At 33.0% G+C, this 135,499-nt stretch overlaps 1 protein-coding gene and 4 long non-coding RNA genes across 5 annotated transcripts; 3 read left to right on the top strand and 2 right to left on the bottom strand.

Moving 5' to 3' along the window:
* Positions 1-6,615: 6,615 nt before the first annotated feature.
* Positions 6,616-9,345, top strand: LOC143056542 (uncharacterized). Its single transcript, XR_012972396.1, has 3 exons — positions 6,616-6,754; positions 8,336-8,495; positions 9,121-9,345. It is a non-coding gene; the product is annotated as an uncharacterized LOC143056542 (long non-coding RNA).
* A 12,450-nt stretch (positions 9,346-21,795) lies between these two features.
* LOC143055894 (uncharacterized) lies at positions 21,796-24,320 on the top strand. The gene is made up of 3 exons (XR_012972164.1): positions 21,796-21,926; positions 23,111-23,270; positions 23,912-24,320. It is a non-coding gene; the product is annotated as an uncharacterized LOC143055894 (long non-coding RNA).
* A 49,712-nt stretch (positions 24,321-74,032) lies between these two features.
* On the top strand, positions 74,033-80,023 carry LOC143057514 (uncharacterized). The gene is made up of 3 exons (XR_012972727.1): positions 74,033-74,197; positions 75,424-75,583; positions 79,693-80,023. It is a non-coding gene; the product is annotated as an uncharacterized LOC143057514 (long non-coding RNA).
* Positions 80,024-81,409: 1,386 nt separating this feature from the next.
* On the bottom strand, positions 81,410-96,114 carry LOC143057716 (uncharacterized). The gene is made up of 6 exons (XM_076231085.1): positions 96,036-96,114; positions 91,066-91,168; positions 90,315-90,457; positions 89,343-89,473; positions 85,091-85,157; positions 81,410-83,498 (listed from the first exon to the last, which is right to left on the bottom strand). Exons 2-6 carry the CDS (start codon positions 91,137-91,139, stop codon positions 83,368-83,370), a joined length of 546 nt encoding a protein of 181 aa, XP_076087200.1. The 5' UTR covers positions 91,140-91,168; positions 96,036-96,114; the 3' UTR covers positions 81,410-83,367.
* Positions 96,115-110,762: 14,648 nt separating this feature from the next.
* On the bottom strand, positions 110,763-116,565 carry LOC143056954 (uncharacterized). The gene is made up of 3 exons (XR_012972577.1): positions 114,505-116,565; positions 113,785-113,830; positions 110,763-110,835 (listed from the first exon to the last, which is right to left on the bottom strand). It is a non-coding gene; the product is annotated as an uncharacterized LOC143056954 (long non-coding RNA).
* Between the last annotated feature and the right edge of the window lie 18,934 nt (positions 116,566-135,499).

The raw sequence follows: 135,499 nt of genomic DNA, 5'->3' as shown, positions 1-135,499 counted from the left end.
TATATAATTCCACGGACCACAAACTGACTATCCCAACCATGTTGGAATCCCCCTCGACCTATACTCATCTATATAACATCAGAAATGTAACAAGAAATCACTGAAAATCGGGTAAAGCACATGCTTCAGTCCTTTAATGAATTTTTGGAAGAGACAAATAGAAATGTAAGAATCAATTAAAGGTAATACCAGACCATTATTTGGTTATACCTAACGGGTGCCACGTGTGTAGCAGGATCTGCTCACCCTTCCGGAGCACTTGAGATCACCCTAAGTTTTTTGTGGGGTTTGTGTTGCTTAGTCTTTAGTTTTCTTTGTGTCTTCTATACCATTATTTGTCTGTTTGTCTTTTTATTTTTAGCCATAGCTTTGTCAGTTCATTTTCAATCTATGAGTTTGTCTTTCCCTTTAGTATCTTTTGTCTCTCTTTTCGTATCCTAAAATTTAAGGGGGAAATTTCCCAAATCTCATTCTGATTATTGTAAGATAGATTTGTTAGGACTGGAGGAACCAAATAAGTATTATCGCCAGAAATGACAAAAAGAACGTCAAAGGCAGAGCTACAAAAACGCCCAAAATGAGTAATAATGAAAAGCGTTTGACAGAATAACATTGAACAAATCAACCTCTGACCACGCATGGTTTTTCTTATATATTTCTACCTAAATACCGGGTATAGTGATGCATATACGTTATGGATAAAACTAATTTTTGAGGGTGATATTGCTGAATTTATCATTGTCTGCTATTTCTTTTTACATATTTGAAGGTCACATTGATCTTTTTTATATGTATAAAATTGGATCGAATCTGGTTTGTGACGATCGTTTATTATGCTTTGAAAACAACAGATGTATTTATATTTGGTAATATCTTTATACTTTTTATTTACACGGTAAATTTTGGGTCTTATTTAAAACTTCTATTAAACGATTTTATTATTATTTTCACAATTAATTCGAATTAAAACCGTACAATAAAGTGAAAACCAAGACGACATTTATCATCATTTCTGTAAAGAAAAAATAATAAACCAAGGGAAAATTCTTATTTACATGCCAAATATATCTTTGAGATTCGAATTATGTGCGGTTGATTATAAATGACACATCTGTATTAAAGACAAAAAAAATAGTAAAAACCTTGATAAGTTGAACTAGAGGCTCTTAAGAGCCTGTATCGCTCACCTTGGTCTATGTGCATATTAAACAATGGACACAGGTATTTATATTTGGTAATATCTATACATTTTGTATTTACACGAATTATGTGCGGTTGATTATGAATGACACATCTGTATTAATGACAAAAACAATAGTTAAAACATTGATAAATTGATAAATTGAATAAGAATAACTAAAACGCATAAGTGGCCGACTTTTTCATACCAATTAAAATTTTGAAATTGACCTCAAATGTACCGGTTAATAGAAAAAAAAAACACATAATAACGAACTTTTTCCTTTGAATACTATTTCAGTATTTGTACTAGCATTCAGCAAAGATGAAGTTGCCAATGTGATGTGCCAAAAAAAAAGCGAAGTATATTAAGTCATTTGTTTCCATTGTTAGAAGAGAATGTACATGTGAAATACCAGGAATTGTAAAGATACTTGCCATTACAAGGGTTCATAGTAAGTATTCTTAAAGAGTTTTCATTAGAAAGTCAAGAAAATTTGATAAACAGAACAGTAATTAAGAATGAAGGATTTTGACAACTGCATGTTTGAATTTGATAATGTTTTACTCCTGAAAAAAAAACCTTCTTGAAATTTTTGTGTACTCGATTTTTTTTTCATCGCCATATCGTACCTATAATTTTGATCAAAATTATAATAAAAAAAACAGCATGATGGTTGTTTTTATACAATTATTGTTCTATATGGTTATGGCCTGTTATCTATTTCTTGCATTGGGAGATATATCTCGTATCACACTCCTTGAAAACTTCGTTTCTTTGATTAGATTATCTAGTATCATTTGACGATATTATGGCATTTCAATTGGCTATTCCTTATGTCATTCAGACGATTTACCATGGCAACGAATATTTGTGAATTCTTCAATTATATACAAAACACTCATATCTTCCTCTGGAAATCCGGTATTTGTCAAATTATATTTCATTCAGAAATTTACAAAAATGAAATGTCTAATTTTAAAGTTTTACGCAGTAAAAGGATATCTGACATCTTACAGGCATGTGAAAAATACTAGACCAACGATTCGCGGAATTTTTAATACAACACAAATAAATTACCTATACGAGGGCTCGTTCACGTGCAAGACCACCAATTCAACCACTCCGATTTAGAAATTAGCTCTACCCTAACAAAACATAATGCTTTTGATATCATTGTTTACTTAAACTAACCAACAAATTTGCAGAAATGAAACTTTTGTTGAAAGAGAAACATTTTTAGACCATTTTGAGCCAAAACTAACTTCAGTCCATGAGTTTGCTTTTCAAATTGAGGATGTACTTGTCTTCTGAACAATTGTATTTAGCTAGATGACTTTACCCATAGGTTGAAAATTGGCAAGCAGAAGGTGATAAATGTACAATTCAATATATACCTGGATCATATGAAGTTAAACTTAAATGTAAAATATTTAGATAGCTGTGAAAGTTGCAAAATTTGATTGAATAGATAGGGATTCTGAATTGGTGGATTGACACCTTTAGAATTATATTGAAATTAAAATCCCGCGATATCCAATTCTCGCTCGTTATGAGACCTATACATATAATGCCTTTAAATTGCCGCACTACATGCTTACAATTTGAATGTACACTTACTAACCATTTTCGCTAACTGTGTTCACTATTATACATTCTTTTAGATACCACTGTTTTGGAGCCGTTCACAGTTACAATAGAACTGACAGTATGTGTTATATGACGGTTGCAATTCGATTACTATTGGCGCAAACTATTGCTGCTGTGAAGAATATAAAGGTCTTACACACCGTGATACACGTGGTAGGAAATAAACTACTAAAAAAGTTATGGATGATGTTTACTGTAATCTGCAATTTAACAGTTAAATATACTAAACATTAATGAATTTTATCTGAATTCTAGAATTTGAAGAGATAGCCATACCAACAATAATTTAAAATGCGATGCAACGGTTAAACTTGTTAGTTCTAAAAAACGAAAAAATAATCTGATACGATATAAAACAAAACTAAATAAAAACAGTCTTAATTTCAATTTGATAATGATTTGAATAATGCAGGTCATTACATTTATTTATCTGACAGCCGTTTTTTAACCTGAAATGACTTAATTTAGTTAAATAATAAAACTTTGATACTGTAACAATGGATTTCCTGAAGATTCAAAATTTCAGAGGAATAATTCCAAAAAACACCTAACTATGCAATAGCTATCATTCAATTCAAATAAATTCTTCAATTGCTATGTTTTTGACATTTATTTGAAAGGAAAAAAAAACACCGAGACTTTACCTGAATTCAAAACATAATTCATTTTTGAATTACATGAATTATAAGATTATTTTGTGGATATGAATGTATATAAATATCATTATCAATCGTCAATAAGACCCAGACTCTTTACACAGAAACGTAGGTATACAGCATATGTCTGTTTGAAATACCATAAGGGTTAAAGTTGTTGCAGTAGAGTTTAAGGACGTGGATATACATTGCTATAGTAAACATACACAAATAAGTGCTAATTAAGTTGGCAACGTTGATAATGTTATATATACATATTCGCTTACCATGCTGTGGATCAAATGAATAAATGAAGACTTAAAAGTTTAAAACTCAAACTATAGTAATGATTAATAAATAGATACAATGTTGTCCTGCGAATCCATTTGGTCGATCATATTTAATTGAGATAAATACCCCTCTGAAACGACAAAAACTATTTGAATACTATTATGTTTGGCAAATAAAAGAGAGTGGCACGAGAAATAATATACAAAAGTATAGACATATGTACACATATGTATTGTAAAGCTATAAAATGTTCGGTCTACCAATGAGGGGTAATAAACACAGGTCTTCAAATGACTTCAAACTAGTATGATACGTGTCGTCTTTATCGAGTAAAACCTCTAAGCAACATCATCAAAGAAGGGCAGGAATACACCATCTTGTGTTCAACCTAAAGCGCAATATTGTCTTTTGTTTTATGTGCTCATTTATTATCAGAAAAGCTTTCTTCTTTAATGGTGCAATGGTGCTAAAAAAAGTAAAATTACAAAAATACAGAACTACAAGGAATATTCAAAACGAAAAGACCCAAATCAAAGGGCAAAATCAAATGTTAAAACACATAAAACGAATGGATACCAACTGTCATATTTCTGACTTGGTATAGGCATTTTCAAATGTAGAAAATGTTGGATTAAACCTGGTTTTATAGCGGTAAACTTCTCACTTTTATGACAGTCGCATCAAAATCCATTATGTTTACAACGATGCAAATACAAACAAATATTTAACAAAGAAGCACAAAAAGCATATATCACATGAAAACGAAGCGAATAGGTCTTAATCCACAAACAGTTTTAAGTCGTTTTATCAGCACACTTTATAAAGAATCACTCCTTAGTATCGATTTTCTATCAGTAAATTATTTGTCAAGTTCTCTCTCTCTCTCTCTCTCTCTCTCTCTCTCTCTCTCTCTCTCTCTCTCTCTCTCTCTCTCTCTCTCTCCAGGCTAAAGGTTGACTGATCAGTTGTTATACAAATACCATTTTCCAAAAGTGCTTTCCATCTAATCAAAAATGCACAATTTCATTATTATCACAGCTTCATGAGTATACTATGATATACTTGCAATAAAAATGCTTATTTTAGAATATATGACACAGTCTACATTGCCTGTACCAAGTCAGGAATATGACAGCTGTTGTCCATTCGTTTGATGTGTTTTGTCATTTGATTTTCGAAAAAAAAAAGATGTGGTATGAACCACTTCTCTCACAAGCAAAAAATTGATTAGCCAACTTTCCGTTTATAATTTTCCTCGGAGTTTAGTTATGAGATTTTACTTTTCAATATACAGTTTAATAAAAGTTGTATAGCGTTGACAAAAAAAAAGAATTATTAAACGCTAGAAATTTCAGTTACATGTTAAACATTTTGTGATTTTCAAAAAAAATATAAATATGTAAAGTCTGCACTCAAACTCAAAGATTAAGTATTTTCAAAAATTACAAAGTTTATTAGGGATTAAAATAATATTAACAGAAAGTAAACTGATCTAACTTTAAAATTGCAGGTATATATCTAGAATAATTATATTTCTTGATTAGCTTCTTAATAGATATAGGAGATGTGGTGTGAGTGCCAATGAGACAACTCTTCATCCAAATAACAATTTTAAAAAAGTAAACCATTATAGGTCAATATACGACCTTCAACGCGGAGCCTTGGCTCACACCGAACAACAAGCTATAAAGGGTCCCAAAATTACTCGTGTAAAACCATTCAAACGGGAAAACCAACAGTCTCATCTATAAAAAAAATTAATCCGATTTAATTTTCCTAGGAGTTTTACCATGTTAACTTTACTTTGGGTCATTGTCAAATCATCCTTGCAAGACAAACATGTTACATCTTCTGACATCGGACTCGGACTTCTCTTGAACTGAATTTTAATGTCTACTCTATGGTCGGGTTGTTGTCGCTTTCACACATTCCCAATTTCATTTCTCAATTTTATGTACTTGCAATTATTCCATATTCCAAATATTATTGACCTATTGCTTTCAAATCTAAAACATAAAGAAACATAACCATGAAACTCAACATTGACCGATGAGGTCGAGATCAGAATATTCATACCAGATATACATATAAATCTTGCAATCATAAATTACACTAAATTTAAATAACCTGTTGCTTTTGGTATCTAATAATTAGACAAAACCATGATATCTAGGACATATTAGCATTGATCAATGAACCATGAACATGACACTAAACAAGGTCAAATGATTTGTAAATGTCTGACTGACTTGTAAATCTTGTAACCATTACAAGCTAAACATAACTGACACATAGCTTACAGTTGACATATAGCTTTTCAACGGTTTCGGTACTTATACATCTTCGGATTTCAAACGTTTGGCTTTGAGCGTTCCTGATGAAGGTAAATCCAGAAAAGCGCTTCGGACTCAAGAAATTAATAAACATGTTGTTTTCATTTTTTTTTTACAGGAAATGAGACACTAAACCATGAAAACACAACATTGACCAATGAACTAAGAAAATTGATTTATGAGTTCAGACATAGATAATCCCTGTTAGGCAGACATGTTCACCTCACAAGCATGCCACATAAAATAATATTGACCTATTACGTATGGTGTTTTAATGTACATGTATTAGGAATCGGTCAAAACACTAAAAAAAACTAGCATTTGCCAACCAATCAAAAATTGAGGTAAAAAACCGATAAAACATTTAAGACATCCATCCATATGTACTTTTCATTCTTTGATTAAATAGTTTTCCCCAGATCTATCATTTTTTATTTAATTTACGTCTTTCCGATATCACCTTGTGATTTTGAGACGTAGTTATAATGATATTACAAGTTGAATGTCAGTGACAAAATCGGCTTCCTATGAGGAAGGGTTTAGTATATATATTCATAACCCATTACTTATTGCGTATGTTTTTCTTGTCTGCTGGCGTTTGAACAAACACTGCAAAATGTCTCCTATGATATGGCATTTGTTGATTTTCCTTTGTTGTATGAAAGGTAAGTTAATAATTTCAGATCAACTTTACTTTTATTTGTTGTAACAATTGTTCCAGCAACATATCATAAAAAAGCTTATACCGAGCCGTTTTACTCAAACAGATTTAAATGAAAACTAATGAAAAAGGTGGTGTTGATTTACAAAAAAACAAAGAACTTCCACCGCGACGTTGCAATCCTTCTTCGCTGTGTAGGTATCGACTACGGTTGCTGGTAGATTAGTGTGTGGTGTGGTCAATAACATCAACATGATCAAAGAGTTGATGTAATATCTAATCAATTTAAGATGGCTCGGCCCTTTTACAGTGGGCTTTTTTTACCGCGTGTTTCTTCCGACGAGTGGACCATAAAGCAATGTGTAGTCTAATTTAGGAACAGGTGTTAATAGAAATACTTTATATTGGTCAGTTGTTTCATTTTCAGATTGGTTAGAAGTAACAAGTTGTATGCACGAATATCAATCGGAAAATTAATACCGGCAGTTTTCTTTATGCCTAAATAACAAAAAAAAAATTAGAATTCATAGTTCAAAGGTCACAATTACTGATGAAATTGCGTAGTAATGAAAGATGTTTGACATAATACGTCAATCTCTGACCATACATTATTTTTCTTAAATAAATTAAAGGAGTAGGTTCAGTAAGACCCCTTTTTGGCCCCAAATTAAGCAGTTTTGCAAAATTGTGAAAATGTAATCTTTTAGCTATTTTTTGGAAAGTAGAATGCTTCTTCTACATCAATATGTGCTGTTTTTGACAATACAATGCACATATATCGTGTACTAGCATCATAAAGTCATGCTAAATCACTGAAATCTTCACAATTATAGCATTGTAGTTAAATTTTAGACAGTTTCCGTCTTAAATGAAAGTGGCCGCATTCGTGTTCATTCATAATATTGAAATATAAGTTGTATTTGATGATAATACATAACATATATAAAGGTTGAGGATGAACACGGATGCGGCCACTTTCATTTTTGACGAAAACCACCTGAAAAGTGACGTTTTTTGGCATATTTGATAGATTTTTCATATTTAAGCTTCAATCGGAGCGTTTTTAATGACTGAATCAGTTAAAATCTTTAACATAAACTAATCGAATCAATTGAAATAGACACTTAAGTGTTTAAAAAGTGTCCTAAATATCTCGTTAGATGAAACTGAAATTTGGGGCAAAAATCGGCCCTTAACGGACCTACTCCTTTTCTATTTAAATTGCAGTATATATTTGAAATAAGAACAAGGCTTATTTTGGTGGTGATTTTGATGATGTTGCCATTTTCTGCCATTTCAAATTAAATATTTTAAGGTCTCAGTCATCTTTTAATATGTAAAAAAAATATAGAATCTGGTTTGGAAAGATTGTTCATAACAAAAAGAAATTCTACATTTTGTTGATTTCTATAACGAGACTTTATTCTAATTATTGGTTCGATTTTAACTCTCAACATCTACGATAGGGTTTTATTTAGGTAATCACAATAAATACGAATTAGGACAGTACTTTGCCCTTTTTTTTTAAACCCAAAATATTTTTAACTTTTTGTTTAACGAAATGCTTCTTTGATTACTATTTCAGGAGTTGTACTATCATATAGTAAAGATGAAGTTGCCCTTGCGATTTGCACAGCAGAAACTAACGGTTCCATGACATTCTATGGGCGAGTTCTTGCTGTTACAAGAACATGCACGAATCCAGGAAAGAAGTGTAAAGACATTTGCAAAGAACAAGGTGCAACGTAAGTATTATGGGACGTATTGGCAAGTCAAGAAAGTTTGATGTAACAGTCCTGCAATTAAGAATTGAGGTTTTTGACAACTACATGTTTGTATTCCCACACCACTACTCTGAAAAATTACTTTCTTGTGTCCTCGACATGCAATCACCATAATGTACCTATATTTTCATTCAAAACTATATAAAAAAAAATCTCCAATATTTTGCCCGACTTTTAAATAAATGAGATCAACAGTTGTATCATTCTTCTTTATATTTGCTCTAAAAAACAACACTTGACACATTTACTCTAAAATTTGGCCAATTGTTTTTCTTTTTTTTTTCCTTTTTTTTTGGGGGGGGGGGTATTTAAGATTTAAGTGCAACTATATCGCTACTATTTAAGACATTAAAATGCAAAAAAAAAACGCAAAACTTTGTGGAATTTAACCGGACACAGGTCGGTAAACTTGTTAATTTCGCATATAAATTGACTAGAATTAAAACTGGTAATGAAATAAAACATAATGGTTGCTTTCATAGAATTATACATTATGCATTGAAATAGCTGCACAACATGCTCACAATCTAAATGTTCATTCACTTAACAGTAAGTTATAAGTGTAAACAATTATTTATTTTTTCAGATACCACTGTTTTGACGCTGTTCACATTTATAGCAGGTCCACCTTGAAATACCTTGCAGCACATCGCTATCTGTTACATGGTTGCGATGCGACATATTGTGGTCCAAACTATTGCTGCTGTGGACAATAGATACTGGATCAAACACACCATGACATGAAATTAACTATTTTAAAAAGTTATGAATCATATTTAATGTAGCCTACAATTAAAGAAGTCAAACATTTTGATGAATATTTTCTTGATCCTCTGCATGGAATTTCGAAGAGATAACCATGTATACCAACAATAGTTTAATATGCAGTTAACAGCTTTAATAAAAGCTTAATCAACTTTGAATTAATGATTTAAAAACGGTTAGTATGTGGATAGAAATGATAGAACATATAATAACTAATCAACGTCAATGACACCTCAGTTTTATACAAAATGCCGTGGGTATAAAGCAGATAGTTTTTTTCAAATACCGAAAAGGTGGAAGTGATAATCACATGGATTTTATACAGGTTTTTTCAGTATAAGGACGATGATAGTAATTTGCACATTGTTATCGTAAAAATTAAAATGTCGGTGTTGATAGTTTTTGATATAAATAGACAGGAAATATTAAACACAAATCAACAAGATTTGTAATGGCTAGCATTAGCAGATAGACCCTCGTCTACCTATTGCCATGGTATAAGCAGCCATGCATTTTGTAAATTCCAATTTCAAACAGCACATCTTCTTCTATCATTTATCATTTTAGTAAAGTATCATTTTAAGATAGGAGCATTTTCATCTTTTTGACATTTTTACTGTTTCCATGATAACCTTGACCATGTCATTGATGTGTTTGGACTTTTGATTTTGCCTTTTGATTTTTGATTTTCCTTTTTGAATTTTCCTCGGAGGTCAGTATTTTTGTGTTTTTAATTTTTAACATATCTATAAAGTTTTATTATGTTTGATCATTTACTCTTTACGAAAATGCAAGTTTGATGAATTTTCCCATAGCGAACATGTTAAATTTTCCCCGTGTGTGGGTGACGGCCATTTTGAATTTTTTAAATTTTTTTTTTTTTTTTGCATTTTTGCATTGTCCATGGTATGGCAGCCATCTTAAAAATGCAAAACTCGGATGGCACATATGATGGGTAACATAATTGTGGTATTGATCCATAACAATTGAGAGATATAAGCAAGACAAAAGAGTGGACAAAAAAAATAAAAAATATGACAAAAAGAAACGTAGAATAACAATTATGTGTCACGACAGCTGAGAGTGCCATGTCGAGGGTGCCAAAATTAAAATGATAAAACATATTGCCGCTAAAAAAGTTCTTGTGCTTAAATTGAATAGATAAGACTAAATTCTAAACTCCAATTATAAACAAAAATATTATATAAATAGATAAGAAAATGTTGTCCTTTTGTTCCATTCGATCATATTTTATTGAGTAAAGTATAAGGATTTGATCAGATGAAACCCATCAGACGGACATACATATACTAAGTATTTTTCAAACATTCCATTCATGAAATATTATTGATATTGACCTCACCACGTAAACCGAACCTTGAACATTGATCCCTGAAATAAGGTAAAGGTAAGAGGAACCGTCTATTATAAACATGTAGAACTTCCATGAGGATCAATCATACCAAACAAACACAATTGCATTGTACTCTTTATCAAAGAAAAATCACATAAGCTATATACAAATAGTATGAGCATCATTTTGTCATACATATATGATTTTTTTTCAAACGCCAGACAAAAACCTGAATTTTAGTGAAATAAATCAATAGTATATAAACAGTCATGCATCAGAAAAAGAATTGTTGACATTGAGTTTTGTCTTCATGTCATTTGATAGTATATCGCAAATGTTGTGACCATGACTACAGGTACAGAGATAAATTACTCCGGAGGAAATGAGTAATGCTAAAGTTAATACATGTACAAACAACGGTATATTTATGTCATTGACTAGTCATTATTGGTTAATTCTCTTGAAACAACCTGAACACATACTTAAACATGTAATGTATTCACAATGTTCAGATTCCAAAGACCATGACTAACGGGGTAGGACCATTAAAATATCCTTGAAAAGGAGAACTTCTAGTACTAGCTATAGGACTAATACAACTGCATACCAAATACATGTATCATCGACGTGTTCTGACGATTGAATTACAAAATGTCATCGAAGTTAATGCATTTACTGATTTTCTGATCAGTGGTTAAAAAGACATTTTTAGAAATTTTGACATGTTAATAAAGAAGAGTCAATAGAACATGACTGAGGAAAAAGTAAAATCACAAAAATACTGAACTCTGAGGAAATTCAAAAGGAAAAACCCTAATCAAATGGCAACCTCAAAACTCGAAAACATCAAACGAACGGATAACAACTGTCATATTCCTGACTTGGTACAGGCTTTTTCTTATTTAGAAAACGGTGGATAGATAGCACTGTCCATGATATATGTGATGCCATGTTCTTCTGCAACTGCACACCAACTGTTTTTGACTTACCACCACTGATTCCCCTGAAACTGATCATATCACCATCTTTATCAAGCAACCTAAGAAAGATTTTCAAAGTCAACAGATTATGGTCAATGGAGTGGGCTAAATAATTTTCAGGGAAATTATGTTTACCAGTTGTTATTCAAATGCATTACATACCACAGGTGGTTTCTCTTAAACTGACATAATCACAAACTAATACTTATAATAAAGCAGCACACTTAAATCTCACGTTTTTTCACCTTATTTAAGGGTGACAAAGTTTTAACTTTGTGTGCCATGTGTGATATAAAATGGGATGCATTAATCTAAATTTTGTTTAAGAAAATAACTACATAGAAAGAACTGTGTACTAAATAGCAGCTTTCAGTTCGTTCTTTTTACTTTCTTTTTTTTTACTATAAATCTTAATGGATTATTTTCAAATCACATCTGTTTTTAACGAAAAACAAACTTACTTTTACATTGATGACAACAATCGCAGGCGAAACACAGGGTTTCGTGGAACCCATTGCGAATAATTTAAAATTTAACATTATAAAGTATAGGTATGCCAAAGAACGATATATTACAATGTATTATTAGAGAAATCTATCACCTTTTAAACTAACAAAGTTGTTACCAGTTTACAATATAAAAAAGAACTAAAAATATAATATAACTTCTTTTTTTTTAATCCGCAATATATACTTTTTCTTCCTTATTTGTTATATGATAAGGGTCTCATAAGTCAGTATTTATGGCTGGGTACTGATTGTTTTGTGCGTAAATATTATAAATGAAGATGGTTTATGCCAATAAATATGTGACACTTTAAGATATATATTTTTTTTTGTTATAATCATTGCCATTCCTGCAGTATAAGTATATTGTGCAATGTCTGTTATTCTTATGACACCGATGATTTATTACTCATTGTAATTCAATTTATGCTTTGAGCTGCTTTTCTTTTGAAAAAATATTTATTTACTTATAAATCAGCTTTTAGTTGACTGTGACAGAATAAGCTGCCTTTTAGAAAGTGATTAGTGGGTATTTATATAATATTATATAACTTGTCACTGATTGCCTTTGTGTTTTAAATTTGTGTTCTGACGATTGAATTACAAAATGTCATCGAAGTTAATGCATTTGCTGATTTTCTTGTGTTGTTTGAAAGGTAAGTTAATTATTTTGAATTGAGAAATAATTCCTTCATGCCATGCTCTATGCTCATTTTAACATGGGTAGGAAATTTATTTGTCAGTATATAAATACCGAGCGTAAAAAGTCAAATCACAAAAGTACTTAACTCCTTTTTTTTTAAACTAAAAGTCTCTAATCAAAGGGCAAAATCAAAAGTTCAAACACATCAAACACATCAAACGAATGGATAACAAATGTCATATTCTTTTCTTGCGTAGAAATTGGTGGGTTGAACCTGGTTTTATAGGGCTAAACATCTCACTTGTATTACAGTGGCATCAAATTCCATTATATTGACATCGATGCGTGAACAAAACAATCAGACAAATTTGGTAAAAGTCAGAGTTAGGGATACAGCAGTTAACATTGTGTTATAATCTTAGACACAAGAAAAGTAAACAAAAATAAGCGAGGTATTAAACGTTGAAAAATATAATGCCCACCCATGTTTTAAAAAGAAGCAGAGAGCATGGCATGACCGAATTATTTCGAATCTAATAGGAATATTTTGAACTTTTGTACCTCGAAGTGGACCTATAATACACGCTCGAAATGTCACCAATTCGATTTGAAGAACCAAACATGTCAAAGAAAATCGACAGTTTAACAATAAAAAAAAACAGATTCATTGTTTAACTTACTTTATAGTGTTTTGATTTAATTTCCTTGCGAGCAACACCAACAAAAATGTCCATTTTGATCTCCGGCTTGTTCAAAACTTATCTGACGTTAATATTGAATTGTGACGTCAATCACGTGCATCCCATGTTTCATTGGAATAAGAACATGGCTTTGTTTCCAAAACTAAAGAAGAATGTCGTAATAGAATTATCTATAATCATTAGTTGGTGGTGTATAAAACGATTCAGAGAATCAAAGAGCTTATTTTCTAGATTTTTAATTCGTATGCCAAAAGATATCTTTGAAACCCGAAACATGTGCAGCTGATTATGAATATCAAATTAACTAATAGTAATAAAAAAAGTGTAGACACATATTTCAATTTAGTTAATGATGTTCTCTTCTCTCTTTCAAAATAACAAACTTTAAAAAAAAGCCTGCTATAAATTGATAGCATATAAATAATGGAACTAATATAGCAGAAAAAATGAAGGGTCAGTGTGCTTGTTTTTGAAAATACAATTCTTTGCAAATATGGCGGAAAATGACTCTCTCTAGATTTTTCATAGATTAAACATTGGCACATTTTTTTCTGTCAAAAAGTATGATAATATAACAAGGATTTTTCAGTCGTCATTTTAAACCATATTTAATCCAATAAAAAAAGAAAACTAGAGGTAAGTTGGCAAAATTTATAATTGCATGATACGAATAAAGCCAGAGGATTCCGAATATTTGGCAAAATTTCAAAAACAAGAGCAGCGAATATCCTCATACAAGGCTTATTGAAAACGCATAGGTAGCTGTAATACCTTTCAAACTCAAATATGCCAGTGACATTGACAATAAAATGACAATTCATTTTTATTTTTTTATGATTATTATCTTCGGAGTAGTTCTAAAATTCAGCAAAGATGGAGTAGCTCTTGTGTTTTGTACGGCAGAGTCATTAGAACCTAGGACAAACTATGGGAGAATTCTTGCTGTTAAAAGAAAGTGTTCTACTCCAGAAAAAAATGATAATTGTAAAGATATTTGTAAACAAATAGATCAAACGTAAGTATACTTGAGTTTTGATGTACAGTTATAATGAACAGTTATAATTTCTAGCAGTTTGAAATGCTTATACAAATGCATGCTAAATGACTTTGAATGATTTACATAGTTTACATATTAAATTCAACATTTGCATAATACCATCAAATTCCATAAAGGCTTAGATTTATCACTATATGTCAACAATTTACTCTATTCCTAAAATGTATATCAACTATCATTGACGAACTATTTTTGGTTCATCTAAAAGATAGTTATAGGCTGTTAGTGATTTAAAAGTGGCAACTAAATCACTATTATTTAGGATATGGATATGTAAAACTTTCCGGAAAATCGAGTTAGTATCAAAATATAAAAGACAACTTCTTTTGATAATCTCTAATGTACATTATAAATTCTTCCATAGAATTGTACTATATAGTGTGTCTTCTTTTGTTATGACGTTACACTATTGTTTCAGTTAAGGATGAAGGTAGGTACCTTTTAAAACGTTTAAAGTCGCTAAATTTCTATGCACCTGTCCCCAGTCAAGACCATTATGTTCAGTGGATGTCGTTTGGTGATTTGGTTCATATGTCTTTGCCGTTTGTCTTATTTTTATGTAGATTAGACCGTTGGTTTTCCTGTTTATACTTGTCATTTTTGCGAGCCCTTTTTAGCTCGCTGTTCGGTGTGAGCCAATGCTCCATGTTGAATACCATATATTGACATACAATGGTTTATTTTGACATATTGTGACTTAGATTGAGAGTTGTCTCAAAATTCGGTGACTATGATGAACGCATCTATTGTATCCCATAGAACTAGATATAAAGGATACAACAGATACAATTATGTATGGCTCATATCTTGATTCTCATTTAGAAATTGACAATGATGGTCGGATGATTCCAGCTTCCCAATTGCGAACTTTCTTTTTCTATGAAACATCATACAAGCAGCGCCTGCATACAAAGTATGTATCTCCTAATTGATACGATTTACTAGGACGCCATCACAAGTTGGTTGACAGTTACAAAACATCTGTTTCACAGATGATATCGGATATGTTCCTGATGTCGTAACTACAACCTCGTTCCCTTTGTGCACGAAAATGACCTACCGAATAAGACTATTAACCGTAGTTTTTTTTATGTTGTGTCTTGTGTATTGGTGTTTGTCTGTTTGTCTTTTTTTAGCCATAACGTTGTCAGTTTGTTTTCGATCTATCAGTTTGGATGTCCCTCTGGTTTCTTTTGCCTCTTTTCTTTTTGTCTATTTACAATTGGAATGCACATTTCATAATCATGTGAGCTAACGGTGTTCTTATAGTGAATGTTATTTATTTTGTAGATACAATTGTTTTGAAACCGTTGCCATCTACGACACGTCCGTTTTTAAATATCCTGAACAAATATCAATTCGATCCTCTGCATGAAACTTTCGAAAGATATCGATATCAACAAGGATTCGATATGTGAGAAACCCATATGGAGCAGGATATATTGACCCTTTCGAGGCGTCCAAGATCACACCAAATTTTGACCACAATTTTTTGGTGGGGTTCTTTTGGTGAGGCAGTTTTTCTATGTTTTGTTTCATGTGTTATTTGATTTATTATACTGAATGTCCTATCATTATTGTCTTTTACAGATGAATTGTATTTAAAAGTATTTTCTATTATGTCACGTACATAACAACGGTACGGGTATTAGAAAAATCGTAGAACTTAATCATTGTCTTTAATTACTTGATGTAAATTCAATTCATTGCCCTTTGAATTATCGATTGTTGATTGGTCTGGACGAGAGGGTGACATTCCAAAAAAATTGTCACCCTCTCAGCCAAGTGATAAAGTAAATTTTCACCCTCTTATTAGCCAAACAAAATATGGCATTTTAACGTGAAGTATAATAAAATAATTTGTTATATTTTATATATCAATCAAAGTAAATAAATACAGTCTTAATTTCGATTTGAGTCGAACAATGAAGGTAGTTCATTTCTGATGAACTATCTGTCAGTCATTTTTTGAACCTGAAATGACTCCATTTTTTTCAATAACAAAACCTTGATACAATGGATTATAAAAGAATCAAAATTTCAAAGGAATCATTCCGAGAAAAAAAAATCTGAACTATGCAATTGTTATTAATCAATTCAAATAAGGTCTTAAATGCTATCACTACAAAAGTCAAAAAGTCTTTTTTAGAACAACCCAAAACATTTTTTATTCAAATTTGAGTGTTTAATTTTATAATTTTTTTATCTAAACAATTTTGTGATAACTCCTTCATGAAAAGAAAAAAATGTTTAAATCTATATTATGCATGTCTGTTTGAGATCCGTTTCATAAGACGGAAATCATTGATGGGACCCATTATAAAAACATTTTTATTTTATTATTCCTGGAGTAGATAATAATTTTCTTTTTATCTTGATAGGTTGTACAGGTAAATCAGTTATTTCTTTTTTGACAGTTGCGTGTATTCTGTGGTGTGGAGTTGAATACCTTAACTTTATGGGGTACATCCTGTCCATGTGTAATACTTAATATATATTCCAACATCTGACATTACACAATTTTTTCTTTTGTTAAATGAATGGTTTGTATCACATCATAATTTGCTATTTATATAAATCACATTTTTGTACAATAATTATTTAGTTAACCATATTAACATTGAATATTAATAAAGTAGAATGAAATACGTCTACAGTATAATGTATGATTGGTTTTAATCATTTAATTAATAAGATTTAGGAATCAAAATTTGTAATTTTCTCAAAACTCACATTTAAATTGTTTTATATCAACACATCCACATTTAAATTATTGTATACATTAGATTTCATAACCATATTTGCATTTCTAAAAAATATTTAGATACCAAAATTTTTAATTATTTTACATGCCCAATTTTCATATTTGTTGTAAGAAGTGTAACTTGAAACAACAGTATATTAAGATTAAAGTTATGTCATGAATATTGGTCATGATTTGTAAAACTCAGAACTGTCAAGTAAGTTTAAGACACAATTCAAAATGTTCAGAATATGTCAAGCCATACTGAGAAAAAATAAGAACGTCGAGAATATGTCGAGAAATTTTAAGACAGTATTCAAATGCCAAGAATTGGTCAAGAAATTTTAAGACCATATTCAGAATGTCGAGAATATGTCAAGTAAATTTCATACAAATTTGATATAAATGATAATTTGTCAAGAAAACTTAAGACACAAGTCAGACTTATGGAGAATGTCGAGTAAAAGTTCATGCAAATCAAGACTAAAACTGGTCTTTTCAGACTTTTTGACTTTTGAAGTGTATGTTTTGCATATAATTGTGAGAAACACATGCATTAAGACTTATCTGATATCAATACATAATTCAGTTTTTAATTAAATGAATCAAGAGGTTATTTTGTGGATAGGAACTTTAGCAGATATCACTATCAAACTCCTAGAAAACATTAACTCATACATACACAGAAACGAGGGTATACATCATATGTCTGTTTGAAATACCCTAAAGGTAAAAATTAGTCAGTACAGTTTAATGTCGTGGATAGTTATTTGTACATTGCTTAATTAAACACATATTGATGCTAATAAAGTTGGCAACGTTGATACTTCCTTACGTCGTCACTACAATCCCCTTCCCTTTCTTGAATGTGACATACCGAATTAGGCTATTTACCAGATTTGTAATAACATAAGCAACACGACGGGTGCCACATGTGGAGCAGGTTCTGCTTACCCTTCTGGAGCACCTGAGATCATCCCTAGTTTTTGGTGGGGTTCGTGTTGCTTATTCTTTATTTTTCTATGTTGTGTCATGTTTTCTATTGTTTGTCTGTGTGTCTTCTTTCGTTTTTACATTTTTAGCCAGGCGTTGTTAGTTTATTTTCGGTTTATGAGTTTGACTGTCCCTCTGGTATCTTTCGTCTCTTTTTTATACACAAACAAAAAACAGGAAATATAAAGATAACAAACACTGGTATAATATTCGTGTACCAGTCTGTTATTCAAATGAATAAATGAAGACTTAAGAGTTTAAAACTCAAAGTATAGCAAGCACGATTAATAAATAGAAACAATGTTGTCCTTATAATTCATTCGTCGATCATATTTGATTGAATTAAATATCCCTCAGAAAAGTACAAAGACTTTGTGTTTTATTTGAATACGAATATGCTCGGCCAAAACAAAATAGAGTGGCATGAGAAACAATATACGACATACAACAATATAGACATATGTACACATATGGAATGTTAAGCTATAAAATGTTCGGTCTTAAAAAAGCTGACAATAAATTATAACAAGACTACCAACGAAGTGTCATCAATACAAAATTCTTCAAATGACTTCAAGCTAGTGCGCTTCGTGTCGTCTTTAACGCTTAAATTGGTAGCTGTACTCATGAGTAAAACTTCTAAGGAACAACATCAACGAAGTACAGGAAAATAGTTATCAAAAGTACCAGGATTATAAATTATAACGCCAGATGCACGTTTCGTCTACACAAAACAAATGTGTACAGAAATTCAGTGAAGAAACTTTGAAGTCCTCTTTTAAACAATATATTTATAAAAAAAAATGTCCATCATCTTTAATTACAAATGTAATCAGGAATAATCAGACATTTTTCGAAAGATGAACCGTATATTATATCCGTCTTGTATTTAATTTGCTCATCTTTCATCTGTCATCAGCAATGCTTTGTTCTTCAATGGTGCTAAGCAATGCTAAGCGATTAGGCAGTTTGAAAGTTGAAAGCAGATAAAGATAAGAAATCAACTGTAATGCAAAACAGGTCTTTTTTGCATACATTTTGCAGAAGAGTTTTCGCCCAATTTTAAAGATTCCGGTCGTCTATTGATGACATACGCTGCAACCTTCTGTCATCGGATCCTACATGATTCAAAAACAACTTTGTGTCGTTTTGTCAGCACCCTTTATAAAGTACCCCTCTTCAGTGTCGATTTTTTAATTAATAAGCTATGTTACAGTTTAAAATCTGTGTTTGAACCCAATAGATAGATATGGCAATTATAACTTTAACATCAGAAGCAAACCATACTCAACAACAATTTACTACCCATTTTCAAATCATAAACAAACTAAGATTAGCGTTAAAAATCCTTAAGTCGATATTGCTGTAGATCTACATAATTGAAAATGCAAAAAAAAAAAGTAATTGGTCAATTTCTCGTTTTATTCCAGTTCAAAGGTTGACTAATCAGTTGTTAAACAAATACCATTTTCCAAAAGTATTTCAATCTTAACAAAAATGCACAATATCATGATTATCACAGCGTCATGAGTATACTATGATATTCTTGCAATAAAAAAAGCTTATTCTAGAATATTTGACAAAATATATATATGATATAATTATTCAATAAATCGTTGATCAATTGCATAAAACACATATCTTTTCCTAAAACTTTGGTTTATGAAGCATGAAAATGAGGTCATTGTCAAATCAACCTTGCCAGACAGACATGTACTTGCAATCATTCCATATTCCAAATATTATTGACCGATTGCTTTCAAATTTAAAACAAAAAAAGACATAACCATGAAACTCAACATTGACCAATGAACCATGAAATGAGGTCAAGATCATATTATTCCTACCAGATATACATATACACCTTGCAATCATCAATTACACCAAATTTAATTGACCTGTTGCTTTTGGTATCTGATAAACAGAAAAAAAACCCGATAACCATGAAATATTACCATTGACCAATGAACCATGAACATGACACAAAACAAGGTCACTTGATCTGTAAATGTCTGACAGACTTGTACACCTTGTAACCATTACAAACTTAACTTAATTGACACATAGCTTACAGTATCTGAGACACTTACTAAACAATGAAAACATAACATTGACCAATGAACTAGGAAAATTGATTTATGAGTTCAAGCACAGATGATCCCTGCTAGGCTGACATGTGCACCTCACAATCATTCCACATAAAACAATATTGACCTATTGTGTATGGTGTTAGAATGTATCAGGAAACGATCCCAACACTAAAAATCTAGCATTTGCCAACGAATCATGAAATTGAGGTCAAAAACAGATAAAACATTTAAGACATGCATCTATATGAACGCCTACAATCATTCAATGCAACAAATGTTGTATACCTATTTTTATTTGTATCTGAGAAATATACCAAACAAAAAAACTTAAATAGGCAATTATGTCATGGTCAGACAAAAAGCTTGTAAATACAATTTGGTCAACGTGGCTTCTCAAACCTACTTTTAAATCAATGTCATGGAACATATTCCTTCACCCAAATGATAGCTGATGCAAAATTGGTGCGTACTTTTGTCTTTAGTCGTACTAAGAATAATTAATATAATGTCAATCTATTTCCAACTAATTTTCCATTTGTGCGTAAGGAAATGCCTGTACCAAGTCAGGAATATGACAGTTGTTTTCCTTTCATTTGATGTGTTTGAGCTGTTGATTTTGCCACTCGATAATTTTCGTTTTGAACTTACTTGGAGTTAGGTAGTTCTGTTATTTTACATTTTGGTACCTTCCGATGAACTTTTTTTACAAGAAGGACGTTATATTCTTTGCCTGGTTCATCAACTTTCTGCTCATACACTGGTGACTATTTATAAAGTCTAAGTAGCAGCAGGAAGCTGTTCAATACCGAGTGAGTTTGAAAATTATATCCTATATGCAGGTGAAGTTTGTAATTTGCTGCTTATGTGAGAGAAATTAAATTCATCTCGCTTGTCTTCGATTTAGGTACCGCTTATGTCAATTTCGAGGTAAAGATAACATAACAATCACCGAATAAATCGTCTGTTGTCAGCTTAACGATACGAACGATAAGTAGACTTTGCACGGAGATACCTCTAGGTATGCAATCTATGCATCTTGAAATCTCTCAACATCTTTGCTCATGAAAAGTCGACTATTTTATGAAGATGTAGCATTTTTTTTTAAACAAAAGACGCAATGCGATGAAGGAGAATCAGACCTTTGAAATGAGCAGAAAAATGTTGTGCAATATAATTGTAGAATGGGTATGCACTAGATTTTTGCAATTCATGCAATTTGTTGTGCGCCTATTTATAATTTTCCCTACGAATAGAGCTCTATTAAGTACCTAGCAAACTTTGCCTTTTTTTAATGAATCAGTAAGTTTTCCCCAGTTTTATCAATTTTTATGTAATTCATGTCTTTTCAATATCTGCTTGTGATATTGAGACGTAGTTATATTATATTACAAGTTGAAGGTTAGTGACAAAAATCGGCTTCCTACGAGGAAGGGTTTGGTATATATATTTTTAACATATTTCTCATTGCGTTTGTGTTTCTTGTCTGCTGACATTTGAAGACACACTGCAAAATGTCTCATATGATATGGCATGTGCTGATTTTCCTTTGTTGTCTGAAGGGTAAGTTATTATTTAAGATCGTCTTCAAATTCATTTGTGGTGTAGATCGTTCCATACCATAAAAATTCATACAAAATATCATGAGATGGTCAATATTTAATCAGTTTAACGATCTTTCATCTTGATTTATGTGACAATGTATACGGTACATAGGTTGCACAGTAGAGTTGCAACAACATTTATAAGTTTGGCAAAATAATCTACGACCATAAAGCAATGTTCAGCCTAAATTAAGAACAGTTGTTAATAGAAAGATCTTGTGAGAAACCTTATATTGGCCAGTTGTTTTATAGATGAATTAGAAGTAACAAGTTGTATGCACGAATATCAATTGGAAAATTAGTCCCGCCAGAGAGGTTTTTTATCTGTCCAAATAACAAAAAAAAAAGAATTTAGTACATAGTTCAAAGGTCACAATCACTGCTGAAGTTGAGTAGTGATTAAAGGTGTATGATATAATAAGTCAATCTCTGACCACGCATAATTTTTCTTAATGAGATTAAAATTTCTTTTGAAATTGCGGTATATATTTGAAATAGAACGACGCTAATTTGGGTTGTAATTTTGCTGATGTTGCCATTTTCTGATATTTCTTGTTAAATATTTGAAGGTCACAGTTATCTTTTCATATGTAAAAAAGGAGATCGAATCTGGTTTGGAACGACTATTCATTATGCTTTCAAAACAAAAAAAGTATCTATATTTTGTTGATTTCTATAACAAGACTTATTTTAATTATTGGTTCGATTTTTGGTCTACCTCGTAACATCTTTTAGAGGGTATTATTTGGAAAATCACAATTAATGCGAATTAAGACATTAATGTGCAAATCGAGACATAAACTCCGAATTTTTGTACTTTTTTCAAAAGCAGAAAATTTTAAAAATAATTGTGTGTTAAGAACTTTAGATTCTGTATGTATATAGTTTTGATAGATTTTTTGAATATATGCAAAAAGATAGCTATAAAAAAATATGCGCAGTTGATAATGAATGACACATCAACGCGGAGTGTTAAAAACAAAAGTGAAAACATTGATAAGTTGAAGAAGCTTTATTGCAAACACATAGATAGCTGACTTTTTCATACCAATAACATTTTGATATTACACTTAAATGTATCTGTTAGCACAGAAAAAAAATCAAAAAAAATAATGATTTTTTTTTCTATGATTTCTAATTCAGGAGTTGTACTGTCATTCAGCAAAGATGAAGTAGCCCTTTCGATCTGCACATCAGAAACTAACGGTCCTATGTCATTTTATGCTCGAGTTCGTGCTGTTAGAAGAGCATGTACGAATCCAGGAAAAAAGTGTACAGATATCTGCAAAGAACAGGGTGCATCGTAAGTATTCTTTAGGCGTTTTGGTTTTACATTTGCAAATTAAGAAAGTTTGATGTAAAAGTCCTGCAATTAAGAATTGAGGTTTTTGACAACTACATATTTGAATTTTTTCATTTTGTATTTTTAAAAAGCGCTACTCTGAAGACTTACTTTCTTGTGACCACGACATTTGTTTCACTGTCAAATTGTATCTATATTTTCAATCAAAACTATATACTAGTAACAAAAACTTCTACAACACTTAGCCCGGCTTGTAAATGAATGATGTTTAATGTTTTGTCACTCTTCTTTATTATTTGCTCGAGGTTGAGGAGAACACTTGAAACTTGATCTTTTATTTTTTTTTAAGTGTCAACTATATCACTACTATTCAAGACATGAACGTGTAAAATACCCCCAAAATCGGGGAAGTATAAGGACACAAATAATCAACTTCTTTTGTTCATTTCGGATATAAAATGACTAGAATTTCCAGAAATCTAAAAGTTGCAAAGAAAAAGCCTCTTTATGAAATAAAACATAATGGTTGCTTTTATACAATTATATATCATGCCTTTAAATCGCTGCACTACATGCTTACGTTTTAAATGTTCATTCACTAACCATTTAAGATAATTGTGTTAACTTTTATTATGTTTTAGATTCCAGTGTTTTGACACCGTTCACATCTACAACAGGTCCACTTGGAAATACCTTGAAGCGATACGCTATCTGTCAAGAGGTTGCGATTCGACATCTTGTGGACCAAACTATTGCTGCTGTGGAAAATAGATAAAGGATCTAACGCACCGTGACAGGAAATAAACTCTTTATTACACATTTTTACTATAATCTGCAACTAAGTATATCAAACATTTTAATGAATATTATATGGATCCTCTGCATAGAATTTCCAAGAGATACCCATACCAACAATAATTTTATATGCAAAATGCAGTGGTTAAAATTGTTAATTGAGAAGTGAAAAACTGATTAGATGCGATATGATCAGAATAATTAATTATATTTTAGATATCAAGAAAAACTAAATAAATACAGTCTTAATTTCCATTCTTAATTTTAATTAATTTATTTATTAATTTCGATTTGAGTCGAATAATGCAGTTAGTTTAATTTATTTTTGGTCTATCTGACAGTCATTTGTTTTAACCTAAGATGGCTCATTTTTTTTTCTAAAATAAAACTTTGATACATTGGATTTCTTGAAGAATCAAAATTGCAAAAGAATAATGCAGGAAATATCTAACTATGCAATGGCTATTATTCAACTCAAATAAATTCATCAATTGCTATTTTTGTCTTCTATACCTGAATCAAATATGAATATAAGCATATATCACTATCAAACTACAAGAAGACCTCGATTCTTTACAGAGAAACGTTGGTATAAATCATATACATGTTTGAAATACCCCAAAATTAAAATGGCAAATCACAGTTACTCAATATATAGGGATTTTTTTAGTACTGTACAATAAAAGGACGTGAATATTTAACTGTATATTGCTATAGTAAACATACACATATTGATGCCAATATCAATAAGCCATGTTACAGTTTTAAATCTTTTTTGGACCCAATAGATGGATATGGCCATAATATTGTTAACATCAGAAGATTTCATACTCAATGAAAATTTTCTACTTATTTCCAAATCATATACAAACTAAGATCAGTGTTAATAAACCTTAAGTTGATGTAGATTTATCCAAAAGAGAAATGCAGATAGGACAAGTTTTTTGTTATTTTTTTCTCTATTCCAGTCAAAAGTTGGCTAATCAGTTAAAACAATACCATTTTCAAAACTTATTTCAATCTAACTAAAATGCACAATATCATAGCGTCATGTGTTTACTATGACTTTCTTACTATATTATGGCTTATTCTAAAATATATGACAAATTCCAATTTGATGTAATTATTCAATAAATTAAAAATCGTTGACCTATTGCATTAAACACAGATCAAATCACAAAACTTTGGCTAATGATATGTGAAAAAGAGAGGTGAATGATACCAAAAGGACATTCAATGGGGTCATGGTCAAATTAACCTTGCTAGACAGACATATACAACTTGCAATCATCCCATATCCCAAATATGTTTGACCGCTTGCTTTCAATATCTGAAAACAAAAGACAAAAACGCCTATTTCCAGAATAAGAAATAAACTTCAAGAACTTTCAAAGCGGTTTGTGTTTGTACCGGCCGACAAAGCAACCCACAATGTTGTGGTGGTATGCCGTAAATACTACACGGACGTTCTCAAGAATGAAATTCTAAATTCATCTACATTCAAGTCCATGCGCAATACAGAGAGTCGTATAGTAAACAAACATATCATAACCACATCACAGCTTAAGGCTTCTTTTGAACATTTGAAGGTCCCTACTATGTATTGGTTACCTAAACTACACAAAAACCAGTAAAATATCGTTTCATCTCGGCCGCTAGTAAGTGTTCTACAACTAATCTTTCCGTGCTTTTAACAAGTTCCTTAACTACTATCAAAGAGCTTATCATAAAATATTGTAATAAAATATATGCAAATAGTGGAATTAACTATTTTTGGAGTGTAAAAAATTCATTGGATGTTTTAGATAAAATACGTGCTTTTGATGGTCCTTTTGATTCTGTTGACAGTTTTGACTTTTCTACTCTTTACACTACACTTCCACACATACTTATCAAACAAAAGTTTTCCCATTTAATTAAATGGTCGTTTGGTAAATCTGAATGCAAATATATTTGCTGCAACTCATTTAAAGCCTTCTTCTCTATTGCGAAAGGTAAATATGTTAAATATACTTACTGGAGTTGTGATGAGATGATTGAAGCTGTTAATTTTCTCCTTGATAATATTTATGTACGTTTTCGGCAACAAAGTTTATCGACAGGTTGTAGGTATTCCTATGGGCACTTATTGCGCCCTTTTAATAGCAGACTTGTTTTTATACTGTTATAAATCACAGTTAGGCCCGTCTAAATTGCATTTAATTGATAAATTCAATAACACTTACCGTTATATTGATGATATTTTTTCGTTACATAATCAAGAATTTTCTCAATATACTGCGGAAATTTACCCAAAGGAACTAACTTTAAAAAAATCAAATTTAAACGATAATAACTGTCCTTTCCTAGATTTAGATATTTCGTTTTTAAACGGGAAACTTCACACTAAAATTTACGACAAAAAGGACGATTTTTCGTTCCCTAATGTTAATTTTCCCTTTTTGGATGGTGATGTCCCTTTGGCACCGTCTTACGGTGTTTATATTTCCCAACTCGTTCGCTATACCCGTGTCTGTTGTGACGTTTTTTATTTTAACGAACGTAATCGTAAATTATTAAGCCAGGGATTTCGTTACCACAAATTACTGAAAACCTTTACTAAATTCTTTTATAAATATAAAGATTTGGTTTTGAAGTTTGGTTGTACCTGTAAAAAAACTTATTTCAAACGTGATAGCACATCCTCATTTTTACGGTAATTTGTTTACCTTGCCCGGAAATTTAGAAAGGACCCTGGTAAACTTATCGATCCATACAATAAACTTATCATAAAAGGTTACCAATTCAACATTGTAATTAGATCGCTGAATATTGTTTTTATTGGTATTAATATTGATTTTGTTATCAGTAAATTAAAAGCAAACTAAATATTATTGTTATATACATATACACATTCATGGATCTACAATCTGTCGATACCTGTATCTTGGCATTGCACAAGGTCATGTTTTTCTCTGACTGTTTATGACGTCTGTACACTAAATCCATTGGATGTTGGATGTGTACTGATTGATAATTTAGTCTTAGATGCATGATTTTTTTTATTAGTTGTTAGTGGTTTTGAACTAGCTGTCAGTAACTGCAAGTACTCTCAGATCTATACTTAGTGTCGTTTTGTTCTTGGGATGTACAAGTACTCGGCCAGGTCCACTTGTATTTGTAGTATTTGTATTTTTATCAATCTGATGAGTGAAGCCTTTTTCAACTGATTTTTTAGTTCGTTCTTATGTTGCACTGTTATACCACTGTCCAGGTTAGGGGAGGGTTGGGATCCCGCTAACATGTTTAACCCCGCCACATTCTCTCTGTATGTGCCTGTCCCAAGTCAGGAGCCTGTAATTCAGTGGTTGTCGTTTGTTTATGTGTTACATATTTGTTTTTCGTTCATTTATTGTACATAAATTAGGCCGTTAGTTTTCTCGTTTGAATTGTTTTACATTGTCATTTCGGGGCCTTTAAAAGCTGACTATGCGGTATGGGCTTTGCTCATTGTTGAAGGCCGTACGGTGACCTATAGTTGTGTCATTTCTGTGTCATTTTGGTCTCTTGTGTAGAGTTGTCTCATTGGCGATCATACCACATCTTCATTTTTATATTAACCATAGAACTAAACATTGACCAATGAACCATGAAAATTATGTCAAGATTAGATTATTCCTACCAGATATACATGTACACCTTCAATTATCAATTACACCAAATGTAATTGACCTATTGCTTTTGGTATCTGAGAAAAAGACATAACCATGATAACCATGAAATCTTAGCATTAATCAATGAACCATGAACATAACACCAATTAAGGTCAGATGGACGTGTAAATTCCGGACCGACTTGTTCACCTTGCAAACATTACAAATTTAACGTACCTTACACAAAGTATCCGAGACACTGACTAAACTTTGAAAGCATTACATTGACCAATTAACCAGAAAAACTGAATAATGAGTTCCATCAAAGATGATCCCTGCTAGTCAGACATTTTTCATTTGCCAACGAATCATGAATATGAGGTTTTAAAAAAGATGAAACATTCAAGATATATATGTACGCCTTGCAATCATTCAATATAACAAATAGTGTATACCTATTTTATTTATGCTAACAAAAAATTTAATTATAGCAATAAGCCATGACAATAAAGTAAAGGTCAGACAAAAAGCTTGTCAATACATTTTGGTCATCCTGACTTCTAACATTAAACCTACTTTTAACTCAATGCCATGGAACATATTCATTCACCCAAAGAATAGCTGTTAAGCAACACAGGTCTCATTCAAAATGGTTTTCATTAGGTGCGTACTTTTGTCTTTAGTTGTACCAAGAACCAATCTAATGTCAATCTTTTTACAGCTTATTTTCACTTTGTGCTTACAGTGGTGAATTCAGGGAACATAGAAGGCGTACAACCCCCCCTTTTTTTGATTGACAAAGATATGATTTTTTTGCATAACATCATCCAAAAAATTGCGTCGTATTTACATGTATATATATTCACAACTACGCTAATTATCAGCACAACAATGTTAAATCTGCCGGGATTCGAACTCATGCTATTGGGATATCGAGACAACACCGCCTGCACTGTGTCCAGCGTTATAGACCACTCGGCCAACTAGACTGAACTAAAAGTTCAGCTTTCGGTGATCTAGTGTTAACTTTCCTCGTCAGTAGAATCTAGAGTTGTAACAAAGTACATGATATATTAGGCATTAAGTATTGATAGCAGATTAGGTTATTTATCTATCTATATATATATATACTTCGGGAATTACGCCAACTTTCAAAAATCCTGGATCCGCAAAGGGCCTATGTCGTACTGTTACACAATTTTCGCAAGTAAGGGAGATCATTAGGTTTTCCCAATCACGTTTTAAAAAGCTACATTTCTTTATATGACTGCATTAAACCAGGATCGAGACCGTGTTCAGTGATTGCCATCAGTTGCTGTTTGTCAATACTTTTTCGTTTAATACTATTGGGTAATGGCCCTGTCATTGTTGTTTTCCTCTTTTTAACATGTTTAAGTGTTTAACATTTTCTTTTCCTGGAGCCTTAATTATATAGCTTATTACATTGTATGGATTTGGCTCATTGTTGACGACCGGAAATCTAATTTTCAATTCGTGCACAAGTGATGGATGCATGTACGCTGTGTAAGGAGGGACGGATAATTCAGTTATCAGTCTTACCATAACTCCTTACTTCGAATGTCCGTCTCGTCAAATTCATCCGTAGAAATAACAAAAATAATAAATTGATGGAACTGAACGTAAGTATCAGACTTGTCAGAACCAGTCATTCTTGTAAAATATATATATATAACGTCACGGTACCCAAATTGCACCTATTTTGACAGTTTTTTCACCTACGTTTATGTATGATCCAGAAAAAAGTTCCCATTCTGTGTTTATTTAGTAGATGTATCATTATTTACTATATGGTGCCACCAAATTAATTTTGAATCTATACTGAATCATAAAAAGATGGGTTTGAATAGACCTCAAAACGGTCCATGATTCTGAAATAAGGAGTACCCAAATTGCATCCATGCTTAAATTTGCAGCCTTAAAAATCGAATTACGGATAATTTGTGTTATTTCTTTAAATTTTAAGAACAATTAGACATTAATCTATGCTCACTATTCATTTCTGAATAATTAGAGGCTTGTAACATATTTTATTTGATCATTTTTAAAAGATGACCTTTTGGAGGACGTCGCATAGCGATGTTTCTGTACATTTTACCTTTTGCAGTTATACTTCATCTGTTGATGTATACTGTGAACGTTTTGTGCATTTTACAATATATTTACTTATGTTGAAAGACGTGCATAATGTCAAATAATAAAAATTCAAATTGTTTCGTCTCTAAAAAAACATGTAAGGTTTCCGCTGCTACTTTTACTAAATAGGTGCAATTTGAGTACTCGGTACAATTTGGGTACCGTGACGTTATATATATTACGTAATGATGTTGGTTTGAAATGATTATACTTTGGGTTATCTCCAATTTACCAGAGCAAAAAGGTTGTATAGATTCTTACATTGGTACCAGTGGATTATCGGGTTTATCCAATCGAGATAGTTTTTACACATCCGCGTCTTGAGATTGGATAAATCTGATAATCCACGAGTAACTACGTAAGAATATGTTTCTCTAATGATTATCGAATTTAATTTTTGATAAAAGAAAAATCCCTTCAAGTGCCTTCCACATTCCGTAAAGTTGTCCATATCATTAACATCCGTTATCACATTTTAATTCATTCAGTTAGGTGACTAAGGTTATGACTCTTAAACACATCTAATCATCTTCTTATATCCTCCGCATCCACTCGTTGACTAAATTTGTAATACAATGGGTCCGGAAAGGATTAAATTTCCAAAATATTAGAGAAAATAAGATATGTAAATGCTCGTCACAAGATAAAGAGTAAAATAACAAAAATACAGAACTCCAAAGAAAATTCAAAAGGGAAAGTTCATTATCAAATGGCAGAATCAAATGCCTAAACTCATCATCAGTCGAATGGAAAACAACTGTCATATTCCTGACTTGGTACAAGCATTTCTTTATGTTGAAAATGGTGGATTAAACCTGGTTCTATAGCTAGATAAACCTCTCACTTAGATTAAACATATTTTATTTGCTTAAATATGCAAAAGGGATTAGACACATGTTAATCAATCTGATGCTGTCTTCTCCCACTCGCTTATACAACAGTCGAATAGAATTCCTTTATATTGACAACAATGTTTGAATAAAACAAACAGGCATAACAGGTAAAAATGTCAAAAAATGGGGTACAGCAGACAACATTGTTAAACGACAAACGACCTACGAACTATAAGTGGAATTTGCACAGAGATATCTTTAGGTATCATATCTAGGCATATAAAAATCTCTCAACACCTCCGCTCATGAAAAGTCGACTATTTTATGTAAATATAGCACTTTTAAAATAGTTAACGAAGAACGGAAATCAATGAAAGAAAATCAGATCTTCGAAATGACTAGTACAATGTAGTGTAATATACGTTTTGAATTAGTATGTACTGGTCTTTTGCATTTTAATTCAAAATCTTCACTACGAACTAATACTATAGCAAACTTTGCATTCATTAATTATTGTTTTCCCAGTTTATCAATTTTTATTTAATTCATGTCTTTCCAATTTCCGCTTGTTATTTTAGGACGTAGCTATAGATATAACAAGTTGAATGTCAGTGACAAAATCGGCTTCCTACGAGGAAAGGTTTGGTTTATATATTTATAAACTATCACTCATTGCGTTTGTTATTTTTGTCTGCTGACAGCTGAACAAACACCACAAAATGTCACTTATGATATGGCTTTGTTGATTTTTCTTTGGTGTCTGAAAGGTATAATTTAAGATCGTCTTCAATTTTTATTTGTGGTGTCGATTTTTCCAGCAACATATTATAGAAAAACGAACGGACTCATGTGACTATCACCGCGACGTTCGAATTCTCCTTGACTGTTCAATAGGTATCCCCTACAGTTGCTGCCAGATTTTTTTACTAGTGTGGCGTGGTTAGTTACATTAAAGAGTTGATGGTCAATACTTAATCAGTTTAATGATCTTTCATCTTGATTAATGTGACAGTTTATACAATCATATTTTAGCTAGTATTAGTGACTTGAAAAAACGACTAACCAAAGACAAACGACGACAAGTCAAATGTTAAATTTATATGTATAAGCACACGTGTTCTCTAAATGACAATTAGTAAAAGCTCTTGTCTAGTAATTCCGGTCCCTTCTGAACCTCGCATTATATCTACTATAGACGACATACTGATACGTTAACAAAAACCAGGTCAAAACAACAAACATCATAAAATAGCATAATGGTATATATATTTATAATCTAGACTAATAAACAGCAAGTTATACTTCTTCCATTATATAATTGCTAAAACTACATGACAACATATAAAAATATAACAATAAAAGTGTCTATGTTTTGGCTTTCTCGGGGGCTACTCACTTTATAAAAAATCTACCTAATCTAAACAACAATTTGAAACATTATTCTAAAAATAAACTATTAACTATAGGATACCATGGATACCTGCAACATTGTGTCGGCTGCGGTGGATACCAACAGCGGGTTTTGGGCTGCGGTGGATACCAGCAGCGGGTTTTCGGCTGCGGTGGATACCAGCAGTGGGGTGTCGGCTGCGGTGGATACCAGCAGCACGATATGCAAAATAAGTCCATGCTTACTTATAAAATAAATTAATAATTGGAACTGATAATTAAGAATATTTACTATACTGATGTATAATTGACTTGGGGGTAAAAAATAATTTCTCAGAAATTAACATGGCCAAATTGAACGTATTTAATACAATTAAATGAGTGAAAGCCTCCAAGATAGATACATCATTTATTATGATTTTATATTATTTTTGTAAACGTGCGTATGTGCGAGGGTGTTCTCACATGTTAAAACAATCAGTTGCATATATATTTATATATATATATATATATATATATATAAAACCCAAAATTTGAACATTGAATCAAATCTAACCTAGATTTATTAAAAACATGGATTTAAAATTGTCTCCATCATTTCACCATTTTTTCACCATTCAAATATCACATAATGTTACAAAAATTACATATGAGTAATACTATAATAAAGAAATAATAATAATATGTATTTGGCCTTTCAAGCTTTAAACTACCACAAATGAATTAGTTATGAAAACACATATCGCGCTGAGCTCTTCTCAATACTTAATAATATGTATAGTATGTAACAGTCTGATGACCACCTTCCCAATGTTTGAATAATATGATCCTCGACACCACATGCTGCTGCGGATGTAGCTGCTCCTATACGAACGGAGTGACCACACAACTTAACAGTATTATAGCCAAGTGTCTCCAATAGTTGTCTCAATGAAGAAATAAATGTTTCCCTACTTATCGGCGATGATTGAAATTCATCCTCGACAAAAAGTGGAGATTTTGGTAAAGCGCCAGTGTTATATCTTAGAGACGTCTAGGTACTTACTCATTGTATCCACTGGTTTAAATGTGTCAAGCTGGTTGAGATAACGCTGATCTTAAGTTTTTGCACTCAATAGAATAAGATGGTAATGTTGTAATACCTGTGGAAAAACCTTGACTTAACCAAGAAACTAGGTAAATTCTTAAATTCCTTATTTGGATGATTTTCTAATTCATGAACTAAATTACTAATCACAATGGGTGTTGTCACTCCTAAACTTAAGGAAAATTGATCGTTTACATTTTGCTCTGCATATTGGACCCGATTTTGTGGGGTCCCAGTGCCTCGTTTTTTTGAACTCATACAGACTGTTTTAGGATGTTCTCCATTACAACTTAGACAAATATGTAAATTTCTACAAAGAGGTCTAAAAGAACCTGTTTTCCCGTTGAAATTAATACAAATTCCTTTCCCTGCCGTGTATGTCTTGAATTGACCTATATATAACCCTGTCGTATTCCTATTGCTGTTGTTTGACTGATTACAATAAATACTTGAGTGAAAAGAGCTACTGCAAATGCTACATGTATTAGGTTTAATGTTCGCAAAAATATTGCAAAATAAAGTGTTATTTCTGATAGACCAGTCAACAGGAATATTGTTATGCCTTAAATGAGCTGCCGCATCAGCAGAAAAGCGTTTATAGTACTCATAAAATCCCTTCCCCGCATACCTGGTGGCCATATCAACCAAATCACGTCCATAAAGATCCAGCTCACTTCTACGGTGTGGAAATGTTGAACAAATTATGTTATAAATGCCAGAAGCCTGAATAAATTCGCCCAGAGACAATGATCTTTAACATGTTGAACTTCTAGGGTCGGTTTTATTGTTTTTGTCTTCACTCAAGCTTAACTCGTAGGTTCCACTACCAGAATAGTATGGTATCAGTAAAGATGTTAGATTAATGTCCATACCTGATATAATATTCTTTCGTAACTGGGGTGAAATTGTTTCCACAAACGGTAGAGTTTCTGCAGAATAGCCGTGCGCTGTTCTCACCATGTTCCATAAGTTTCCAATATTAAAAAATGTTCCTCGCTTCCTGTGGCTGCGTTCGGTGCAGTTTGAGTGTTTTGCAATGCATTGTATGCTGACTGTAGATTAAAATTTGACCAAGATTGACTTGAATTTGTGGTATTATGATTAATGAGATTGGATACAACCGGAGCCGAGACATATACATTCGGTGTTTCTACGATTCTACTGGTATTTTCATTTGATCTGGCTTGAAGTAAAGAATTCACCTTTCCTGTTAAGCCAGAAACATTGTTGAAGGGATTGATTGGTCAATGATAATTTTGACACAATTTCAATCAAAACACGATTGTCATTACTGGGCGTGTTTTCATTATTATTGTTTGTGTTTGGTGCATCATGGGATCGCGGATCCCCATCAACACGTGCGTTTTGCAGTGGCAATGCATGATGGTATTTATGGGTTCCTCACTACGTGTGTCTTCGCTTTTGATGTGATACTTTCACTATCGGAATGTTCGTATCGTTTCAAAATACGTACTAATGTCAAACGTTTTGCATTTATAGGAAAAGCAATATTCTTTTTTTCTAACTCTGCTTTCAGTCTAGCAATTGTCCAATTTTCAAGTAATGTAGGATTATAGACTGCATTACTGTTTTTCTTTTTCCTAATCATGCTAATCGGACCCATTGCGTCCGTGCATGTGTATAAATGTAATGTTCAAATACAATATAGGTGAATAAATTAATAAACAGACCTCAGTTCTATGAATAATAAAACTCCAAAACAAAATATTAAATAGCACATATCGTATGAATGAAGACTTCTTCGCAGTACAAACACGTGGATTGTTCGAAGTTTATTCCATGATCCTTTTCATGATATTTTTACATCACACATGATAACTTATTTGAGTTAATACTAAAGTCAGAGTAAGCCAACACTTAATAGTTTTATGCACAGCAGTTTAAATACTGAGACAACTTATTTATGTCATTAACAATGTTAACTGAATCAAAAACAAAATTAAAATCTGCTGCTTAAAACGAGTTTATTAATACTTTACTTATACATGTTATATCTCCTATCTGATTGGCTAAAACATCTTCTAAAAATATCTCAGTTCTCTCTGTAATTTCTAAACATATCTCTGTTCTCTCAATTTGTATTTTATAAATATCTGACCTGACGTAGGCAGGAATTATTTATCGTAAATCTGTAAATTACCATTTGTACGGTACATGGCTTGCACAGGAGATTTACCATAACAGTGATAATGGATAAGTTTAGGAAAATATGTTTAGACCAATGAAGCAATATTAAGTTCAAATTAAGAACGTGTTAATAGCACGATCTTGTGAGAAACTTTATATTGATCAGTTGTTTTATAGATGAGTTTGAAGTAACAAGTTGTATGCAAGAATATCAATTGGAAATTAATCCGGCCAGAGAATTATTGTTATGTCTAAATGACAAAAATAATTTAGTAGTCATAGTTCAAATGTCATTATAACTACTGAGAGCTGAAATTGAGTAGTAATGAAAGGTGTTTGACAGAATAAGTCAATCTCTGACCACGCCTGATTTGTCTTAAATAAATTAAAGTTTCTACTGAAATTTCCGGTATATATTTGAAATAAGGACGACGCTTATTTTGGTGGGGATTTTACTGAAGTTACCATTTTCTGCTATTTCTTGTTAAATATTTAAACATGTTGAAGGTCACAGTTATCTTTTTTATGTGTAAAAATATAGACCGAATCTGGTTTTGAAAGATTGTTAATTTTGCTTTCAAAATAAAAGAATGTATGTATATTTTGTTGATATCTATAAACAGACTTTTTTCTAATTATGGGTTCGATTTTAGGTTTTAATTCGCAACATTTATTAAAAGGATTTATTTTGACATTCACAATTCATGCGAATAAAGACTGTACATTAATGTGCAAATCGAGACCTAAACTCCTAATATTTGTACTTGTTTTATAACAGGAGAAAATTCAGAAAATTATTGTAGGGAAAGAATTTTGATTCTGTATGTATAAGGTTTTTTCTATATTTTTTAAATATATGCAAAAAGATAGCTTTAAAAAAATATGCGCAATTAATTATGAATAACACATCAAGTAGTAGTAGTGACAAAAACAATAGTGAAACAAGATAAGTTGAATAAGCCTAATTGAAAACGCATAAGTGACAGACTTTTTGGTAAAAAAAAAATTTTGATATTCACACTCAAATGTATCGGTTAACACAGAAAAAATATAATGAAATTTTTTCTATGATTACTATTTCAGGAGTGATACTAACATACAGCAAAGATGAAGTATCCCTTGCGATTTGCACTGCAGAAACTAACGGTTCCATGTCATTCTATGGGAGAGTTCTTGCTGTTAGACGAACATGTACGAGTCAAGAAAAAAAGTGTAAAGATATTTGCAAAGAACATGGTTTATCGTAAGTATTTTTTTTCATCGACATATCGTACCTATATTTTCAATCAAAACTAAATAAAAAAAACTTCTACAACCCTTTGCCCGGCGTTTGAATTATGATATTTAAAAATTGTGTCACTCTTCTTTATATTTTCTCTAAGTGGAAGAGAACACTTGACACTTGACACATGAACTTTAAAATTGGCAAATGGTTATAGGTTTTTTTCTGTGTTTTTTATCACTTCTATTCAAGACATTAACATGTAGAATACCCCAAACACTTATAAAGACACAAATTGGTGAACTTCTTTTGTTAATTTTGCATATACAATTACTAGAATTTCAAGAAATCAGAGAAAAAACTGGTAATGAAATAAAACATAATGGTTGTTTTCGTACAATTAAATATCCTCTATTTGAATTGCTGCACTACATGCTTGCAATTTAAATTCTCTTACCAGTTACGTTAATAGTGTGAACTATTTTTTATTCTTTAGATACCAATGTTTTGACGCTGTTCACATTTACAACAGGTCCACTTGGAAATACCTTGCAGCATATCGCTATGTGTTAGGTGTTTGCTATTCGACAAATTGTGGACAAAACTATTGCTGCTGCGGACAATAGATAAAGGATTTAACTCACCGTGACAGGAAATGAACTATTTAAAAAAAGTATGAATCATTGTTACTGTAATCAGCAATTAAATATCTCAAACATTATGATGAATATTATGTGGATCCTCTGCATGGAATTTTAAAGAGATACCCATGCATACCAACAATAATCTAATATGCAAGATGCAACAGTAAAAATTGTAAATTCTAAAATACAACGAAAAACCTGATCAGATACGATACCAACAAAACTAAATAAAGTCTTAATTTTGATTTGAATTGAATAATATAGGTTGTTACTTATTTTTTTTTTTTTGAGTAGTTGAGTCGTTTTTAACCTGAAAAGACACAATATATTTTTCCTTTATAAATGATTTCATGAAGAATCAAAATTACAGAGTAACAGTTACGGAAAAATCTATGTGTGCATTGGTTTTTATTTTACTTCAATAAATTCTTCAATTGGTATGTTTGACATTTGATTGATCAATGGTTGATATTTTAAGTCTATAGCTTAAGTAAAATCTTAATTAAATTTTGAATTATATGAAGTAAAACCGGTTATTATGTGGATAGGAATGATAGAAGATATAACTAATACAAGTCAATAATACCTAGATTTTATACAGGGACCCGTGGGTATTAAGCATGTGCCTTTTCAAATACCCAAAAGGTCGAAGTGCAAATCACGGGGACTCTATTATCGGATATACAGGTTTTCAGTATAAGGACGTTGATAGTAATTTGCACATTGTTATCGTTAACATTAAAATATCGGTATTGATAGTTTAATATAAATAGACAGGAAATACTTAACACAAATCAAAACTAAATTTGTAATTGCTAGCAATAGCGGATAACACCCTCGTCCACCTACTGCCATGGTATCAGCAGCCATTTTGGTAATTCCAAATTCAAACAGCACATTTACACATTCCAGTTAACTTTCTTGTAAGGTATCATTTTAAGTTTGGAGCTTTTTTATATTTTTTTTTATATTTTGGACAATGTTTAATTTTTGCAGTTACCTTGGTTACATTGACCACGCAATTTCACATATGTTTAAAGATTTAAAGGGTTTTATCAAATACGCTTTAAAAAACGATATTTTAAAGTATTTTTCCATAGGTTATGTTTAACTTTTCCTATATTTGTATGGCAATGACGGCTATATTAGAATTTCTAAATGCGTTTTTTTTTTCGCATTTTAGCAGTGTTCATCCCAACGGTAGCCATCTTGAAAATGTCATACCCGTATTGCACATCTGCATATGCTGGTTAAAATGATTGAATTATATATAGATACATGACGATTCTGAGCTATAAGCTGGACAAATGAGTGGACAAAAAATACAAAAATGAAAAAAAGAAATGTGGAATAACAATTATGTGTCAAACTAACTTCGTTGAGAGTGCTATAATTGAAATGTTTAAAAAAAATATATAGTCGCTTGAATAAAGGCAACAGAAGTATACAGCTGTTCAAAAGTAATAAATCAATTGAGACAAAAACAAATCTGGATTCAAACTAAAATCGAGGGAAACACATCAAATATAAGAGAAAAACAACGAAACGCCAGAAATACTCAAGTGAACAAAACACAAACGAAAATGCAACACACACAGAAACGAACTATAAGATGAAAACAATCCGACGGACATACGTATACTAAGTATCTTCCAAATATACTTGTTTGGCTTTATAAATATTGATCTGAGCGTCACTGATGAGTATTATGTAGACAAAACGCGCGTTTTGTGTACTAAATTATAATCCTGGTACATTTGATAACTATTTACACCACTGGGTCGATGCCACTGCTGTTGGACGTTTCATTCCCAAGGGTATCGCCAGCCCAGTAGGTCAACACTTCGGTGTTAACATGAATATCAATAATGTGGTATTTTTTTTTTTAATTTCCTGTTTACAAAACTTTAAATTTTTCGAAAAACTAAGGATTTTCTTATCCCAGGCATAGATTACCTTAGCCGTATTTGGCACAACTTTTTGGAATTTTGGATCCTCAATGCTCTTCAACTTTATACTTGTTCGGCTTTATAAATATTTTGATATGAGCGTCACTGGTGAGTCTTATGTAGACGAAACGCGCGTCTGGCGTACTAAATTATAATCCTGGTACCTTTGATAACTATATATACCATTCACCAAATACTATTGATATTGACCTCATCGTGTACACCGAACATTGATCATTGATCCATGAAATTAGGCAAAGGTAAAGAGGAACCTTCTATTATAAACATGTGAATTTGCATGAGGATCAATTATACCAAATAAAACAATAGCATTGCACTCATAACTAGATTTGCCATTGCATGCAATAGCGGATGGCACCCTTGCCCTATTGCCAGGCAAGCGGCAGCAATCAAGAAGATTCCAAAGTCAAAAGAGTGTATCTACACATTCAAATTATCATTTTTGTAAAGTTTCATTAAGTTTGGAGCATTTTTAAATTTTGAAAATTTTTGCTGTTTCCATGGTTACGGCGGCCATTTTGAAAATTCCAACTTCAAAAGTCAATTCTGCTGATGCCAGTGACCATTTCTGTAAAGTTTCATCAAGTTTGCAGCATTTTTATTTTATTTGAATTTTTTTACCTTTTTGCATTGTTTCCATGGTAACAAGAGCCATTTTGGAAATTCCAACTCCAAAAGCCACATCTTCTAATGTTGCTCATCGTTACTGTGAAGTTTTATGAAGTTTGGAGCATTTTGGTATTTTTGAGATTTTTGGTGTAGTTTCCATGACAACATAGTGGTTCCAAAATCATCCAACACCTGTATATAGTGGGCAACTACATTGTATTAAAATATAATGATTCTGAGTTAGAGCATGTCCAAACAGTTCATTAAAACAAAAAAAACTGGATTTTTTCACATTTGTTCTGTTTCCATGGTAACGGTAACCATCTTGAAAGTGCCAACCCCAAAAAGCAAATCTTCACATGATGGTTAACAATATGGTATAGTTCCATCAACATGGGTTCATTCAATTCCGAGATCCAGAGTGGACAAAAAAGTGTGGAAGAAAAATAAAAATAACTAGATTTGCCATTGCAAGCAATAGCGGATGGCACCCTTTCCCCATTGCCAGGCCAGCGGCAGCCATTTAGAAAATGTTTGCTGTTTCCATGGCAACATCGGCCATTTTGAAAATTCGAAACTCAAAAGTTAAGTCTAATTAAGCTAGGCAAAATTTGTTATAAGTTTCATTAAATTTAAAGCATTTTGAAGTTTTTCATAATTTTGCTGTTCCCATGGTAACGGCGGCCATTTTGAATATTCCAAAGTCAAACCCCCGCTGCAATTTTTTCCCTCTATAATCATATATACCATCATATACCATTTCATGTCTCTAGAATAAATTTAACATTGATGTTCTGGAATGTTCTGTGAAAATTCAAAGTTTTGACCTTTTTGCATTGTTTTCATGGTAACAACAGATATTTTTGGAAATTCCAACGCCAAATTCCACATCTTCCAATGTTGCTCATCGTTACTGTGAAGTTTCATTAAGTTTGGAGCATTTTGATATTTTTGAAATTTTTGGTATAGTTTCCATGGCAACATAGTAGTTCCAATGAGTGCCAAAATCAGCCAACACCTGTATATGGCCGGCACCTACATTGTATCAAAATATAATGTTTCTGAGTTTAAGCATATCAAAACAGTTCACCAAAACAAAAAACAGAATTTTTTCACATTTGTTTCGTTTCCATGGCAACGGCAGCCATCTTGATGATGCCATACCCCACTGCACTATAGAATGTGGTGGTCTACATTATGGTATAGTTCCATCAATATTGTTCAAGCCAATTCTGAGAAATAGTATGGACAAAAATGTGTGGAAGAATAAATATAATAATAAGAAAAAAAGAAACGAACAATAACAATATGTCACCCCAACTCCGTTGAGGGTGCCATAACTAGAATTGCTATTGCAAGCAATAGCGGATGTCACCCTTCCCCCCATTGCCACTAAGCGGCAGCCATTTCAAAAACTTTTAACAGTGAATGCACATATTTGCATGGCTATACATTTTTCTGTAAATTTTCAGTACATATAGATCATTTTTAAAAACATTACATTTCTGCTGTTTCCATGGCAATGGCAGCCATTTTTAAATTTTCAAAGTCAAAAGTCTCATCTATACATGCCAGTTTACAATAATATTAAGTTTCATTAAGTTTGGAGCATTTCGAAAATATTTGACATTTTCCCAGTTTCCATGGCAACGGTAGCCATTTTTGAAATTCCAACTTCAAAAGTCTCATGCAGACTTGACAGTTAACAATCCTATTAAGTTTCATCAATTTTGGAGCATTTTGAAACTTTTGAAATTTTTGACATTTTGATTTGTTCCTATGGCAACAGAGACCATTCCCAAAAGTTAATGGCATATACCACATTGGTACATGGGAGGGACCATACCATCAAAGTTTCGATCAATTTGACCTACCATTTTAAGAAAGTAAATGGCACTTTAAGGTTTTTGAACCATTTTGACTTGTTTTGCATTGTTTCCATGGTAACGGCAGACATTTTTGAAATTCTAACGCCAAATTCCACATCTACCAATGTTGCTCATCTTTACTGTAAAGTTTCGTTAAATTTGGAGCATTCTGATATTTTTGAAATTTTTGATGTAGTTTCCATGGCAACATAGTAGTTCCAACGATTGCCAAAATCCTCCAAAACCAGTATATAGTGGGCACCTACATTGTATCAAAGTAATAATGATTCTGAGTTTAAGCATATCCAAATAATTCATTAAAACCAAAAACTGGATTTTTTCACAATTGTTCTGTTTCCATGGTAACGGCAGCCATTTTTTAGTTCCAAAGTTGCACTGCAACTCGAAAGTCGGGGTTCCTTGTTATAGTGAACTATCATTTAGATTGGTTCCTTTGGTTCCGAGAAAGCGGTCGGACAAAATTAGGTGGAAGAAAAATAATAATACTGAAAAAGAAACAGAGGAAAAGCAATATGTCACCCGACATTGTCGATCGGGTGACATAACTAGATTTGCCATTGCAAGCAATAGCGGATGGCACCCTTCCCACATTGCCACTAAACTGCAGCCAGTTCGAAAATTCCAAAGTCAAAGACTGCATCTACAGATGTTTACTAACATTGTTGTAAAGTTTCCTCAATTTTGGAGCATTTTGAAGTTTTTGAAATTTTTGTAGTTTCCATGGCAACGGCGGCCATTTTGGAAATTCCGAAGTCAAAAGTCTGATCTTTACTTGCCATTGGTCATTTATAATGAGTTTCATTAAGTTTGGAGCATTTTGAGATTTTGGACACTTTTGTTGTTTCCATGGTAACGGTGTCCATTTCGAAAATTCCAACAACAGTTTCAATATCGACTTATGCCATGTTATATATTCATAAAGTTTCTTTGAGTTTGATCTCATATTCCTTTAGAAAAGGCTGATTTGATGTTTTTTCCCATAGGTTCAATGTTAAACTTTTATCCAGTTTCCATGGCAATGGTACAGATTTTGCAGAAGCTAAGTACTGTTGGTACCTTACGGCAACACTGCCAACATTTACATAAAGTTTCATTAGGTTGGCTCTTATAATAAAAGATTTAGAATTTGGATTTTTTTTTACATTTTTGCAGTTTCCATGGTAACGGCGGCCATTTTTTACCATACCAATGTCTCTTGCACAGCTTCACATGGAGGTTCATATTATGGTATAGTTCCATCAACATTGGTCTGACCAATTCCGAGAAATAGCGTGGACAAAATGTGTGGAAAAATAAAAATAAGAAAAAAAAGAAACGAACAATAACAATATGTCACCCCAACTCCGTTGAGGGTGCCATAACTAGATTTGCCATTGCAAGCAATAGCGGATGGCACCCTTCCCCTATTGCCAGGTGAGCGGCAGCCATTTAGAAAATTCCAAAGTCAAAGAGCTCATCTACAGATGTCTATTAACATTCTTGTAAAGTTTCATCAATTTTGGAGCATTTTGAAATTTTTGAAATTTTTGCTATTTCCATGGTAACGGGTACCATTTCCAAAATTCCAAAGACAGGTGCCACTTTGGGACATGCCATGTTACATATCCATGAAGTTGTAGAAGGTTTGATCTTATATTTTTGCAGGAAATGCAGCTTCAATGTGTTTTCCCATAGGGCCAATGTTAAACTTTCGCACTGTTTCCATGACAATGGCGGCCATTTTGGAATTTCCTAATATTGTCACAACATTTAGACATACCAAGGAACATTACCATAAAGTTTCATCCATCTAGGTCTTATAATGAAAGATTTAGAATTTGCATTTTTTTTCACATTTTATCAGTTTCCATGGCAACAGCAGCCATCTTGATGATGCCATACCCTGTTTGCAAAACTTCATATGCTGGGTAACATTATGGTGTAGTTCCATGACCATTCGATCATACAGTGCCAAGATATGGCCTGGACAAAAAGCGTGGAAGAAAAATAAAAATAACTAGATTTGCGATTGCAAGCAATAGCGGATGGCACCCTTCCCCTATTGCCAGGTGAGCGGTAGCCATGGTAACGGCGGCCATTTTGGAAATTCCAAACTCAAAAGTCAAGTCTACATTAGCTGAGCAACATTTGTTATAAGTTTCAATAAATTTGAAGCATTTTGAAGTTTTTTGTATTTTTGCTGTTTCCATGGTAACGGCGGCCATTTTGGAAATTCCAAACTCAAAAGTCAAGTGTACATTAGCTGAGCAACATTTGTTATAAGTTTTCAATAAATTTGAAGCATTTTGAAGTTTTTTGTATTTTTGCTGTTTCCATGGTAACGGCGGCCATTTTGAATAATCCAGAGTCAATCCCCCGCTGCAATTTTTTCCCTCCATAATCATATACAATCATATACCATTTAATGTCTCTAGAATAAATTAAACATTGATGTTCTAGAATGTTCTGTGAAAATTCAAAGTTTTGACCTTTTTGCATTGTTTCCATGGTAACAACAGCGATTTTGGAAATTCCAACGCCAAATTCCACATCTTTCAATGTTGCTCATCGTTACTGTGAAGTTTCATTAAGTTTGGAACATTTTGATATTTTTGAATTTTTTGGAGTAGTTTCCATGGCAACATAGTAGTTCCAATGAGTGCCAAAATCATCCAACACCTGTATATAGTGGGCACCTACATTGTATTAAAATGTAATGATTCTGAGTTAAATAGTATCCAAATAGTTCACCAAAACAAAAAACTGGATTTTTTCACATTTGTTAGGTTTCCATGGTAACGGCAGCCATCTTGAAAGTGCCAACCCCAAAAAGCAAATCTTCATTTGGTGGTTCACATTATGGTATAGTTCCATCTTTTTGTGTCCATTCCCATGAGAGTTCCAGATTGGACAAAAATGTGTGGAAGAAAAATAATAATAAAAATAAAAAAAACAAAAAGAAACGTAGAATAACAATATGTCACCCAAACTCCGTTTAGGGTGCCATAACTAGATTTGCCATTGCAAGCAATAGCGGATGGCACCCTTCCCCCATTGCCAGGCGAGCGGCAGCCAATTTAGAAAATTGTTGTACAGTGATCGCACATGTATGAATGGCAATACATGTTTCTGAAAATTTTCAGAACATTCAGAGCATTTTAAAAATGTTCACATTTCTGCTGTTTCCATGGCAACGGCAGTCATTTTGAAAATTTCAAAGTCAAAAGTCTCATCTTTACTTGCCAGTTAACAATAATATCAAGTTTCATCAATTTTGGAGCATTTTGAAATTTTTGAAATATTTGATCATGTATCCATGGTAACATAGTAGTTCCAATGATTGTCAAAATCATTCAAAACCTGTATATAGTGGACAACTACATTGTATAAAAATTTGATGATTTTATATTCAAGCATACCAAAATTATTCACCAAACCCAGAAGTTTTTAGAGCATTTTGAACTTTTTGCATTGTTTCCATGGTAACAGCAGACATTTTGGAAATTCCAACGTCAAATTCTAGTTACCATGAAGTTTCCAAAAATTTGGAGCATTTTCATATTTTGGAAATTTTTGGTGCAGTTTCCATGGCAACATAGTAGTTCCAATGATTGCCAAAATCATCCAAAACCTATATATGCCTGGCACCTGCATTGTATTAAAATATAAGGATTCTGAGTTTAAGCATCTTCAAATTATTCACCAAAACCAAAAAGTGGATTTTTTTACAGTTGCTCCGTTTCCATGGTAACGGCGGACATCTTGAAAGTGCCAACCACAAAAAGCAAATCTTCACATGGTGGTTAACATTGTGGTATAGTTCCAACGTCTTTGGTCCATTTATATTAGAGTTCCAGAGTGGACAAAAAAGTGTGGAAGAAAAATAATAATAAAAATAAAGAAAACAAAAAGAAACGTAGAATAACAATATGTCACCCAAACTCCGTTTAGGGTGCCATAACTAGATTTGCCATTGCAAGCAATAGCGGATGGCACCCTTTCCACATTGCCAGGCCAGCGGCAGCCATTTTTGCTGTTTCCATGGCAACGACGGCCATTTTGAAAATTCGAAACTCAAAAGTTAAGTCTACATAAGCTAGGCAAAATTTGTTATAAAATTCATTAAATTTATAGCATTTTGAAGTTTTTCATAATTTTGCTGTTCCCATGGTAACGGCGGCCATTTTGAATATTCCAAAGTCAAACCCCCGCTGCAATTTTTTCCCTCCATAATCATATATACCATTTAATGTCTTTAGAGTAAATTTAACATTGATGTTCTGGAATGTTCTGTGAAAATTCAAAGTTTTGACCTTTTTGCATTGTTTCCATGGTAACTACAGATATTTTGGAAATTCCAACGCCAAATGTCACATCTTCCAATGTTGCTCATCGTTACTGTGAAGTTTCATGAAGTTTGGAGCATTTTCAGATTTTTGAAATTTTTGGTGTAGTTTCCATGGCAACATAGTAGGTCCAATGAGTGCCAAAATCATCCAACACCTGTATATAGTGGGCACCTACATTGTATTAAAATATGATGATTCTGAGTGTAAGCATATTCAAACAGTTCACCAAAACAAAAAACAGAAATTTTTCACATTTGTTTCGTTTCCATGGCAACGACAGCCATCTTGATGATGCCATACCTCACTGCACTATTTAATGTGGTGGTCAACATTATGGTATAGTTCCATCAATATTGTTTAAGCCAATTCGGAGAAATAGTATGGACAAAAATGTGTGGAAGAATAAATATAATAATTAAAAACCAATTGTTCAGAGAACAATTGAAGGTCTTTCCATATCAAAGAAATTTTGATAAGAAGATAGTTGTTCATACTGATACGATAAATAATGGTTTAATCATATTTTTAAGTGATATAAAGGAGATAATGTGCTACTTCCGGTGAAATGAATGTCACTTCCGGTCTAATATGATAGCTTCTTTCACACTGATTCCAAAAGTATATAGTTTCTATATACTTTTGTATTTAGAATGGGAGATACATGGTCACTTCCGGTTTGTTGGAAGTCATTTTTAGTCTTCAGTAATCAGTTTATGTATCTATATGACAAAATATATGGATTCTGAGTACTTTTATACGAAAAAATTGCAAAAAAAGGTTACTTCCGGTTTTCTAAAGGTCACTTCCGGTAGTCATTTTTCAAGGTCATTTGTCATCCAACCTTTTGCACAAGGTCAAATGCCATTAAAATGCACTTAGTTGAAGTTATAATCAAATAACCTCATATCAAGACATTTCAGGGGCACTAACTCCTATTAGATGCTATTTAATTGTATCAGACCAAATGTAACATATCTTCATAACTATATAGCAATCATTTTGCACTTGTTCTTTAATATGTACCTTTTCAAGGGTTGGAGAAAATGCAAAAACATGGAAAATTCCGAATTTAGAACTTGACCTTGACCTTTGACCTTGACCCCATTTTCTAATAAAGGGCCTAGGGATCTCAAATAAATACATTCCAGGGTTATACGGTTGACGGTTTATTAGTTAATAACACATATTGAGAAAATAATTTTGTAAAGGTAGATAACTCCTATAAAATTTCATCGAATCGCTTCGATCCAAATAAGCCAAATTTTCCTTAGGATGTAACGAACAATTTGTAAAAAGAATTTTGTCGCTATCTTTTTTTGTTACAAAGGAGATGCACTCTGATGATAAACAGTGAATAGGGAGATAACTCTTACAAAGAAAAGTGTTCGGCTTAGCAGGGTTAAATGTAAAAGCGCATAAACTGTACGATACAATATGAGAAATATCTAAGCGACATATTGCGAAACAAACATTTGTCGCAATATCAAAATTAGGCGGAAGAAAAAAAAAAAAAAAAAAAAATAATAATAATCAGAAGAAATACAATAGGTCTTTCCACAGAAAAGTGGAAAGACCTAATAAGAAAAAAAGAAACGAACAATAACAATATGTCACCCCAACTCCGTTGAGGGTGCCATAATAATAAGAAAAAAAGAAACGTAGAATAACAATACGTCACCCCAACTCCGTTGAGGGTGCCATAACTAGATTTATAATTGCTAGCAATAACGGATGGCACCCTTCCCCCATTGCCAGGTGAGCGGCAGCCATTTTGAAAATTCCAAAGTCAAATAGTGCATCTACAGATGTCTAGTAACATTTTTGCAAAGTTTCATTAAGTTTGAAGCATTTTGAAATTTTGGATAATTTTGCTGTTTCCATGGTAACGGCGGCCATTTTGAAAATTCCAAACTCAAAAGTCAAGTCTACATAAGCTAGGCAACATTTGTTATAAGTTTCCTTAAATTTGAAGCATTTGAAGTTTTTCATATTTTTGCTGTTTCCATGGTAACGGCGGCCATTTTGAATATTCCAAAGTCAAACCCCCGCTGCAATTTTTTGCCCTCCATAAACATATACCATTTAATGTCTCTAGAATAAATTTAACATTGATGTTCTGGAATGTTCTGTGAAAATTTAAAGTTTTGACCTTTTTGCATTGTTTCCAAGGTAACAACAGATATTTTGGAAATTCCAACGCCAAATTCCACATCTTCCAATGTTGCTCATCGTTACTGTGAAGTTTCCTGAAGTTTGGAGCATTTTGAGAATTTTGAAATTTTTGGTGTAGTTTCCATGGCAACATAGTATTTCCAATGATCACCAAAATCATCCAACACCTGTATATAGTGGGCACCTACATTGTATTAAAATATAATGATTCTGAGATAAAGCATATCCAAACAGTTCACCAAAACAAAAAACTGGATTTTTTCACATTTGTTCTGTTTCCATGGAAACGGTAGCCATCTTGAACCATTCCATGCTTCCTGCAACTCTGCACTCGGGGGTCCTTACTATAGTAGAGTTCCATCAACATTGGTCCATTGGATTTCGAGAAATCACCTGGACAAAATTTGTTGCAAGAAGAAAAATAATAACTAGATTTGCCATTGCAAGCAATAGCTGAGGATGTCACCCCGTTCTGGACATTGTCACAGTAGCAGCAACCAGTTTGAGTGTACAAAAGTCAAATGACACGTCCAGTATATATGCCTTTGACACCCCCCCCCCCCTTTTTCTCTTCTCGTAGACTAAGAGTGATGTCTATATATAGTTGGGGAACTCTTTAAAATCTTAAATTAGACACACACACGGAAGATAGGTGGTGTCACGTGATACTGAAGTATATTATCGTGGACTTAGAACATTACTATTCTTTTTAGAGGGGACCTTGGACAGACAACATGTGTATATATTGACGGAGCGGCATACTAACTGTTCATTTTATTCTTCAATTACTCGCGCATCACACAATACATGTATCTTATCTTGTACAATTTAATTACACGCTTATCGATTGATTTTTAGCTCATGTGTATATTGTAGCAGGTGTTCGATTAACGGATGTGTACTTTAGTGCAAGTGCAGAAATGTCACTTATGTGTACTCTTCGTGTTTCTGTCTCTCTCAGTGGCGATTCTTTCTTCAAAGCACGATTTATGTATAGAATAGAAGCACGTTAAATTGTATATTAGTTTTCTTTTAGCATATTCTAGAAGATGTTTTGCAGTACAGATTTGTATTTGATCGTATGCACATAGTCATGATTACAGAATTTTGCCTGAAAGTTGCGATTTTTTTTTTTTTTTTTTTTTTTGCTGTTTCCATGACAACGACGGCCATTTTGAAAATTTCAAGGACAGATGACGTTTCAATAGCATTTTACCGGGAATGAGCTTAAAATTTGCAAGAAAATGATACTTTGACGTTTTTTCCCATATGGGTCAATATTGCACTTTTAGCCTTTTCTCCATGGTAACAGCAGCAATCTCAAAAATTCCAACGGCAATGAATTCTACAGTTCATACTCTTGTTACAAAGGGGAGTATTAGGGGTCGTATCTGTAACGGTTGATTTACTATGAATTAATTAAGGAATTATTTTCGTTTTTTTCACGTTTGGACTGTTTCCATGGCAACGGTAGCCATTTTGAAAGTTTTTAAGATGGATTTCACGCTTTCGCCTGACCAGTTACAATGTCTGAAAGTTTCGTTTATTTTGGACCATTTTTCGGTTATTCACATTTTTGCCGTTTCTATGGTAACGGCGGCCATCTTGAAAATTCCAGACCCTAACTGCACATCTGCACATGGGGATTGTCATTATGGTACAGTTTTATCAATGTATGTCAAGTCATCTCCGAGAACTCGGCTGGACAAAAAGTGTGGAAGAAAAATTTGGAACAATAACAATATATCACCCCTATTTCCATAGGGGTGACATAACTAGATTTGCCATTGCAAGCAATAGCGGATGGCACCCTTCCCCAATTGCCAGGCGAGCGGCAGCAATCTAGAAGATTCCAATGTCAAAGAGTGCATCTACACATTCAACTTATCATTTTTGTAAAGTTTAATGAAGTTTGGAGCATTTTGAAATTTTGGACATTTTTGCTGTTTCCATGGTTACGGTGGCCATTTTGAAAATTCCATCTTCAAAAGTCAACTCTGCTTATGCCAGTGACCATTTCTGTTAAGTTTCATCCAGTTTGCAGGATTTTTATTTATTTTTCAATTTTTTTACCTTTTCGCATTGTTTCCATGGTAACAACAGACATTTTGGAAATTCCAACTCCAAATGCCACGTCTTCCAATGTTGCTCATCGTTACTGTGAAGTTCATTGAAGTTTGGAGCATTTTGAGATTTTTGAAATTTTTGGTGTAGTTTCCATGGCAACATAGTAGTTCCAATGAGTGCCAAAATCATCCAACACCTGTATACAGGGGGCACCTACATTGTATTAAAATATAATGATTCTGTGGTAAAGCATATCCAAACAGTTCACCAAAACAAAAAACTAGATTTTTTTACATTTGTTCCGTTTCCATGGTAACGGCAGCCATCTTGAACCTTACCATGGTGCCTGCAACTCTTCACCTAAGGCTCCTCTATATAAAAGAGTTCCATCAACTTTGGTCCATTGGATTTCCAGAAAACTCCTGGACAAAATGTGTGGAAGAAAAATAATAAAAACTAGAATTGCCATTGCAAGCAATAGCGGATGTCACCCTGGTCCACCAATTGCCTCTAAACAGTTGCCATGGTAACGGCAGCCACTTTGGAAATTCCAAAGTTGAATGCCGCATCTAGATTAATATGTTAACATTTCTGTAACGTTTCATACATTTTTGAAGAATTTTCAAAATTTTGCTTTTTTTGAACAGTTTCCATGGCAACATTTGAAAATTCCAAAGTCATACTGCTGCTTCATATTGTGCTCCCCATAATATTATACCATTATATAACATTTAATGGCCGTAGATTTACTTTAACACTAATGTTCTAGAATGTTCCATTACATTTTTACATTCTTTCTGTTTCCATAACAACGGCAGCCATGTTGGATATGCCAACCCTCGACTGCACTTCTGCACATGGTCATTAACATTTTGGTATAGTTCCATAACAATTGGTCCATCCTTTTCTTAGAAATAGTCTGGACAAAAAAGTGTGGAATAATAATAATAAAAAAAAGAATCGTACAATAACAATATGTCACCCGACCTCCGTCAGGGTGACATAATAAGAAAAACTAGATTTGTAATTGCTAGCAATAACGGATGGCACCCTTCCCCCATTGCCAGGGTAACAGCAGCCATTTTGAAAATTCCAAAGTCAGACAGCGCATCTACACATGTCATAAAACATTGATGTAAAATTTTATAAAGTTTGGAGCATTTTGAAATTTTTGAAATTCTTGCTGTTTCCATGGTAACAGTTACCATTTCCAAAATACCAAAGACAGGTGCCCCTTTGAAACATGCCATGTTACATATCCATGTAGTTTCATTGAGTTTGACCTTCCTTGTTAACGGAGTAAATGGTACTTTAAGGTTTTCCCATAGGGTTTAATGCTAAAGATATTTAGTTTCCATGGCAATATAGTAGTTCCAAAGATTCTCAAAATCCTCTGAAACCTGTATATGGTGGACACCAACAATATATAAAAATTTGATAATTCTAAGTTCAGGCATACTCAAATTATTAACCAAAAACAAAAATTTTATTTTTCACATATGTTCTGTTTCCATGGTAACGGTGGCCATCTTGAAAATGCCATACCCCGATTGCAAATCTGCACATGCTAGTTAACATTATGGTAGAGTTCCATAACATTTGGTTCATCCAATTCCAAAATATAAGCTGGACAAAAAAAGTGGAAGAAAAATAATAATAAGAAACTAGAATTGCTATTGCAAGCAATAGCGGATGTCACCCTTCCCCCTATTGCCACTAAGCGGCAGCCATTTCAAAATTGTTTAACAGTGAATGCACATATATACATGGCAATACATCTTTCTGTAAATTTTCAGTACATTCAGAGCATTTTAGAAAATTTCACATTTTTGCTGTTTCCATGGCAACGGCAGCCATTTTGAAAATTCCAAAGTCAAAAGTCTCATCTATACATGCGAGTTAACAATAATATTAAGTTTCATAAAATTTGGAGCATTATGAAAATATTTGACATTTCCGCAGTTTCCATGGCAACGGTGGCCATTTTGGAAATTCCAACTTCAAAAGTTTCATGCAGACTTGACAGTCAACAATCATAGTAAGTTTCATTACTTTTTGAGCATTTTGAAATTTTTGAAATTTTTGACATTTTGGCTGGTTTCTATGGTTACACAGACCATTCCAAATTTGTAATGGCAGATACCACATTGGTACATGGGAGGGAACATACCATCAGAGTTTCAATGGATTTGACCTACCCTTTTAAGAAAGTAAATGCCACTTTTAGGTGTTTTTGGACCATTTTGACCATTTTTGCATTGTTTCCATGGAAACGGCAGACATTTGGGAAATTCCAACGCCAAATTCCACATCTACCAATGTTGCTCATCGTTACTGTGAAGTTTCATTAAATTTGGAGCATTTCCATATTTTGGAAATTTTTGGTGTAGTATCCATGGCAACATAGCAGTTCCAATGATTGCCAAAATCATCCCAAAACCAGTGTATAGTGGGCACCTATATTGTATCAAAATCTAAAGATTTTAAGCATAACCATTCTCAAATAATTGGCCGAACTCTAAAATTATATTTTTTCACTATTTTTCTGTTTCCATGGTGATGGCAGCCATTTTTTAGTTCCAAAGTTGCACTGCAACTGGAAAGTCAGGGTTCCTTGTTATAGTGCACCATCATTCAGATTGGTTCATTTGGCTCTGAGAAAACTGCCGGACAAAACTAGGTGGAAGAATAATAATAATAACTAGATTTGCCATTGCAAGCAATAGCGGATGGCACCCTTCCCCCATTGCCAGGCCAGCGGCAGCCATTTAGAAAATTTTTGCTGTTTCCATGGCAACGGCGACCATTTTGAAAATTCGAAACTCAAAAGTTTAGTCTACATAAGCTAGGCAACATTTGTAATAAGTTTCATTAAATTTAAAGCATTTTGAAGTTTTTCATAAGTTTGCTGTTCCCATGGTAACGGCGGCCATTTTGAATATTCCAAAGTCAAACCCCCGCTGCAATTTTCTTACTCCATAATCATATATACCATTTAATGTCTGTAGAGTAAATTTAACATTGATGTTCTGGAATGTTCTGTGAAAATTGAAAGTTTTGACCTTTTTGCATTGTTTCCATGGTAACTACAGATATTTTGGAAATTCCAACGCCAAATGCCACATCTTCCAATGTTGCTCATCGTTACTGTGAAGTTTCATGAAGTTTGGAGCATTTTGATATTTTTGAAATTTTTGGTGTAGTTTCCATGGCAACATAGTAGTTCCAATGAGTGCCAAAATCATCCAACACCTGTATATAGTGGGCACCTACATTGTATTAAAATATGATGATTCTGAGTTAAAGTCTTTCCAAACAGTTCGAGAAAACAAAAAACTAGATTTTTTCACATTTCTTTCGTTTCTATGGCAACGGCAGCCATCTTGATGGTGCCATACTCCACTGCACTATAGAATGTGGTGGTCTACATTATGGTATAGTTCCATCAATATTGTTCAAGCCAATTCTGAGAAATAGTATGGACAAAAAAGTGTGGAAGAATAAATATAATAACTAGATTTGCCATTGCAAGCAATAGCGGATGGCACCCTTCCCCCATTGCCAGGCGAGCGGCAGCCATTTTGAAATTTCCCAAGTCAAAGAGTGAATCTACACATGCAAATTATCATTTTTGTTAAGTTTCATAAAGTTTGGAGCATTTTGAAATTTTTGACATTTTTTCCGTTTCCATGGTAACGGCGGCCATTTTGGAAATTCCAACTTCAAAATCCAACTCTGGCCAAGTCAGGTACCATTTCTGTAGAGTTTCATCCAGTTTGCAGCATTTTGATTATTTTGAAATTTTGGACATTTTTGCTGTTTCCATGGCAATGGCAGGTATTTTGAAAATTCCAAGAACTGTTGGTACCTCAGGGCACCACTGCCAACATTTACATAAACTTTCAAGAGGTTGCCTCTTATAACGAAAGATTTAGAATTTTGATTTTTTTTTTACATTTTTGCAGTTTCCATGGTAACGGCGGCCATTTTTTACCATTCCAATGTCTCTTGCACAACTTCACATGGCGGTTCATATTATGGTATAGTTCTATCAACATGGGTCTGGCCAATTCCGAGAAATAGCATGGACAAAATGTGTGGAAGAATAAAAATAATAATAACTAGATTTGTAATTGCTAGCAATAACGGATGGCACCCTCGTCCCCCTATTGCCAGGCGAGCGGCAGCCATTTTGAAAATTTCAAAGTCAAAGAACGCTTTTAGACATGTTTATCAACATTGTTGTAAAATTTCTTCTCGTTTGGAGCATTTTGAATTTTTTGAAATTTTTGCTGTTTCCATGGTAACAGTTACTATTTCCAAAATTTCAAAGACAGGTGCCACTTTGGGACATGCCACGTAATATATCAATAAAGTTTTAATAGATTTGATCTTATATTCCTTTAGAAAATACAGCTTTAATGTATTTTCCCATAGGGCCAATGTTAAACTTTCGCCTTGTTTCCATGACAATGGCGGCCATTTTGGAATTTCTAAATATTGTCGGTATATCAGGGCACACCAAGGAACATTTCCATAAAGTTTCATCCAGTTGGGTCTAACAATGAAAGATTTGGAATTTTGATTTTTTTTTACATTTTTACCGTTTCCATGGAAACGGCGGCCATCTTAGACCATTCCATAGGAAGATGCACTACTTCACATGGGGGTCCTTATTATAGTAGAGTTCCATCATCATTGACCCATTAGATTCCGAGAACTAGCGTGGACAAAAAGTGTGGAAGAAGATTAATAAAAATAATAAGAAAAAAAAGAAACGTAGAATAACAATACGTCACCCCAACTCCGTTGAGGGTGCCATAAAAAGAAAAAAAAGAAACGAACAATAACAATATGTCACCCCAACTCCGTTGAGGGTGCCATAATAAGACAAAAAGAATCGAACAATAACAATATGTCACCCCAACTCCGTTGAGGGTGCCATAACTAGATTTGCCATTGCAAGCAATAGCGGATGGCACCCTTCCCCCATTGCCAGGCGAGCGGCAGCCAATTTAGAAAATTGTTGTACAGTGATCGCACATGTATGAATGGCAATACATGTTTCTGAAAATTTTCAGAACATTCAGAGCATTTTAAAAATGTTCACATTTCTGCTGTTTCCATGGCAACGGCAGTCATTTTGAAAATTTCAAAGTCAAAAGTCTCATCTTTACTTGCCAGTTAACAATAATATCAAGTTTCATCAATTTTGGAGCATTTTGAAATTTTTGAAATATTTGATCATGTATCCATGGTAACATAGTAGTTCCAATGATTGTCAAAATCATTCAAAACCTGTATATAGTGGACAACTACATTGTATAAAAATTTGATGATTTTATATTCAAGCATACCAAAATTATTCACCAAACCCAGAAGTTTTTAGAGCATTTTGAACTTTTTGCATTGTTTCCATGGTAACAGCAGACATTTTGGAAATTCCAACGTCAAATTCTAGTTACCATGAAGTTTCCAAAAATTTGGAGCATTTTCATATTTTGGAAATTTTTGGTGCAGTTTCCATGGCAACATAGTAGTTCCAATGATTGCCAAAATCATCCAAAACCTATATATGCCTGGCACCTGCATTGTATTAAAATATAAGGATTCTGAGTTTAAGCATCTTCAAATTATTCACCAAAACCAAAAAGTGGATTTTTTTACAGTTGCTCCGTTTCCATGGTAACGGCGGACATCTTGAAAGTGCCAACCACAAAAAGCAAATCTTCACATGGTGGTTAACATTGTGGTATAGTTCCAACGTCTTTGGTCCATTTATATTAGAGTTCCAGAGTGGACAAAAAAGTGTGGAAGAAAAATAATAATAAAAATAAAGAAAACTAGATTTGCGATTGCAAGCAATAGCGGATGGCACCCTTTCCCCATTGCCAGGTGAGCTGCAGCCATTTTGACAATTCCAAAGTCAAAGACTGCATATACAGATGTCTATTCACATTGTCGTAAAGTTTCATCAAGTTTGGAGCATTTTGAAATTTTTGAAATTTTTGCTGTTTCCATGGTTACGGCGGCCATTTTGAAAATTCCAACTTCAAAATGCAAGTGTGCTTATGCCAGTGACCATTTCTGTAAAGTTTCATCCAGTTTGAAGCATTTTTTTATTTTTTTGAAATTTTTGACCTTTTTGCATTGTTTCCATGGTAACAACAGGTATTTTGGAAATTCCAACTCCAAATGCCACATCTTCCAATGTTGCTCATCGTTACTGTGAATTTTCATTAAGTTTGGAGCATTTTGAAATTTTAGAAATATTTTGTGTAGTTTCCATGGCAACATAGTAGTTCCAATGGTTGCCAAAATCATCCAACACCATTATATGCTTGGCACCTACATTGTATTAAAATATAATGATTCTGAGATTAAGCATTTCCAAACAGTTCACGAAAACAAAAAACTGGATTTTTTCACATTTGTTCCGTTTCCATGGTAACGGCAGTCATCTTGCACATTCCAAAGTCAGGTGCACAACTTCACATGGTGGTCAACATTATAGCATAGTTCCACCAAGTTTGGTCCATGTAATTCTGAGAAAAAGCTTGGACAAAAAGTGTGGAAGAATAAAAATAAAAATAATAAGAAAAAAAGAAACGAACAATAACAAGATGTCACCCCAACTCCGTTGAGGGTGCCATAACAAAAAGAAACGTAGAATAACAATATGTCACCCAAACTCCGTTTAGGGTGCCATAACTAGATTTGCCATTGCAAGCAATAGCGGATGGCACCCTTCCCCCATTGCCAGGCGAGCGGCAGCCATTTTGAAAATTCCAAAATCATAGAGTGCATCTATTCATGCCAATTGTCAATTTTGTAAAATTTCATTAAGTTTGGAGAACTTTGAAATTTTTGAAATTTTTGCTGTTCCCATGGTAACGGCGGCCATTTTGAATATTCCAAAGTCAAACCCCCGCTGCAATTTTTTCCCTCCATAATCATATATACCATCATATACCATTTGATGTCTCTAGAATACATTTAACATTGATGTTCTGGAATGTTCTGTGAAAATTCAAAGTTTTGACCTTTTTGCATTTTTTCCATGGTACCTACAGATATTTTGGAAATTCCAACGCCAAATTCCTCATCTTCCAATGTTGCTCATCGTTACTGTGAAGTTTCATGAAGTTTGGAGCATTTTGATATTTTTGAAATTTTTGGTATAGTTTCCATGGCAACAAAGTAGTTCCAATGAGTGCCAAAATCATCCAACACCTGTATATGGCCGGCACCTACATTGTATTAAAATATAATGTTTCTGAGTTTAAGCATATCAAAACAGTTCACCAAAACAAAAAACAGGATTTTTTCACATTTGTTTGGTTTCTATGGCAACGGCAGCCATCTTGATGGTGCCATACCCCACTGCACTATAGAATGTGGTGGTCTACATTATGGTATAGTTCCATCAATATTGTTCAAGCCAATTCCGAGAAATAGAATGGACAAAAAAGTGTGGAAGAATAAAAATAATAATAATAACTAGATTTGTAATTGCTAGCAATAACGGATGGCACCCTCGTCCCCCCATTGCCAGGCGAGCGGCAGCCATTTTGGAAATTCCAAAGTCAAAGAGTGCATCTACACTTGCAAATTATCATTTTTGCAAAATTTCATTGAGTTTGGAGCATTTTGAAATTTTGGACAATTTTGCTGTTTCCATGGTTACGGCGGCCATTTTGGAAATTCCAACTTCAAAATGCAACTCCGCACATGCCAGTCACTATTCTTGTAAAGTTTCATCCAGTTTGCAGTACTTAATTTTTTTTGGAAATTTTGAACATTTGTGCTGCAACCATGGTTACAGTAGATAATTCCAAAATTCTAAAAGCGTACATCTCATTGCCACATGTCATGTTATATATCAATACAGTTTCATTTACTTTGGTGCACTACTGTCTGAGAAAATGCTGATTTTATGCATTTTTCCATAGGGTCAATGCAAAACTTGGCCCTTGTTTCCATGACAACGGCGGCCATTTTGAACTATCCAAATATTGTCTTGACACCTTGGCATACTGGAGAACATTTTAATAAAGTTTCATCCAGTTGGATCTTATAACGAAAGAGTTCGAATTTTTGATATTTTAGCTGTTTCCATGGTAACGGCAGCCATTTTGAAAATTCCAAAGTCAAACTGGAAATCAGCACATGCCAGTTAACATTCCTGTGGAGTTTCTTCCAATTTGGAACACTTTGATTTTTTTCGCATTTGTGCTGTTTCCATGGAAACGGCGGCCATCTTTTACCATTCCATAGCAAGGTGCACAACTTCAAATGGGGTTCCTCATTATAGCTGAGTTCCATAAACATTGGTCCGTTCAATTCTGAGAACTCGCGCGGACAAAATGTGTGGAAGAAAAATAAAAATAACTAGATTTGCCATTGCAAGCAATAGCGGATGGCACCCTTCCCCATTGCCAGGTCAGCGGCAGCCATTTAGAAAATTTTTGCTGTTTCCATGGCAACGGCGGCCATTTTGAAAAATCGAAACTCAAAAGTTAAGTCTACATAAGCTAGGCAAAATTTGTTATGTTTCATTAAATTTAAAGCATTTTGAAGTTTTTCATAATTTTGCTGTTCCCATGGTAACGGCGGCCATTTTGAATATTCCAAAGTCAAACCCCCGCTGCAATTTTTTCCCTCCATAATCATATATACCATCATATACCATTTAATGTCTCTAGAATACATTTAACATTGATGTTCTGGAATGTTCTGTGAAAATTCAAAGTTTTGACCTTTTTGCATTGTTTCCATGGTAACTACAGATATTTTGGAAATTCCAACGCCAAATTCCACATCTTCCAATGTTGCTCATCGTTACTGTGAAGTTTCATGAAGTTTGGAGCATTTTGATATTTTTGAAATTTTTGGTTTAGTTTCCATGGCAACATAGTAGGTCCGATGAGTGCCAAAATCATCCAACACCTGTATATAGTGGGCACCTACATTGTATTAAAATATGATGATTCTGAGTTTAAGCATATTCAAACAGTTCACCAAAACAAAAAACAGAAATTTTTCACATTTGTTTCGTTTCCATGGCAACGACAGCCATCTTGATGATGCCATACCTCACTGCACTATTTAATGTGGTGGTCAACATTATGGTATAGTTCCATCAATATTGTTTAAGCCAATTCTGAGAAATAGTATGGACAAAAAAGTGTGGAAGAATAAATATAATAATAATAAGACAAAAAGAAACGAACAATAACAATATGTCACCCCAACTCCGTTGAGGGTGCCATAACTAGATTTGCCATTGCAAGCAATAGCGGATGGCACCCTCCCCTATTGCCAGGTGAGCGGCAGCCATTTTGAAAATTCCAAAGTCAAAGATTGCATCTATAGATGTGTATTAACATTGTTGTAACGTTTCATTAATTTTTGGAGCATTTTGAAATTTTTGAAATTTTTGTTGTTTCCATGGTAACGGGTACCATTTCTAAAATTCCAAAGACAGGTGCCACTTTGGGACATGCCATGTTACATATCTATAAAGTTTCATTGGGATTGATGCTATATTCTTCAAGAAAATGTATCTTAAATGTATTTTCCCATAGGGCCAATGTTAAACTTTCGCCCTGTTTCCATGACAATGACGGCCATTTTGGAATTTTCTTATATTGTCACAACATCTAGGCATACCAAGGAACATTACCACTAAGTTTCATCCAGGTAGGTCTTATAATGAAAGATTTAAAATTTGCATTTTTTTTCACATTTGATCAGTTTCCATGGCAACGGCGACCATTTTTTACCATTCCAATGTCTCTTGCACAACTTAACATGGCGGTTCATATTATGGTATAGTTCCATCAACATTGGTCTGACCAATTCTGAGAAATAGTATGGACAAAATGTGTGGAAGAATAAAAATAATAATAATAATAATAAAAAGAAAAAAAAGAAACGAACAATAACAAGATGTCACCCCAACTCCGTTGAGGGTGCCATAATAAGAAAAAAAAGAAACGTAGAATAACAATATGTCACCCCAACTCCGTTGAGGGTGCCATAATAAGAAGAAAAAAAGAAACGAACAATAACAATATGTCACCCCAACTCCGTTGAGGGTGCCATAACTAGATTTGCCATTGCAAGCAATAGCGGATGGCACCCTTTCCCTATTGCCAGGCCAGCGGCAGCCATTTAGAATTTTTTTGCTGTTTCTATGGCAACGGCGGCCATTTTGAAAATTGGAAACTCAAAAGTTAAGTCTACATAATCTAGGCAAAATTTGTTATAAGTTTCATTAAATTTAAAGCATTTGAAGTTTTTCATAATTTTGCTGTTCCCATGGTAACGGCGGCCATTTTGAATATTCCAAAGTCAAACCCCCGCTGCAATTGTTTTCCTCCATAATGATATATACCATCATATACCATTTAATGTCTCTAGAATAAATTTAACATTGATGTTCTGGAATGTTCTGTGAAAATTCAAAGTTTTGACCTTTTTGCATTGTTTTCATGGTAACAACAGATATTTTGGAAATTCCAACGCCAAATTCCACATTTTCCAATGTTGCTCATCGTTACTGTTCAGTTTCATTAAGTTGTGAGCATTTTGATATTTTTGAAATTTTTGGTGCAGTTTCCATGGCAACATAGTAGTTCCAATGAGTACCAAAATCATCCAACACCTGTATATAGTGGGCACCTACATTGTATTAAAATATAATGATTCGGAGTTAAAGCATATCCAAACAGTTCACTAAAACAAAAAACTGGATTTTTTCACATTTGTTTCGTTTCCATGGCAACGGCAGCCATCTTGATGGTGCCATACCCCACTGCACTATAGAATGTGGTGGTCTACATTATGGTATAGTTCCATCAATATTGTTCAAGCCAATTCTGAGAAATAGAATGGACAAAAAAGTGTGGAAGAATAAATATAATAATAAGAATAACTAGATTTGTAATTGCTAGCAATAACGGGTTGCACCCTTCCCCCATTGCCAGGGTAACGGCAGCCATTTTGAAAATTCCTCAGTCAAAGAGTGCATCTACACTTGCAAATTAACATTTTTTTAAAGTTTCATAAATTTTCGAGCATTTTGAAATTTTTGACATTTTTGCAGTTTCCATGGTAACGGCGGCCATTTTGAAAATTTCGAAGTCAAACTGTAAATCAGCACATGCCAGTTACCATTCCTGTGAAGTTTTTTCCACTTCGGAACACTTTAATTTTTTTCGCATTTTTGCTGTTTCCATGGTAACGGTGGCCATCTTGACCATTCCAAAGTCAGAGGGACAACTTTGCATGGTGGTCAACATTATACCATAGTTCCTTGAACTTTGGTCCATTCTATTCTGAGAACTGCTCCGGACAAAAATAGTGGAAGAAAAATAATAATAACTAGATTTGCGATTGCAAGCAATAGCGGATGGCACCCTTTCCCTATTGCCAGGTGAGCGGTAGCCATGGTAATGGCGGCCATTTTGGAAATTCCAAACTCCAAAGTCAAGTCTACATTAGTTAAGCAACATTTTTTTATAAGTTTCAATAAATTTGAAGCATTTTGAAGTTTTTCGAATTTTTGCTGTTTCCATGGTAACGGCGGCCATTTTGAAAATTCCAAAGTCAACCTGCTCCTGCAATTTGATCTCACCATAATTATATACCATCATTTAACATAAAATGTCTCTGGAATAAATTTAACATAGATGTTCTGGAATGTTCTATGTTAAACATTTCGCCTGTTTCCATGGCAATGGCAGCCATTTCGGAATTTCTAAGTATTGTTGGTACCTCAGGGCCCCACCACCAACATTTGCAAAAAGTTTCATAAGGTTGGCTCTTATAACGAAAGAGTTAGAATTTTTATTTTTTTTTACATTTTTTTAGTTTCCATGGTAACCGCAGCCATCTTGCACATTCCAAAGTCAGGTGCACAACTTCACATGGTGGACAACATTATAGCATAGTTCCATCAAGATTGGTCCATCCAATTCCTAGAACTGTCTTGGACAAAAAGTGTGGAAGTATAAAAATAATAAAAACTAGATTTGTAATTGCTAGCAATAACGGATGGCACCCTTCCCCCCATTGACAGGTGAGCGGCAGCCATTTTGAAAATTCCAAAGTCAAAGAGTGCATCTACAGATGTCTAGTAACATTTTTGCAAAGTTTCATTAAGTTTAAAGCATTTTGAAATTTTTGATATTTTTGCTGTTTCCATGGTTACGGCGGCCATTTTGAAAATTCCAACTTCAAAATGCAACTCTGCTTATGCTAGCTACTATTCCTGTAAAGTTTCATCCAGTTTGCAGCATATTAATTTTTTTGTTGAAATTTTTGACCTTTTTGCATTGTTTCCATGGTAACAACAGCTATTTTGGAAATTCCAACTCCAAATGCCACATCTTACAATGTTGCTCATCGTTACTGTGAAGTTTCATGAAATTTGGAGCACTTTGAGATTTTTGGAATTTTTGGTGTAGTTTCCATGGCAACAGAGTAGTTCCAATGAGAGCCAAAACCATCCAAAACCTGTATATAGTGGGCACCTACATTCTATTAAAATATAATGATTCTGAGTTAAAGCATATCCAAACAGTTCACCAAAACCAAAAACTAGATTTTTTCACATTTGTTCTGTTTCCATGGAAACGGTAGCCATCTTGAACCATTCCATGCTTCCTGCAACTCTTCACGTGGGGGTCCTTATTATAGTAGAGTTCCATCGACATTGGTCCATTGGATTTCAAGAAATCCCCTGGACAAAATTTGTTGCAAGAAAAAAAATAATAAGAAAAAAAAGAAACGTAGAATAACAATATGTCACCCCAACTCCGTTGAGGGTGCCATAACTAGATTTGCCATTGCAAGCAATAGCGGATGGCACCCTTCCCCCATTGCCAGGCCAGCGGCAGCCATTTAGAAAATTTTTGCTGTTTCCATGGCAACGGCGACCATTTTGAAAATTCGAAACTCAAAAGTTTAGTCTACATAAGCTAGGCAACATTTGTAATAAGTTTCATTAAATTTAAAGCATTTTGAAGTTTTTCATAAGTTTGCTGTTCCCATGGTAACGGCGGCCATTTTGAATATTCCAAAGTCAAACCCCCGCTGCAATTTTCTTACTCCATAATCATATATACCATTTAATGTCTGTAGAGTAAATTTAACATTGATGTTCTGGAATGTTCTGTGAAAATTGAAAGTTTTGACCTTTTTGCATTGTTTCCATGGTAACTACAGATATTTTGGAAATTCCAACGCCAAATGCCACATCTTCCAATGTTGCTCATCGTTACTGTGAAGTTTCATGAAGTTTGGAGCATTTTGATATTTTTGAAATTTTTGGTGTAGTTTCCATGGCAACATAGTAGTTCCAATGAGTGCCAAAATCATCCAACACCTGTATATAGTGGGCACCTACATTGTATTAAAATATGATGATTCTGAGTTAAAGTCTTTCCAAACAGTTCGAGAAAACAAAAAACTAGATTTTTTCACATTTCTTTCGTTTCTATGGCAACGGCAGCCATCTTGATGGTGCCATACTCCACTGCACTATAGAATGTGGTGGTCTACATTATGGTATAGTTCCATCAATATTGTTCAAGCCAATTCTGAGAAATAGTATGGACAAAAAAGTGTGGAAGAATAAATATAATAATAAGACAAAAAGAATCGAACAATAACAATATGTCACCCCAACTCCGTTGAGGGTGCCATAATAATAAGAAAAAAAAGAAACGAACAATAACAATATGTCACCCCAACTCCGTTGAGGGTGCCATAACTAGAATTGCCATTGCAAGCAATAGCGGATGTCACCCTGGTCCACCAATTGCCACTAAACAGCAGCCATGGTAACGGCAGCCATTTTGGAAATTCCAAAGTTGAATGCGGCATCTAGATTTACAAGTTAACATTTCTGTAACGTTTCATACATTTTTGAAGAATTTTCAAAATTTTGCTATTTTTGAACAGTTTCCATGGCAACATTTGAAAATTCCAGTCATACTGCTGCTTCATATTGTACTCCCCATAATATTATACCATCATATAACATTTAAGGGCTGTAGAATTAATTTAACCCTAATGTTCTGGAATGTTCCATGAAATTTTTCATATTTTTGCTGTTTCCATGGCAATGGCAGCCATGTTTTTAATTCCAAAGTCAGGTGCACAACTAGATATGGTGATCAACATTATGTTATAGTTCCATCAGCATTGGTCCATTCAGTTCCGAGAACTAAGCTGGACAAAAAGTGTGGAATAAGAATAATAAAAAAGAATCGAACAATAACAATATGTCACCCGACCTCCGTCAGGGTGACATAAAAAAAAGAAACGTAGAATAACAATATGTCACCCCAACTCCGTTGAGGGTGCCATAATAAGAAAAAAAGAAACGAACAATAACAGTATGTCACCCCAACTCCGTTGAGGTTGCCATAACTAGAATTGCCATTGCAAGCAATAGCGGATGTCACCCTGGTCTGCAAATTGACACTAAACAGCAGCCATTTCGAAATTGTCCATCAGCGAATGCAGATTTTTGCATGACATTAGATATTTCTGTTTTAAATTCAAATGAATTTGGAGCATTTTGATATTTTTTGTATTTTTGCTGTTTCCATGGCAACGGCCGCCATTTTAAAAATTCCAAAGTCAAACTACTGCTGCATATTGTTCCCCCATAATAATATACAATTATATAACATTTAATGTCTGTAGAACTAGTTTAACACTTATGTTCTGGAATGTTCCATGAAAAATTCACCCCCCCCCTGAAATAATGTCTAGAGACCCCCCAGTTGAAAAAAAAATGTACCATGTTGAAATGTGCATGGGTCTCTTAATATCATAGAAGTTTCATATAGATTGGAACACATTTCTATTTTTCACATTTTTGCTGTTTCCATGGCAATGGCAGCCATTTTTAGAATTCCAAAGTAAGATGCAAAACTACACATGGTGATTAACATTATGTTATAGTTCCATCAACATTGGTCCATTCAGTTCCGAGAACTAAGCTGGACAAAAAGTGCGGAATAAGAATAATAAGAAAAAAAGAATCGTACAATAACAATATGTCACCCGACCTCCGTCAGGGTGACATAATAATAATAGTGAAAAAGAAACAGAGGAATAGCAATATGTCACCCGACATTGTCGATCGGGTGACATAAAAAAGAAACGTAGAAAAGCAATATGTCACCCCAACTCCGTTGAGGGTGCCATAAAAAGAAACGTAGAATAACAATACGTCACCCCAACTCCGTTGAGGGTGCCATAATAACTAAAATTGCCATTGCAAGCAATAGCGGATGTCACCCTGGTCTGCAAATTGACACTCAACAGCAGCCATTTCGAAATTGTCCATCAGTAAATGCAGATTTTTGCATACATTGTATCTTGTGTTTTAAATTCCAACGAATTTGGAGCATTTTGATATTTTTTGTATTTTTGCTGTTTCCATGGTAACGGCCGCCATTTTAAAAATTCCAAAGTCAAACTACTGCTGCATATTGTTCTCCCCATGATAATATACAATTATATAACATTTAATGTCGGTAGAACTAGTTTAACACTTATGTTCTGGAATGTTCCATGAAAAATTCACCCCCCCCCCTGAAATAATGTCTAGAGACCCCCCAGTTGAAAAAAAAATGTACCATGTTGAAATGTGCATGGGTCTCTTAATATCATAGAAGTTTCATATAAATTGGAACACATTTCTATTTTTCACATTTTTGCTGTTTCCATGGCAATGGCAGCCATTTTTTTAATTCCAAAGTCAGGTGCAAAACTACACATGGTGATTAACATTATGTTATAGTTCCATCAACATTGGTCCATTCAGTTCCGAGAACTAAGCTGGACAAAATGTGCGGAATAAGAATAAGAAAAAAAGAATCGTACAATAACAATATGTCACCCGACCTCCGTCAGGGTGACATAATAATAATAGTGAAAAAGAAACAGAGGAATAGCAATATGTCACCCGACATTGTCGATCGGGTGACATAAAAAAGAAACGTAGAAAAGCAATATGTCACCCCAACTCCGTTGAGGGTGCCATAAAAAGAAACGTAGAATAACAATACGTCACCCCAACTCCGTTGAGGGTGCCATAATAACTAGAATTGCCATTGCAAGCAATAGCGGATGTCACCCTGGTCTGCAAATTGACACTCAACAGCAGCCATTTCGAAATTGTCCATCAGTAAATGCAGATTTTTGCATACATTGTATCTTGTGTTTTAAATTCCAACGAATTTGGAGCATTTTGATATTTTTTGTATTTTTGCTGTTTCCATGGTAACGGCCGCCATTTTAAAAATTCCAAAGTCAAACTACTGCTGCATATTGTTCTCCCCATGATAATATACAATTATATAACATTTAATGTCGGTAGAACTAGTTTAACACTTATGTTCTGGAATGTTCCATGAAAAATTCACCCCCCCCCCTGAAATAATGTCTAGAGACCCCCCAGTTGAAAAAAAAATGTACCATGTTGAAATGTGCATGGGTCTCTTAATATCATAGAAGTTTCATATAAATTGGAACACATTTCTATTTTTCACATTTTTGCTGTTTCCATGGCAATGGCAGCCATTTTTTTAATTCCAAAGTCAGGTGCAAAACTACACATGGTGATTAACATTATGTTATAGTTCCATCAACATTGGTCCATTCAGTTCCGAGAACTAAGCTGGACAAAATGTGCGGAATAAGAATAAGAAAAAAAGAATCGTACAATAACAATATGTCACCCGACCTCCGTCAGGGTGACATAATAATAATAGTGAAAAAGAAACAGAGGAATAGCAATATGTCACCCGACATTGTCGATCGGGTGACATAAAAAAGAAACGTAGAAAAGCAATATGTCACCCCAACTCCGTTGAGGGTGCCATAAAAAGAAACGTAGAATAACAATACGTCACCCCAACTCCGTTGAGGGTGCCATAATAACTAGAATTGCCATTGCAAGCAATAGCGGATGTCACCCTGGTCTGCAAATTGACACTCAACAGCAGCCATTTCGAAATTGTCCATCAGTAAATGCAGATTTTTGCATACATTGTATCTTGTGTTTTAAATTCCAACGAATTTGGAGCATTTTGATATTTTTTGTATTTTTGCTGTTTCCATGGTAACGGCCGCCATTTTAAAAATTCCAAAGTCAAACTACTGCTGCATATTGTTCTCCCCATGATAATATACAATTATATAACATTTAATGTCGGTAGAACTAGTTTAACACTTATGTTCTGGAATGTTCCATGAAAAATTCACCCCCCCCCCCCTGAAATAATGTCTAGAGACCCCCCAGTTGAAAAAAAAATGTACCATGTTGAAATGTGCATGGGTCTCTTAATATCATAGAAGTTTCATATAAATTGGAACACATTTCTATTTTTCACATTTTTGCTGTTTCCATGGCAATGGCAGCCATTTTTTTAATTCCAAAGTCAGGTGCAAAACTACACATGGTGATTAACATTATGTTATAGTTCCATCAACATTGGTCCATTCAGTTCCGAGAACTAAGCTGGACAAAATGTGCGGAATAAGAATAAGAAAAAAAGAATCGTACAATAACAATATGTCACCCGACCTCCGTCAGGGTGACATAATGAGAAAAAAAAGAAACGTAGAATAACAATATGCCACCCCAACTCCGTTGAGGGTGCCATAACTAGAATTGCCATTGCAAGCAATAGCGGATGTCACCCTGGTCCACCAATTGCCACTAAACAGCAGCCATGGTAACGGCAGCCATTTTGGAAATTCAAAAGTTGAATGCCACATCTAAATTTACAAGTTAACATTTCTGTAACGTTTCATACATTTTTGAAGAATTTTCTAAATTTTGCTATTTTTGAACAGTTTCCATGGCAACATTTGAAAATTCCAAAGTCATACTGCTGCTTCATATTGTGCTCCCCATCATATTATACCATCATATAACCTTTTATGGCCGTAGAATTAATTATATTCTGGAATGTTCCATGAAATTTTTCAAATTTGTGCTGTTTCCATGACAACGGCAGCCATCTTGGAAATGCCAACCCCCGATTGCACATCTGCACTTGGGGGTTAACATTATGGTAAAGTTCCATCATCATTGGTCCATTCAATTCCGAGAAATAGTCTGGACAAAAAAGTGTGGAATAATAATTATAAATAAAAAAAAGAATGGAACAATAACAATATGTCACCCGACCTCCGTCAGGGTGACATAAAAACAAAAAGAAACGTAGAATAACAATACGTCACCCCAACTCCGTTGAGGGTGCCATAATCAGTGAAAAATCAAAAAGGCTATATACAAATAGTATGAGCTTCTTTCTGTTATACATCTCTGTTTTTTTTTTCACAAGACAACAAATACCTTAATTTAAGTACTAGTAATTAAGCAAAATCAAAAATTAAGTAATATTAAAAATATAAATAGTCATCCATGATAGAAAGAACTGTTGACATTGACTTAGTTTTGTCTTCATGTTATTTGAAAGCAAAAAGCAAATGTTGTAATAAAAATGAATATACATTAACTAAACTATGACAAAATTCAAATTCAAATTCAAGAGACCATGACTACAGGTACAGGGATAAATTATCTCTGTGAGAATGAGTAATGCTAAAGATAATACAAGCAACGATATACTTATGTCATTGGCTAGTCATTATTGGTTAATTCCCTTAAAAACATCATGAACATATAATTATGTATTCAAAATGTTCAGATTCAAAAGACCATGTCTGACGAGGTTGGGCCATTTAAATCTACTTGAAAATGGGAAGTTTTATTACTAGTACTTATACAATTGCAAACTAAATATCATCGATTATTATTGGTTCATCTTAAACAGACTTCATTAGAATTAACAGACTACAATGGAACATGACTGAGGAAAAAGTAAAATCACAAAAGTACTGAAGTCCGAGGAAAAACAAAAAGGAAAGTCCCTAATCAAATGGCAACATCAAATGCTCAAACACATCAAGGAGGGACGAATGATACCAAAGGGACAGTCAACTCATAAATCTAAAATAAACTGACAACGCCAAGGCTAAAAATGAAAAAGACAAACAGACAAACAATAGTACACATGACACAACATAGAAAACTAAAGAATAAACAACACGGACCCTACAAAAAACTAGGGGTGATCTCAGGTGCTCCGGAAGGGTAAGCAGATCCTGCTCCACATGTGGCACCCGTCGTGTTGCTTATGTAATAAAAAATCCGGCAAATAGTCTAATTCAGTAGGTCACATTCATGACAGGGAAGGGGATTGTAGTTACGACGTAAAGAACATATCCAATATCATTTGAGAAACGGTTATTCCATAACGGTCAACCAACTCGTGATGGCGTCCGTAAAATTTACGAAGGGATGATTTCAACTTCACCATTTGGAAATCTTGGTTTAATAGCTTCCCTGTGAGCAGCAACTCTCTATCAAGAAAATCATGATAGGAAATGCAAGCACGGGAATATCATATCAATTGGGAGATATAAACCCCGTATGCAGGTGCTGCTGAAATGTTGCTACTTAGAAATGGAAAGTTCACAATTGGAAAGCTGAAATCATCTCTTTTGTCGTAAAGTTTTGTTTTCAACCGACCCTCATTGTCAATTTCTATATGTAAGTCAAGATATGAGGCAGACTTAACTGTATCTGTAGTATCCTTTATCTTTAGTTCGATGGGATAGGTGCGTTCCACATAGTCACCAAATTTTGAATTATTTAGTGAAAGAACATCATCTTTATAGCGGAAAGTAAAGTTAAATGATATTGCTAACTTCTTATCTTTCTTCCTAAGAAGTTCATGCATGAAGTCAGACTCATAATAATAAAGAAACAAGTCGGCAAGCAGAGGGGCACAGTTTGTTCCCATTGGAATGCCGACAGTCTGTTGAAAAACACGTCCTCCAAACGTAGCAAATATGTTGTCAATCGAGAAATCAAGCATCTTGATAATATCAGTTTCAGAGAATTTTTTTCTTTTAATCAGAGTGATCCTTTACAAAGTAGGATTTATCCCTCCCTAAGACAAGATACTTGTATCTACGTTGGCCATTCTTTTTTATGAAGCAAAGCAATACCAACTCTTTCAATTTGTCTTTTAGTTTGGAATGTGGAATACTTGTGTAAAGAGTAGAATATTCAAATGTTTTAATACTTTAATACAAGATGAAAGAGAGTTAGATTGTATGTACTCCAAAAGATCTTTGGAATTTTTAAGTATCCACATCTGATTCACGCCACCTCTAGAATAGGCAGTTTCACAATAACTTTAAAAATCCATCTTTGATTGCTGATAAAATAGATGTTAATAATTTAGAAAGAGGTTTCGTGGAGCACTTGGAAGACCCAGCATTATACCGTTGTTTGTAAGGACACGTATGTAGCTTAGGTATCCAATACAGTGATGGAAGATCCAGTTCTTCATCTTTGGTTGAAATTCCGACGGAACATAGAACAGACCTATGATTATCAAGGATTTCCTCTTTGGTAAGTGTCGTGAGGGTATATGTTGAGTTTCCAAGTGAATTGTCAATACCTAATTCGTTTATCAAGCAGTAAATGTAATGAGTTTTACTCACAAACACGATGTTGTTTGGGGCTTTATCAAACGAATGGATAACAACTTTTATATTCCTTACTTGGCACAGGCATTTTCTTATTTATAAAATGGTGGATACATAACACTGTCCATGATACATGTGCTGCCTTGTTCTTCTACAACTGCACAACAAATGTTATTGACTTACCACTACTTCGCCTGAAACTGACCTTTATCAAGTAAACTAAGAAATAGTTTTTTAAGTCAACAGACCATGGTCGATGGAGCGGTCTAAATAATTTCCAGGGAAATAATATGCACCAGTTCTTATTCAATTGCATTACACACCACTCGTGATTTCTCTATAACAGACCTTATCGCAAACCAAGACTCATCAGATACGCTCAGATAAAAAAAAAGATAGACATCTAAACAAATACAAAGTTGAAGAGCATCGATGACCCCAATTTAAAACAAATGTGCGAAATACGGCTAAGGTTAACTATGCCTCATTATGTCATACATCTATGGGTGTTTTCTAGTGTTGTCATTGGTTAACCGGTTAACAACCGAATACCAAATACCAAAAACGCTAACCGGCTAACCGGACTTTTTTTTCAATTTAAATAAATTTAATATAATTCTGTATTGAAATCATTAAATAGTTATGTTTTATTTAAAATTGTCGTCCTGGTAATTAATTTGACAGATCAATCGTCTAGTATATAGATTGCTATTGTTAATCCAAAACATTATAAAATTGATTAGAACTTGTCTCTCAGCTCGGGCAAGATCTTAAGGAAACATAATTAGTAAACATGGTTTTAACAGTAACTTTATACTAGTAATACAATTACATTTTACGATTTACTTCATCATTTCAATTTTGATCTAATATTGTGTAGACCTACATCTGAATGTGCAATCTTCTTCGTGCAATACTTTGTCATACTTTACAAAATGCTAACTAAACATTGTGAAATGAAAACCAATGCAAATTTAATCGATGTATACTTGATAGTACGAGTAACTTGCTTAATATTTCAAATTGAAACACTCCACATTATTTTCGGAGATAACAAGAGTAAATGAAAAAATCATCCGTTTCAGACATATTAAATTTTACTAGACCAAAATAAAGGTTTTTTTTTTATTTTCAATCTGACGTAAGTACAAACGCCATAGATGATACAGTGTATTTCAATATTAAAATTCAAACTTCGACATGAATCCTCAAAGACAAAAGGACAAATTTCAGTCCTTCTTAATAAATGTATTCCTCGGATGAAAAATGTCACATTGACACTTATACCACATGTCTGTTTTCTATGTGTAGGGTATTATAGATAAGCCCTTCAAACATCAACTTAAACTACCGGTTAGCCGGTTAATCGGTCGAACGATTATCCGAGTAACCGGTTAGGCAAAAGTGAACGATTTGACAACACTAGTTTTTTTCACAAGCCAGACAAAAAGCTGAATTTTAGTGTTTATATTATTTGATAGTATAGTGCACATGTTGTAATAAAAATGAATATTCATTATATGACAAAATTCAACTTCAAGGGACCTTGACTACAGGTGCGAAGATAAATTACCCCTGAGGAAATGACTAATGATAATGCAACTGTATACTAATATCATTGACTAGTCACAATTGGTCAATGCCCTTGAAAATAGCCTGAACATATACTGAAATATGTAAATTATTCAAAATGTTCAAATTCAAAAGACAATAACAGACGAGGTGGTGCCATTGATATCTCCTTGAAAATTGGAAGTCCTAATACTAGTACTAATACAACTACACACAACTGCATACCAAATATCATCAACTATTAGTGGTTCATCTTAAACAGACTGAATTAGAAATTGTGACATGTTAATAAAGAAAAGTCAATACAACATGACTGAGGAAAAAGTAAAATCACCAAAATACTGATTTCCAAGGAAATGTCAAAAAGGAAAGTCCCTAATCAAATGGCAATAGCAAAAGCTGAAACACATGAAACGAATAGATAACAACTGTCAAATCCTGACTTGGTACAGGCATTTTCTTAATTCGAAAACGGTGGATACATAACACTCTCCGTGATAAATGTGATCCCCCGTTCTTCTGCAACTGCATAATAAATATTATGACTTGAAATTAGTGATTCCACTGAAACTAATCGTATTACCATCTCTATTAAGTAAACTAAGAAAGAGTTATATAGTCAACAGACCATGGTCGATGGAGCGGGCTAATTAATTTCAGGGAAATAATATGTTCCAGTTCTAATACAAATGCATTACATACCACTAGTGGTTTCTCTCAATCTGACATAATCCCAAACTTATACTCTGTTGATGCTTAAATCTCTGAAAACAGCACACCTACAGCTCACATTTTTTCTACCTCATCTAAGGATGACAAAATTTGTCCTGTATGTGCCATGTGTAAATATATAATGAGATGCATACATTTTATTTTTGTTTAAGAACAAAAGTACATAGAAGTAACCTTCTATATAACAGCTTTCGGATCTTTACTTTCTTTTTTTTTTATCATACATCTTTGTTGATTGTTATGAAGTTTGAATAAAAGCTTATCTACAAGATCAAGAAATTGCATCTGAAGAAAGGTTTGATTTATAAAATACACATCTGTATTTTACGAAAAAGTAGACTTGCAATTTAAATTGATGGCAGCAATCGCAGGCGAAACACATGGTTCCGTGGGACCCTTAGGGAGTATATTAGAATTTAACATTATAGTTATGCCAAAGAACGATATATTACAATATATTATTGGAAAAAGCTATCAACTTTTTAAACTGACACAGTTGTTACCAGTTCACAATATGAAAGAACTATAAAACAAAATATTATATAACTTCCTTATTTTTCTTATTTTCTTTTTTTAATCCGTAATAAGTCTTTTTATTCCTGATTTATTATATGACTAGTTATGATTAGTGTCTCATAAGTCAGTATTTATGTCTGGATACTTAATGTTTTGTGTGTAAATAATATAAATGTAGATGTTTTATGGCAATCAATTATTAATATGTGACACTTTAAGAAATAAATTTATTATTGTTATTATCATAATTGCCATTCCTGCAATATATGTATATTGTGCAATGACTGTTATTATTATGACACTGATGATTTATTACTCATTGTAATATTTTTTTATGCTTTGAGCTGCATCGCTTTTGAAAAAGTATTTATTTATTTATAAATCCGCTTTTAGTTGACTGTGACAGAATAAGCTGCCTTTGAGAGAGGGCTTAGCAGGTCTTAATATAATATTATATAACTTGTCACTGATTGCGTTTGTGTTTTAAATTTGTTTTCTGACGATTGAATAACCATTACAAAATGTCATGGAAGTTAATGCATTTGCTGATTTTCTTGTGTTGTTTGAATGGTAAGTTAATAATTTTGAATTAAAAAATAATTCTTCCATGCCATGCTCTATGCTCAGTTTAACATGAGTAGAAGGAAATTTATTTGTCAATATTTAGATACCTAAAAAGTCCCTAATCAAATGGCAAAATCAAAAGCTCAAACACATCAAACGAATGGATAACAACTGTCATATTCTATTCTTACGTTTACGTAGAAATTGGTGAGTTGAACCTGGTTTTATAGCGCTATAAACATCTCACTTGTATAACAGTCGCATCAAATTCCATTATATTGACATCGATGCGTAAACAAAACGAACAGACAAAATGTAAAAGTTGGGTAAAAGTCAAAGTTGGGATACAGCAGTTAACTTTGTGTTATAATCTTAAACACAAGAAAAGTAAACAAAAACAAGCAAGGTATTAAACGTTAAAAAATATAATGCCCACCCATGTTAAAAAAAACATAGAGCAGGGCACGGTCGAATTATTTCGATTCTAATAGGAATATTTTGAACTTTTGTACCTCGAAGTGGACCTATAATACACGCTTGAAATGTCGCCAATTCGATTTGTCGAACCAAAAACGTTATAGAAAATCGACAGTTTAACAATAAAAAAGAACAGATTCATTTTAAATTGACTTAAGAATTTATAATGTTTTTATTTAATTTCCTAGCGAGCAACACCAACAAAAATGTTCATTTTGATCTCAAAATTCATCTGACGTTAATTGTAAATTGTGACGTCAATCACGTCAGCCCATATTTTGTTGGAATAAGAACATGGCTTTGTATCCAAAAAATAAAGAAGAACGTCGTATTAGAATTATAGGTATTAATTATTTGGTGGTGTTTAACGATTCAGAAAACCAAAGAGTTTATATAGAGAAAAAATAGAAAAAAAGAGCTTTATACTCTGTATGAATACAGTTTTTTTCCAGATTTTTCATTCGTATGCAAAAAGATATCTTTAAAACTCAAACATGAGCAGCTGATTATAAATATTAAATCAACTAATAGTCATAAAAAAATGTGCAGACGAATATTTCAAATTAGGTAGTTATAAATAATGGAACTAAAATACCAGAAATATCAAATAGTCACTGTGCTTGTTTTGGAGGTATAAGTCTTTCAAAATTTGGCGGGAAATTATTATCTCTAGACTTTTCATAGATTGACTCATTTGGTGACATTGACAATGATAAGATAATGCATTTTAATCTTTTTTCTGATTGTTATCTTAGGGGTGGTTCTAAAATTCAGCAAAGATGGAGTAGCTCTTGCGTTTTGTACGGCAGAGTCATTTGAACCTAGGACAAACTATGGGAGAATTTTTGCTGTTAAAAGAAAATGTTCGACTACAGGAAAGACGTGTAAAGATATTTGTAAAGAAATAGGTCCAACGTAAGTATACTTGAGTTTTGATGTACAGTTATAATGAAGAATTAGAATTTCTGGCTGTTTGAAATGCTTATACAAATGAATGCTAAATGACTTCGAATGATTTACATAGTTTACATATTAAATTCAAAATTTGCATAATACCATCAAATTCCATAAAGGCTTAGATTTATCACTATATGTCAACAATTTACTCTATTCCTGAAATGCATATCAACTATCATTGACGAACTATTAATGATTCGTCTGACAGATGGTTATAGGATGTTCGTGAAAAATCGGGTAAGTATCAAAATATAAAAGAAAACTTCTTTTGATAATGTACATTATAAATTCGTCCATTCTTATAACATGCAGTTTTCAGGTTGATAATATTAGTTACACAGTGTTCAATTGTCCTAATACGAGAATTTATCGGGTCAATAAAATGCATATCGGGTGAGGCGAAGACAAACCCGATATGAATTTTATTGACCCGATAAATTCCGTATTAGGACAATTGAACACTGTGTAACGAATTTATCCTGATTTTGTTATATTACATAATTATATTCAAATTCAATATTTGTACAATATCAATCAAATATATTTAAGATATTTAATCTAAACCTGTTAAAAATTTAAAATATTAGAACTATAAAGCAACTCCTTTTTTTAATTTTTTATTAGGTCAATGGTATAAGGGAGATAATTCCAATTGACGTAATAAATAAGGGAGATAATTCCTATTGACGTAATAAAAAATTGTACTGAAATTTATTAGGACAATATAAGCCAATCAAATTGCGAGAAATTACTCTAAATCAGGATAAATAAAATTAAGAGACTTTTTAAATAAATTTGACAGTTGGATAGAAAAAAAAAGATCGCTTTATGATAAAACACATGTTGCATACGTGTATCTAAAATTATATATATATATATACTGACCTAAGCTTTTGATTGAGTTTAGCTGTTTCCATTGATATTTTATAGTGTGTCTGTTGTTTTTTGTGATGTTACACTATTATTTCAGATAAGGATTAAGGTTGGTACCTATTAGAACGTTTACAGTTGCTGCATTTGCTTGGATCTGTCTACAGTCAGGAACCCCATTGTTCAGTGGAACCGTTGTCGTATGTTAATATGGTTCATAAGTCCTTGTCGTTTGTCGTTTTTATCTATACTATTAAACGAGAAGACCTCATTTTTGGTGTCGCTTCTCTTCTTTCCACAATAAATTAATTAACACGCCTCTGTGTCCTATAGGTACAGTGCATAGTCGCATTTGTCATCCATTCATATGATTATTCAGATTGAGTTATTTTAGGAGAAAAACGAGAAAAAAGGCATCCGGGTATTGTCCCGTCATTGTACGAAATTTTAAGTCAGATTAGACTTCCGGTTTGCGTTTTTCTGTATACTTTGAACATACATATACTACGAATAAAGTGTATTTTCAGAATTTTATCTGCTATCATTTTCAAGTTTACTATCCACGGCAGTCACAGAGTTTATTAAATAGAGAGGGTCTGTATACTATATCAATGATCACCATGGATCGATAAACTTAGAATTGAAAGTAAATACGCTTTATTTATATAATAATGAATGTTCATAATATACAGATAAGAGCTAAAATTATTCATGTGAACTTTTGATACTTTTTCTGAAATTCTCCAGTCATTAAATCTTTTACAAAATTCATTGATTACAAAAAAAAAAGAAGATGTGGTATGATTGCCATGTTGAGACAACTCTCCACAAGAGACCAAAATGACACAGAAATTAACAATTATAGGTTACCGTACGGCCTTCAACAAAGAGAAAAGCCCATACCGCATACTAAGCTTCAAAAGGCCCCGAAATGACAATGTAAAACAATGCAAACGAGAAAACTAGCGGCCTTATTTATGTACAAAAAATGAACGAAACTAAACAAATATGTAACACATAAACAAACGACAACCACTGAATTACAGGCTCCTTACTTCAATAAATGTTCATAACATACTAAATGTATGTTCATATTGAAATTGATAGAAAACCAAAAATTGGGAACTTTGGAAATAAAGGTGGAGGGTAAAAAAAACATTTTCCTGTCCCCAATAACCTATGACTTATGATACTTTTGCTGAAATTCTCCAGTCATTCTGTATTTAACAAAATTCTTCCAACAACACTTTACATACCGATACTTTAAACTACGCTCTGAATGCCCGCGATTTCGCGGGTGTCTTCTAGTATACTTAAAGACAACAATGGTATACCTCTGTTCGAAACTCATAAATCGATAGAGAAATAAACAAATCTTGGCTACAAACTGAAACTGAGGGAAACGCGGCAGATATTTAAGAGGAGAACAATATGACACACCATTGAAATGTCACACTCACAGAAACGAACTATAATGTAACAATGGCCATTTTCCTAACTTGGTCATGGACATTTTTAGAAAAACAAAATTTTAACGGTTGGTTTTGTCCTGTTGGAATGATTTTACACTTGTCATTTTTGTAGGCCTTTTAACATAGTTTGGTGTGAGCCAATGCTCCGTGTTGAGTACCATACTTTGACTTATAATGGTTTACTGTGACATATTGTGATTTGGATTGCGAGTTGTCTCATTAGCATTCATACCACATCTTACGAGGCTGACTTCATACAGGAACTTCTTAGGAAGAAAAAAAGAAGTTAGCAATATCATTTAACTTTATTTTCTGCTATGTAGATGATGTTCTCTCACTAAATAATTCAAAATTTGGTGGCTAATATGAACGCATTTACTGTATCCCATCGAACTAGAGATAAAGGATTTAACAGATATAATTAATTCTGACACATATTTTGACTTACGTTTAGAAATTGACAATGAGGGTCGGTTGAAAATAAAACTTTACGACAAAAGAGATGATTTCAGCTTTCCATTTCTTTGAAGCATCATACCAGCAGCGCCTACATACGGAGTATATATCTCCCAATTGATACTATATACTAGGGCTTGTATTTCTTTCGTGCTTTCCGTGATAAAGGGTTGATTCTCACATGGAAGCTATGTTTTCTCTTATTTTTGAGTGTGAATTCACATTACTATAAGACGTGTCACGGTACTTATCTATCCCAAATTCATGTATTTGGTTTAGATGTTATATTTGTTATTCTCAAAGGATTTGTCTAATGCTTAGTCCGTTTCTGTGTTTGTATGTGTGTGTGTGTGTTACATTTTAATGTTGTGTCGTTGTTCTCTTATATTTAATGCGTTTCCCTCAGTTTTAGTTTGTTACCCCGATTTTGTTTTTTGTCCATGGATTTATGAGTTTTGAACAGCGGTATACTACTGTTGCCTTTATTTAAACCAAGAGTTCCAAATGGTTAAGTTAAAATCATACCTTCGTTCATTTTAAGGATGTCATCATGTGTTGGTTGACTGTAACGGAATAGCTGTTTCACATACAGATGATATCAGATATGTTCCTTATCTCGTAGCTACAACCTCGTTCCATTTTTACAAAAATGACCTACCGAATAAGACTATTTACCGTGGATGAATAACACGACCAACACGACGGGTGTCCATGTGGAGCAGGATCTGTTTACCCTTCCGGAGCACCTGAGTTTTTGTTGGGATTTAGTGGGATTCGTGTTGCTTAGTCTTTAGTTTTTTTTATGTTGTGTCTTGTGTCTTGTGTTCTGTTGTCTTTTTTATGTCCCACCTACGATAGTAGAGGGGCATTATGTTTTCTGGTCTGTGCCTCCGTTCGTGCGTCCGTTAAGGTTAAATTTTTTGGTCAGGGTGGTTTTTGATGAAGTTGAAGTCACATCAACTTGAAACTTAAAACACATGTTACCTATGATATGATCTTTCTAATTTTAATTTCAAATTAAAGTTTTGACACCAATTTCACGGTCCACTGAACATGGAAAATTATAGTGCGAGTGGGGCATCCGTGTACTATGGACACATTCTTGTTTAGCCATGGTGTTGTCTGTTTGTTTTTGATCTATGAGTTTGAATGTCCCTCGGGTATCTTAAAATTTTGCCTCTCTTCTTATATCTATTTAATATTGGAATGCATATTTCATTATCATATAAGCTAAAGGTTTTACTATAGTGAATGTTATTTATTTTGTAGATACAATTGTTTTGAAACCATTAACGTCTACGACAAGTCGGCTTTTAAATATCCTGCATCGTTTCGCTATCGATTACCTGGTTGCGAAACAAAAAATTGTGGACCAAACTATTGCTGCTGTCGAAAAAAATAATACAAGGAAACAACACACCGTGACTGAAAACACACTATCTATCAAATGTTAAGATCATTTTAAGTAATCTGCAATTAAATATATCGAACAAGTTAACAAATATTAATTGGATCCTCTGCATGGAACTTTCGAAAGATATCCATACCAACAAGGATTTGATATGAGAGAAAACCATATGGAGCAGGATATATTGACCCTTTCGGGGCGCCTAAGATCCCCCCCCCCCCCATAGTTTTGACCACAATTATGGGTAGGGCTCTTGTTGCTCAGTCAGTTTTAAATAAATGCAGCTTATCTAGAATATACCATGTGCAGATATTCAAATAAAGATACCAGAGGAACAGTCAAACTCATTAAATAAACAACACCATGGCTAAAAAAGAAAAAGACACACAGACAAAAAAAATAGTACACCAGACACAACATAGAAAACTAATGAATAAGCACCAAGAACCCCACCAAAAAAGGGGGGTGATCTCATGTGCTCTAGAAGGGTAAGCAGATCCTGCTCCACATTTGGCACCCGTCGTAAAATGCAGTGTAATTAAAGTAAATACAGAGTAAGAACCCTTTGTTCAATAGCAGCTTTCAGTTCATTTGTTGTTGAACATGTCCATGTTTAAGCTTTTGAATAATACTGGTAGAAAGCTTCCCTGTATAATTGTGATATTATTTCCTGGTTATTGGTACTCTCACAAATTCCTTTCTAGGCTATTCTAAGGTATTGCTTTTGATTTAGCAGGATTTTTTTTTAAATAAATTTACTTTAGAAATGTTTTATACAATTGTCAACCTGATTTCTGCTTTTTAAAGGAATAATCCAATACTATTTTCACTTTCCTTTTTTGTGTCAAGATTCAGGTTAAACTAAATAGACTTAGTTTCTTAAGTCTTTTCATTTTGTGTTGACAATTTAATGTGTTGGTCTATTCTGACAATAACCGACTGTGTAAGGGCTGTATAGCCAGTTAAGGCCCGTAAAAACTCTAATCATTAATAACTTTCATACAAATGAGAGGTTTAGCGCTGTAAAACCAGGTTCAATCCACCATTTTCAACATTTAAAAATGACTTTACTAAGTCAGGAATATGAAAGTTGTTGTCCATGCATTCGTTTCATGTGTTTTTTTATTTGATTTTGCCATTTGATTATAGACATTCCATTTTGAATTTTCCTCTAGTTCAGTATTTTTGTGATTTTACTTAAATGAAAGTGGCCGCATTCATGTTCATTCATAATATTGAATGTAAGTTGTATTTGATGATAATACATAACATATATAAAGGTTGAGGATGAACACGAATGCAGTCACTTTCGTTTTTGACAAAAACCATCTGAAAAGTGACGATTTTTTGCATATTTGATAGACTTTTCATATTTAAGCTTGAATCGGATCGTTTTTAATGACTTAATCAGTTTAAATCTTTCACATAAACTAATTGAATCAATTGAAATAGACCCTTAAGTGTTTAAAAAGTGTCAAAAATATTTCGTTAAATGAACCTGAAATTTGAGGCCAAAATCGGCCCTTACCGGACCTACTCCTTTGTGAAGTTTAATGAGAAATAAAAACAAAGAAGCAATATCTGTTCATATAGATTCTTTTTATTTATAAATTTTAATAGATAAATCTCCAGTCCAGCTGGAGGTATTGTAATCTACAGTTAATAACAAATATATATTAAAATGTACCATAACATAATTCGAAAACTTTACACACATGAATGTTGTTTGTTACAAGATCATCTCAAATGACAATCCTTATTCCTGATAAATATAAAGGAACAGAAAGAACTTGCTGAATAATTATTGCAATTTGTGAGGTAAACATCAAACTCAAGACAAACAATTTACAAAGAAACATTGTTAGCATTGAACAGAGTCAACAGACAACAGATACTACAGTATATTATTACTTAAACAGATACTAGACTGGTCTTTATTAATTCAACATTATTACAAACATCTTTTACTGGAGCATGCAAAGGCCATTTTTTTTTAAATCTATCAATAATTCTCTGTTCCTTTATCTCTTGAATCAGCATCCCTTAAGTTTCCTGTTTTTCAATTTTGGGCACACATTTTTTGTATTCTTTATTTTTTTTGGCCCACTATTCTCTTTCTTTTTGTACTTTAAAAGAAATACTAACTTGCTTGAAGAAAGTGCTAACTTAGGATAAATTGTTATCATTTGATTTTCTTATAATTGACTACAATAAAATGTAAAATAACGGAATGTTAATTTCTCAATTATGTTTTACATTAAAAAAAATAGTCATACAGTGATTACAATATGAACAAATCCAAGGCCGCAAATTGCATATACTGAATGTGGTTATATAATGAAATGCTAAATACCTATATTAGATGAAAATATAAAAAATTTTAAAAGAATTTTGATTTGAAAATATTGCCATTCTCAACGTCTGATTTGAAAAGTCTTTGAAATACTTTTAAAAATATTCAATTCCATTTTAGGAAAATAAAATAAACAAGAATGTGTCCAAAGTACATGTATGCCCCACTCACACTATCCTTTTCCATGTTCCATGGACCGTGAAATTGGGTAATAATCTAATTTGGTATTAAAATTAGAAAGATTATACTATAGGGAACATATGTACTAAGTTTCAAGTTGATTGGACTTCAATTTTATCAAAAACTACCTTGACCAAAAACTTTAACCTGAAACTCCCACTTTCATTTTCTATGTTTAGTGGACCGTGAAATTGGGGTCAAAAGTCTAATTTGGCTTCAAAATTAAAAAGATTATACTATAGGTAACATATGTACTAAGTTTCAAGTTGATTGGACTTCAATTTTATCAAAAACTACCTTGACCAAAAACTTTAACCTGAAACTCCCACTTTCATTTTCTATGTTCATTGGACCGTGAAATTGGGGTCAAAAGTCTAATTTGGCTTTAAAATTAGAAAGATCATATCATAAGCAACAAGTCTACTAAGTTTCAAGTTGATTGGACTTCAGCTTCATCAAAAACTACCTTGACCAAAAACTTTAACCTGAACGGATGTACGCACAGATGGACGCACTGACGAACGGAGCCACAAACCAGAAAACATAATGCCTCTCTACAATCGTAGGTGGGGCATAAAAATATCTTTATATTAACACAAATATAAATCTGTTACAGAACTGTGAGCTAGAGCATTGATCATAATCATGAACTTGTTATTCATTATACAGGATCTATTGATTATACATTACAATGGCAAATGATCTGGTTAGTTCTTGTATGCACTCCCTCATTTAATTACAATGTACTTGCAAATGACAAAAATCAAGAGTTTGAATGCAAATACATTCTCAAAAAATACATCAAGGATGCCTTAAAATGCTAGTATAGTCTTATCAATTCTTATATCATGATGGCTATACAAAACTTCATGATTTTCCTTGAATTTTCCCAAATTCTTATAAAGCATAATTACACAGATATCTTGAATTATTATTACAAATTTCAGTGAAAACACGGCTGACTTTAATGCCTCATCTGTTGTTTCTTTCCTCTATTTTGTCACTAGACATGCCAAAGACAGGAACAACAACTGACTGGTTCATAACATACTCCTGTTCTCATTCTGGGATCTAACACACTGTCTCTCTTCACCACATTAATAACCCAGAAAGGTAACATCAAAAAGAAGAAAACTGAAATAAAAATATCAATTTAATATTAAGATTTAATATCCTCTTAAAACTATAGGTAAAAGAATTTCCAGCCCATTATTTCATTCAAAATGTATGCAAATCTGCAATACCTCAAGTTAACAAGTTAACATAATCACTTATTGCATGTTTTTATTATATGCCCATCTAAGACGGGACGTATTATGATATACCATAGTCCCTCTGTCTGTCGGTCATCCACATTTCAGACATTTACTAAAAAACGCTTTCACCAACATTTATATAACTTTGTTGAATTGTTTAAATCTCCTTGTTCCAAAGGGAACATGTTTTATATAATTGTATCAATAAACCAATTCTTTGAGACATTTCGACCATTGGCCTTCTTCAGTTCTTTATTTTCCCTCACAACTACATGGCTGACATTACATTTGTATTTCTTTTTCAATCATTGAAAAGATGTTATTGAAATCATTGTTAAAGATTTTGTTTAAATCTATTGACGTAAGCTCCCTTTCAATTTTTATAAATTTCAGATTTTTTGTTTCCTTGTTATGAAGTTTTACCCTTTAAAAAGGGGGATTTTCCAGTTTTCGACAATAGCTCATAAACACTTTCACAAAATTTTATGAAACTTTATTGAATTGTTTACATCTGTTGACGTATGCTCCCTCTTGATTTCTATAAATTTCAGATTTTTTTGTTTCTGTGTTATTGAATTTTTAAGGGGGGATTTTTCAGTTTTCAACAGTCAGTCATAAACACTTTCACAAAATTTTATGATACTTTGATGAATTGTTTATATCTGTTGATTTAAGCTACCTTTCAATTTTTATAAATTTCAGATTTTAAGTTTTTTCAGTTATGAATTTTTATACTTAAAAAAGCTAAAAAGTTCACTACTGTAAATTCAGAAATTATTGCGTGCAATTATTATTGAGAATTTTGAAAAATGGAAAAAAAATGTGAGATTAAATATTGCGATGTCAGGAAAAGCTGCCTACAGATATATGTATCAGATATAATAGTGCTAATTATTGCGATACTCACTCAGTCGCATTATTCTCATTATTTCTGATTTAACAGTAATTTTAAAATCATTTGACCATTAATAGATTTTCTCTAATTCTGCGTCAATTTATCCCTTTCTGCACCCATCGATATAAAAAAATTTAATAAACGTGTGGTTCGTTTGATCTCAGTTCTTCATTGGTTAAAATCCAATTTTGACGTCAAATTTTCTTGTTTTCCTCTGAATTTTCTATTGTGACGGCATGAAAAAAGGCGACCATGTCCGATGATGTCACATAGAAAGAGCACATTTTTTGCAGATCTGTGGCAAAGAAGGAATAAGTGTGCCTGCGTATTGTTTGAAAATCATTAGAGAAACAGATTCTACCACTAAATCTCGTGTAAAAATAATAGTGCATACCCAGCTGTACCCCTAACATATCTGGTATTATTTATATATGAAACTTACTAATGCTAATAGGGCATACCCAGCTGTACCCGTAACATATCTGGTATAATTTATATATGAAACTTACTAATGCTAATTGCACATACCCAGCTGTACCCTGACATAGCTGGTATAATTCTTATAATAAACTTACTAATGCTAATAGCGCATACCCAGCTGTACCCGTAACATATCTGGTATAATTCATCTGTAGTATTTTTCTGTAAAACATACAGAAAATATACATGTATATTATATAGTATCATATTTTAATTTGTATTGTAATTCAAGTAAAATCAATTAAAGTTGTGTTCATTTCATGATAAAGCTGATTTCTTTTTTCTACTACCATGACTACTTGACACACATATATTCTCAAACTATTTATAGTTTTCCAGAAAAGCATTTTTTCAATCTAACTTTACAGATGGTCTAAAAATTGATAAACACTGAAACAGCATAAAAGGTGTAAAACTAATGGGATTGTTTTCTTTTTTCTACTACCATGACTACTTGACACACATATATTCTCAAACTATTTATAGTTTTCCAGAAAAGCATTTTTTCAATCTAACTTTACAGGTGGTCTAAAAATTGATAAACACTGAAACAGCATAAAAGGTGTAAAACTAATGGGATTGTTAAATAAGGTCCACTAAAAATAAATAACCAGATGCTCCGCAGGGCACAGCTTTACACGACCGCAGAGGTTGAACCCTGAACAGTTGGGGCAAGTATGGACACAACATTTAAGCTTGATACAGCTCTAAATTTGAATTGTGATTAAATAGTTGATACAACATAGGTTTCTGACACAGAATTAATGTGGTCTAAGAACTTAAACTTAAAAATTTAAATTTTTAAATTGGACATTTACCTATCATAGTCCAATAACTAAAATCTGAATACATGGTTAGTTTCAGCATATCACAGAACCCCAAGAATTCAATTTTTGATGAAATCAAATAATGTTCAATTTTAGACCCTTTAGATCTCAATGTGGATCAATTTGATTACCGGGCCCAAATATTAAAAATCTGAATACATGGGTAGATTTAGCATATTGAAGAACCCCATCTATTAAATTTTTGTTGAAATCAAACAAAGTTTAATTTTTGACTCTTTGGACCTTAAAGTAGACCAATTTGAAAATGGGACAATACTGTGCAATTGAATATTTCTTGCTATTAAGCAAAACTGTGCAATTAAAAATTTCTTGCTATTGCTCAATACTGTGCAATTGAAGATTTCTTGTTATTGCGCAATACTGTGCAATTGAAAATTTCTTGCTATTGCACAATACTGTGCAATTGAAGATTTCTTGCTATTGCGGAATACTGTGCAATTGAAGATTTCTTGCTATTGCGGAATACTGTGCAATTGAAAATTTCTTGCTATTGCGGAATACTTAATATAATAATTTTGGACCCCAATTTGGACCAACTTGAAAACTGGGCCCATAATCAACCAGATGCTCCGCAGGGCGCAGCTTTATACGACCGCAGAGGTTGAACCCTGAACGGTTTGGGCAAGTATGGACACAACATTCAAGCTGGATTCAGCTCTAAATTTGGATTGTGATTAAATAGTTGACACAGCATAGGTTTCTGACACAGAATGAATGTGGTCTAATGAACTTAAAAAAAATATGTTTGCCTTTGAACAATTCACTATGCTGTTGAATATTAATCCTCACAAAAAAAGGTTTGAAGAAATTTTCTTTTTATTTATGAAATCTGAAATGAAAAAAATTGACCCCCCAATTTTTTTTTCACATCCCCCTTTCCCTTATTTCAAAACTGATCTCAATTCAAATTTCTAATGAAGTTTGCAACAATAACTACTCATTTAAATACATCATAAAATATTAAAATGTAAAAAAAGTGCTTGTTATTACTGAATGGTAAAGATTGTTTTAATCTATCAGTTGGTAGTAATAGTGAATATACATTGTATATTGTATAAAACAATGATTTAAGTTGATTCAACTACTATTCTGGACAAAGAAAGATAACTCCAATTGAAATCCAATTGGAATTTCTTGCTATTGCACAATATTGTGCAATTAGATATTTCTTGCTATTGTGCAATACTGTGCAATTGAAAATATTTGCTATTGCACAATACTGTGCAATTGAAGATTTCTTGCTATTGCACAATACTGTGCAATTGAAGATTTCTTGCTATTGCTGAATACTGTGCAATTGAAAATTTCTTGCTATTGCACAATACTTAATATAATAATTTTGGATCCTGATTTGGACCAACTTGAAAACTGGGCCCATAATCAAAAATCTAAGTACATGTTTAGATTCAGCATATCAAAAAGGCCCAAGAATTCAATTTTTGTTAAAATCAAAATTAGTTTAATTTTGGACCCTTTGGACCTTAATGTAGACCAATTTTAAAACGGGACCAAAAATTAAGAATCTACATACACAGTTAGATTTGGCATATCAAAGAACCCCAATTATTCAATTTTTGATGAAATCAAACAAAGTTTAATTTTGGACCCCGATTTGGACCAACTTGAAAACTGGGCCAATAATAAGAAATCTAAGTACATTTTTAGATTCAGCATATCAAAGAACCCCAAGGATTCAATTTTTGTTAAAATCAAACTAAGTTTAATTTTGGACCCTTTGGACCTTAATGTAGACCAATTTGAAAACGGGACCAAAAATTAAGAATCTACATACACAGTTAGATTCGGCATATCAAAGAACCCCAATTATTCAATTTTTGATGAAATCAAACAAAGTTTAATTTTGGACCCTTTGGGCCCTTTATTCCTAAACTGTTTAGACCAAAACTCCCAAAATCAATACCAACCTTCCTTTTGTGGTCATAAACATTGTGTTTAAATTTCATTGATTTCTATTTACTTAAACTAAAGTTATTGTGCAAAAACCAAGAATAATGCTTATTTGGCCCTTTTTTGGCCCCTAATTCCTAAACTGTTGGAACCAAAACTCCCAAAATCAATCCCAACCTTTCTTTTGTGGTCATAAACCTTGTGTCAAAATTTCATAGATTTCTATTAACTTCAACTAAAGTTATAGTGCGAAAACCAAGAAAATGCTTATTTGGGCCCTTTTTGGCCCCTAATTCCTAAAATGTTGGGACCAAAACTCCCAAAATCAATCCCAACCTTCCATTTGTGGTCATAAACCTTGTGTTAAAATTTCATAGATTTCTATTCACTTCTACTAAAGTTAGAGTGCGAAAACTAAAAGTATTCGGACGACGACGACGACGACGACGACGCCAACGTGATAGCAATATACGACGAAAAATTTTTCAAATTTTGCGGTCGTATAAAAATTTAAGTACATGTCTAGATTCAGCATATCAAAGAACCCCAAGAATTCAATTTTTGTTAAAATCAAGCTAAGTTAATTTGGACCCTTTGGACCTTAATGTAGACCAATTTGAAAACAGGACCAAAAATTAGGAATCTAAATACACTGTTAGATTTGGCATATCAAAGAACCCCAATAATTCATTTTTGATAAAATCAAACAAAGTTTAATTTTGGACCCCTTCGGCCCCTAATTCGTTGGGACCAAAACTCCCAAAATCAATCCAAACCTTCCTTTTGAGGTCATAAACCTTGTGTTAAAATTTCATAGATTCCTATTAGCTTATACTAAAGTTATTGTGTAAAAACCAAGAAAATTGCTTATTTGGGACCTGTTTTTGGCCCCTAATTCCTAAACTGTTGGGACTAAAACTCCCAAAATCAATCCCAACCCTCACTTTTGTGGTCATAGACTACGACGCCATAGTGATACCAATATAGGACCAATGCAGTCGTATTAAAACTTGTGACACTAAATGTACTTCTCTTATCAGAACATTTGAATAGTTTGGAAATGCAATTTCTTGGCTCTAATAAAAAGCTGAAAATCCATTTTGAAATAAAGTATTTGAAGATTGGATCAAGCAACATAAAATTCATGCATCATGTTAGCTTTTGTGAATAGAAAATATAAATAGCGGAAAATTTGAAAAATTTACTATCTTCAATGACAATGACAATTGAGAACAACCAAAGTTTTGATACATAATATACAATTACATATGATAATGTACCATTTCTTATTAACGGAAAATATGTCCATGGGGACACAGATGCCACCACTCACATATAACCTCATAAAGGGACATAGCTAGAGAGCTGTAAAAAGAATGCCACCCAAACTAGAACTCAATCTGTGTTTTCTGGTTATCAGATCTGTGTATTAAGTTTCATAACATTCTGTTGGAGCAAACTAAAGTAGGAGAACAGAAACTAATTTTGGGATGTATGTATGTACAATACATGTACAGACAAATGTATCAATTAATGCCCCCTCCAATGCGAGGGGGTAAAAAAGGTTAAAAACTTCCTGAGAAAGACTTACACATTCTGCAGCTTGTGATGTCAGTCCAATATGTACCAAACCTTCTATGAAACAAATAACGCCAAAAACATGGAAGACAAATTTGATCAGTCTTGGTACTGGGTTCATCAACATGAACAGTAGTGTGAAACCTGAAACGAACATCAACATTATGTATTGCTGGTTATAATTGATGCATTTCCTCCAAGATGCTGAACAGCTTTGTCAATGACAAAAACATCAAATCAAAGTTTTATTTATTGTCGATACATTTGAAACAAAGTGAACTGCTATTAGAAAAACTGTAGTCAAGTTCTTAAATTCATACTCCTATTCCACTCATCCTGAAGCTAGAGGATTTATTGCTGTGTTTTAATTGAAGGCCTTACTGTGACGTTGAGATGAAGAACAGCAAAAGCCCTGTTTCTCTGCTTTTTGTGGGTTTTTTTGCTGAGCATGATTTTGTGTTGTGAATGGATCACCATCCTTTGTTTTTTATTTAGATTATAATTATCTGATAGTTCCATGCATTCCCTCTTCTGTAGAAATATATTTAAGTCAAGATAATTAGATTTACCATAAAGTACCATAAAGTATGATTGCTTACATTCATGTCATTTGAACTTGGGTGGATTGTTGTCTCATGGGCAATAAGACCACATCTTCTTATTCTAATATTGCTATCCTTAAAAAACTTTGGGAATTTAAATGGCTACATGTATATTATAGGAGAACTATAAGTAGAACCTATTTCTTTTTATATAAGGCCTATGCTTTTCTGTATGTTATATCTGGTTTTAAACACCAATAAGACTAATCGATATCAAATTGCAGCTTAATATAAACAATTTATCAATAAACAAGACGAAATCAATTTATTTTACAAACACTTAAACATAGATTATACACAAACTACTGACCTGCTATCATAAAACCATTATTTAGGATGTTGAACTGCTTGTACAAGATTTTGTAATACATATATAACCTCACCTATTGCAATCATTGTGAAGACTATGGATACAATGAGAAGTTGAAACAAAGGCTGGATACACCATCTTGTTGTCTTCTTAAGAACCAGTACATAAAACTGGGGTACCAGTAAGGCCAAGGAAAAGATGGCCAACAATATAAATCTGGAACAAAAATATTACAAATCAGCATTTAAAAAATCGAAACTTCAACATGTCAACAAGTTTTAGGAAGAAATCAATTCTTTAATGTTTTACCAAGAGTAGGCTTTCACTTAAGATGATTTATGACATATATGATATATATGAATATATGTATGTACTACAATTCAAATCTGCATGTCTGTCACAATGAATAAATGAATATGATTTGAATGGTCATTTTAAAATTTGTCTAAAACTATAAAATATGAATACATGAATTGTCTACATTAATTTTCTGACTATAAAAACATTAGAAAAGCATAGTAATTCATATAATCATAGTAAAATGTATTTGTAATATGTTTTTCTAATTTGTTTACTGTCAACTACGTATACAATCCTTAAATCTATATTAGACAAATTAATACATAAAATAATAAATAACAGGCTATTATTTTCAACTTATAATTCCAAACATGGAATTTGCAAAATTTCTTGTGCCTGAAATTTTTAATATTTTAATGTTCAATGCTGCGCACAACACTTTCTTTTACCATGATTACAAAGAAGATACTGATAGCACATTTTCAATATACATGTACATGTAATATACTAGTTGTGCCACTTACATTTTCTTTCTGTTGTCTCTTGGAAACCATCTCATCAAATGGTAAACAAAGTGGGGCCAAAAATATTGCCACATTTCTGCTAATAGCTCTTTAGATGTTTACACTGAAAAAATTAAATCTAACGAATTAACATAAAATAGAAAAAAATATTAGTACAAACACAATTATAACAATAGATTATTTTCATATTACATGTACCTACTTTTGATTCTGGTTTATAATATTTTTCAACAGGTTACCTACCACATCTTAGTACTCTGTCAATTAAAAGCAACAGAGGAACTAAAATCAAACATTTAATCAGCACAATTCTTTGGGGAAAATATACTGCTTCATTTTTTCTTTACACGACAAACTCAGCGAAAAATAGTAAAATTTCCCTTTAAATCACACCCATGAAATGTAACCTGTCTAAAAATAATATAAACCAGAGTCAAAAGTCGATTATGTGAAAATAGTCTATTGGTTATGGCTCAATTCAAAGTATTACGTATTGTGTTATCATACATTGTACATAAAATATTTATTAACTGCCAACTATAATATCAATACATATTGTACATGTTGTAAGTTGTATACAATTGCAACTTAACTGAATTTAATGTACAAATATAATAATATTTTTGTACATCATTTTACTATAGACATAAACATAAACATACATATTATTTTTTTTTTTTGCCCAAGTAAAAAATTTAAGATTTTGTACACAGTACTTAAAACTTTGCTGGCTACAGCAAAATATATATGAATTGTTTGAATAATGTGAGATACATGTAATTACCATAATCTTTTGTTTTTTTTGTACAAGTGACTAGTAATTAATTTTAACTGGTTGTTAATTGATTTCACTGGCCTTACTAATTAGTGACAAGAAGAATTTTAGCAATGAAGCGTCAAGAAGCGAGAAGAAACTATTTAGCGACAAGAAAATATTTTTTTTATTAAAATAACTTATTCCAAACTAATATTAAAAGAATATACAAAAGAAAACAATTTTAGTGACAAGAAAGTTAATATTGATAGAAAAAATATTGAAACATAGACAATGATAGATCTAATTGCTACATAATTTATCATGTTTATTTACATGATATTTTATTATTTATTATGTATAACAGCAAGTATTACATTTACCCTGTCGTTACGTATTATGATATTAGGCGTGCACGACAACTCGCACTTTCGGCAACTCATACTCAACTAACTCGTACCCTATTTTTACCAACTCGTACCATTGCTTTATTTGATATTATTTATATGCATAGTTGTTGTAATTTTCTTTCGTATATCATTATAGCAACATATAAATAAAAAAAACTTTTATTGTGAATTAAATGCAATCATAATTGTTTTAAATATATCAAAGCTTACCAAATGCAAATCATTATAATCATTAGTATTCCTTAGAATTGATTGTTTGAAATTGTTTGGACGGCAATTTATTTGATATGCACATTAAAATAATTATGAGTACACAATATACTAATCAGTGGTCATTAGTGTATAACATACCTACAAAAAAAGAATGGATTTGTTGAAAGTAGAATAAACATAGAGAAGTAAAAGAAAACAAAAATTCGGTATAAGTGCGCACTATGAACATCAAAGGCCGTTGAGTTATACTTAAACAATCACCATCCTCACCGAAGAGACAAAAGAGACAAAATGAAACAGAAATTAACAGCTATATGTAATCGTACGGTTTTCAACAATGAGCAAAGCCCACCCATACCACATACAGTCAGCTATAAGGCCAAAAAAAAAAATAGGTGTGTTTCCGGTCGCCTAACCGACCCTAATTTTTTGGCGCCGACCCTAACTTTTTTTTCCCGGAAAAAAAAAAAAAAAAAAAAAAATCCGGATTTTTTTCGTTTTTTTCCGGAAACGGTTTTTGTTTAGTATAGCCTTTGAATGGCATCTTTTAAACGTTTGATTTCAAATAAAATTTTAATACAGTAAGCATTTGTGTGATACAGATTGAAGTCAAACAACGGCATGGCTTCTGCTATGGCCATCAGTCAAAGTGTGTTATCAATAACAATCGATGGACAGCATTGGACTACTGTATTTTTTATTGGTTTCTAATGTTAGTATTTTCTACTTTTCGTAATTTTTCATCCAACAACAATATTAAACAGTTTTTATTGACAAAGGTCTAAGTCATAGTGAAAATTATACATTTATTTTCAGAGCATAAACATTGTTTTGCACATTAAAGATTTATACAATTGATTGTTGATACATGTTAATTTTGCAATTGTGATAAATTTGTTTTTTTATATCATTCAATGACTATTTGCATTCTACAAAATGCAATATTTGCCTCACATTATTTGAATGTTTCGGTTGTTTCGATGTTTATAATTTGTTCAGAATTTTATAGGAATAAAATTGACAGTGTAACAAGTTTACAATGTTTTGGCATTTACTTCTGACAGTCTTTTCTAATACAAGAGGGAAGCCAAACGTTCAATTTAGGATTAAATTTAATTTTAAAATCTGATATTTGCTCAACCATAGCCCCAAAACTCAATTTGTAATTGATTTTCTTTTAAACAGCTAGTATATAATCAAAATTTCAAAGATTTTCACCCATCCCTCTATCATGTTATTAATATTTGGTATTTGTAGAAAAGCTGGCATCAGTTCTGTGAACTAAATTGTCTGAAAGAAACTGATTATAAAACAGGTCTTTGCTGAGACAGACTTTGATGGGCTTTCTGTGTAAGACTATAGCCTGACCCGTACAGATGGCATATCAGTTCTGAAAAGTTTGAAAATTTTATAAGCTGGAAGTCCTGGCCAAGTCTTCTGCAACTTTTGAACATGGACTATTCATATCTTGTATACTTTATACAATGAACTGATGAAAATAACCTGAAAGAATAACAAACTGATTATAAAAATACACAAAAAACAACCGAAGCAGGCCAGTAAAAAAAAAAAAAAAAAAAAAAAAAAAAAATACCTACCTACCGACCCTAATTTTTTGGGGCATGCAACAGGAAACACACCTATTTTTTTTTTTGGGCCTAAAAGGCCCCGAAATGACAATGTAAAACAATTCAAACGAGAAAACGAACTGACTGCCATATTTATATAACACAAATATTAACACATCAACAAACAAACGTGTCTATCACAGTATTCAGTAAAAAATCTCTTCAAATATTCTATGGATCGAGCGAAACACTTGAGGATTTTTTTAGATATAAATCCTATCAGTAGAACAGCTAGAAAATAATAAAATATGAAGCATTATAATGGAAAAATAGTTTCTTCTATCACGGGAAAACAACGACATGTCCATCGCAATATTCAGTACAAAATATCCTTTTCAAATATTCTATGGATCTACTTCAGGGTGTTAAAATATCCATATCTACGGATATGAACGTCGGTAACTTATAATATTATTAATTCGTATATATTTTAACAAATTTGATTCGTTTAGGGATAGTCACATGTTAAACTATATTTTCGAAGGTAGAGAGAAAACGGCGGATAGCAAAAAGCATATTGACCGGCAAAAAGCATATTGCACGGTTATTTTTAGAATATCTAAAAACCGATACACTTTGTGATGTAATAAATTTCAGGATATTGTTTAACGTTTTAAAACAAATGATATCTGTGATCGATGATTTGACGAAAAAAAATCTTCAAATACATAAGATGTCCAAAAATAAAGTTAAGAAATAACAACTAATATGTTGTTATTGTCACGGAGACAATGTAATATCTATAAAGTTCCAACAAACCTAAATAACGATTTTGATACAAACATAGTCAGAAATTAATAATATAACAAATATAGCCTTTGTATGAGGTCAATACAGGATATATCGACCCAAAGAAGTATATCTACCTCAGACTTCGTCCTCAGTCAATATACTTCTTTCAGGTCAATATATCCTTGTATCGACCTCATACAAAGGCTATATTTGTATATTATAATGTCAAAAAATATTGGGTACGACTTAGTAGAAGTACGAGTTGGTAGAAGTACGAGTTGGTAAAAATAGGGTACGAGTTGGTTGAGTACGAGTTGCCGAAAGTACCAGTTGACATGTATCCTATTACTTTTACTTGTGTTTTAAAACATAATATATTTCATGTATTTATCTTATAAAATGTTTTTAAAACTCTCTTTGTACATATATAAATAAACTTGCAAAATGCATTATTTGTGCATCATTGTCCAGAAATACAGAAACAAATTGTGAAATCATTTTACTTTGTGTATTGCCTCATTTTATGATATTTATCATGTTTATGCATATCGATTGAAGATTAAAGGGAATTAATGACAATGACAATCTTGAGTTTTCAACAGCCTGTCAGGTGTTCACTATTTACAAAGATTGTATATTATGGCGCATGTAATTATATAGTCTGACGCGAGTACAAAGTTGAAGGTGTTAATTGGATGTTTTCTTTGACGCCTCACTTCGACGTAATTATTTGGACTAAATATACCTTTGAACTTCAATATCATCATGATCATATTTTGCTTAAAATTCATTTTTCATTAATATACATGTACACCTTAAAGTACAGTCAACAATACAACTACAATACTGGTAGATTAGTAATGTACCATTATTGAGGGAGCGTAGGAGGGGTCCTGATCCCGAAATCCCGAGTTTAAAAAATCGAAATCCCGAAATCCCGGGCTTATAAAAAACGAAATCCCGAGGTCCCGAAATTCGAAAAAAGAATTCCCGGATCCCGAAATCCCGAGCTTAAAAACACCCGATCCCGGAGTCCCGATAAGGGTCCTATCCCCCCTCAGTATTGTGGGTTTTTTTGGTTTTTTTTTTAAAGTTAAAATATAGCTGGTACATTACAATATTTTTATACCAGTATTGTCGACAATACTGGTATACCAGTATTGCGATCACCAACAACAGGAGATCCGTTTATATGTTCTTCGTGTAGTTTAAGGTCACAAACATCAAACTTACCATAATATGAATCAATTTTATGAAAATTTTCAAAAATTGTTGGCAAGCACTTGTTTACAAATGGCCGCTGACAAGAAAGACAACTCAAATTAAGAATTTAGGATCACTCGGCCCGGAGAAAACTCGGACCAAGTCAAATCGGACCGACTAATAAGTCAAATCGAACCGTCTGTAATGACAACACAGACAAAGTATTAAAAAGGATTTGAACTTTATACATTATATAAACTATTACTAAGACTAGTATTACACAGTTATAAAAGAGGGACGAAAGATACCAGAGGGACAGTCAAACTCATTTATAAATCGAAAATAAACTGACAATTAACGCTATGGGTAAAAATGAGAAGAAAAAAAAACAGACAAACAATAGTATGACACACCATAGAAAATAAAGAGTAAGCAACACAAACCCCATCAAAAACTTTGAACTTGTAATGATATATTTTCTTTCATAAAATGAACAATAAATTTGCAGAAACAGTATTTTTTCCATGATTGCCTTTTACTGCTTCAGGTTTTGTTACCGTGAATTCATTATTATTCTTAGGATACAAAAAAGTAAAAACACAAAAATACTGAACTTGGAGGAAAATTCAAAACGGAAAGTCCCTAATCAAATGGCAAAATCAAATGATAAAACACATCAAATGAATGGACAGCAACTTTCATATTCCTTACTTGGTACAGGCATTTTCAAATGTAGAAAATGGTCACGGGATTGAATAAGATTGAGAATGGAAATGGGGAATGTGTCAAAGAGACAACAACCCGACCAAATAAAAAACACTGTTTTATAACGCTAAACCTTTCACTTGTACAACAGTTGCATCAATTTCCATTATATTGACAATGATGTGTGAACAGAATGTCACAAATGTTTTCTTAAAATTACCAATTCAGGGACAGAAACCCAAGAACTGGTTGCCTGATGTGTCTGAAAATTTCAGGGCAGTCAGATCTTGAATTACTAAACATATCTAAATAAATGAGATTTCCATTTTTTCATTTGCAGCAAATGTAACATATTTTTCATTCAATACTTTGTACATTTCCTTTGAACCCTTTTTTTTTTATTCAAAAAAGATACTTATATGTTAAAAGGTAGTATTGCATAATTTTGTTTCTCCTTTACTTCAATATTGATCGTGTTTAACCACTCATTAAGCGAGTGCACTATTCCATAATGATGAAAAATATTTGGCCTAAATTGATAATTAATGGAAATTTTGAAATGAAATAACTTTGCCCTGGTCATCTAACAAATCTTGCACTGTCCAAATTCCCGCATTTGCCCAGTTTTTATAGTAGACTCTTGAACCACCAATTTTAAAGTTTGCTTCCTCCCATAAAGAATACGATAGAATTTCATCAATGCATCTTGGTTTTCTAATTTGATTAAGGGTTTCCCAAGCATCAAAAAATTCTTGCCGATATTTATTTGATGACCTTTTGATAGGCCCAATATAACTTATTTCAATAAAATTTATTTGCTCCACAATAGAGACTAATCTCACCCACTTTGAAATCGAATTATACAGACGTCTTACCCATGTAAGTTTTAGTCCCTGTATAAATGCTTTTAAATTTAGCATTTTTAAACCACCCCGTATAATAATCTTGACATAAAAGATCTCGCTTGATTTTATCTGGTGTATTATCCCAGATAAAAGCGATGATACATTTTATTTGTTAAATAACGTAACATATTCTCATCTGGACTAGGGATAGATAGAAACAAATGATTTAATTTAGCTATGACCAAAGTTTTTAAAATAGTAATCTTTCCAAAGAGGGTTAGATACTGTTTTGACCATTTTTTCAAAGTGTTGTCTATATTATATCTAAAACTGGCCTATGATCTAAATTAATCGTTCTATCTAGGTCGACTAAAAACGTAATTCCAAGCAGCTTAAATGTGCTGGAGCCCCATTTCAATCCCCACTTTACACAAATTTGATCCTGGCTATGTTTTTTGCTTTACCTATCCAAATAACACTTGTTTTTTTTTCTATATTAATCTTAAGTCCCGAGATTTCAGCATACAATTGGAGAACACGAAGAGATGCATCGAGCAATTCTGGCGAGCCATCTAATATCAATGATGTATATCTGCATATTGAGAAAGTACAAATTCTGTATCATCTATAGTAATATATCTCCTTACTATTTCTTACCAAAATGCCTAATATTTCTGCACATAGCAAGAAAATATAATTGGATAAAAGATCTCCCTGTCTACAGTCTCTCTCTATAGTGAAGAATTCTGACAGACAACAGTTTTGTGTCACAGCAGCTGTTATATTGTTATAGAAGGTTTTAACCCAGGATATAACGGATTCACCAACATTAAAATATCTTAATGTATCATAAAGAAATGACCAAGATATGGAATCGAATGCCTTCTCAAAATCAATCAGCAAGAGAATTCCTGGAATATTATTTTCTTCAGTAAAATGTAGAATATCACATATTAATCGACAATTTTCGCCTATATATCTACCTGGAACAAAACCAGTTTGATCCTTCTTGATATGACTGGTATGAACTGGGGAAAAAAATACACACTTCGTGTACAAAATATACTAAAAGCACTAAGCTTTGCTGGTTAAAATATAGAATTATCAATAGAATTTTGGGAACTAATTCACTACTTTACAAGATGAAAATAAATAGTAACAACATATGTACATTTTGTGAAGAAGGACCAGAGACCATAGAACATTTATTTTAGAGCTGTCCGATGGTCGGCAGTCTCTGGTATGCACTAAACATCTGGATTTTTGAAATGACAAATATTGAACTGCCTTTGAATATCATGATTATTTTATTTGGTATCTACGAAAATGTTAAATTGAATTTTGTTAAAAACAAGATATTTCTATTTTCAAAATACTATATTTACCGAACAAAACTACAATAAATTTTGCCAAATTTAAATGTTTTAAAAAACTATTTAAAGGAACACTTGAACTTTTATTCATACCTGTTGTGCTAGTCTATTTGTTACAATAAAGAAAATTCATTATAAAAAAAAAAATAAAGGAGATTTGCTATAAATACTTTGAATTCAGAGATATTAGCCAAAAAATGCATAATACCCATGTGTTCTATTTTTAGTCATGTCAGCCATGTTCGTTCGTGGACGAGGTAATTGGACACATTTTTAAAACTACATATCCTTAAGATGATGGTTGCCAAGTTTGGTTAAATTTGTCGAAGTAGTTTCAGAGGAGAAGATTTTTTAAAAAGATTAATAATTACTAAAATTTTAGAAAAAATAGTAAAAAGTAGCCTACAAAGGGTAATAACTCCTATAAATGGGTAAAATGACAATTTTGGTCATGTTGACTAATTTGTAGATGTTACTTTGCTGAATATTATTGCTGTTTACAAAAATTATCTCTATCTATTATATTATTCAAGATAATAACCAATAACTGCAAAATGTTCTTAAATTTACTAATTTGGGGGCAGCAACCCAACAAAGAGTTGTCCGATTTGTCTGAAAATTGCAGGGCAGGTAGATCTTGACCTGATAAACATATTTACCCCATGTCAGATTTACTCTAAATGCTTTTGTTTCAGAGATATTACCCTTTGCTGCTTAAAGACTCCATTGTTTGGGTTGCACTTTGATTTCCTCCGTATCCTGGTGAAATAACCGGGATTTCTGGAGTTTGTCCGTGGAGCTGATAACCGTTGTCTCTAGGGACTATATGATCTCTAGCTAAGTGGGGGTGTTGCTGATCGATAGGCATTAAGCTTGGGTGTATTTCTCTCTGGCGATCTACTGCGATTGTATTACTCAGGAGATCTTCCACGTGTATATTGGTCAGGTGATCTCCCATGATTATTTGATCAGAAGAACCGAGTTTATATTGATCGGCCAATCCACGGTTATGCTGATTAGTTGAAAACATAACATCAGCTAGTTTTGTGACAATTTCTGTGAGTTTATGCACCTCATTATTCAAAGGACTGCTCATATTTCCTTTATCGGTCAGTGATACTGCGCCATAAGCAAAGTAAACTTGTCGATGGTCATAATTGGCACTTTTTGATCCTTATATCGCCATCTAGTGTGAGCTTTTCAATTCATTTAACGCCTTGTTGAATGTTTCTGGGTTCCTCGCTATTATGATTACTGCTGTACCCTTATTTTGACTATTTTATTTATTATATCTGTTTAGGTCACGCATCATTGTAAATTTAACGGAATTTGACGAGACTGTCGTTTAAAGTGAGAGGTTTAGCGCTATAAAACCAGGTTTAATTCACCATTTTCTACATTTGAAAATGCCTGTACCAAGTCAGGAATATGACAGTTGTTGTCCATTCGTTTTTGATGTGTTTTGTCATTTGATTTTGCCAAGATTAGGGACTTTCCGATTTGATTTTCCTCTGAGTTCAGTATTTTTGTGATTTTACTTTTTACATGCCTTGAAGAATCTTTGTCTTTACATCCTCGGAGGAATGCTTCGGTTCAAATCTGGTTTTTTCGTCTTTCTTGCTGAAGCGCTGCTCGAATGCTTTTTTTTAAAGCCTTGAAATCATCATCTGTGTTTACCTTGCGAGCGTACATAAAGCCAACAGCGGCCTGGCAATCTGGGGCCTACACACATTTTTCCTGTTTTCCCATTGTCATCTACCGGCAGTTCGTTCAAATCGGTAAATGAACGCCTCCCAATTCAAGGATCATCTTCAATTAAGTATTTGCAATTTTGGGAGCTTTTGGCTTCTGCTCCGGTCCCTTGCACCAAGATCTTCTTGTTATCGGGTATATTCTCTCTCCAATGAAGAGTCTGAAGAAGAGCGGTTGCCACACTCCTTTGAATTTCTCTGCCCTTTCCTGGATCGGTCAGTGGAGTCAGCTTACTGTTATGGGAAGCCTGTTAGAGCTCCAGGAGCTGACGAGGTTGTCATAATTGGAGTGATAAATGTGGGATTTGCCATTGACTCGACGGGGATGATACCGTAAGTAGGCACTGCATTCAGCATTGGAGAAACATGATCCACTTGCAGCCAATTGTTTCTGTAATGGTGTGCTGTTCTGAATCAAATATTATTGACTCATAGTAGATGGTAAGTGTGCGTAAGAAGACACATAAGCCTTTTGCTGGTATCCTTGATTAGTACTAGAGGTTTATAATATGTTCTTAAATGGAGATTGTTGTTGAATAATTTATTCTGTCTCATGCAGGGCCAAGGGCATAGGACTTTTGACTTTAGGTGAAGACACCTTTAACAGAGTTGGCGCGGTTGATGGTTCATGCGAACTACAATTGGGGAAAGACCCAAGGCATGGATTTTATTGTGTACTTTTGGCAAACTTGCGTTGTACTGGCTAAGGTCAAATTTTGGCTTTGATGATGTGTCCATTGCAGGAATTTTAACTTCTATATTTCGATTGTCCAATAAGTCATTTACAACAGATGCCAGTTGTTGGAAGGTACCCTGCTGTTAAAATGTACTATTAAATTGAACTGTGTCTCCTTTCTCAGTTGTTGTCAGTTTGTCCATCTGTCTCACCACAACATTGAATATCTTATTGGTCTGACCATCAATTCTGCCAAGCAATTACCACTAGCCTTGTGGTCTATCCTGTCTTCAGACTGCTGAAGGTGCTGATATATTGCTGCCATCTATTCGTTATTAATATTCATTGCCTCTTTCTGTTCAGCTTGAATCGTAATGAGACCAACACATATTTTATCAATTAGCACTTCGCTCTGTTTTATATTGCGATAAAGCTCAGCTGTTCTTTGAGCATTATATTTTCTATCTGCTACGAATTCTTGGTACAATTGTTTAATAGTCATTTCTGAGCTGTCCTCTGTTAAGGGGTCTTCAGCTGTGGGTTTGTCCATATCCACAAGTGATTCAGTTTCTGCCATTTCAATGTTCTTGTCCTTGTGGTCCTCAATTCCTGCCATTTCAATGATATGTGTTTAAATGATTCTCAATTCAAAGTATAATATCTAAAATTGCTAAATATTGCGACCCAAGAAATAAGATAGGCACTGAATAATATATTAAAGCAGATAAATCCCAAATCACAGCTTTTATTTGTGACCTAAGACAACAAATTGTGCAGCTTTAAAGGAAAGCTACGACTGCAGCTTTTTATGAAAGCTACTACTTTGTGTATGAAATGTCAAGCAAGGCAAAATCAAAAAGGACAGAACTGGGACAAATCCTAAATGACACTATGCATCAATAAAATGCTAATATTCAAGTCAATTCTCAGTTATGAATATTTGCTTATTTTTCAAGGCGGCCATTTTGAAAATAGCCGCCATTTTGTATTTCAAAGTTAGATCAAAACAAAATCTTGCTAAGTACACCAAGTCATTCAAATATGTTAATTTTTGTGCTTCCAGTATCGAATCCACTGTGGTTTGTGCAATACTGGCAAATATTTTAGAACGTACGGCAGCCATTTTGAAAAAAGCCGCCATATTGAATTTTGAGGGTGGGTCCATAGCTAATATTGCTCAGTACACAAATATGTACCATCATGCAAAACATGGTGCTTTCCTCATTATTTGAGCATTTTTTTCACCGATCGGCCGGACTAAAAGGAGTAGTGGGATATATATCCTAAGGCAGTAACCTTATGACACAACATACTCAATATATTTTAAGTCTTAGATGCATGATTTTTGTTTTAGTTGTTATTGGCTTTGAACTAGCTGTTAGTTACTGCGAGTACTCTCAGATCTGTACTTAATGACTTTTTTATGTTGGAATTGATTGATTGATGATGATTTAATGCCACTTTTTAGCCCCGTTTTTGGGCCATTTCATTGTGACTTTGATGTTGGGATGTACAACTACTCGACCATGTCCACTCTATGTTTTTGCTATATGTATTTCTATTTGTTGCCATCTGATGAGTTAAGCCTTTTTTATATGTGCCTGTCCCAAGTCAGGAGCCTGTAATTCAGTGGTTGCCTTTTGTTGATATGTAACATATTTGGTTTTTCCTTCATTGTTTTGAAAAAAAGATTAAAATTTGTCACTTTAGTAAGAAAATACATCAAATGAGAAGAAGTCTTTAATGTTTGATGTAAACATGGTAAATGGACAAAATGAAGGTCTAAAAATTCCAAACATTTCTAGTCAATGCATATTACCTTAACTCCTTTCCCTAAAATATAAAGTCTTAAACAATACAAACAATCTATTTATACCAATAACTCAGACAGCTTGAAGGGCACTGGATTTTAATCAAATCAAATCTTTAATGTCATAAAACTACATATTTATAGTTGTGACACAACATAACAAAATGAAAATAAAAATAACAACAAGATCATTAATATACACAATAAAAGTAAATATTTTAAGAGTCCCCTGTCCTCAGTTCAATAGACTGTTTTAAAAAGGATCCTAGCTTATTTACCTGGATGTGTGAAATTGGGTTGAGTATATTATATATGTTATTTTATCTATGTAATTTAAATTTATAAAGTGGATATTCTCATTTATCAAAAAATCAAAATAAACTTTAATCATAATTAAAACAATATACATTAATAGAACTCATAAGCATAAGCATAAATAAAATCATAGCAATTATAAATGAGAAATTCTTGTACATTGTTAGAGAGAGAAAAAAAATGGCAGAATCGCTATCATTGACAATCACACCCGTCAGGAAAAACCAACTAAAACGAGTGTACTCGTGGAAAAAAGTTGGAAACCTAATGCTTGGACAGTATTCAAAAAAGTCTATAATTATTCAAAAATTACCTTATATATTTTAAATAATATGTTAACAGAAACTTTTTTCTTGCTATTCCTTGAACTGAGGGAAACTTTGGCACCATTATTCAAAATACCTAAATGACACAATCTGCCTCCACAATGTTTTTATTAAAATAAAAGAAATTAAATTTTCTTTCAATGAAACCAGGAAGATACAGATCCCAATAATGGGTGGGGTATCATAAGAAAATTAATGACAGTTTTGTTTATTCATTATAATTCTTATTTGCTGGATACTAGCGCACATATTTATGCAGTCTGGTTACAAAAAACAACCAAGAAAACTAGTGCTTAGCTTGCACATTTTTGTGTGAGGCATATATTTACATTTCTATTTTAATACAAACAAATTAAGCAATTCATTTAAGGATGTAGTCAGGTGAAATTTAAAAATCAAACATTTATAACTGATACTATACAACAGAGAGAAGAATTAAAGGAACACAATAAGCTAAAAATACTGATAGGTTATGGAACTCATTTTCCAGATATTTGATATCTAATAAAAAACGTGGTGGGAATGCATGGCTGATTCAGACTTTTACCTTCTAATTAGTATTGGCATTCTTTGGGTCTTAAATCTGAAGAAAATAAATCTAGAAGCTGTGTAGACTTTGGTAAATGAACTTTTATGAGTTTTTGAAGTGCATATAAATGAAAAGAGAAGTGGGTGATATAGTGCAAAAGCATTTTACACTGTATCAAGGGAAGAAACCATAGAAGTCCAAACAATAATTATCTGACAAAAAATCCTAAACCTGACATGACTGCATCCTTAATAGGGTTTCAAGTTTCATGAATTTTGACACTAGAAAAACATACATACGATTTTATCTTAGTAAATACATTTTATATAGTTTCATTACATTTTTGACATAGCAAATCAATTTGGAATAGCAGCTCATACCTGTATATAAATTTTCATAACAATCCTTGCACAAAATGAACAAAAAGAAAATTTCTAACAAATACTCAGTTTTCTTCCTCAAATTTGACACTGGTAATATATTTGTAATAGTCTATAACATATATATGAATTTGTATTACAATCTCAGCAAGATGTTTCTCAAAATTTAAGATTGTTTTAACAAACACTATGTGTTTTATATTGTAATGGATTATTTCCCTTTTTTATCCTTGCTTATCACATTATCGATATGTATCATAAGCTTTAACACAATAATGGCAATATAGGAAATAGATGAAAAAATATGATTACTTTGTGTTAAAACAAAGAAAAAAAGATATATTTGTTCCCACATTTACATCTCAGGGTTCTTTTTATGATGATATAATTTGCATACAGATTGATTTTCAGCTATTAAAATACAATAAAAACATGCAAATTTCAATAAGTTTTTTTTTGACAGATACAGAGCTCATGCATCAATTAAACAAATCTTTTTACATTATGTTTGTTATGATAACTGAACTATTTCATACTATTTGGTTCCCCATATGTAGGTTGTACCTACCACTACAGGGAGATAACTCTGTAAAAGCAGCTAAAGGTTTTTATTCACGTCAGGGGCGGATGCAGGAATTTTCGAAAGGGGGGGGTGCTAACTAAGGGCACCCAGGGCAAAGGGGGGGTGCAAAACATATGTCCCGATACAAATGCATTGATCGGCAAAAATAAAGGGGGGGGGGTGCGCACCCCCGGAAACCCCCCCCCTTTGGATCCGCCACTGCACGTTGTATTGATTAGTTAATATTAAGCATATCCCAGGCGCGGATCCAAAGGGGGGGTTCCGGGGGTTGGAACCCCCCTTTTTTTTGGACGATCAATGTATTTGAATGAGAACATGTGATTGGAACCCCCCTTTGTCCTGGGTTAGGAACCCCCCCTTTTTAAAATGGCTGGATCCGCCCCTGTATCAAATGATTTTTTTCTAAAAAGTGTGTGGCTCAAGTTGTTTGAAAATATGATATTTTTGTCAATGGGTCGAAGTAAATATTTTTTAAAAATTTTATGAAAATTAATCGAGCCAAATTAACTTTAATCAAGGTGTTTGGTACCACCTTAAGTACCTTATGTTTCTTTTCAAATCTATATAGTTGTTGGAATAATAAGACCATGCAGCCACCGAAACCCCTCAAAGAACCAATGATTCTACCTTCACTTTTAACAATAGAATAAAAAAATGTACTTATTGTATTTTACATTTAAAGTTACATAAAGTGAAATTCCCAGTAAAATAAATAATCAGCAAAACAATATTAATCAGGGATTTTTTATTTGAGAAGTCTATAAAAGATTCATTTATGATAATTCTAAAGCCCTTATAACAATACTCCAGGGATTGTTGAAGTAATTAAACGATATTGGCATGTTTTAATTTCTACGGCACCTTCATCAAAATAAGATCTAAATAAGGATACAAAATGGTGAAGTGATAATTTGTACTTCACAATGTTAACAGGGGGAATAATTATAAATAAAAAATGAAAGAAGGTATGAAAGTAAACTTTAAAAAGAATGTAAAATAAAGTTTGTTGAATAGTGTTAATCTAATTTTGCAGAGGTACATGCTTCCAATTGGCTTCCCTCAGAGTTACATGCTTCTAATCGGGCCCACTCTGCCAGGGGTACTGCTTCTAATTAGATTTAGCAGACAGAGGTATATATGTACTGCTTCCAATCAGCTTCGCAACAAGACAGAGGGTATGTGCTCCCAATTAGCTTCACTAAGAGGTACGTACTTCCAATTGGCTTCGCTCAGACAAACGTACTTCTTCAGTATTGAAATGGTACGGTAAGCAAGTCTGTACTACATCCAGCCTAGTAAATGGTACATAATTGCAAGTAAAATGTCGTCCAAATTTACAAAAACATATTTTATTTAACATTCTTGATCCAGTTAACTTTCACATCTGCCTTCACTCCCTATTTATAATTTATCCTGATGGTGACATTGTAAAGATATTTGATTTTTTTAAATGACAGGAAAAGGGACTTGGACTTTTACCTTATATTTGCATTGGAATTATTTGGGTCTCAAATCGTCAGAAAAGAAATGTAGATTCTGCTTAGATTATAGTGATGTCTTTTTTATGAGCTATTGAAGAATTCTGAGTAAAAACAAAAAAATAATATATAGGGCAATTTTTTTCCCCTGTGTCATAGGGAAACCCCAAGGAGTAGGAACTTCTGACAAAATGGCCCTATTCTGACCCAGCTACATTCTTTACTCTTACTGAAAAAAATATTAATATTATACAATGTCTATGACAGGCATTAGCAAACAAAAAATACTCTAAGCGGTTTACACAACAATATAGGATAACCAATAATCTTATCAATTTACAAACTAAAATATTGCACATCAGATAAAATAACAAGGACGAAACAATAAAACTACATAAATGAATAACCATTACAACTGTATAAAAATACCTGTAAAAACTATACGAATTCAGACATTAATATGGGGACGAAGTCCCCAATAACGGTAGTAAAATCAATAAAAAAAAAAAAAAAAAAAAAAAATCGGGAAAATTTCCCGAATTTTTCATTCTACTAATGAACTCAAAATCGTTAACTTTTTTTTTCAGATCTACTTCCTGTTCCGGTTTTCCCCACTTTTGCGCAGATATCTGTCTTGTTTGCATGAGACTTTGAAAAATTCATATTTATCAGTCTAGTAAAATATAAGATTGGATCTCAATACAAATTCAATTTTAATAATTGTTTGAAAACACGTTACCTGATGAAAGCGTTTCTTTTGTTTACATCGAATATGACGTCATAACTTAAAGAACGTCACAGCTAATTCCCTAACAACAGAATCAAAATCGGGAACGTTACGTACGGTATTTCGGTTTCTTTTATCAACGTGATTGAATTAAAAAAATAATACATACAGACTTCGTCCCCATTCACAGGTTATGCCTGCCTCATATTATGGGGACGGAGTCCCCAATAACAGTAGAAAATTCAATAAAAAAAAAATACGGGAAAACTTCCCGAATTTTTCATTGTACTAATGAACTCAAAATCGTTCAAATTTTTTTTGTCGTGTTTTGAAATCCCGGACCTGCGCAGAAATGTACAATGTACTTCCTTTTTCCGGTCTCGTTTGTATGAAACTTTGAGTAAAATATATATTTATCAGTCTAGACTAGTATAAAATAGGAAGGAACGCGCAATACCAATTTCATTTTTAATAATTCCTTGATATGAAAAAACGTTACCTGATGATAGCGTTTTTTTGTTTACATTGCATATGACGTCATAATTTAAATAACGTCACAACTAAATCCCTAACAACAGAACCAAAATCGGAAACGTTACGGTATTTCCGTTTCTTTTTTTTTAAACAAATATTTAAGTTACAAAAAAATAATTCACACAGACTTCGTCCCAATTTACAGGTAATGCCTGCCTCATATTAGAATCATGTTAGGCAATATTAGATTAGTTTTCTCTTTTTACTTAAAAGTTTCAAACTTCTGTTCATTCCGCAAAATCAATATGGTCGGTTTTGTCATAATTTACTAACTGTAAGCATATTTCTAAATTGAACTCATCTATGCAATTATGTCTGTCAAATCGGTCTCTAGTCTTTTGTTCATTCAAGATACACCATAGGATTAGTAGTTCATATTGTGACTTCTGCAAATTTCATCAATAGGTTTTAAAAAAAAAAACATACAGTACATTTACAATCCTAATACAGAGCCTTGTGGTACACCAAAATGTAGCTGCATATCATCATTATTAATATTTATAAGAGATAAGTTATGTTCTGTTGCTTTGGTCAAATCTAATCCATGAAAGGGCATTGTCAGATATTCTGTAGGGGTATTCAATATGTTCAATCAGAATCAGCTGGTCAATAACTTCAAATGTAGCAGATAAGTCTAACATTACAAGAATAGCACGACAGTTGTTATCAAATGCTAGCACAATGTTGTGGTGAACTTTATTGAAAGCTGTGTCCTTTGAATGACAACATATCACGGTAGTGTAACTGTGTGTCATCATTAAGAGAATACAAAATTAATCACAATTCTTTTATGCAGCCACAGTTATCATGGTAATGGTAGGCTGAAAAAGAATTAAGACACTTTCAATTTTTCCGGCATATTACATAAGCGGGAAGTTTGGTTAGCCATAACACCAGGTTCCAACCATAATTATTTCTTAAATTGTCCTGTACTAAGTCAGGATTATGGCAGTTGTTATCAAATAGTCCGTTTCTATATATGTTGTTGCTTGTTTTCAGTGTTTCTGTTGTCCCTTTGTTGATGTGTTGATGTGTTGATGTTGTAATCAGGATTTGTATTTTTTTCAATTGATTTCTGAATTTTGAACAGCAGTATCGTACTATTTTTTTATTGTTTTTATTTCAGAAATTTATATTGAGAATAACAATAATAGGTTAAGCTTTCATCAAATACTCTTAAAGCTAACAAAACAAAGTTCCTAAAATAATCTATTTTGCCTTCTCGACACATCCTTTCAAAAAACGTTGAATTGTAAGAAGATAATAATAATTCTGTGCTTGTACATGATCTTTAAACACAAAAAGTTTATAAATCTTTGTAACAGCTCTTTCTTACCTTAAAAGTCATTGGCCATTTCCAACATAAATCCTTATTTTCAAAGATCAGCTGTTTTGCTGTTCCCTGGAATATGAAATGTCTTGGTCAATCAAAATTGTTAAAAATACCACTGTTGGTATATTCAAGTACATTATATAGAAATAGGGGATTTATAAAACATCAAGGTAAAAGGAGGAACATATCAATGTGACAACATCCCAACAACACAACACATAACATCTATGTAATCAATTGAAATCTATAAAACATTCATAGTCACAAAATAATACTGAAATAAAAACAAGATTGCTATGCAGTGGTGAAATGTCCCCTGCGCTGTATAAGTGAGGAAATCAATTGTGGTACCACAATGTGTAATTGTGGTACAATAGACAAATATGGTTAAATTCCTGAAAAAAATGGTTGGATCAAGATAGCAAACAATCCAACCAAGTTTGAGGGCTGTCTGTCAAATGGTGCCAGGAGTTGCATTCACAAGGTGATAGTATTACAATACTCATTCTTACCTTAAAAATCGGCTGAAATGGACATTCTAAACATCAATCCATACTGACAAATTATAATAAATGCTGGCCTGAAGAGTAAAATGATAAGTCATTCAAAATGTTTTTAAAAAAATCAGTATTTGAACATTGTATTGTAAGTATATTATTGTGGATTCCTATATTTTTCAGTAGGGAACAATTTCAATGGATTGAGGAACAATTGTATTTTTGCTGATAACAATTTCAAATTAATGAACAATCGTTTTTTTGTTTGTAACAATTTTCATGGATTGAGGAACAATTGTAATTTAAATTAAGGTGGTATGGGTGTCTTTTTTCATCTTGGATTGTAAAAAAAACAGAGAACCTAAGATCCAGATTTTCTATCAAATTAGCAAAATTTGATGCAGGAATGCAGATATTTAAATGTTTTTAAATTGGCATTTTAAGGGGAGGTTACTCTAAAACTGCATTTTCTAAAGGAATCTAGATTGAATTTTCCTATTTTGTATTTTAGTCTGAAAAACGTAGTGACTCTATATTTTCTTTTGATATTCTCAAAGCATTGTCTTAAAGCTATCTTTTCCTAATTTATTTTACAATGCTATCAATTTTATTAGTTTCTAATCACAAAATTGTGTTTTTCCTGTATAATATGTAGCTTGACAAAATGTGCCGTGACCTATCATTTTTGTATATTTTATAACATATATCAATATATACTATGTTTTGGCTAAGTATGAACAAATTCTATCATTTTTATTCTAGACTCCCATACCAACTTTAAGTCATAAAAATGTAAAAAAAAAAAAACATTTTCTGAACTCTAACAACTTTAGAGTTAAGAACACTTTCCTTAAATGAATATAAAATGTGTTTCACTAAAGGAATTATAAACCTACCTAATTATTAGCTAAGTATTAAGACCACCAACTCTTACTCCAAATTCATTAACACTTAGCCACAGGAAGAACCTAAAAAAGAATTAAAATTAACACAAAGATATATATTATAAATCTATTAAATCAACAGCCTAAAAACTTTACTTTTCTAAAGAAATATTTTAATTCTAATTTTAACCTCATTTTTGTTTTATTATATGCTCTAACAGTTATCTTCCATTTCTCTTTGAGGTAAAATCCTATCTCAGGATTTCTGATATAAAATTTTATTCCTGAACAATGATCATAAAAAAACTAAACAATGTCAAACCAGAAAACAGTGGGATAAAAACCAGTTTAAATTGGAGGCTTCACTTTTGCTATGCCCATATGAAAAAGTCAACCTACTTTCTTAACAAAAGTGTTCCTGCTAGATTAATTTTGATAGACAGATCCAATGGAATTGAAGTTTCAGGCCTTTGGCTCAACTGAACCAAAGTTGTAAAATGGGAAAAGAGTATGTTATATCTCACACTATCAGTCGTATACCTTCCAAATGAAAGATCCTAGAAAATATTCTCCTCGAGAGGACAGCTGAACCCAAATCTTTTGCTTCATCCCATTGCAGAAAACCATAGTGGTGATGAATAGATTTGGAAGTAATGTCCAGGGTACTGATGGTGTGAGGATGGTTATATCTCACACTATCCGTCTTATGCCTTCCATATGAAGGATCCTAGACAATCTTCTAGTCAAGAGGACAGACATGAAAGATTGGTGTTCAGGATACTGATGGTGTGAGGTAGGTTATATCTCACACTATCAGTCTAATGCCTTCCATATGAAGGATCCTAGACAATCTTCAAGTCAAGGGGACAACTAACCTCTGCATCATCACATGGGAGAAAACCAAAGTGATGAAGTGGAAGAGGGTAGAGCATCCCAGTCTGTAGAGGTTCATGTCCAGGATACTGATGGTGTGAGGATGGTTATATCTCATACTATCAGTCTAATGCCTTCCAATAGAAGGATCCTAGACAATCTTCTAGTCATGAGGACAGACATGAAAGATTGGTGTCCAGGATACTGATACAGGATACACTATCAGTCTTATGCCTTCCATATGAAGGATCCTAGACAATCTTCAAGTCAAGGGGACAGCTTACCCAAATCTTCTGCTTCATCACATGGCAAAAACCCAAAGTTTTGAAGTGGAAGAGGGTAGAGCATCCTAGTCTTTGAAGGTTGATGTCCAGGATACTGATGGTGTGAGTATGGTTATATCACACACTATCAGTCTTATGCCTTCCATATGAAGGATCCTAGACAATCTTCAAGTCAAGGCGACAGCTAACCTCTGCATCAGCAAATGGCAAAAACTCAAAGTGGTGAAATGCAAGAAGGCAGAGCATCACTGAGTCTGTGAAGGTTGACATCAAGGGTACTGATGTTGTGAAGAAGGTTATATCTCACACTATCAGTCTTATGCCTTTCATATGGAGAATCCTAGACAATCTTCTAGTCAAGAGGACAGACATGGAAGATGATGTCCAGGATACTGATGGTGTAAGTATTGTTATATTGCACACTATCAGTCTTATGTCTTCCATATGAAGGATCCTAGACAATCTTCTAGTCAAGAGGACAGACATGGACCATGATGTCCAGGATACTGATGGTGTGAGTATGGTTATATTGTACACTATCAGTCTTACGCCTTCCATTAGAAGGATCCTAGACAATCTTCTAGTCAAGAGGACAGACATGGAAGATGATGTTCAGGATACTGATGGTGTGAGTATGGTTATATTGCACACTATCAGTCTTATGTCTTCAATATGAAGGATCCTAGACAATATTCTAGTCAAGCGGACAACTAACCCAAACCTTCTGCTTCATCACATGGCTTAAACCTAAGTGGTGAAGTGGAAGAGGGTAGAGCATCCCTGTCTTTGAAGATTGATGTCTAGGATCCTTATGGTGTGAGTATGATTATATCTCACACTATCAGTCTTATGTCTTCAATATGAAGGATCAGAGACAATCTTCTAGTCAAGAGGACAGCTGAACCCAATTAGCTTCGTCACATGACAGAAAACCAAAGTGGTGAAGTGCAAGAGGGTAGAGCATCCTTGAGTCTGTGAAGGTTGTTGTCCAGGGTACTGATGTTGTGAAGAAGGTTATATTGCACATTATCAGTCTTGTGCCTTCCAAATGAAGAATCATAGATAATCTTTTAGTCAAGAGAACCGCTGACCCCAAAATCGTCAATGGCAAAAAAGCCAGTGGTGGTAGCTACGAATCTGCAATCAAATTTCAGGGGGTAGGTTGGCCCATATTCCTTAACAATGATTAGAACTTCAGTTCCATTGGGGCTGTCTTTAAAAATAGGATCTGCCTATAGAAATCTTTTGTTAAAATTGTAGGTTCAAAACTCATATGGCCATTAGTAGAAGTAAATTCTCCAATTTTAACAAGTTTATATCCCCGCTGTTTTCTGGATCAGTACTATCCAATGTCTTTTGTACAGCTGAATACTTACCATCATAAAGTATAGGTTCTAACCGCCTCTCCTTCATCTCATTTTTGCTAATGTTGTGCTTTGAAAAGTGTAGTAAAAAAGGTTAAGGGTAGACTTGGCCCACTTTGGAATGTTTGTGTGATTGGTAAGTTTTCCTTCGTTAAATGTGCTTTCTAGTATATGTGACCTTGGAATGAATATCATCTGAATCTTTTATGGTAACAAATTTCCTGGCATTATTTAAACTCTGACAATTAAAAGAAAAAAAAAGCCAAATTTCTATAATTTTGATGTACAATAAAATAAAATGCACGACCAAAATAATCTCATACTTCAAAGATGATGGTCCTCATACTGACAGTCCTAATTTTTATTACCATGTTATGAATACAGTAGATTTTGGTTATTACTTTACAACCTTGTGTTGATTGTAATTTAGTTTTGTACAAACAATTATCAAATAGACTATTTTCATATTACCGACTTTTGACCTTGGAGAATATATTTGATCTACATGTTACCTTTTCTGTGGAAGGACATCCTGATACTCGCTTTAGGAAGAGCAACCTAAAGAAGAAAAATCAAGTGTTATGATCGGTACAGACAGTGGCAAACAAAAAATAAAATGAATAATGGTGATCAAATGTAACATTTGTTTCTTTTTCCTGTTGTGGTATTTCAAGGAATAGTTTCATTTACAATCTACCTAACTGAGGGGACCTAAATTTGCTATCAGTCTAAGCAAAAGTTGTCTTGGAATTTCACTAATAACTAGACATCTCATATATAATACTAGTGACAATTTCACATGACATGAGGTCAAGGGCATTGGACATATGACACACAAAAACTTGATTACTTGAGGTATTTGTGCATATGAGATATGATGCATCCAGATTTTCTACCTACTGAAATAAAAAGCTTTCAACGCCACCGGATAGTAAAACCTATGTCTCTGAGACTCACATACTGCAACTTTCATTTCAGGCTATACAATAACTGAGAAGATATAATGGTTCCTTGAATAATTTCATTTGGGTGGAAAAGTGTTAACAAAAGCATATGTATGTATTTAAATGAAGTAAGGAAGCACTTGAAATTAAAAAAAATATAAGCATTCAAATCTTATAATTACATTTTTATAATCCAGGATAGTATAAGAAAATTATAAAAAATTCAAAAATAGGTAAAATTCAAAATGTAAAAGAAATTCTTAAAAAATTCAAATGTTATAAACTAACCTGTTTGCTTGTACTGGTCAGCTGAGCTGTGGATTATCTGGACTAAAGGAGTCAGTAGACCTAGACAAATACCAACTGTAAGATACCTGGCTCTTCCTTTCCATATACCAACTGTAAGACACCTGCCTCTTCCTTTCCATATACCAACTGTAAGACACTTGCCTCTTCCTTTCCATCTACCAACTGTAAGACACCTCCCTCTTCCTTTTCATCTACCAACAGTAAGACACCTGCCTCTTCCTTTCCTTATACCAACTGTAAGACACCTGGCCCTTCCATATACCAACTGTAAGACACCTGCCTCTTCCTTTCCATATACCAACAGTAAGACACCTGCCTCTTCCTTTCCATATACCAACTGTAAGACACCTGCCTCTTCCTTTCCATATACCAACTGTAAGACACCTGGCTCTTCCTTTCCATATACCAACTGTAAGACACCTGCCTCTTCCTTTCCGTATACCAACTGTAAGACACCTGCCTCTTCCTTTCCATATACCAACTGTGAGACACCTGCCTCTTCCTTTCCATATACCAACTGTAAGACACCTGGCTCTTCCTTTCCATATACCAACTGTAAGACACCTGGCTCTTCCTTTCCATATACCAACTGTAAGACACCTGCCTCTTCCTTTCCATATACCAACTGTAAGACACCTGCCTCTTCCTTTCCATATACCAACTGTAAGACACCTGCCTCTTCCTTTCGACATACCAGTTTCAAGTCTCTGTTTTGACTTTGGCATTAGGTATCCAGCCAAGTTGTTAATTGTTTTTCAAGAATAAAAATGGTAATTAAAATGTTGATGAAAAGTAAAATATCCCATTAACATTTATCCCCTTTTTTAAACTTTACAAAAACGGTTAATCATTTTATTTAAAAACTTTATAAAAACAGTTAAGTATCCCCATTTGAAAAATTTACAAAAACAGTTAAACTTCCCCATTTAAAAACTTTACAAAAACAGTTTAATTTCCGCATTTAAAAACTTTATAAAAACAGTTAAACATCGTCATTAAAACATCAAATTAAACATCCCCTTTGATAAACTTTACAAAAACAGTTAAACATCCCCTATGATAAACTTTACAAAAACAGTTAAACATCCCCATTTAAAAACTTGACAAAAAACAGTTAAACATCTCCATTTAAAAAACTTTACAAAAACAGTTCAACATCCCCATTTAAAAACTTGACAAAAACAGTTAAACATCCCCATTTAAAAAACTTTACAAAAACAGTTCAACATCCCCATTGAAAAACTTGATAAAAAAAACAGTTTAAACATCCCCTTTTTAAAAACTTGACAAAAACAGTTAAACATCTCCATTTAAAAAACTTTACAAAAACAGTTCAACATCCCCATTTAAAAACTTGACAAAAACAGTTAAACATCCCCATTTAAAAAAACTTTACAAAAACAGTTCAACAACCCCATTGAAAAACTTTACAAAAAACAGTTTAAACATCCCCTTTTAAAAACTTGACAAAAACAGTTAAACTTCCCCATTTAAAAAACTTTGCAAAAACAGTTCAATATCCCCATTGAAAAACTTTACAAAAACAGTTAAACATCCCCTTAAAAAACTTTACAAAACAATTAAACATCCCCATTTAAAATCTTTACAAAAACATTTAAACATCCCCATTTATTTTTTTTACTAAAACAGTTAAACATCCCAATTTAAAAACTTTACAAAAACAGTTAAACATTCCCATTCAAAAACTTTACAAAAACATTCAAACATCCCCAGTCAAAAAACTTTACAGAACAATTAAACATCCCCGTTCAAAAACTTTACAAAAACAGTAGCCCATCCCAATTTAAAATTTTACAAAAATCAGTTAAAAATCCCCATCTAATAACTTTACAAAAACAGTTAAACATCCCCATTTAATTACAGTTAAACATTTCAAATTAAAAACTTGACAAAACAGTTACACATCCCCATTTAAAAACTTGACAAAAAACAGTTAAACATCCCCATTTAAAAAACTTTACAAAAACAGTTAAACATCCCCATTTAAAAAACTTAACAAAACAGTTAAACATCCCCATTTAAAAACTTGACAAAAAACAGTTAAACATCCCCCATTTAAAAAACTTCACAAAAAAAAGTTATACATCCCCATTCAAAAAACTTAACAAAACAGTTAAACATCCCCATTTAAAAACTTGACAAAAAAAGTTAAAAATCCCCATTCAAAAAACTTAACAAAACAGTTAAACATCCCCATTTAAAAACTTGACAAAAAACAGTTAACCATCTCCATTTAAAAAACTTAACAAAAAAATTTAAACATCCCCATTCAAAAAACTGAACAAAACAGTTAAACATCCCCATTTAAAAACTTGACAAAAAACAGTTTAACATCCCCATTTAAAAAACTTCACAAAAAACAGTTAAACATCCCCATTTAAAAACTTAACAAAACAGTTAACCATCCCCATTTAAAAAACTTAACAAAAACAGTTAAACATCCCCATTCAAAAAACTTAACAAAACAGTTAAACATCCCCATTTAAAAACTTGACAAAAAACAGTTAAACATCCCTATTTAAAAAACTTCACAAAAAAAGTTAAACATCCCCATTTAAAAACTTAGTTAAACATTCCCATTTAAAAACTTAGTTAAACATCCCCATTAAAAAAACTTGACAACAATTAACACCCCCATTTAAAAACTTGACAAAAAACAGTTAAACATCCCAATTTAAAAAACTTTACAAAAACAGTTAAACATCCCCATTTAAAACTTGCAAAAACAGTTACTTGGTACATATGGTGCGACATGGATTGAATTATTTTTTTTCGGTCAAACTGAGCCTCCTCACTCTCAATTTTTGGATGCATTGTGGTACATATGGTAGGGGACGTTACTGTACCTAAATGGGAGGTATAGTATCTGTGAACCCCAAACACAGAAGGCGACTTAACTTCTCATATGTATTCACAAGTATCCAATGCTTACCATGTTTTTCATGTCAGTCACTGAAAATAATTTTTTAATGTAACAACTGAGGCAATTCAATAATATTGGTATAATAATATGCAAGTTTTTTCTTGGTCCTATAATAGTAAAGTTTTACTAACCAGTCCATTATCACTGAACTAGTACATAATTTTGTTTCGGGGCCCACTGACGCACGCCTCTGATGGTTGGGCGAATTGGTGAAAGATCCATTGGTGTCCTTCTGCTGTTTTCTGCTCGTTGGACGGGGTGTTGTCTTTTTGACACATTCCCCATTTCGATTCTCAATTTTATTCTCAAAGGTTTTGGAAAGTATGGGAAAAGTTGTGGCCATAGGGTAAACCAGTGTGACAGAAACTCAACAATACAGCTCAACAAGAAATACGGGAAGATGTCAAAACAGTCTTTAGCAGTAAACAATCATAACTTATAATATTAATGGTATTCAAATTTATATGGTGACCTTTCTTTTGCATTGAAATCCATGCATGATAATTTATTATTAATAATCATCATCTTTAATCCGTGGTCTTAAGAGATAGTAGTGTCTCATTGGCTATCCTATCACATCTCCTTATTGGCTGAGAAGACATCTGTAGGTTTTTTGTGTTGCTTAAGAGATAGTAGTGTCTCATTGGCTATCCTATCACATCTCCTTATTGGCTGAGAAGACATCTGTAGGTTTTTTGTGTTGCTTACAAATTTAGTTACACTTCATACAATATGTAAAATTGAGAATGGAAATAGAAAACATTTACAGTTTCTCAATTAATTCTTGAGAATGATTAATTGTCAGAAACTCCTGTTCTTAAACTTAGAATTCCTTAAAACTAAACAAATGAAACAAGTGTGGCATTAACTCCAGTAAATCAATCTATGAACACATAGACACTGTGTCATACAAAAACATAAAGATAAAGATAAAGGAAGGATACATATATACATTTTCCAGAATCAGTATATAAGAATTATGTAATAAGTGGCATGAAAAAAACCCAACTTTTTGTAACATTTCTGTTTTTTCTTTAATAAATTAAAGATAGTCATATAACTATAAAAATTATTGAGAACATTCTTCATTTTCTACACAGAAATAAGCAAATTCTCTTCTAATCACAAAAAGAAAGTAAAATTTCGATATTCATGTGTTTAAATGCACACACATTTGTTTGTAACATCTATTCTTTGTCGTGTAAGTCTTCATATGATAAATGTCATACAAATGCTAGTCAGATACATCCACTCGTTGTAATAACAATCAAATATGAATTATTGTTTCATGATTCAGTGCTGCACTAAGACCATTTATTCAAAGGTGAACTCTTTGCTGCTGTGATTCCTCTTCAAACAATAACTTGTCCGGAACTTCTGCCTATACATACTGAAAAATAAAAACAAGATTTAAGTTTTGTTTATGATTGGACTTAAATCATCCTAAAACAAAACATTCATATGCAAAGTTCAGTTGAATATTTAAATTGGTAAATGAACATGATTGTCGTTGATTCATGTCTGCCATATTAATTTTTTTTCTCGTAAAATGTAATCCAATGTTATTTTCTGTTAATCCTATGGCTAAATCTCACACTTTGTTTAATCCTTGGTTAAAGAATTTAGATTTAATAAAATTGAGAATGGAAATTGGGCATGTATCAAAGAGATACCAACCCGACCAAAGAGCAGACAACAGTCGAAATTTAGATATAACCACCTCTGTTAAAATTTTAACAAAGGGATAGTTGTGTATAAAAGTATGATTCCCTGTTTGTTACAAGATTGGAAAAAGATAGGAAAAGTCTCTTAAGGTGGTACCAAACACATTGACTAAAATTAATTTGGACCGTTTAATTTTCATAAAATTTTGACAAAATATTTACTTTGACCCTTTGACAAAAATATAAAAATTTCAAAAAACTTGAAACACTCCGAGTCACTTTCTATGATTTTTTTTAGCTTAACTTAGTTAAGCTGATTCTACAGAGTTATCTCCCTGTAGTGTAAGGTATATACCACCTTAATGTTAAATACAACATTTTCTCTGTTTTCATTGGTAATCAAATACTGATTACTAGTATTACGTTTTACAGTCCTTTTTTGCATCATGGTTTACATCTACTTATAGGACATTTCATTTACTGGTACCCTGTCATACTCTATATAAATAAACAAATTAATACAGCAAAATTAAACATCTGTAAGAAAGATACTGTTTTTATCTATAATCAAATTGTTTATTATCAATGCTTCTTTTCAAACAAAAGCTGCTCTCTGTCACATCTGTGTTGTCTTTGTTCTATATAAAGAACTTGGACGATAAGTGGTTACGTTTACCTCAGTTCAAAGATTTAATCATTAAATAAACCAGAAGAACAACTGGGTCCAGAAGTATAAGCAGAATCTGCTCCAAATGTGACACTGGTTGTGTTTCTTATGAAAGAACAAAGTAAAATTTCAAACAGGATGTTTTCAACTTCACCACTTGGTACTCTTGTTACGTCATGTTTTAATAGCTTCCTTGTGAGCAGCAAATTTACCTTTCTATCAAGAAAATCATGATAAGAAACTCAAGCCTTGGAATATTGTATCAACTATAATCAATATAATATACTCCATATGCAGGCATTGATTGGCGCTACAAGACTGTTGCTAAATAGAAACAGAAAGTTCACAATTTGGAAAGCCGAAATGATCTCCTTCGTTATAAAGTTTTGTTCTCAACAAACCCTCATTGTCAATTTCTAGATGTTAGTCATGATATGTGACAGACTTAACTGAATGTGTTGTATACTTTATTTCTAATTTAATGAGATAGATGCATTCAACAGTCACCAAACTTGAATTATTCTGTGAGTTGAAATCATCTTTAAAGCGGAAAGTGAAGTTAAAGGATAATGCTAGCTTGTTTTCATTCTCCCTAAGAAGACCCTGTATGAAGTAAGCCTTATATGAATATTGGAACAATAAAATTGAGAATGGAAATGGGGAGTGTGTCAAAGAGACAACAACCCGACCATAGAACAAACAACAGCAGAAGGTCACAAACAGGTCTTCAATTCAGCGAGAAATTCCCGCACCCGGAGGCGTCCTTCAGCTGGCCCCCAAACAAATATATATACCAGTTCAGTGATAATGAACGCCATACTAAACTCCAAATTGTACACATGAAACTAAAATTAAAAATATTAATACAAGACTAACAAAGACCAGATTCTCCTGACTTGGGACAGGCGCAAAAATGCGGTGGGATTAAACAAGTTTATGGGATCTCAACCCTCCCCCTATACCTCTAGCCAATGTAGAAAAGTAAACGCATAACAATACGCACATTAAAATTCAGTTCAAGAGAAGGATAAGCATCTAAAACAAGTTGAAGAAGGATAAGCATCTATAAGTTAACAAAAAGAGGTGCACAGTTGGCTCCCATTTGAATATTGATTGTTTGTTGCAACATACATCCTCCAAACGTAAACAAGAGGCTCTCAAGAGCCTGAATGGCTCACCTGTATTTTAGAGGAGAAGATTTTTTCAAATGTTAGCAAACTTGATGAACAAATTGTGTAAAATTGTCTTTCAAGACAGTCACTTTAACTTTTTTGTAAATCTTACTTTGCTGAACATTATTGCTGTTTACAATTTATATCTATTTATAATGATATTCAAAATAATAACAAAAAACTGCAAAATTTCTTTAGAACTACCAATTCAGTGGAAGCAACCAAACAATGGGTTGTTCGATTCGTTAGAAAATTTCAGAGCTGATAGTTTTTCCCCTATTGAACAATTAAACCCCATGTCAGATTTGCTCTTAAAGCTTTAGCTTTTGAGATATAAGCCAAAAACTGCATTTGACCCCTATGTTCTATTTTTTAGCCATGGCGGCCATGTTTGTTGATGGATCATAACTTTGGATCAAATCTATAAACTAGATACCCTAAGGAACATTTAGTTAAAGTTTGAAGGTATTTGGCCCAGTAGTTTCAGAGGAGAAGATGTTTCAATTATTGAATTACGACGACAGACAACGACGACGGACGCCAAGTGATTGCATAAGCTCACATGGGGCCATTGGGCTACTGTGAGCTAAAAATGTGTTGTCAATAAAGAATCAGGCATCTTGTCAGTTTCAGAGAATGTTTTGTTTGAATCAGAGTGACCTTTTAGTTTAATAGGATGTTTTAAAATAGGAATGAAAATTCAAAACAGCTTGCCTTATCTGTCTTACTAACAAGGAAAATCTGACAGTTGTTAAAGCATACTGGTATAAGCTGTGTTCACACCAAACGCTGTGTAATGGTCCAAAACCAGTTATTGATTGCCCTTTGATTTTCGTTGTCCGCGAATATAGTTCCTAGTGTGGACAGTGTGTTACTTGCCAATTTTTTTTTATGCCCCTTCCAAATTTATTTCTCTATGTTTTATGCCTCACAAGTAGGGGGTGAAATAGCACTGTTAAAAAATTTTGGTCATAAATTTTAAAGTAAAGGAGTGATTTGGTCCAGCTGAAAAAGGTTAACAAGAGTGCACACGCTGAAATGTCTCGCCTTCTTTACTAATCATTGATATTAATTTGATAGTCCTAAATATAAAGCTTTATTACAACTGTCATATAAACTTAACATTAACCAACAAAACTAAATAAACATTGACCAATGAACCATATGAAAATGAGGTCAAGGTCAGATGGACAATGCCAGACAAACATGAATAGATAACAATTCTTCCATACAACAAATACAGTTGACCTATTGCTCATAGATTAAGAAAAACAGACCAAAACACAAAAATTCAACACTGAGCAATGAACCGTAAAAATGAGGTCAAGGTCAAATAAAAATTGTGCGACAGACGTTTAGATCATAAAATATTTCCATACATCAAATATAGTTGGCCTATTACATATAGAATAAGACAAAAAAGACCAAAACTCAAAAACTAAATTTTGACCACTGAACCATGAAAATGAGGTAGAGGTCAGATGACATCTGCCAGCTAGACATGTACACCTTACAATCATTCCATACACCAAATATAGTAAACCTATTGCATACAGTATAAGAAAAACAGACCAAAACACAAAAACTTAACTATAACCACTGAACCATGAAAATGAGGTCAAGGTCAGATGACACATGCCAGTTGGACATGTACACCTTACAGTCCTTCCACTCACCAAATGTACAAGACATATTGCGTATTATAGTATCTGAGTTATGGACTTGACCACCAAAACTTAACCTTGTTCACTGATCCATTAAATAAGGTCGAGGTCAAGTGAAAACTGTCTGACAGACACGAGAGCCTTGCAAGGTACGCACATACCAAATATAGTTATTCTATTATTTATTATCAGAGAGAATTTAACATTACAAAAAATCTTAACTTTTTTTCAAGTAGTCACTGAACCATGTAAATGAGGTCAAGGACATTGGACGGAAACTTCGTAATATGAGGCATCCATATACAAAGTATGAAGCATCCAGGTCTTCCACCCACTAAAATATAAAGCTCTTAAGAAGTTAGCTTACTGTGGCTACAAATTAAAACGATATGAAAATTTCGTCTTCTAATTTGAAATTGCCGCCAACAGCATGAACAGTTGAACTTATTGATAAACTACTGACGTTGTACTACGTATTGACGACAAACAATATTCCTACGACTTTTGCCATTTTGGAAATCTAAACTACTTGTCTTTGGAGATTTTCGGCGATTAGCCAAAAGCACAGCCGACAATAAAGTAAATAAGGATTCCTAATGAGCACTACTTCACATGTGCAACTTCAAAACTTTTGGGTGAATTGGCGATCATTTAAGGTTTTTTTCTGTTCATATTTTTTGTAATTCAGAATTAAGTTATAGTTATTGACCAAGCAAGTCGGTATATAGAATTTAATCTGCACAGCTCAGGTGACCCTTATTAACCCGAACGACGTAGGAGTTCGGGTTAAAGGGTCATCCTGAGCGCGTGCAGATTAAATTTTATATATACCGATTTGATTGGCCAATAACTGTTTTAACACATGACGTCATTAATTTACGTGAACGTTTTGGATGTGGACGATATTTCGCAATCCACGGATCCTAGGAAAGTTTATTGCAGGGTAAAGAAAGGGGGAAATACGACTTTCATTGGTAAGTTTTCAATTGATAACTTTTTTTTAGGTTTAGACTTATTGTAAAATTGCAATTTAATGGTAAATTCTTTTTAAATGTTTCTATTAAATCTATTCCCATTTTTTTTTTTAAATAAATGACGATTAAGACTTTGACAAATTGAGTACTTTCAAATCGTTGTATGAAAAAAAAATCATAACTGAAAGGGTTATTGAGTTTAGATTAATTGCTTTTGAATTTCTTTCCACCAATGATATGCTTAATAGAGAAAGATAAACCGAGGAAGAATTAGATGTTATATTTAAAATTTTAAATGTTGAATAAACAGAAAATACGTTTCTCTTTCCAATCTTTTACTCCCCCTCCCCCAAATTTCTTTGTATCTACAGACACGTCCATCTAAATGAAGTCTGATTGATCTCTAGCTAATCTTCCTGTTTTAAAACAAACTTAAATATGACCCCCTTTAAATTCGATTCAAAAATATGGGGAATAGATATTCAAGAAGTCGTTGTCAATTCCATTGAATTGAAAACTAGTCCAAATCAGATTTCTTTTATTCGGATATTCTTAGTTACATTTCTTTTTTGGCGGAAGTTACCAAAAATTGTTTTAACTTTCTTTCTGACTTTAAAACACTGATTTAAGATTTATAATACTGAAACATTTTATGTTCAAGCTAAGATGAAAAAAAGGAATGAGAAACCTTTCTTTTTTCCTATTCTGAAACTACGATGTTTGTACAAAGTTCAGTTTTGTCGTAATTTCAAGGCAGATGGCGGATTCGGGGGTGGGGACGAACATGTCGTTCACCCTAGGATTGGACAAATTATCGTGTTTTGCTTTAAAATCGTCAATATTGTTTTTAGTCTCGCTACGCTCGGTGATATATTTTTTTAATTTGATAGAATAACGCCTCTTTTAAAATCTAGGAACCGCCCCTAAAGGTAAAAATAGATTTGAACTGTGCAGTATATCTGAGGTAGTTAATGCACACCTTTGCTGTGCATTATCCAGATTATAGCACAGTAAGAACAAAGAGATTTTACCCATACCATGTGTTAAAAGTATTAAAAAGTGTTCAATTAGTTATATATGTTAATTTAACACATGACATGGGCAAAATCTCTTTGTTCTTACTGTACTATAATCTGGATAATGCACAGCAAAGGTGTGCATTAACTACCTCAGATATACTGCACAGTTCAAATCTATTTTTACCTTTAGGGGCGGTTCCTAGATGTTGACAGGGGCGTTATTCTATCAAATTAAAAAAATATATCACCGAGTGTAGCGAGACTAAAACAATATTGACGATTTTAAGGCAAAACACGATACTTTGTCCAATCCTAGGGTGAACGACATGTTCGTCCCCACCCCCGAATCCGACTTCTGCCTTGAAATTGCGACAAAATTTAACTTTGTACAAACATCGTAGTTTCAAAATAGGAAAAAAGAAAGGTTTCTCATTCCTTTTTTTTCATCTTAGCTTGAACATAAAAATTTTATTATATTTTGCGTACAACATAAATCTTAAATCAGTGTTTTAAAGTCAGAAAGAGACTTAAAACAATGTTTGGTCATTTCCGCCAAAAAAGAAATGTATATAAGAATATCCGAATAAAAGAAATCTGATTTGGATTAGTTTTAGACTCAATGGAATTTAATATAACGACTTTTTCAATATCTATTCCTAGCTGGAGATCAATCAGACTTCATTTAGATGGACGTGTCTTAAAAATTAATACAGTACAAAGAAATTTGTGGGAGGGGGAGGAAAAGATTGGAAAGAGAAACGTATTTTCTGTTTATTCAACATTTAAAATTTAGGTAATATAACATCTTCCTCGGTTTATCTTTCTCTATTAAAGCACGTCATTGATGGAAAGATATTCAAAAGCAATTAATCTAAACTCAACTAGATATCATTGAGATGGGAGCCATCTCTGTGGGCCCCGCTGTGAATAATGTGCATTAAAAAATTGTATCTTTACCATAGGACATGGGTTTGTCAACTGAAATCAAAGTTTTTGACCTTGACCTTTGACCTATGAAGTTGTAAATAAATTATGACACACCCTTTGGTGTTGGTTTATAAACATGTCAAGTATAAACTTTGAAATGATAAAGGTTCTCAAGATATAGAGCGGACACGATCTTTACCATAGGACATGGGGTTGTCAACTGAAACCAAAGTTTTTGACCTTGACCTTTGACCTAGGAAGTTGCACATAAATTATGACACACCCTTTGGTGTTGGTTTATATACATGTCAAGTATAAACTTTGAAATGATAACGGTTCTCAAGATATAGAGCGGACACAATCTTTACCATAGGACATGGGGTTGTCAACTGAAACCAAAGTTTTTGACCTTGACCTTTGACCTAGGAAGTTTTACATACATCATGACACACCCTCTGGTGTTGGTTAAAATGGATGTCAAGTATAAACTTTGAAATCTTAACGGTTCTCAAGATATAGAGCGGACACGATCTTCACCACAGGACACAGGGTTGTCAACTGAAATCAAAGTTTTTGACCTTGACCTTTGACCTAGGAAGTTTTACATACATCATGACACACCCTCTGGTGTTGGTTAAAATGGATGTCAAGTATAAACTTTGAAATCATAACGGTTCTCAAGATATAGAGCGGACACAAAGTTAAAGTGTTACGGACGGACGGACAGACGGACGGACGGACAGACGGACGGACGGACAGACGGACAGACGGACGGACGGACAGACTGATCATTATAGGGCGACCCGCCTTAGTCGGCGGGGCCCTAATAACCCTTTAGTTATGATTTTTTTTTTCATACAACGAGTTGAAGGTACTCAAATTGTCAAAGTCTTAATCGTCACTTATTAAATAAAAAAATGGGAATAGATTAAACAGAAACATTAAGAAAAAATCTACCATTAAATCGCAATTTTACAAAAAGTCTAAACCCCAAAAAAGTTGTCAATTTAAAACTCACCAATGAAAGTCGTATTTCCCCCTTTCTTAGGATCCGTGGATTGCGGAAAATCGTCCACATCTAAAACGTTCACGTAAATTAATGACGTCATGTGTTAAAACAGTTATTGGCCAATCAAATCGGTATATAGAATTTAATCTGCACGCGCTCAGGATGACCCTTTAACCCGAACTCCTACGTCGTTCGGGTTAATAAGGGTCACCTGAGCTGTGCAGATTAAATTCTATATACCGACTTGCTTGGTCAATAACTATAACATAGAAGCCAGCTAGATAATAACAATGGCACGTATATTTTCAGCATTTATTGGGTAGAACACAAATCTAGGGTGCTCGCATAATGCAGCTTAACTGCATAAAAAAATAGGTAGGTCATGTCGGTAGATAGGGATATTTTTTTTACATTGAGACAGTGGGAGCGACATTGCGACTTTAACAGTGCTTATCAAAAATGTTCAAGGGTTCAGCTGAACCAAGCGTCTCGCCTATACTTTTGATGTTAATCAGACTCAATAAAAATGAGGAAAGCAATCTATAAAAATATTCCTCTTAATACTATTTTGATTGAGAGAAGCTTCTGTCCATGTTTGGTAAAAATCCAGGATAGTTATGAATCTAATAAATGTTTTAAAAACTTTAACAGCAGACTGTATGTAACTGTGTAATGCTAACTGGAAGAAAAAAGTTCCTTCTAGATACTAGATTTTGATCATAAACGAAGCTTCTGTCCAAGTTAATTGTTACAAATCCATGATAGTATAAGAAAGTTATTAAAATTTAAAAAAAACTTTAACCTCAGAGTGAATGTATTGTTTCCTGGCAGAAAAACTAAGTCCAGTTAATTTTAGTTTCTTGTTTATAATGCTTAGTTAAGTATGACGTCCATTGTCACTGAACCAGTGTACTTATTTATTTTTTTGGGCCAGCTGAAGGACTCCTCCAGGTGCAGGAGTTTCTTTCTGCCTTGGAGACCCATTTACAATCATTCTGACTTCAAAAAATAGATTTTCTCTCTTGTTCCAACATGAGCAGAGGCGGATTTAGGGGGGGGCAGGAGGCCCGGGCCCCCCCTTTTTGGGAAAACAAACATTTGGTTGCTTATATAGGGAATCACTGAAGCGTGACTGGAGCGGGCCCCCTCTTAGGTTAGTCAGTGGGCCCCCACTTATGAAAATTTCTGGATCCGCGACTGATGAGACTTCTATAACACAATTATAGGAAATCTGTGCAAACATTTAAGACTTCCATTAAATTAAGTAATCAGATTTAGAAATAGTTTAAATATGGCTGCTACATGTATATGTATATGCTATCAGAGACAGATACATATGTATATATGTCTCTGATGCTATATATACAACTCTTAGCAACATTTGCATGTTTCTAGAGATCCCAGTATCAATATAAAGTTGAGAAAACTTACCTTATATTTTTATAAATTAAATTAAGCTGTCCACCAAATATGAATACAAATTATATCATAGAACAACATAACACTCTTCAGTTCAAAATCAATGTATCCAAACAATGGAATTTCCCTCCAAAACAGACATGACTTAAAATTAACCAATTAGAGAGTTATAACCAATCTATCAAAACTCACTGAGCCATGACAAAGTCTTACAATAAATATAATCACTGATGCATGACTAGAAACTACTCAATAAATACTAAGAATTTTAAACAGCAGAAGACCAATAACGAGAAATTCCTAGTCCTACGGTATAAGGCGTTACTAAACATTTCAATAGTCCTAGGGCAGGATTTTATGAACGGGAGGCGGAATTACGATTGCCCTGATAGAGGGTCTATGGAGAAACTCAATAGCTCCTGGGTTTCAACAATTTAGCCTTAAAATATGCCGGAAGAAGCCAGACTAATAAATATCTCTCTAATTTAGATTAGGTTATGGTTTCTTTGAACGACACAATGAATATGAAAAATTGCCTTATTCAATAGCAGATAACGATGTATTATTTATTTTTTCTTTTTGAAAAAGGGGGGCGTACGCCCACTACGCCCTTGCCTAGACCCGACTCTGGCTGTTTTGTTTGACATGGACAATAGATGGGCAATAGATACCTGACAATATTTGGTGATTTGAACTGTGTACCGGAGTGGTTCACATCAAGCAAAACTCAACTGTTCTACAGGGAAGAAAAAAAGTGCAGTGCAAAATCCAGTTAAGTAATGAATTTTCTGAATCATACAATGCATTTGAATTCTAGTTATCTAGGGTATGCTATTCCTTAATGTTTTTCCAGATGCACAGGTTTGTCTGTACAGTACTCAGAGTAAATTTTGAGGTGAAATGCAGCCATTTTAGCCGAAGTGTCCACCTGAACCTTAAATACTTGAAGTGCTAAATTATATAAATCCCGCACGTGGCCGGTGCGTTCGACTAGGATTATTGTCAGTTTTCCTATCGAATGTAACTTCGGGGTTCTCTTCGGGCAATCCGTCTTCCGCTACCAATCAAAACTGACCGCAACGAAATAGCACAATAACTAAAAATCACAAAATTCAAAACATAAGGTCCTTATAAAATGGCAAAGTCAAAAGCTTAAACACAACAAACGAATGGACAACAACTGTCATATTCCTGACTTGAAAACTGTGTTATATTCAATTGCCCCCAAAAAATGTAGCTAACTGTAACACTGATAATTTTTTTTTATCAAAAACTACATTTATCATTATTATTATAATGCAAAACCTCACATGGTAACAATTTGTAAGAGAAAATATACCATCCAATCATTGTTGACCCGTTGTAAGCTGACTGAGCTGACTGCAAACATTATTCTGCATGCACTTGTCTTAGAGAGAAAAAAACCAGAGTTAATAGGCAAAATAGTTTTATTTTGAAAAATAATTAAAAGTTACTCTATATATATATTTTAAAGCAGTGCTTTGACCTATAGTAGTTAACTTTTACAAATTGACTTGGATGGAGAATCGTCTCATTGGCACTCATACTTCTTATATCTACTTAAATAAAAAGTTGACGGACTTCAACGGGTTTAACCAAAATATCCATAAATTTGTTATTAACCATGTGTAATTAAGGTAGGTATGGACAGAGGCGGGTTTAGGGGGGACAGGCTCCCTTTTCTGGGAAAAATTTGGTTGATCATAGGGAATCACTAAAAAGTGACCTGAGCGGTCCCCCTCTGAGGCAGTCATTGGGTCCCACTTATCAAAATTGATCCGCATCTGATGGAGGCATGAAACACAACTATATTTTTTCCAGCTTACTCTAGGGACGTTGAGGCAGCAATTATAAAGTCGTTGGTATTAAATTGCATGAGGTGAAGCCAGGACTACATTCGTGGTTTTGTTCGGACATAGGTCAGCGTTATTCATGACCATGCGGTGTCTAATGACATGACCATTAGATATAAACAATCTTATCAAAGACACATATGTATTATACGTATACTGTATTTTGTTACAGAAGAACCAGATAAACCGAGTTAAAACCAAAAGCATTGAGAGTGTAGGGAAAGGTAGGATCGTTGGTTAGCTGGCTTGTTTATAGCTGAACCGCGAAGTCATTATAAGGTAAGGTATACTATCCTTTTAAATTAGTCTAGTCCTATAGACAGATAGATTGGTTATCTGTCGGATAAGTCTACTCTTAAAAAGGGTAGTTTACCTAACCTTATAATGACTTCACGATTCAGCTAACAAGCAAGCTAACCTAGGATTTCTCCTTTCCCTACACACAATGAGATTGGCTGTAATTCGCGATAATGTGATGACCAGGTCCCTCCACTCCCTTGGTTATCTTGTATTAATACATTTGTACTACATTGGTTCAAGGATTTGTATAGTAGCTTACTATACAAATCAATCCTTGGTGGATTCCAATTGCTATTATAAATGTGCTATTTTTCTATAAAATCATTATTCAACTAAACGTCTCTACCTCAATTAGGGATTTGCACCATAGTATGAATAATTCAGTGAAAAGATATTTATTTAATGGTATATGTTTTGTAGATTGTAGCTATACTGAATCTACAGAAAGCTTTCGTATTTTTTTTTTTTTGTAATGTGTTTATTGGCAAAGAACTACATGTATATAAGCAATAGTAAATAAGTTCATAGTACATCAGTAAAATCGAAACAAGTACATAAAGTTGATATTTTGAATCCTTCTATAAACATAATATTATTTATAATAATTTGAAAAAAATAAATAGAAAATCTTAATCTGAGGTAGCATGGATTGGGTAGATATTTTTATTACGTGAAAGTTAACTTATAAAATCATTCTATTAGTTGGAGCCAGGGGTTCCAGCAGGTGTACGCTCTTTGTAGTGGTTTATTTTTATAAAATATTATTTTTTCAATAAACAAATTTTCTTTAAGATAATTTTTTAAGGCTATACTATTTACTTGTCCACATTGCATTTTTGTTTTGTATATATAGTATTTAGTTAATAGTATTATGAGATTTCTTATGTAGTTTTTTTCTGTTTTTTCTAATATCCCAAATAAGACAATATCTAAATAAAGTGGTAGTTCAATTTGGACTTTTGAATATATCCATTTATTAAGTTCTTCCCAAACATCAAAAACTTTTGGACATGTCCAGAATATGTGTTCAATAGTTTCTATTGAGTCCGAACAGAAAGTGCATTTATTGTTTTGTGAGACTTTAATTTTGTAGAGTAATTTATTAGTTCCCAAAATTCTGTGATTAATCCTGTATTGGAGCCACTGTAATTTTGAATTTTTAGTAATGTAAAACGAATGAAGTCAAATGTTAATGCTAGTGTACTTTTAACTATCCTTCTTCTTGAACATCTGTACACGACCAAAGGAACAAGATCAATCTTCTATTTCTAGATTGCAAACAAAATGTTCATAAGCCTACCAGAAACATGTCTCATGAATAAAAATTGGCAGACCCAGCATTTCACCGTTTCTTCCAAGGAGGGTCATGTTTAGATACCCAGTAGATTGAGAGAAGACCCAACTCCAACTTATCTTTATAGTTAAATTTTAAAAGAATACAGCACAGTTCCTTAATCGCTAAGGAATTCCTTTACATCATATAGACTTATATTTGTTGATGCTGTCTTGGGGATTCCAAGTATACTGTCGACACTTGACACCTATTTTCTTTAGAAGTTCGATTTTAAGAAATCTCAATTTTTCTGATTATACACTGTGTACAAGCTTGTTGGCATACTGCAACAGATTTCATGTATTAAAGGGTTAATATTGATACCTATTTAAATGTTTAAACCCGCTGGATTTGTTTGCATCTGTCAGGAACCTGATGTTCTGTGGTTGTCGTTTGTTGATGTGGTCTATAAATGTTACTCATTTCTCTTTTTTATTTTTATATAAATTAGACCGTTGGTTTTCCCGTTTGAATGGTTTTACACTAGTCATCTTTTGTGTTCCTTTATAGATTGCTGTTCAGTGTCACTGTGAGCCAAGGCTTTACATTGGCCTCATGAATCTCTTTTAACATTTACTTCAAAGTGTTGTTTAATTGTTAGCTAAAATCCCGGCTTGCCACCCTCTGCCTTGACCACAACTTAAAAATAATTCAATCACCCTCTCATTACCATTACCAATAATTGAAGCTAGTATGGGTAAGGCTAGATTATAGTTTCAATAAAGCGTATAGGGTATCTAAATCAAAATGTTGGGGACATCTGTCTAGGGGGAAAATGCACGAAAATGCCAAGAAGAAAGATGAAAGACAACCAAAATATAGTTCAGTCTGCAAGGCATGTTGTTTCATTGGGCAAGTTTCATTTGTAAAATCAAACACTATATAGTGGAATGTGCTGTTTTCAGAGTGCTAAACTGGAATGAGCTATTCTTCACCAAAGTACCTCTAGCCCAAGTTTTGGAGTCAAACTTTTGAAACATTAAAAAATTGAAAATTCTTTGATAGTTTAAAATATTTTGCAATACTAGCAAAAACACAAGACTAGAAGCAAGCAAAATCATTGCTATGAACCTCAAACAATACCAAATGACTTTTTTGTGCATCTCATATATCACAAAAGCACACAACACACACACACTAAAATCATAGCTATGAAACCGTTTTTTTACTTTTATGTATGTCGTGTACATTTTATTATTTTGAACAGGTTATTACCTGTACAAAAACTTTGTAAGAGTAATTACTTGTATGATGCCATCATACAAGTTATTACTTGTACAAATATAATTGTACGAGTAATTACCTGTACAGTTTTTGTTGAGAAAAAGATAATAACTTTTACAACTCGCTATCTTTTAGATTTATTTGTTTCTTCCTTCTATCTGCTTTTTAAGTAAGTTATAAATAACTTCAGCAAACATGACACTTTTGAGCATATTGGGTTGAAAAACTAGGTGCCGATGAAATACGGACTACTGAGTACTGGTGCAAAGTGACAAAGTCATTGAAAGGAATAAATAAAATGAAACTCTTCTTTTAATTATTTTGATTTATTATTTATTTCAATGGAGGGAAATATTCAATTGTTCCCTGACAGTTGAGTTTTAATTATAATTATTTATTTATTTGTTTTTTGTTTTGTTTTTTTTTTTGTTTTTCTTTATGGAATTACACAATTCTTAATCATTCAGACCAGTGTCAGTTATTCTACTGTGTTCATGTAATCATCATACTCTTTAAGTCAGCGTTCTATATTTGTACGGACACGTTGAGGTGCAAGTGGTCTATCATACATAAATTAAAGTTCTAGCCAAAGAAGAAATTCCCTTCAATTAACACTATGCAGGTTATGTGGAGCTCCAAAAATAAAAACAAAGTCAGTGAGTTGGTAAGCCACTTCTGCCTTTAACGGGTGCAGTCCACTGAATTTGGTACAGTGATCCTGATAGTACATGATTGATAATCAACATGGTCTTTCTGACAGTAACATCTTTAACTTTGACTTTACTACAAGCATTAAAGACTGTAGTAATGATAGGAGGAGCGACCTTTTCAAAATATTCACACATATGAGTGAAAATCCGGATATTTTCTCTTCTTATATTGACAATTTGTGTTTCTTTTTTAACTCCTTATAATTATTATTTGTATGCCTCTAGGGTGTGCTGTTCTAATCAGAGGGTAAAGTTAATCAACTTTACAATAATAAATAATTTTGTCTCCTTTGCAAATGAGTTTATTAATTTAATTCCTGCTACATTCAAAACATCATGCCATCTTAAGAATTATTTTTGAAGTGCTGTCTTTTTTTTTTTTAACTTAACTTGGCTTCCTTTACATAACTTAAAGTATCTCTTTATCTTTCACAAGTGAATACTGAAGATTTTATTTGATATTTTCCATTTTTATCCTTTAATACCCTACTCAACTGTACAAATTTGCTACCATATTTATCAAATAAAAAAAATCTAAAATGTTTCAAGTTTATACTGATGCACTTAATAAATTATTTGTTTAAAGGGAAAGTTTTATTGTAGTCAGGAAATATGCCAAGGTAGAATAATGATTTATACAAGTTATTATCTTCTTCTCAATAAAAATTGGACAAGTAATTACATGTACAATTGTATTTGTACAAGTAATAACCTGTATGATGGCGTCATACAAGTAATTACTTGTACAAAATGTTTGTACAAGTAATAACCTGTACAAAATAATAACATGTACACGACATGTACATTAATTTGAGGCAACTATGTTGAAGAAAATATAAATTACCGGTATGCGAAAATAGTGACTTAAAAGACTTCTCTCTTAAATAATAGCCAGTGAAAATGTAAACATGACACATTTTCCAAGCATTTCCTGTTTTTGTTGTTCTAAGAAATTCTAAACATATTTTTCAATGTAAATTAAGGCCCTCCATAACTATTTTTGTCTCTTATCCATATTTTGATGAAAAACTTATCAGTTCTTAAAAGATTTCCTACTTTCTGCATTTTTTCAATAAGGCTTTATCTACTGTGTAATTCCCTTGTTAATGGTTAATGATGATCCCAGTCAGAACCCTACTTTTACCTAGCTTATAAAAAACTCTTTGTGTAATATAATGGTTTCAACTGATTCTTTGTTAAACTAGAGGCTCTAAAGAGCCTGTGTCGCTCACCTTGGTCTATGTGAATATTCAACAAAGGACACAGATGGATTCATGACAAAATTGTGTTTTGGTGATGGCGATGAGTTTGTAGATCTTACTTTACTGAACATTCTTGCTGCTTACAATTATCTCTATCTATAATGATTGGCCCAGTAGTTTCAGTGGAAAATGTTAGTAAAATTTACAAAGTTTATGAAAATTGTTAAAAATTGACTATAAAGGACAATTACTCCTTAGGCGGTCAATTGACCATTTCAATCACATTGAATTATTTGTAAATCTTACTTTGCTGAACATTATTGCTGTTACAGTTTATCCCTATCTATAATAATATTCAAGATAATAACCAAAAACAGCAAAAGTTCCTTAAAATTACCAATTCAGGAGCAGCAACCCAACAATGGGTTGTCTGATTCATCTGAAAATTTCAGGGCAGATAGATCTTGACCTGATGAACAATATTACCCCATGTTAGATTTGCTCTAAATGCTTTGGTTTTTGAGTTATAAGCCAAAAACTGCATTTTACCCCTATATTCTATTTTTAGCCGTGGCAGCCGTCTTGGTTGGATGGCCAGGTCAACGGACACATTTTTTAAACTAAATACCACATAGATGATTGTGGCCAAGTTTGGATTAATTTGGCCCAGTAGTTTCAGAGGAGAAGATTTTTGTAAAAGATTACTAAGATTTACGAAAAATGGTTAAAAATTGACTATAAAGGGAAATAACTCCTAAAGGGGTAAACTGACCATTTTGGTCATGTTGACTTATTTGTAAATCTTACTTTGCTGAACATTATTGCTGTTTACAGTTTATATCTATCTATAATAATATTCAAGATAATTACCA

Source organism: Mytilus galloprovincialis, chromosome 13 (assembly GCF_965363235.1).
Source record: "Mytilus galloprovincialis chromosome 13, xbMytGall1.hap1.1, whole genome shotgun sequence".
Taxonomy (NCBI): Eukaryota; Metazoa; Mollusca; class Bivalvia; order Mytilida; family Mytilidae; genus Mytilus; species Mytilus galloprovincialis.
The sequence above is the reverse complement of the archived record's forward strand: the minus strand, read 5'-3'. Positions and strand labels throughout refer to the sequence as shown.

Bases quoted from the DNA above. Each gene is read 5' to 3' on its own strand.
- LOC143057716 (XM_076231085.1), bottom strand. From the start codon at position 91,139: ATGTGGCAATATTTTTGGCCCCACTTTGTTTACCATTTGATGAGATGG. The intron at 89,474-90,314 runs GTGAGGTTATAT...TGTTCGTTTCAG, and splicing joins CTTCACAATGATTGCAATAG to GTTTCACACTACTGTTCATG. The intron at 85,158-89,342 runs GTAAGTCTTTCT...TATGTTTTACAG, and splicing joins CATCACAAGCTGCAGAATGT to AAAAATACTACAGATGAATT.